Source organism: Corylus avellana, chromosome ca9 (genome assembly GCF_901000735.1).
Source record: "Corylus avellana chromosome ca9, CavTom2PMs-1.0".
NCBI classification, from domain to species: Eukaryota; Viridiplantae; Streptophyta; class Magnoliopsida; order Fagales; family Betulaceae; genus Corylus; species Corylus avellana.
In genome coordinates, this window is record NC_081549.1 from 20482741 (window position 1) to 20619596 (window position 136856).

Sequence of the window (136856 nt, forward strand, 5' to 3'; positions counted from 1 at the left end):
GATCCTCAAAAAAATTTAAGTGTGTTATCCATATTAAACTTTCATTAACCGATCCAGCTACTCCAAACTTCAATTTTGATGTTTCTTCAACCACAATTTGATTCCAACTCAACCTTAAACCTTGCTAATACTTACAACAATCAGGTTTGACATTAAATTTGTCAATACTAAAAACCTGTCAATATTCATAAAATAAAATGGGGTTACAACTTATATCTCCAATCACCAATTACAACTCTAGCTAGCTCGATATGTGGAAAATTTCAAATATACTTCTACCATGCTACAAGCCACAAGAGGCGCCCCATGAGGACTCCTTTAGGTCCCTTTTCCTTTAGACCTAAAACATAGCGTAAATCACTCGTTATAAAAACGCGTGAGGATTTTTCGTTAAATTCTAATAAAGGGGTGTCAAATTTTCAAAATACCCATAATTATTTGTATATAAAAAATAAAAATAAAAATGTAAGGATTTAGGAGTTGGTCAGAATTTAATAGAATTTGCAAAAATACCAACATCTGAATCTTTAATTTTTTTTTTTAAAAAAAAAATAATGTTATTTTGAAAACTTTAATGAGATTTAACGAAAAATCATAGCATATTTGTGAAAATGAAAAAAGATTGAAAGATTGATATACTAATTTGTCACTTTTAAAAATTTAAGGGTATACTTTCAAAAGTGAGAAAATATCAGAAATAATGAGTGAAGTTTTTTCTTTTTTTAATACTATAGTTGTACTTTTTTTCTTGACCATTCTTTCTTCTTTTGGAGCTAAATGGGCCTGGTAAATTGGTCTACCATCTATACATTAATGAATATATGAAATAGTCATTATTTTTAAGAATAAAGTTTTCATTTAAATTGGATTAGAGAACATTTATGCAAATCTATCGAACTGACATTGTTTTAGCATGAATTTTTTATAGGATTAACAGCATGAGCATTTTTAGAAATACATGTAACAATTATGTGCTAATTAATGTTAGTTTAATAGATCCTCTAACTCAATCATATATGCATGGTAGTGGCATTAGAAAGAAAATAATAATTGAATTGTGACTAGTTTATTAATTGAGAGTTGCACTGCAGATGATTAATATGAATTATAATATCCATTCACAATAAAAATAGTCAGACGAGTAATATCGGTACAAAGATCAATATTCACACAGTAGTTCGTAATGAACTATTTTTTGGAATGTAAATTTAATTTAAATCCCATCTTTATTCAAGAACAGAACAAATTTCACTCTTCTGTCTCCCTACTTCGCCAATATTCCTCATCCAGATACACATATTTCAGAGGAACGTGGTCTTGAAGAACTCACGCCGCGCATTTACGCAGATGGGGCGGAGGCAGCAGTTGCTGGTGGATAGGCAGCAGGAATGGGGCCATTGGCAACGCCAGAGCTCAAAAGCTCGCCCATGGCACGGTGAGGGTTGCTGCGCTGACGCACACAGATATTTGGCAAAAATACTCCTGCATGTGACAAAATACGTACCATATAATATCACAAATCAGAAAACCAATCAGGACCAAATTAAGTTTTTCACTGAGTTTGGAAAAATTCTTACCTTCGCCGGCGGCCAAGTTGAAGTAAAGGTCAACAATGTTGGGGCACTCATGGTAGCAAGCTGGGGAGCAAAGCTTGGCGGTGAATTGTGGCTCAAGAAGGGCATCAGATGAAATACCAATCATGTTCCTGTCAACCCCACATGCTTGAACGCATTGGTCGGTCTCTATGTACTCAGAAATTTTCTCAACCAACACCTCCGATGACCTGCATTGGTACGCCACGCGTCCATTGCTGGCCACCGACGTCTCCAACAAACACCTTTTACCCAAAGACGCTACCGAAACCGCACAGACACTCTTTGGCAGATCCTCGCATGCAAGCTCAGCTGCACCGGCCCAAATATCCAAATATATTAACAAATCATTCAAATATCAAAACAATTGCAAAATTTAAGGATATGAAATTCTTCACACATATATATATATATATATATATACCTAACGCTGCATTTAGGAAGAGAGAAGAGAGGAACAGAACCAAAGATAATTTTGACATGAAAGCTGCCATGGTTGGAATTAATGTGTTTTGCTTTGAGATTTCTAAATTGAAACGTTGTGTTTTGAGGATATCAAAGACAAAACACATGCAGGGGTAGCTTTGTCCTGTGAGAGACTTGTGATGTTGGAGGGGTGTATATATAGGTGAAATCAAGGTGTGAGGAACACAACAGAAGCGGAATCTGTGTCCTATTTTTAGGAAATTAACTCACCGCCATTGAAGGCTCCTACTCTTTTCTTATTGCTCCGCTAAATTTAACGCGTCTCTATTTAAGTTAAATTTATTGTAACTATAAACTCATTTTTGGTAAACTTGTCCTTGGTCTCTCGGAAATATACTCATACGTGTCTTTCTTTCATTCCTGTTGTTCTATTTGCTTCCGGATTCTGCTCATATATTTGCTTCCTTAAGAATGTTCCAATAATCCAGATTCCATATTCTGCTCATTTTTCGGCCTTGATCAGATTCACAGCAAATAATATTCCAGGTTAATTTAATTTTTACAATAGCTTCTATATATATTTCACCCCAGATGCAAGTAGTTATGTTGTTTGAGATTAGAGCGGCAGACGGGGCTTCAGATGAAAGAAACAAGGGTCAAACCAAGCGCACGGGAGATGCTATAATAAGAAGGAGGTTTGAGGGCTTGAGGGTAATCGGTCGAACCAAAACAAAAGTGTTGTGGCACGTTTCCTAGTGGAAAATCGATTTCAGCCAAATCCCCCTTTTTCAAAAGGATGAGAGTTCCGATCTCATTCTACGGTTGACTCAAAGCGTTTTCAATCGTGAGTCAAGCCAACCCCACACGAAACTAAGAAGTCCAGCATTGATTGCCCAAGCTAAACTAAATAGAAGAACTCGGTTCCTCATCTTAGATAGGATTGGATCAGCACCTTTGAGCTACTTACATATTAGCATTAGCAACCGATTATCCGATCTCTTCCTTAGCACAAGAGCTAAGCAATAATAATTCATTTCGGGAAAGCCGTTGTGAAAAGGGGTGCTTTGGATCAGGAGTAACCACTAGTGATAGGGCAAATGTGATGCTGGGCAGAATTAAGATTGTTTTGATAGTGTATAATAGCAACAGAAACTAAGAATTGAAGATTGAAAAGTGAATTCAGGAAGAGAGAAAATAACAAATAGGGAAGAGAAAGTCCCTAATTGCCCCAAATAAGCAAGCAGAGAAATAACTCTGAAAGACTTAAATTTAATTGATAATATAAATTGAAGTTGAAAAATAACAAAGACTAGATACCTTTATATAGGCTAGGCACCTCTTAAATTAACAAGGAAAATGAAAAGCAAACCTAATTGAAAAAGGAAAACAAATCCTAATAGGAAAAGAAAACCCCAATTCTTATTGAAGAAGGAAAACAAAAACACACATGCATAATTAAAATAACAATTTTCTCAAATTTCTTCTGCATCAGTCTCTCCGAGTTGGAAAAGAATTCGTCCTCGAATTCAAGTCATCTTTGTTGGGTTGGAGATAATCTGTATGATGGTTCTTACCTTGATCCTGTGGATGCTAATCAATGCCTTCCATCCCTTTCTCTTCAAAAGTAAAATAATGTAACATCCCGGTATAAATAACACTCCCTTAATTATCACAAGAATGTGAGTATCATTTTGAAAATTCTTTCCAACAAGTTGAGATAATGCAATCTTACACGCACTTTACTTATTTTCTCCCCTTCACGTGCCATGAAGATCTCCTAAAGGGGATCGACGATCTCTTCTGTTTTTAAACATAATATTCTCATCTACCAAGTAAACTGATCAAAACCACCATCATCAAGAGAATTTGATAAAATATTGTCTACCCCAAGAAAATCCACTAAACCGATTTCTTCAACCTAGCTCCAAATTAAACCCTTCAAATTTAGGGTTTTCATCAAACATGTCATGGTTATTATTTTCTTCAATAAAATTTTCAGTATTACCCACAAAACTTACCTTCTTCCATAAATACTCTTCTTTAGGATAGATGTCATAGATTGGTGGAGAGACCCAATCTACAGAAAACTCTTTCTTAATAAATTTATTTTCCTCCTCCACATGAGATGGATTTGGTAGATGAGCTTGAGACTTGTTAACAATAGTTAAGGATGTGAGACTACCATAAATTTTTGGAAACTCAACTCTAAAGCCTAAGTCTTCATGCCACTCATCCCGAACCAAAACAGGCTTGTGATACGGGTTCTCAAAATTGAAGTTTGAATTGCGATCGTCAATATCGCAATACATCTCCAAGTTTTGCACCGCTAGACGCTGGGTTAACTCAACAACCTGCCTCTACAAATCTTCAATCATCACATCTTGTATACTTCGCTCATGGTAAGGAACTTCCTCCTTTGGAACCTGTCCACATTGACCACGACCACTAGTCATGAAAAACTAATGAAAAAATTCATCCCAAGAAGACGCTAAGCTCTGATACCAACTGACGCCGGGCAGAATTAAGATTGTTTTGATAGCATATAATAGCAGTAAAAACTAAGAATTGAAGATTGAAAAGGAAATTCAGGAAGAGAGAAAATAACAAATAGGGAAGAGAAAGTCCCTAATTGCCCAAAATAAGCAAATAGATAAATAACTCGGAAAGACTTAAATTTAATTGATAATATAAACTTGTTGGGTTATGATTTGGCTCATTCGGTTTGCGTGTAAAGTTGGTGAAAATGAAGCATCTTAACATGTCCAGAAATCTGATTCTAGAAGGGGAGGTCCGGACCGCCAGAAGCAGGGTCCGGACCCCATTTCCAGAACCTTCAATTTTATGAAGAGGTCCGGACCGCCAGAAGCTAGGTCCGGACCCCATTTTCAGAACCTTCAATTTTATGAAGAGGTCCGGACCGTCAGAAGCTGGGTCCGGACTCCATTTCCAGAACCTTCAATTTTATGGGGAGGTCCGAACCGCCAGAAGTTGGGTTCGGACCCCATTTCCAGAAACGTCAGTTTGATGAGGAGGTCCGGACCGCCAAAAGCTGGGTCCGGACCCCATTTCCAACAAGCTCGTTTTTAACTGGGATGTTCGGACATAAGAGTTGGATGTCCGGACATTACTAGGTTACACATAGGTAACCCTAGCCATGTCCGGACATGGCTGTTAATTTGTTATTTCAATCTCTATTTAAACACGATTTTGCTACATAGAAAGGTACGTATTTCAGAGGGCAAAATCAGAGAGCTTAAAAAGAGAGATATTGTTCTAAGTTTTATTGGTGAAGAGAAAATACGTGAAGCCAATCGGAGTTCCGGTGAAAGGAAATCTTTTGGAAGAATTGTGCCAAATGTTCTGGAAAGGGCTACTGAGGTAGAAGTCAAGTGGGTCACTTGTCGTGTGCAAGGAAGAGTCAAAGGTTTTGTAATTCTTCTTGTATTCCTTATTCTTCTTATAGTGGATTGATTTCCTGGGTTTGGCTGCCCCGGAGAGGTTTTACATTTAGAGAGTTTTCTAAATGGTTTTCTCTTCGTAACCAAATATCTGTGTTCTTGATTGCTTATTTCATATCTGTATTTGGTTGAATTTTAACTGCTAGGTTATATCTATTTCTGCATAATCTTTGTGAAACACCTAGACATTTGGATAGGTGTCGTTTGGAGTCGTTTTAGAATTTTCAATTGGTATCAGAGCAGGTTCACTCTGTGAAGAAATTTTTTCCTGAGTGTGATCCAAGACTCCATATCAAATGTCTCTTACGGTTGCTCCTAATTCTCTTCCCGTCTTTGACTGAACAAATTATACGCTTTGAAAAATTCGTATAAGAGCTTATTTTAAATCCATTAATGTTTGGCATATTGTTGAATCTGGATGGACACGTCCAGACAAAGCAATAGCTGAATGAACAACGGAAGAAAAGAATAATGCTACTGCGAATGACAAAGCTATAAATGCTATTTACATCTCTGTTTCAAATGAGGAATTTTCTAGAATTTCTAGATGTGAAATAGCTAAGGAAGCTTGGGAAACTTTAGAAATCACACATGAAGGAACTAAGGTTGTTAGAACTTCAAAAATTCAAATGTTGGTTTCTCAGTTTGAGGAGATTAGAATGCAGGAAGATGAAACTTTTGATGAATTCTATTCAAAGCTTAGTGCCATTAGAAACTCTTCCATTAATTTGGGAAAGAAAATGGATGATGCTAAAGTAGTGAAAAAAATCTTAAGATCTTTGCCTGAGAGGTTTATTCCCCAAATTGCTGCTATACAACAGAGCAAAGACTTAGATACTATGAGAGTAGAAGAACTTGTAGGTTCCCTTCAGACCTTTGAGCTAATTCTACCCAAACTCAAGAAAACTAAAAACATTGCTCTCAAAGCAAAAAATGTTAAAGTCAATTCTTGTGGGTCGTCTGATGAGGATTCTGGGGATGATGAAGAATTTGCCCTGTTTGCTAAAAAATTTAGAAAATTTTTTAGACCCGTGAATGGAAGGTTTAAAAATCGTGACTCAAAAATTCCTGTGAAACCTAGAGGTGAATTTAGAAGTAATCCACGTGAGAACTTAGAGACTGATCAGAAAGATAAGTTCACTAGTGGACGAAAATGTCATGAATGTGGGGGTCGGGGTCATATTCGAATTGAATGTGCTAATCTGAAAAAATCCAAAGGTAAAGCTTTCAATGTCACTCAGAGTGATGAATCAGATGATGAAAAATCCGAAGAAGAAGTTGAAGGAGGAGTGAATTATTTAGCTTTTACTGCTTCTTATGATAATTATTATAAGACTGTTAACTCACCTCATATGATAAACGAATCTGAAATTGAATCGATGATGAGGTGGATTCACAAACTGCTTATAATAACTTGTTTGTGGAATGTGATAAATTGAACAAGCTGAATAGGAAAAATCTGAAAAAATTTGAAAGAAGCTGAACTTGAGAAAGAAAGGTTAATGAAATCTATGGATGAATGTTTAGCTATTTGAAACACTTTGACTTCTGAAAACATCATGCTGATTGCTAAAGTGAAATCTCTGGAAAAGAACTTGAATGATTCGAATGATCATCTAAAGAAATTTTCTAGTGATAAATTGAATCAAATGCTAGGAACTCAGAAACATTCACATGATAGGACTGGATTGGGTTTTAATAAACATGTTAATTCCTCTTCTTCAAATGTTGCAACCACTTCTAAGATTATGTTTGTGAAACCTAAAATGAAAGATGTGGCAATTGAGAATTCCTGTTTACCTCAAGAAAGTTCAGAAGATGTGACCAAGAAAAATAAGTTGAAACTCAAAGTTCCGGTAAGGACTAACTTCATTCCTACTTGTTTTCACTGTGGTGTCAAAGGTCATACTCGACCAAACTGTTTTCAAATTAGGGCTAAACAACCATGGTCTCAGAAGAATATTCCTAGACTAGATGAACCTGAAATTGGGAATCAACTAAAAGTTTTAACTGCTCAAGTGAAACTTATTAGTGAAAAGTCAGCTGTTTTGTTAAATTCTGTTGATATAAAAGATATGTTTAATTTGATTGACAAGAATGTGCAAGTTCCTCCTAAAAAGGAACAGGTCTGGGTTAAAAAGAAAGATCATCTATGTCTTGTTGCTCATACTGCCTTAAGTGTGCTTAACTCTTGTTTGTGGTTTTTGGATAGTGGTTGTTCAAAACATATGACAGGTGATAAGTCTCTATTCAAAGAGCTTAAAGAAAACAAAGGAGGTGGAAACATTACTTATGGAGATGGCAGCAAATCAAAGGTGATCGGTCAAGGAATTGTGAAAATTTTCGGTGCCCCTACTCCACAAGAAGTACTATATGTTGAAGGTCTCCGGGTAAATTTATTGAGCATCAGTCAATTTTGTGATTATGATTTAGTGGTCCAGTTTTCCAAGAAAGAATGCAGCATATTTGATTCTCAAGGAAAATGGTTGATGGGAGGAAAGCGCACTGTTGACAATTGCTATTGTCTCTCCTCAACTTTTCAAATAAAATGCAATAAGGCAACCCAGGACACTGGAGAATTGTGGCATCAACGGTTGGGGCATCTAAATTTTCATGATCTGGTCAGAATTTCAAAGACAGAAGTCATAGTTGATTTACCCAAGGTTCATTAGACTGATAAAGGAAAGTGTGACCCATGTCAATTGGGGAAACAAACTAGAACTCCTCACAAAAAGATCTCAGGTATTTTTACCTCTCGAAACTTAGAGCTTCTTCACATGGATCTTATGGGCCTTACACGGACAGCCAGTTTGGGAGGCAAGAAATACATTATGGTGATCGTAGATGACTTCTCTCGATACACATGGGTTATTTTGTTAAGAGAAAAATATGAAGCCTTTGAACAAGCTCAGATTTTGTTTCAGAAAATACAAAATGAATAAGACTGTCTCATCAAGCGAATCCGGAGCGATCATGGCAGAGAATTCGAGAACTCAAGTTTTGAAGATTATTGTGCTCAGCAAGGTATCAAACAAGAATTCTCATCCCCCATAACTCCTCAACAAAATGGAGTAGTTGAACGGAAAAATCGAGTCATACAAAAAATAGCTAGAGTTATGATACATGCTAAGGATTTGGCACAACGGTTTTGGGGAAAAGCAGTCCATACGGCATGTCATATTGTTAATCGAGTTTTTCTCAAACCAACAACTACCAAGACACCATATGAGCTATGGCGAGGCAAGAAACCCACTGTCAAATATTTTCGGGTGTTTGGAAGTACATGTTACATTCTTCGTGATAAGGAGAACTTGGGGACGTTTGATGCAAAAAGTGATGAAGGAATTTTTCTTGGATATTCCAATACAAATCGAGCCAGTCGTGTGTATAACAAAAGGACCAAGTCAGTAATGGAATCAATAAATGTTGTCATCGATGATGAAACTACCAATGAGCATTTTACAGAAGAAGAGCCTCAGGTTGAGGGGGAGCAAGTTGATATGTCTGATAAAACTCATGATCCTCCTAGTCCGAATGGTTCAGCAGTCCGTACATCAATACCTTCAGATACTGAAGGCATGACTCCTTCACTAGTTCCACACTCGGTCTCTCATGCGCCATCCTCCAGAGTCAAACTTAATCATCCTAGAGAAAACTTGCTTGGAAATGTTAATGAAGGGTTACGACTGCGAAACAGGGTGGTCAATCAAGTCACTTATTCTTGTTATCTCTCTCAGTTTGAGCCAAAGAAGGTTAATGAGGCATTAGAAGATGAGAGTTGGGTTGCGGCTATGTATGATGAACTCAATCAGTTTGTTAGGAATGATGTTTGGAATTTGGTTACAAAACCAAAAGATCAGAATATCATTGGCACTAAATGGATCTTCAAGAATAAATCTGACGAGCATGGTACAGTGGTAAGAAACAAAGCTCGATTGGTTGCTCAAGGATACACTCAAGTTGAAGGAGTGAATTTTGATGAGACGTTCACACCAGTAGCTAGATTGGAATCTATCAAAATTTTATTGAGCATCTCATGTCATCTCCAGATCAAATTGTATCAGATGGACGTCAAGAGTGCTTTTCTTAATGGCATTCTTCAAGAAGAAGTATATGTAGCTCAGCCAAAAGGGTTTCAGGATCCAACTTATTTGGATCATGTTTACAAGCTGAAAAAGGTACTTTATGGATTGAAACAAGCTCCGAGAGCTTGGTATGAACGTTTGACAACATACATTCTTGCACATGGGTTCATCCGAGGACAGGCTGACCGTACATTGTTCATCCGTAGGAAAGGTAGTCAACTCCTCATTGTCCAAATTTATATAGATGACATTATCTTTGGCTCTACGGTCGACTTACAGGCTCATCAATTTTCTACAGAAATGAAGCAAGAGTTCGAAATGAGTATCATTGGTGAATTGACCTATTTTCTAGGTTTTCAAGTTCAACAATCCAACAAAGGTATCTTTGTGTCTCAACCAAAGTATGCCAAAGATCTTGTGAAGAGATTTGGGTTGGATGGAAAAAGTCATGCTCGCACACCCATGAGTACGAGTGTTAAGCTGAGTGCAGATGTAGCTGGAAAATCCGTTGACCAAACTTTATACAGAAGCATGATAGGCTGTCTCCTTTATCTTACAGCTAGTCGACCAGACATATCTTTCAGTGTGGGTGTATGTGCTCGATTCCAAGCTAATCCAAAGGAATCTCATCTGACAGCAGTTAAACGGATCCTCAGGTATGTAAATGGCACAATCAATTTTGGAATTTATTTCTCTACTAATACAAATCTTGAACTTGCAGGATATTCTGATGCTGACTGGGCTGGTAATGCTGATGATCGAAAGAGTACATCAGGCGGATGTTTTTATGTGGGAACAAATTTGGTCGCCTGGATGAGTAAGAAACAAAACTTCATCTCTCTTTCTACTGCTGAGGCCGAATATAGAGCTGCTGGGAGCTGCTGCACACAGCTCATCTAGATGAAGCAACTTCTAGCAGACTATGGATTTGATCAAGGAAAAATGATTGTCTACTGTGACAGTACGAGTGCCATCAACATCTCAAAGAATCCGGTTCAACATTCACGCACGAAACACATCGACATTTGTCATCATTTCATCCGTTACTTGGTGGAGACCCAGGTGGTATCTCTTGAATTTATGCCTACTGAACACCAATTAGCTGACCTGTTTACAAAACCCCTAGATGGATCTAGGTTTGAGTATCTCAGGAATGCTATTGGTGTCTGTGATCTCTCATGATTGTATACATAGAACATGCCTGGAAATTGAATATATTGATATTTGTCTATAGCTGTTCTAGGGCATTTTTGTTTGTTTTTCTCATGTTCAACATTGTGCACTTTTTGCCCCCATTAGGTTTAGATTTTTGTTATGTGTTCGGAAATTTGGATCAAACATTTTTTTTTGGAAGATAGGTAGTGTCAGTTCTATCCACTTGACCAACTCGTTAGTTGAACCTAACTCCTAAAAATTCCAACATTCTCTTAAAAAAAAAAAAAAAAAAGGGCATAAAATAAGCTCAGATGACTTAGTTTTGCTTCTATATATCCCTAAAGAAAGAATCAGTGATCAAATCATTGCGGAAATAGATGATTACTAAAGGACATGGTAAAAGCGAATGATTAGTCTCAGAGGGAGTGTATCGGATGAGGGAATCTAGGTCCTAACATTATTAGGTTTTACTGTGGCTTGAATCAGACTGTTTGTCTTCCTTTACCAAAATGTCTGCCTAGATTTACATTTCACTGGTGAAATCTTATTTTGGGAGTTTTCACACACTACACCCTCAAATAAGATTTCTGATTATTGCTTACTTAACTTAATTCACAGAATAAGGTTGTGTCCTGCATATGGTACACTTATGGTGCAAGTGTAATTTGTTGATCACTCCGGCCTGTTAAGATATTCATAGGACACACATGGTTATTGGATATCTAAACAAATTGTTTTTTAAAAAAAAAAAAAAAAAAAAAAAAAATTGAAAATTTTAATTTTTTTTTTTAATTTTGGGGATACAGTCCGGACACGGCCATCGCATAGTTTTTATCGACTGTTTTTTTAAAAACCTGCATTCATGTTCATTTGTCCATTCTTACTCTCTCGGCCGCACCATCTCTCTCTCAAATTTTTTTTTGTTTTCTTTGTGTTATTTCTGATTTCTTCGGTTCACAGTCCCGTATCCACATTTCCTCATCTCAGGTATGTTTTCTTTTCTTCTTCTTTTTATTTTTTGTTTTCAAAATCAATTCTCAACCATGAATGTTTGGGTTTAATATTGCCTTTCAGACTTACTTGACTCTGTGATTCTTATTGTGCATTCTTTCTATTTCTTATCATTAGTGCAAAATCCATACACAATCATGTATTTAGGAATGGGTTTCTCATCTTCACATATATCGTTCATGCCTAAATTTTTTCTGCATACCAAGTGTTTGCTACAATGTCTCAAAGACTCTGGTTTGAGATTGTTCTCAATTTCTTTACATTACATGGTTTTATTCCAATGTGTTTGGTCTTTAGATGATGGTTGAGAAGTTTCTAGGAGTGATATGTTCAATATTCATGCAAATTTTTTTCATGTGATCATTAATATTTCAATACCTACTACATGTTTGATAGAATGCTTAAATGAAATTGTTTTCATTTATATTTCTTATCTTCTTGTAAAAAGGTTCTTATTGGTATGATCAACATTTAAACTTTGTGTTTGTTGCATCTATTTCAATTGTGGGTTCACATAGTGCATATCAAAATATTGGTTCCAATGATTTTTCCCACGCATCATATGTGCTTTTATTTTTTTTCAATTTCTTTTTGGGTATGAATGCAGAAAATGGTGTATCCAATTTCGGAATCCACACCAAGGAGGAAACACACTCAAGAAGAAAAATCTGTCTTACAAGACACGATTTTGACCCGCAAAATTGTGATCGAGCGTGGAGTAGAGTAAAATGATCTTCGAGTGGAACCGTTTCGTTTCATTCAGGATATATTCCAAGCAAATCAATGGACCTCCTTGTTTGTTCCTGTTAATGCCTACACTCGGTTAGTTCGAGAATTCTACTACAACATTGAAGATATTGACTTGGTTGGTCCCCCGTCATTCAAGACCAAGGTCTCCGGGAAAACTCTCAATATCACAACTGAATTGATCAGTGAAGTTACTGGGATTCCATTGACGAATGAGAAGCCGCTTCCATTTCTGGAAGATGATCCACAACCAACAAAAGCTGATATCATGGCGGTTCTTAATCTAAGTCAGCAGCTTGTATGGGATGAAGATCAGAACAAAATTCCGATTGGCTATGTACGAGCTCCAAAGAGGCTGTTAACACGGATTGTGCTACAGAATATTTGGCCAATATCTCGAAATAGTCATGTGACTATCGAAAGAGCAATGATGATTTATGGCATCATTAACCGTGTTACGTTTTGTTTATGCACTCATATAGTGTTGATAATGATAAGATCATTCCATTGCCTTACCGTATGGCGGTCTCATCACCAAGACCTTGCACGCCACTTTGCCAAAAATAGCTGCCAATGAACATATGGAAGCTCCTGAAGGTTATTTTGGCAAAGCCACTGTGATGAAGTCAAATGCTCAACTTAGGCTTCAAGCTCCAACTGATCATGCGCCTCCAATTATTCAAGATCCTACAGCTGCATCTTCCTCCGGATCATCCGAAGCATCCAGTCAATTCAATACAATCATTAACTTACTTCAAACTCAAGGCCGAAGCATCGAAGCTCTACACACCCGCATGACGACTTTGGAAAAAGATGTGAAGTCTATCAAGGACAGACTTTGGCATGAATAAGTTTTTCTCCTGTTTGTGATTTGTTGTTTTTGCTTATTTCTTTCTGGCAAGAATATTTTTTGTGTCTGGTTCTACTTATTTAAGATTTCATGGGTTGTTGGTTTGTTTGTTTCAAACTCTAGAATTTCATTTTTGTATATTTCCTTTTGTCCTTCCGAGACAAAAAGGGGGAGTTGATTTGATGCATCATTTTCATGTACACATTAATTGTTTTTGTCCTCGAATGGCCAAAAGGAGGAGTTTGTTGGGTTATGATTTGGCTCATTCGGTTGGTGTGTAAAGTTGGTGAAAATGAAGCATCTTAACATGTCCAAAAATATGATTCTAGAAGGGGAGGTCCGGACCGCCAGAAGCAGGGTCTGAACCCCATTTCCAAAACCTTCAATTTTATGAAGAGGTCCGGACTGCCAGAAGCTGGGCCCGAACCCCATTTTCAGAACTTTCAATTTTATGAAGAGGTCCGGACCGCCAAAAGCTGGGTCCAGACCCCATTTTCAGAACCTTCAATTTTATGGGGAGGTTCGGACCGCCAGAAGCTGGGTCCAGACCCCATTTTCAAAAACGTCAGTTTGATGAGGAGGTCCGGACCGCCAAAAGCTGGGTCCGGACCCCATTTCCAGCAAGCTCATTTTTAACTGGGATGTCCGGACACAAGAGTTGGATGTCCGGACATTACTAGGTTACGCATAGGTAACCCTAGCCATGTCCGGACTCCAACTTCTCCATGTTCGGACATGGCTGCTAGTTTGTTATTTCAATCTCTATTTAAACATGATTTTGCTACATAGAAAGGTACGTATTTCAGAGGGCAAAATCAGAGAGCTTAAAAAGAGTGATATTGTTCTAAGTTTTATTGGTGAAAAGAAAATACGTGAAGCCAATCGGAGTTCCGGTGAAAGGAAATCTTTTAGAAGAATTGTGCCAAATGTTCTGGAAATGGCTACTGAGGTAAAAGTCAAGTGGGTCACTTGTCGTGTGCAAGGAAGAGTCAAAGGTTTTGTAATTCTTCTTGTATTCCTTATTCTTCTTATAGTTGATTGATTTCCTGGGTTTGGCTATCCCGAAGAAGTTTTACATTTAGAGAGTTCTCTAAATGGTTTCCTCTTCGTAACCAAATATCTGTGTTCTTGATTGCTTATTTCATATCTGTATTTGGTTGAATTTTAACTGGTAGGTTAGATCTATTTCTGCATAATCTTTGTGAAACACCTAGACATTTGGATAAGTGTCGTTTGGAGTCGTTTTAGAATTTTCAAAACTGAAGTTGAAAAGTAACAAAGACTAGATACATTTATATAGGCTAGGAACCTCTTAAATTAACAAGGAAAATGAAAAGCAAACCTAATTGGAAAAGGAAAACAAATCCTAATAGGAAAAGGAAAACAAATCCTAATAGGAAAAGAAAACTTCAATCCTTATTGAAGAAGGAAAACTAAAACACACATGCATAATTAAAATAACAATTTTCTCAAATTTCTCCTGCATCAAAATGGCACATTGTGAAGGTTGATAGAGACGAACTCCTAATTCTTAGATCATTGCCCACTCTTTATCCTCATTGGACTCAAGGACATCAATAAGCTAAACCAATTAGGCAGTAGATTCTATCTATCCTACATGCGCCTAGCTACAATATATATATATATATATATATAATTTATTTTTTACAATGCTAAGAAATTGTTCTGCGTACTTATATCTTCTCATTCTTTTCTGTATTTTGATTTTTAAATTGTACAGTTTTTGTTGGAATCAAATTAATTTGTTGTAGCTTTGCAAATATGGTGAAATAAAAGAGATAGAAGTTCTCGGCACATACAAACTTATGTCCACATTGTTTAAAAACCTTATTATAGACCACATTAGACTGCCTCATCAGAATCACTTTGAGATCGATGATTCACCTTAATTTCTCCCACGAATTGCTAAGGATTCAATAAGGCCAATATCAATTCCTTGAGCCGTGTCAATTGGAACCAACTACGTACGTAGCATCTACGTCAAGAATTCAAGTATTGTATACATCATTAGTCTGAAAAATTTGTTATAATTCGATCCGAGAATAGAGATTCATAGTAAAACTAAGGATTCTCAAAAAAATATAAGTGTGTTATCCATACCTGTCAATATTCATAAAATAAAATGGGGTTACAACTTATATCTCCAATCACCAATTACAACTCTAGCTAGCTCAATATGTGGAAAATTTCAAATATACTTCTACCATGCTACAAGCCACAAGAGGCGGCCCATGAGGACTACTTTAGGTCCCTTTTCCTTTAGACCTAAAACATAGCTTAAATCACTCGTTATAAATAGACATGAGGATTTTTCGTTAAATTCTAATAAAGGGGTGTCAAATTTTCAAAATACCCATAATTATTTGTATAAAAAAAAAAAAAATCTAAGGATTTAGGAGTTGGTCAGAATTTAATAAAATTTGCAAAAATACCAACATCTGAATCTTTATTTATTTATTTATTTTTTAAATAATGCTATTTTGAAAAGTTTAATGAGATTTAACGAAAAATCATAGCAGATTTGTGAAATTGAAAAAAAAATTGAAAGATTGATATACTAAATTGACACTTTTTAAAATTTAAGGGTATACGTTCAAAAGTGAGAAAATATCATAAATGATAAGTGAAGTTTTTTCTTTTTTTAATAATGTAGTTGTACTTTTTTTTCTTGACCATTCTTTCTTCTTTTGGAGCTAAATGGGCCTGGTAAATTGGTCTACCATCTATACATTAATGAATATATGAAATAGTCAATATTTTTAAGAATAAAGTTTTCATTTAAATTGGATTAGAGAACATTTCTGTAAATCTATCGAACCGACATTTTTTTAGCATGAAATTTTAATCGGATTAACCGCATGAGCATTTTTAGAAATACATGTAACAATTATGTGCTAATTAATGTTAGTTTAATAGATCCTCTAACTCAATCATGCATATATGGTAGTGGCATTAGAAAGAAAATAATAATTGAATTGTGACTAGTTTATTAATTGAGAGTTGCACTGCAGATGATTAATATGAATTATAATATCCATTCACAATAAAAATAGTCAGACGAGTAATATCGGTACAAAGATCAATATTCACACAGTAGTTCGTAATGAACTATTTTTTGGAATGCAAATTTAATTTAAATCCCATCTTTATTCAAGAACAGAACAAATTTCACTCTTCTGTCTCCCTACTTCGCCAATATTCCTCATCCAGATACACATATTTCAGAGGAACATGGTCTTGAAGAACTCACACCGCGCATTTACGCAGATGGGGCGGAGGCAGCAGTTGCTGGTGGATAGGCAGCAGGAATGGGGCCATAGGCAGCAGGAATGGGGCCATTGGCAACGCCAGAGCTCAAAAGCTCGCCCATGGCACGGTGAGGGTTGCTGCGCTGACGCACACAGAGATTTGGCAAAAATACTCCTGCATGTGACAAAATACGTACCATATAATATCACAAATCAGAAAACCAATCATGACCAAATTAAGTTTTTCACTGAGTTTGGAAAAATTCTTACCTTCGCCGGCGGCCAAGTTGAAGTAAAGGTCAACAATGTTGGGGCACTCATGGTAGCAAGCTGGGGAGCAAAGCTTGGCGGTGAATTGTGGCTCAAGAAGGGCATCAGATGAAATACCAATCATGTTCCTGTCAACCCCACATGCTTGAACGCATTGGTCGGTCTCTATGTACTCAGAAATTTTCTCAACCAACACCTCCGATGACCTGCATTGGTACGCCACGCGTCCATTGCTGGCCACCGACGTCTCCAACAAACACCTTTTACCCAAAGACGCTACCGAAAACGCACAGACACTCTTTGGCAGATCCTCGCATGCAAGCTCAGCTGCACCGGCCCAAATATCCAAATATATTAACAAATCATTCAAATATCAAAACAATTGCAAAATTTAAGGATATGAAATTCTTCACACATATATATATACCTAACGCTGCATTTAGGAAGAGAGAAGAGAGGAACAGAACCAAAGATAATTTTGACATGAAAGCTGCCATGGTTGGAATTAATGTGTTTTGCTTTGAGATTTCTAAATTGAAACGTTGTGTTTTGAGGATATCAAAGACAAAACACATGCAGGGGTAGCTTTGTTCTGTGAGAGACTTGTGATGTTGGAGGGGTGTATATATAGGTGAAATCAAGGTGTGAGGAACACAACAGAAGAGGAATCTGTGTCCTATTTTTAGGAAACTCACCGCCATTGAAGGCTCCTACTCTTTTCTTATTGCTCCGCTAAATTTAACGCGTCTCTATTTAAGTTAAATTTATAGTAACTATAAACTCATTTTTGGAAAACTTGTCCTTGGTCTCTCGGAAATATACTCATACGTGTCTTTCTTTCATTCCTGATGTTCTATTTGCTTCCGGATTCTGCTCATATATATTTGCTTCCTTAAGAATGTTCCAATAATCCAGATTCCATATTCTGCTCATTTTTCGGCCTTCATCAGATTCACAGCAAATAATATTCCAGGTTAATTTAATTTTTACAATATATATATTTCACCCCAGATGCAAGTAGTTCTGTTGTTTGAGATTAGAGTAGCAGACAGTGCTTCAAATGAAAGAAATTAGGGTCAAACCAAGCACAAGGGAAATGCTATAATAAGAAGGAGGTTTGAGGGCTTGAGGGTAACCGGTCGAACCAAAACAAAAGTGTTGTGGCACGTTTCCTAGTGGAAAATCGATTTCAACCAAATCCCTTTTTTTCAAAAGGATGAGAGTTCCGATCTCATTCTACGGTCGACTCGGAGCGTTTTCAATCGTGAGTCAAGCTGACCCCACACAAAACTAAGAAGTCCAGCATTGATTGCCCAAGCTAAACTAAATAGAAGAACTCGGTTCCTCATCTTGGATAGGATTGGATCAGCACCTTTGAGCTACTTACATATTAGCATTAGCAACCGATTATCCGATCTCTTCCTTAGCACAAGCGCTAAGCGATAATAATTCATTTTGGGAAAGCCGCTGTGAAAAGGGGTGCTTCAGATCAAAGCTTGTTCTGATAGCATATAATAGCAGCAGAAACTAAGAATTGAAGATTGAAAAGAGAATTCAGGAAGAGAGAAAATAAGAAATAGGGAAGAGAAAGTCCCTAATTGACCCAAATAAGCAAACAGAGAAATAACTCTGAAAGACTTAAATTTAATTGATAATATAAACTGAAGTTCAAAAATAACAAAGACTAGATACATTTATATAGGATAGGCACCTCCTAAATTAACAAGGAAAATGAAAAGCAAATCTAATTGGAAAAGGAAAACAAATCCTAAAAGGAAAATGAAAATAAATCCTAATAGGAAAAGAAAACTCCAATCCTTATTGAAGAAGGAAAACTAAAATACACATGCATAATTAAAATAATAATTTTCTCAAATTTTTCCTGCATCAGTCTCCCCGAGTTGGAAAAGAATTCATCATCAAATTCAAGTCATCTTTGCCGGGTTTGAGATAATCCGTATGATGGTTCTTGCCTCGATTCTTCGGATGACTAATCAATCCCTTCTATCCCTCTCTTCAAAAGTAAAATAATGTAACATCTCGATATAAATAACACTCCCTTAATTATCACAAGAATGTGAGTATCGTTTTGAAAATTCTTTCCAACAAGTTGAGATAATGCAATCTCTACACGCACTTTACTTATTTTCTCCCCTTCACGTGCTATGAAAATCTCCCAAAAGGGATCAACGATCTCTTCTGTTTTAAACATAATATTCTCATCTACCAAGTAAAATTGATCAAAACCACCATCATCAAGAAAATTTGATAAAATATTGTCTATCCCAAGAAAATCCACTAAACAGATTTCTTCAACCTTCAAATTAAACCCTTCAAATTTAGGGCTTTCATCAAACACGTCATAGTTATTATTTTCTTCAATAAAATTTTCAGTATTAACCACAAAACTTACCTCCTTCAATAAATCCTATTCGTCAGGATAGATGTCATAGATCGGTGGAGAGACCTAATCTACAGAAAAATCTTGCTTAATAAATTTATCTTCCTTCTCCACATGAGATGGATTTGGTAGATGGGCTTGAGACTTGTTAACAATAGTTAAGGATGTGAGAGTACCATAAATTTTTGCAAACTCAACTCTAAAGCCTAAGTCTTCATGCCATTCATCCTGAACACATTGTTCCCGAACCAGAATAGGTTTGTGATACGGGTTCTCGAAATTGAAGTTTGAATTGCGACCGTCAATATCGCAATACATCTCCAAGTTTTGCGCCGCTAGACATTGGGTTAACTCAGCAACCTGCCTCTGCAAATCTTCAATCCAGGGGCGGAACTAGGATTTTAGGATTGGGGGGACGGACTTATAGAATACATAAATATATAGATATATATAGTCTTTCTTTATAGGTGTGTATTTATGCTAAATAAAAACTGAGAACTCTTAAATTTAATTTCATATAAATTGTACGACATTACAAAAGTTGCATGTCTATAGAATCATCAGAGAAAAGATCAAGAGAGCTTTCTTTTACTATAGACATGTACAAAAAAGATCAAAAAAAAGAACATAGTTTCTCCTTCAAATTATGCTCGACGACGATCTCTAATGGAATAAAATTCATCCATTATCATCTCTGAAGTGAAATTCTTAGCAATTTCTTTCTCAATATAAACTACCAAATGGTCTGCAAGAAACTTATCTTCCATTCTAGTACGCAATCTAGTCTTTACAAGTTTCATGGCAGAAAAAGCTCGTTCTGTTGTCGCAGTAGAAACAGGGAGAGTCAACACTAGACGAATCAATCTGTCAATCAAAGGATAGATCTTTGATTTTTCTGAAACTGCCAATCCTCTGTATAACTCAGATAATGTAGACATATTCTAAAAATCTTGATGCTTTGGCACATCAAGCTTATAATGCTGCAACTGAAATTTCAAACAAATTTTTTCTTGCTCGGTGAAATCTCGAAGATAAAATTTCTCAGCTAACTTACATATATCATCAATCTTAAATGATTTGTATGCATCTTTAGGGCTTAAAGCGACGCTAAGAATGAGGAGTTCCACAGCTTGCTCATTAAATCTATTTTTCAATTCTTGTAACTGGAAATCTATTGCAGCAGTAAATATATCAACTCTAAAATGATGCTCCATTGTTGTTGGAGACCCTTCATCTTGACGACAAGATCTACCTCGAGCTCTAGTGTAATGAGCATTCATATCAGGAATATCAATATCATTTTCTTCACAAAATGATTTAACAGTAGTAAGCAAAGGCTCCCACCCATCATCTCTCATCTTTTGAATGAGTGATTGTGTAGTTGAAACTTGACTCATGGCATTTAAAATGTCTAGTGACTTTTGTTGCAAAGATTGGCAAAACATATTTGTGAGTCCCATAATTTCTTTCATCAAATGCAATATCAAAATAAATTCAAATGATGTTAATATCATGTAAGCCGCTTCAGCATCACCACGTTGAAAATAATTAGCTCCCTCATTTGAGATCTTGTTGATAACTGAACAAGTTGCACCATACATTCTTATCATGCTACAAACAGATTGATAATGAGATGACCATCGAGTATCTCCAGGTCGTTGCAAAGTGCCAATTTGGTTTATCCCCCTTCCAGTCTCAATTGCATTAGAAGCAACCAAATTTTCAATTTCAACAGCATGAATAGATTGCAAGTCATCATGACGTTTAGAAGAACCCCCAACAATATTAATAATTGAAGTCAACTGGATAAAGAATTGATGAATGCGCTTGGCTTCTCTAGATGCTGCAACTAGAGCTAATTGTAGTTTATGAGCCATGCAATGCACATAATATGCATAGGGACAATCCCTAACAAATAAAGCTTGTAACCCATTTCATTCACCACGCATATTACTAGCTCCATCATATCCTTGGCCTCGAATATTTTCAATTTGGAGATTGTAACGAGAAAGAACAGCACATATCTCTTTTTTCAAAGTTGATGCAGAAGTATCTTTAACATGCACAATATGAAAGAATCGCTCCCTAATAAAACCATCCTTATCAACAAACCTCAAAATAATAGCCATTTGCTCCCTTTTTGATTCATCCCGAGCTTCATCAACGAGAATGCAAAATTTGGCATCCCCAATTTCTTTTCTAATCGCATCCCGCACTTTATTTGCAATGATATGTAGGATTTCCTTTTAAATTTTGGGTGATGTATATTTGGCATTTTTTGGAGCATTTTCCAAGACAAGTCCAGCAACATCGTCATTATAGCTTGCTAGGAGCTTTACCAATTCAATGAAGTTACCTTGATTTTTCGAGCCAGAGCTTTCATCGTGACCTCTAAAGGGACATGCTTGGAATGTAAGCCATTGAACACTATCTATAGAGGCTTTGAGCCGCAACTGATTATTCTTTGTTTCTTGTAATGTTTGCTTTTCAACTATCTTGTCAATATGCCCTGACTGATTCATTAGATCCTCACAACATTTCACGGCAATATTATGTGGTGAATTTGGATCTTTCCCCACATGTCTCATTAAAGAACTATTCATCCCATCGCTTGCCTTTTTCCAATTGTTAAAACCTTTCCCTGTAAATGCATCTGATCCTGGACGACCTGTTGGTTTCTTAGCAAAAACATAGCATGGAAGACAAAATATAGCATCCTTTGATTTTGAGTACTCCAACCAAGTTGAATATGTCTCAAACCAAGAGGCTTGAAATCGGCGACGATTATTACCCATTCCTGAATATGGATATTCCGAAAGCTTGGGTTGACATGGTTTGGCTCTAATATAAGCACGTCGAATGTCATCTTGTAAGTTAACAGGGAATTCTCATATATATTTGCGGACGTAATCCTGGATCACGTTGCAAAAAGGTAGCATTCATTTTTTCAAGTTGAATTCTTGGACATTTGGAGGGACGCTCATTAGTCACTAAAGCCTCGAGATCCGTTGCTAAAGGTCTCTCTAAATGTGTACAAGTACTAACTTCTGATTGACTCGCATCTTTTTTCTTAAAGAATGAATCAAGTGTTTTTGGCTTTCCCATATTTCTCTTAACTTTAAGAAAAATTATGGATCAAGAATTAACCTGAAAAATATCTAAAAGTATAAGATTTTTGTTTAGAATTTCATTATATTTCTTATTATCACTAACAAGTGAAGGAATGCCAAATAAATTAATAAATTCAATCCTATCAAATTAACCCACAAAATCTAACAATGAAAACTAAAATAAAAAAATTGTATAATTTTTCTATATCAAAATACTCATTCGATTCGAAATCTCATGGCATCATAAATATAATACAAACTACTAGCAAAATAAACTAATCATAATCTCTAGGGTCAAAAAAAAAACGTACCTTTCAGCGTGATACCTCGTTCTTGCCTTCCCAAAACTGGTTGTGCCTTACCACGATGCGACCTAAATTTGTCAATACCTATTTATCAAAAAAAAAAAAAAAAAAAATTGTTAAAACCTGATCACATATCACATACTTTTGGCATCTCATTCTTATCTATGGACCATAGTCATGTGACTCAACTTCACTCTTAGCTACCAATTGAATATTATAAGATCATTAGTTCATTACAATTTACACTTTATTATAAAACATGTAAGCTGAAAATTCCAATTGAAGGCTAAGCTTAGAGCCTCAAACAATGGAAATTTTTTAAGCTCACATTCTCACACAACAAGTCCATTTTATTTTATTTATTTTATTTTTAAGATCACATTCTTTACTGGAGTCTGAATGTAATAATGATTTGCATTTTCCAAGTTGACTATCTTTTGAGTTGCTACCAAAATTCACAAAATTTGACAAAAATCTAAGGGAAATAAAGGCACTAACTCACCTATAACAAAATTAAAGAATAAAAATAAAATAAAAATAAAAACAACACGTACAAACCCAAAAAAAATAAAAATAAAAAGCAACTTCATGTGATCACTCTCAGGCACTCACTATTACCAAACAACAATTAACAAAGTCAAAGTGGGCAAGTGGCAAGTCACTCACCAATCACCATTCACCAACAAAAGGCAACAATTAGCAAAAAAAGACAAACTTCTTGAAACTTCCTATAATCCTATTCAGACTATTCAGTATTCAAATAAAAAAACTGCACTGACCAGTCTGACCTCGTGCTGGTGACAGTGGCGAGGCAAACTTTTTTGTCTCTTGCAGTTTCACTTTTGCTTATGCTTTAAAGTTTAAGCCTTTTCAAATGCTTGAGACCGAGAGAGAAAATAAGAGTTTTGCAGAAGCCAGAAGGTCACGCACACGCACTCACGCCGCTCACCAGACTCCAGTCGGCAGTCAACCTTCACGCCTTTGGGCTTTGGGCTTCACCGCTTCACAGCCTTCACGCCTTCACCAGTTCACCGCTTTAGTTTACCAAAAAATCAAAATCTGATTTTTTGAGTAGAGATAAAGAGTTGCTGAGTTGCAGTCTTGCAAAATGCAGATATACATTGGCAAAAAAAAAAAAAAATCAAATCTTGCAACTTACAAGCATCTTCAATCTTCCAACTTCCAACTTCCAAGCTTTAATTTTTCGTCAAATGGATGATGGATCTAAGATTGTAAGAGAGATTCGCGGCTCAATCACAAACTCACAGACTCACACAGTGCACACTTACATTCTAGAGACAGTAGAGTGGTTTTGAAAGGTGAAGAGAGATGAGAGAACTGAGAAGGCTTCTCTGAGAAGCTTTTGTTTTCAAGAGGAAAGGTCGATTTTGTGCTTTTTGTTCTGATGCCAGGCTGCCAGCAGAGGTAAGTTTGATGTGATGCAACAAAAAAGCTTAAAACTCCAAATTAATTTTAGTTCTGCTAGTTAGAAACAAACCAGAGAAAGACTATATCGTTTATGGCAAATAGAAAGATTTAATTTTAGTTGGGGTGAAATTAAAAAAAAAAAAAAAATTAAAGAGGATAAAAATATTATTTTGGGGGGGCGAATTTATAAATTTAGGGGGACAAATTTTTTAATTTAAGAGACAAATTTATAAAATATACATATTTAAAGAAAAATTTCAAAAAATTTAGGGGGACATTCGTCCCCCCACTTCAACACGTCGTTCCGCCCCTACTTCAATCATCACATCTTGTATACTGCGCTCACGGTAAGGGACTTCCTCCTTCGAAACCTGTCCACGTTGACCACGATCACTAGTCATGAAAAACTAATGAAAAAATTCATCCCAAGAAGACACTAAGCTCTGATATCAACTGACGTCGGGCAGAACTAAGATTGTTCTGATAGCGTATAATAGCAGCAGAAACTAAGAATTGAAGATTAAAAAGGGAATTCAGGAAGAGAGAAAATAACAAATAGGGAAGAGAAAGTCACAAATTGCCCCAAATAAACCAACAGAGAAATAACTCTGAAAGACTTAAATTTAATTGATAATATAAACTGAAGTTAAAAAATAACAAAGACTATATACCTTTATATAGGCTAGGCACCTTCTAAATTAACAAGGAAAATGAAAAGCAAACTTAATTGGAAAAGGAAAACAAATCCTAATAGGAAAAGAAAACCTCAATCCTTATTGAAGAAGGAAAATTAAAACATATATGCATAATTAAAATAACAATTTTCTCAAATTTCTCCTACATCAAAATGACACATTGTGAAGGTTGATAGAGACGAACTCCTAATTCTCTTGCTTTAGCGCGAAGGAAAGGTGCCCACTCTTTATCCTCATTGGACTCAAGGACATCGATAAGCTAAACCAATTAGGCATTAGATTCTATCTATCCTACATGCACCTAGCTACAATATATATATATATATATATATATATATATATATATATAATTTATTTTTTACAATGCTATGAAATTGTTCTACGTACTTATGTCTTCTCATTCTTTTCTGTATTTTGATTTTTAAATTTTACAGTTTTTGTTGGAATCAAATTAATTTGTTGTAGCTTTGCAAATATGGTGAAATAAAAGAGAAAGAAGTTCTCGGCACATACAAACTTACGTCCACATTGTTTAAAAACCTTATTATAGACCACATTAGACTGCCTCATCAGAATCACTTTGAGATCGATGATTCACCTTAATTTCTCCCATGAATTGCTAAGGATTCAATAAGGCCAATATCGATTCCTTGAGCTGTGTCAGTTGGAACCAACTACGTACGTAGCATCTACGTCAAGATTTCAAGTATTCTATACATCTTTAGTCTGAAAATTTTGTTATAATTCGATCCGAGAATAGAGATTCTTAGTAAAACTGAGGATTCTCAAAAAAAATATAAGTGTGTTATCCATAGTAAACTTTCATTAACCAATCGAGCTACTCCAAACTTCAATTTTGATGTTTCTTCAACCACAATTTGATTCCAACTCAACCTTAAACCTAGCTAATACTTACAACAATTAGGTTTGACATTAAATTTGTCAATACTAAAAACCTGTCAATATTCATAAAGTAAAATGGGGTTACAACTTATATCTCCAATCCCCAATTACAACTCTAGCTAGCTCATGAATATGTGGAAAATATCAAATATACTTCTACCACACCACAAGAGACGTCCCATGAGGACTCCTTTAGGTCCCGTTTCCTTTAGACCTAAAACATAGCGTCAATCACTTGTTATAAATATGCGTGAGGATTTTTTGTTAAATTCTAATAAAGGGGTGTCAAATTTTCAAAATACCCATAATTATTTGTATAAAAAAAAAAAAAATGTAAGGATTTAGGAGTTGGTCAGAATTTAATAGAATTTGCAAAAATTCCAACATCTGAATCTTTAGTTTTTTTTTTTTTTTTTTAAATAATGCTATTTTGAAAAGTTTAATGGATTTAACGAAAAATCATAGCAGATTTGTGAAATTGAAAAAACATTGATAAACTAAATTGACACTTTTTAAAATTTAAGGGTAGACTTTCAAAAGTGAAAAAATATCAGAAATGATAAGTGAAGTTTTTTCTTTTTTTAAGAATAAAGTTTTCATTTAAATTAGATTAGAGAACATTTCTGCAAATCGATTGAACTGAAATTTTTTTAGCGTGAAATTTTAATCGGTTTAACAGCATGAGCATTTTTAGAAATACATGTAACAATTATGTGCTAATTAATGTTAGTTTAATAGATCCTCTAACACAATCATGCATATATGGTAGTGGCATTAGAAAGAAAATAATAATTGAATTGTGACTAGTTTATTAATTGAGAGTTGCACTGCAGATGATTAATATGATCGAATTATAATATCCATTCACAATAAAAATAGTCAGACGATCGAGTAATATCGGTACAAAGATCAATATTCATACAGTAGTTCGCAATGACCTATTTTTTGGAATGCAAATTTAATTTAAATGCCATCTTTATTCAAGAACAGAACAATTTCACTCTTCTGTCTCCCTACTTCGCCAATATTCCTCATCCAGATGCACATATTTCAGAGGAACATGGTCTTGAAGAAATCACGCCGCGCATTTACGCAAATGGGGCGGAGGCAGCAGTTGCTGGTGGATAGGCGGCAGGAATGGGGCCATTGGCAACGCCAGAGCTCAAAAGCTCGCCCATGGCACGGTGAGGGTTGCTGCGCTGACGCACACAGAGATTTGGCAAAAATACTCCTGCATGTACCATATAATATCACAAATCAGAAAACCAATCATGACCAAATTAATTTTTTCACTGAGTTTGGAAAAATTCTTACCTTCGCCGGCGGCCAAGTTGAAGTAAAGGTCAACAATGTTGGGGCACTCATGGTAGCAAGCTGGGGAGCAAAGCTTGGCGGTGAATTGTGGCTCAAGAAGGGCATCAGATGAAATACCAATCATATTCCTGTCAACCCCACATGCTTGAACGCATTGGTCGGTCTCTATGTACTCAGAAATCTTCTCAACCAACACCTCCGATGACCTGCACTGGTACGCCACGCGTCCATTGCCGGCCACCGACGTCTCCAACAAACACCTTTTACCCAAAGACGCTACCGAAAACGCACAGACACTCTTTGGCAGATCCTCGCATGCAAGCTCAGCTGCACCGGCCCAAATATCCAAATATATTAACAAATCATTCACATATCAAAACAATTGCAAAATTTAAGGATATGAAATTCTTCACACACACACACACACATATATATATATATATACCTAACGCTGCATTTAGGAAGAGAGAAGAGAGGAACAGAACCAAAGATAATTTTGACATGAAAGCTGCCATGGTTGGAATTAATGTGTTTTGCTTTGAGATTTCTAAATTGAAACGTTGTGTTTTGAGGATATCAAAGACAAAACACATGCAGGGGTAGCTTTGTTCTGTGAGAGACTTGTGATGTTGGAGGGGTGTATATATAGGTGAAATCAAGGTGTGAGGAACACAACAGAAGAGGAATCTGTGTCCTATTTTTAGGAAACTCACCGCCATTGAAGGCTCCTACTCTTTTCTTATTGCTCCTCTAAATTTAACGCGTCTCTATTTAAGTTAAATTTATAGTAACTATAAACTCATTTTTGGAAAACTTGTCCTTGGTCTCTCGGAAATATACTCATACGTGTCTTTCTTTCATTCCTGATGTTCTATTTGCTTCCGGATTCTGCTCATATATATTTGCTTCCTTAAGAATGTTCCAATAATCCAGATTCCATATTCTGCTCATTTTTCGGCCTTGATCGATCAGATTCACAGCAAATAATATTCCAGGTTAATTTAATTTTTACAATAGCTTATATATATATATAAATTTATTTTTTACAATGCTAAGAAATTGTTCTACGTACTTATAATATCTTCTCATTCTTTTCTGTATTTTGGATTTTAAATTTTAATTTACAGTTTTTGTTGGAATCAAATTAATTTGTTGTAGCTAGCTTTGCAAATATGGTGAAATAAAAGAGAAAGAAGTTCTCAGCACATACAAACTTATGTCCACATTGTTTAAAAAGCTTATTATAGACCACATTAGACTTCCTCATCAGAATCACTTTGCGATGGATGATTCACCTTAGTTTCTCCCATGAATTACTAAGGATTCAATAAGGCCAATATTGATTCCTTCCCACGTGTCAGTTGGAACCAACTATGTAGCATTTACATTGAAAATTCAAGTATTCTTTACGTCATTAGTCCCCAAAAATAAAAAAAAAAAATTGTTAAACTTAGATCCAAGAATAGGGATTCTCAAAAAATATTAGGTGCTTCATCCACATTAAACTTGGTCATTAACCGAGGCCTCAACCGAGCGACTCCAAACTTCAATTTCAATGTTTCTTCAGCCGTAATTTCATTCCGGCTCAACCTTAAATCTAATGCTTACAACAATCACTACAACAAAAAGCCTAATTAGTAATGTTTGGAATATGGGACATTTTCGGAAAACGTTACTAATTTGAGGCATTTTACTGTTTACACGTCTCTATTCACGTGTAAATAGCATGTTACTGTTCGAACGTCCCTAATTTTAAAAATATTGGCATTTCAAGTTTGTGTTTATAACAACCATCAATGCTTAAAAACTTCAATTTTTTCCTGTTTCACTCACACATGTACATAACACTAATTTTTTTTTTTAAAAAAAAAAAAAAGGCTGGGTGGATGTGTGTTTGCTGCCAAACCGGCAGCCACCATTCTATTTTTTTTAAAAGAAAAAAGAAAAAAGAAATTATTTGAATTTATTTTATTTAAAAAGTAAAATTAATTTGAAATTGTTTTATTTTAAAAAAAAATGTTTTATTTTATTTTATTTTTATTTTTTAAAGAGTAGAAACATTTAAACAGACTAAAATAGTGCAAAACGTTACCTTTCAAAAATGTAACGTGCACACTATTGCCACGTCCCCTTCCAAAAGGGGACATTTTTGCAAAAATTTCACCTTGTATGAACATTTTTACTGTTCAAACGTTCATAATTTTTATTCTAATCATTATATATATGGACATTTGCAAAATGTTACTCTTCAAACATCCCTACTTAAATAGACATTTTTTGAGTGAAAAATGTCTCCTTGCAAATGTCCCTATTTTACTTAATTTTTGTAGTGAATTAGCTTTGGCAAATTTGTAAATACTAAAAACCCATCAATATTCATAAAATAAAGGGAAAAATATAATTTAGCCCCACAAACTACTAGTCATTTGCGATTTAGTCTACCAATGTTCAAAAAGTAATAAACTAGCTCTCCAAACTACCAAATAGTTGTAATTTGGCCACTCCGTCAGTCATCACCGTCAAATAGGATGAAAAATTTAATACGACGTCGTTTTAGTAAGATTAGGTTACTAAAATGCCGTTTAAAAAAAATCAATTTTAAAAAGGGGTTTAGGAAACAACGTCGTTTTCACTCTAGTCCTTATACACGCAGCAGCTTCGTTTCTTCGTTTTCATTCTGTGTTTCCGTGGTTGTTCGGATTTCATGGCGATATTGTGGCAAAGGCGGCGGGTTCTTGGCAAGGGAACGTATGGCACGGTGTTCTTGGTTGAACCATGGCTGAAACTCTGGCTTGCGATTGACCAACAGTCGCTGGTAATACCTTAAGGGCTCTCTAAGGATGGGAAGGACTTTCCGAGAAGTGTTTTGTAATTGACCCCTGTGAGAGGTGGACGGCCGAGATACTTCTGAACCATCCTTTTGTTTCTAAGTCCATCTATGGGAAGACTCCTGAGCCGCCAGCATCTCCGAAAAGCCCTTTAAGCCCGTTCAGTGATGGTCTGCCTCCATCTGGTTGGTGCTCCTTTACGCCTAGTGATCAGAATTCAGAGCAATCGCTGGGCTCATCTGCTTCGTTTCTTCGTTGAGGAATGCTACACCTACATAAAGGTTTTACCAAAAGAATTTTACGAACACACGTGGCTGAACTGTAGCATAAAAAACTAAAAAACAATTCTCAGTTTTGTCTTCTTTCTCTCTCCCTCTTTTTCTTTCTCTGGTTCAATCTCCCCCGAAACACACATCAAATTTTTTTTTTCCCCTTCTTCTTTTTCTCTCCCACTCATCTTCCTCCACCAGCGGTCCCGCCACCGAATTCACAGTATTTAGCTTATTTACTAAAGAAATTTTTGTTCTTCTGCATTCACCGCAAACAAAGAGAAAGAAACATGAAGTACAAACTGAGTGCAAAACCCCAAAAATGCAGAAGAACAAAATCGACACCCATCTGAAAAAAAAAAATCACCCCCAAATCCTTACCCTGGTTCTATGGTGGTGAGCGAGAGTGAGAGAGGGGAAACGGAAGAAGAGAAAACATGGTTGGCGATCACCGAGAGCGAACCACATCGCAGATTGGCGATGGCGTGGATTGGCGATCACGGAAGAAGCAGGTCTCTGCTGGAGAGTGCTTGGCGAACCTGCGGCGGGGTCGGCAATCTTGAGACGTGAATTGGCGAACCTTAGGAAGCGAGGTTCGGCGAACTTAAGCTGAGACCATGGGTGCTGGCAAAACTGCAAGTTCGCTGGCGGGACTGAAGTTTCACCGGGGAGACCGCCGGTCCCCAAGTTCGCACCAATCTGCGCAACTGTGCCTGGCTTCCAGCATCCTTTCTTCATTCTTTTGCAAAAGAAAGAGAAAAATGGCCTTCGGCGAACCTTAGGGAGCGAGGCCTGTCGACCTGTGGCAAGATTCGGCGAGCTTGAGCCGATGGTGAATACTATGGATTCGGTGGCAAGACCGCTGGTCGGTGCCCACTGATTTGGATGTCGTAGGAGAGTCCGGCAACCTGCTGAAGTATTTTGGCAATTTTGGGGTGTGATTTTATGCATGGTGGTCCGGTGGAAGAAGATGCGTGGGAGAGAAAGAGAAGAAGAGGAAAAAAAAATTTTGATGTATGTTTCAGGGAAGATGAACCAGAGAAAGAAAAAGAGGGAGAGAGAAAGAAGACGAAACTGACAAAAAAACTTTAGTTTTTTATGCTACAGTTCAGCCACGTGTGTTCCACCTCAGCTCGTAAAACTCTTTCGGTAAAATTTGTACATAGGTGTAGATTCCTCTTCTTCTTCGTTTGTATGGTTGTATGGAGAAGAAAAGAAAACGAAGAAACGAAGCTGCTGCGACGTCGTTTTCTAAACCTTTTTTAAAATTGATTTTTTTTTTTTTTCAAGAGGGAATCTCAGTAACTTAATCTTGCCAAAACGATGTCGTATTGAATTTTTCATCTTATTTGACGGTGATGACTAATGGAGTGGTCAAATTGCAACTAGTTAATAGTTTTGGAGGCTACTTTATTACTTTTTGAACATTAAGGGATTAAATCGCAAATAGCTAATAATTTGAGAGGCTAAATTATATTTTTCCCTAAAATAAAATGGGGTTATAAGTTACAACTTATATCTCCAATCACCAATATTTACAACCCTAGCTCGAAACGTGCATGGAAAATTTCAAATATACTTCTACCATGCTACAAGCCACAAGGGGCGCCCCACTAGTACTTGTAACTTGTCCCTTCGGACTCCGTCCTTTAAAACATAGCATAAATCACTCATTATGAATATGAGCCATTATTTGTAAGAGCATTCCTAGCAGCTACCCGGTCATATTCCCTAAATTTAAGGATTCAAACTACTTTTTGCTTCCCTATATCAATTTGCACCCCAATAGCTTCCCTTAATGCTTCCTTATACCATTAAAATATTATTATTTTTATTTTACCTTTTTTATATTTTATTCATTTAATTTAACCTTTCTTTCTCTCTCTCATCTCATCTCATCTCCGTCTTCTTCTTTCCTTTCTTTCCCTTCCAGCCGCAGCACCAACTTCCCTCTCTGCCTCACTCATCTCCATCTCACTCTCTTGATCTCCTTGAATGGTGAAGTCTGGTGAGCATATATGATTTCTCTCTCTCCTCTCATCTCATCTCATCTCATCTCCATCTTCTTCTTTCCTTTCTTTCCCTTCCAGCCGCAGCACCTATTTCCCTCTCTGCCAGCATATATGAGAGCCTTGAAGTTTGGTTTGATCGGTCTGGGTTTTTGGGTTTCTGTTGGGTCTTGATCGGTCTGGGTTTTTGCTGCATCTATTTCCCTCTCTGCACCTTTTTTCGTTTTTTCATCTCGCCGGAAGAGGGCTGGTTCGTTTATTTGTTGTTTAATTTTGGATGTAAATCTTTTGAGTGGCTGTGAGAGTGAAGATGGAGTATTGAAGATGGAGATTTGCTTTGTGTCGAGATGAAATGCAGAAGAGGGCGAAGAAGAAGAACGGAGAAAAATAGTGGGCGTGAAAAGATGTGAGAGGAGAGAGAGTTTTTTTTTTATGATTATAATAAGGCAAAGGAACGCTACAGTGGAACCCAATATATTGGGTTCTACTGTAGCATCTGATGGTTTAAGGAACCATATAGGGAATCTGTTGTGGGACGTTTTTTACGATTTTTTGGACATATTCCCTAAACATAGGGAACAGACCCCCTTATAGGGAGTCTGCTGGGAATGCTCTAACCAAATTTATACTGGAGGTGAATCACCTCAGGTGATGATCATTGCTAATTGCTCAATTCTTGCCAGTAAATTTGCTTCTATGGATGAAATAATCTTATTCACTTTTTATTGGAAAAACTTCACCATTAAACTTTAAAAAGTGTCAATTTAATATATCTTCTTTTTTTTTTTCTTTTTTCTTTTTTCTTCAGTTTCACCCCTTCGTTAGGATTTAATGTTAAATCCCAATGGAGAGGTGTCAAAATTTCCAAAACACCTCTCATTTTTTTAGTGAAATTAAAAAATAAATAAATAAATAAAACTTTCGAGTATTTTGGCGTTGGTCGGGATTTAACGGAATTTACAAAAATAGTCACACCTGAATCTTTGAAAAAAATTTAAGAAAATTTTTTAAGAAAAAAACAGTAGTATTTTGAGAATTTTGCCAAGATATAAAAATAAAATAAAATAAAAAAATAAAAGATTGGTACACCAAATTGACACTTTTAAAGTTTTTATGATCGAAATTAAAAGTGATGAAAGATCATGGATGAGAATTGAGATAATTAAGTGAATTTTTTCCTTTTTTTAATACTGTATTTGTACTTTTTTTCTTGTCCATTCTTTCTTCTTTTGGGGCTAAATGTGCCCCGATAAATTGGTCTATACGTACATAAATGAATATATTTAAATAGTCATTAATTTTAAGAACAAATTTTTCATTTAAATTGGATTAGAGAAAATTTATCCAAATCTATCGAATTGACATTTTTTTAGCATTTGATTTTTGTAGGATTAACATATACATGTAACAATTGTGTGCTAATTAATGTCAGTTTAATAGATCCTCTAACTGATCAGTTAATTGGTAAAAAAAAATTCTTCTATTAATCATATATGGTAGTGGCATTAGAAAGAAAATAATAATTGAATTGTGACCAGTTTATTAATTGAGAGTTGCACTGCAGATGATTAATATGAATTATGATATCCATTCACAATAAAAATAGTCAGACGATTGAGTAATATCGGTACAAAGATCAATATTCATACAGTAGTTCGCAATGAACTATTTTTTGGAATGCAAATTTAATTTAAATGTCATCGATCTTTATTTCGGGATGAATGCATTAGAAAAGAACAATTGGAGAGAAATATTTATATGGTAATCATTAATAATAATCTCTCTTTACGAAATTGAGTAATAGTCCTACATGATACTTTTTCAATCAAATAGCATATAATTCTCAACAGACGATCTTCACTAGAAAAGTGAACCCGCAATCACTCTTCTGTCTCCCTACTTTGCCAATATTCCCCACATTCCAGATACACAAATTTCAGAGAAACTTGGTCTTGAAGAAATCACGCCACGATTTTACGCAGATGGGGCGGAGGCCGCAGTTGCTGGTGGATAGGCAGCAGGAATGGGGCCATTGGCAACACCAGAGCTCAAAAGCTCGCTCATGGCACGATGAGGGTTGCTGCGCTGACTCTCACAGAGATTTGGCAAAAATACTCCTGCATGTGATAAAAATACATTATTAGCATGTTACAAAATACCATATATATATATCACACGATCAAAAATCGAGTCAAGACCTTTAATTAAAGACGAAGTATTATTATTATTATATAACCATTCAATTCTTTGATTCAAAGAGAAGCAAAAAGTATTGTTTTTTATTTTTTATTTTTTTAAAAAAGCATCAAATTAGGTGAAATATTATCATGAAGCTTTCATGAGTAAAGTGGGAAGGCGACAAGATAACAAGACCAGGAGTCGTGGTACAAGAAAGCTAAGGACATTAATTAGGCACATTTTTAGGTTGCTTTATGGTCATCTCATCTGGGTCATGTTTGGAAGCAAGAATCTATTATGGTGGACAGACAAATAGAAGTATGGGAAAATTCTTACCTTCACCGGCAGCCAAGTTGAAGTAAAGGTCAACAATGTTGGGGCACTCATGGTAGCAAGCCGGGGAGCAAAGCTTGGCCGTGAATTGTGGCTCAAGAAGGGCATCAGATGAAATACCAATCATGTTCCGGTCAACTCCACAAGCTTGAACGCATTGGTCGGTCTCAATGTACTCAGAAATCCTCTGAACCAACACCTCCGATGACCTGCACTGGTACGACACGCTTCCATCGCCGGCCACCGACGTCTCCAACAAACACCTTTTCCCCGAAGACGCTACCGAAAACGCGCAAACACTCTTTGGCAGATCCTCGCATATAAGCTCAGCTGCACCCCAAATATATCCAAATATATTAACAAATCATTCAAATATCAAAACAACTTCAAAATTAAAGATATGAAATTATATAATATTCACATACGTACCTAACGCTGCATGCAGGAAGAGAGAAGAGAGGAACAGAGCCAAAGACAATTTTGACATGAAAGCTGCCATGGTTGGAATTAATGTGTTTTGCTTTGAGATTTCTAAATTGAAACGTTGTGTTTTGAGGATATCAAAGACAAAACACTTGCAGGGGTAGCTTTGTTCTGTGAGAGACTTGTGATGTTGGAGGGGGTGTATATATAGGTGAAATCAAGGTGTGTGAGGAATACACAGAAACGGAATCTCTGTCCTATTTATAGCAAACTCACCGGCACCATTGAAGGCTCCTATTCTTTAATTTTCTTATTGCTCCGCTAAATTTAACGCGTCTCTATTTAAGTTAAATTTTATTGTAACTATAAACTCATTTTTGGAAAACCTGTCCTTGGTCTCTCGGAAATATACTCATACGTGTCTTCTTTTTACTCGTGATGTTCTATTTTTAACCATTTTTTGATTCGTGATTCTTGTTTGGTTTCTTAATTACTGATTCTTTTTCTAAATTGGGCAGCGAGAAAACTCTTTTAATTCAGTGCATTAAACTGACATGTTTTTAAATTTATTTATTTTTATTTTTAATAAAAGAAAATTTTTAGAAGTAAAAAATAAATGAAATGGGTTACTTGTCTGAGGCGTAGGTGCTTCATTTTTGACGCCTAGTAAAGACTTGACGTGTTCATGTCGAAGTTTCCAATTGTCTTTTCCATCCTTTCGGCCGCCCAGGGGTTCCACACAAAGCATTAATTAATAAATGATTAGGATTGTCTTTTATGTAATAGCTTGAATTAAATTTTACATATTTATTAGCTATATATAAAATATAAATGATATAGTATTATGGGCTCCAATTGGCAAGAGCCTTGAGGTTTTTTTTATTAATGTGAAAAGAATAATAAAAAATAAGAATATTAAGAATTATAATTTTTTTTTTATGAATAGTAAACAGAGTAATTAAAATTTTAACCGTTAAATGAATCTTGTTGGCTTCACTTATATATTTAGACATCCTTAATTAGATCAAAAAGAAAAGGCACAAAAGATACCAACTACCAATATAGCAGAAAGTATAAAGGGTGCCGAATATAATTATTTGCCTTCAATTCGTTGTATGTAGACCATTTTCGCATTCAAACCAATTAGGCTAATGCTCAGAAGCTCCAAAATTTTCGAAAGTCATCCGGCAGAAGTGGTGCTCCATGAAGTGTGCCATGGAGAACCACTTTTGCCGGGTGAATTCCGGGAAAAAATGGTGCTTTCTAACACCACTCCACCATTAATAATGTGTTAGCTAGGGTTAAAATGTGGTTTTTGTTAGTAAATAAAGGAATTGACTTTTCTTTTTTTCTTTTTTAATGTAATGGGTCAGATTTGGCGTGACTTGTATGTAATGGTATCACATCACAAGCCATGCCGGAAGCAGGGCAGAAGCCAAATGGGAGACTTGGACATTTAATGAGTCAATTTATCCAACGGCTTTAAATTCTAGAAACCTCGATCTTTCAGCTGCAACGTTAGGTTCCTCGTTCACATCGAAGAACAGGTGAAAGTTTCACGCGTCGAAATCACGATGGTAAGAGAGGCTGAAGTAAAAGTCAAGGTCATGGATTGGTGGAGGTGTGGGAAGGCGGCATTCTTCTTTGAAAGCAAGAAACTTCCATGCAGTTTGAAGCCGTGGAATGTATCACACGCAAAAAGACCAAATACCAGTCTCACGAATTAAATCACATGTTGAAATTGCGTTCATTCATATTGTCAAATGGCCCATTCGGAGGGACATGCTTGACTTTTGATCCATCTCTTGTCATAATAAGATAATAATATTTGCAACTAACCAATATAATAAAATTAAAAAAAAAGAAAAAAAAAAAGAAAAAGAGGATTGATATAAAAAATTATGATTGAAATTCGATGCAATATCCTAGGCATTGTGCGGGATCTAACAGCTTTAATACATAAACAAAAAATAATTAATTAATTAATTAAATTTAAAAAAAAAAAAAAAATCTCATATTTTAAAATTTGAGCCTTCAATTTTATCTAATAGTCTAAACAAATAAAAAAGTGTGTGTGTTACCAAAGTAATTAATTTTAGTTTTTAATATGTCAAATCCACTTGCCTCAACAACATAAACTTCTGCATTTGTTTAAACTGTTAAATAAAATAAATGATTCAAATTTTAAAATATGAGAATCTCATATTTTAAAACATATGAGGAGATCTAAATCCAGTTTGGCTATAATAGAGTTAGAGATGGTTGAACTACTCCTATGATCAAAAGAGTGGTTCGCCACCCCGACCAATGGCTTGGTTGGAGCCTCCAACTTGGCTTGTAAACTCTACAAGTCGGAACAAAATCTTCTCCAGAGAATATTCAATTAGTTATACTTGATGGATATTTTTTTTTTTCTTTTTGCTTTTTTAAATTGACCAAAATACCCATCTACTATAACTAACTAGATATTCTCCAGTTCAAATCGACAAATAGACTGAAAATAATCATAATTCCTGCAAGTCACATTTTGTTTCTTTCTTTTATGTGTTGTCATGTTTTGATTCGTTGATTAAATTTGAACCGTGTACTATGTCCTAGGTATTGCATACATTAATTCTGATATAAAATATTGAACCATTGTTAATTATTCTCTCAAATTCATTTTATATGTTTCAATAAATTGGTGATGCATGCCAAATCATAAGTCTAGCTCCAAATAAAAGGGGGTCAAAAGTCTTGATCTGAAATTTCTACGTAAGTACAAAAGAAGTGGGACCTCGTACATATTTAATCTATCAAATAGTTTGAAGTCTTGGTCGCCGGCGACCACGTTATTGCAGCTTCTTTTTTTTTTCTTTTTCTTTTTTTTTTTTTTTTATGACATGTCCGCACAAGAAGGAAGGAGGAGGATTCAAACTAGTGATCTCCGCTTCATTAGACGTGATTCCAGTCGATTAAGCTACCTCTTGAAAACACGTTATTGGGGCTTTAATTTGCCGTCTTGATCAAAGATATAGTAAGTCAATACGTCGTTATTTTAGAACAGTAAGTAACCTTTCGACTAGTTTCGAGTTTTGACGGTGTAAAAAATATATATTAATTAAATTAATCCTTTTGCGTAAATATAATAATAATAAATGCTTTGATATTTTAAATTTCATTTTATGAATGAATCTATTATTATTTATTTTCATTTGATTCGTTTCTTCATCTTCTGGAATTTGAATAGAAATTCTGAAATCTATGAATATATTCAATCTTAATAGAAGACATCTTTTAGGCCTGTTGTTCAACTTGTCTTGTTCCATGATGCTTCATGTCGATCCTTTGCGATTCGTCTTTTTGTCTTTTTGGGTATATAAGTCGTCCAATTTCAGGAATTTAAACAAAACCTGCGAGACACTACAAATCTCATCTGCTATTATAAATGTCAATTTAATAAGCTGAATTGGAAAAAATTTATCTAATTCAATTTAAAGAAAAACTTTGTTCAAGAGAGAAATATTTCTTTTTCTTTTTCTTTTTCTTGTTTTTGTTTTTAATATTTTATAATTTAAAGTAGAGAGAAATAAAATATACATTCTCAACGGTGTATATCAATTTTTATAACATTGATGGTTTATATAATATCGATGTTTGTTTCACGTATGTGTGCATGTTTTTGGATTTATCATGAAGCCAGATTAAGCTTCTTTGTTTTGTTTTGTTTTGTTTTTTTTTTAATCTTCGTTGTTTTATATATGAAAGTGAAAAATTCATATTGTAATCGGACATGAGTTTGGACCAAGATACTGTGTTGTAGTTTTATTTGGAAATGTATTTAGTGGTTGTTCTTAGTAAGAGACAAATCCTTTCAATTAATATAAGTTTTCGGACAAAGTACTTTTCTTCCAACTTGGGTAAGAATAATTTCTTTAAATCCAGACTTTTAAATTGGTATGTGTCTAAAAATGCATTTTTAACAAAGCATATGATTCTAGCTCACTTACCTTTATAAAAATTGAATCGCATACATTTTGAACCGGAGAATGTTAGGTACTCTCCTTGTATTATCTTGGTCATAGGTTTTTATATATTTCTCTCTCTTTTGGTCAATATAATGTGGAGAGGCTAAAAGGTAATCGACTTGGAGAGACTAAAAGGTAGGTAATTATATAGTGGCGAATGAGACACCACCTGGCATCTATGGCAGTGAGGTAAAAAAATGAAAGAAATTTTATTCATAAAATAAATTAAAAGAAAAATGCAGAATAAAGAAAATAAGCACACAAGAATTTATGTTGATTTACGTCAACCGAAAAAGCCATGCGACTACATTTTACTCCTATTCGCTTGATAATATTACAATATAGAAGACTCGTATCGTAATGGATTGATTTGATTACCATTAAATCTGATTACAATCAACTCAATCATTATATCTGATTGCTAGAGATTACGATCAATATTAAATTGCTTGAAATCAAATCTCATAATATATTCTAACAATAAAACCACAAAAATCAAACATTTTCATTCATTGAACCAACTGATTAATAATATAGTTCCTTTTTTTGTTGTCACCCACTTAAGACGTTTAGGCTTACAATGATAATGGATCTTTGACCCGTTTGAGTTATGGGCTTGGAAGGCCCATTAGAGTAATATTGGTGTTGGATTACCTACAAGAGGATGTCATGGCTATTTTACACTGGATTTGGACTTCCCATTGTTCATAAACGATTTATTGGGCTTGAATTGGACTCTCAGCCCAAGCCCAATCCAACCCTCCCAACTTGGAGCTACCCCCACTTGTTTTCTTGTAGTCCTAAACGAAATCATGATCACAAAATGAAGGAATGCCAAAGCGAGGATAAGTGGGTCCGGACGTATCAGAAATGGTTACCCACCTCACAATCCACTCCTTCAATGCGCAATCTCTGTTTCTTAGAGTAAAAAATCAAGCACAAGAACACGAAGAAGAAGAAGAAGAAGAAGCCATGGTTTCAGTAGCAGCAGCAACGAGACCATCACATCTCCTATTCTCAAGCTCTCGTTCCCTCTCACCTTTCCAACAATGCGTTTTTGAATCCAAGACACTTGTGACGTGTCCCAACAACAACAGCAGCAATGGGAAGAAGAAACATGTCGCAGCCGGGGTTCGATGCATGGCTGTGGGAACAGCAGATCAGGCGGCCGGCGCGAAGAAGAAAAAGGGCGCGTTTGAGATTCAAACGCTGACCAACTGGTTGTTGAAGCAAGAACAGGCGGGCGCGATTGATGCGGAGCTCACGATTGTGCTGTCGAGCATCTCCATGGCGTGCAAGCAGATTGCTTCGCTGGTGCAGAGAGCTAGCATTTCCAACCTCACTGGTGTACAGGGTGCTGTTAACATTCAAGGGGAGGACCAGAAGAAACTTGACGTCGTCTCAAATGAGGTTTGTAAATTGTATTGCCATTAAGGGTAATTATAAAAATATCTCATGTTAATTCATTATTTATTTTATTTAATGATAATTTATACAATAAACACTAGAAAATGTAGATTGATTTGTTATTGTAGTTGATTGTCTGAAAATTAACATTGCTAGGAAGGATTTGGAACATTGCTGATAGGCCTGATGCCTGATCTTCAGGAAAAATAACAAAAAAAATAAAATAAAATTCCGTTGCCGGGACTTGAACCCGGGTCTCTCGGGTGAGAGCCGAGTATCCTGACCAACTAGACTACAACGGATTGGTGTTTATGGAAACCCAAATTTTGACCCATAGTTGTTTGTTTGGTCTCATATATGCACAAGTTCAATTATTTAGCATTGATAACAGGTATTCTCGAATTGCTTGAGATCAAGTGGACGAACGGGGATCATAGCATCAGAGGAAGAGGATGTGCCCGTAGCAGTGGAAGAGAGCTACTCCGGCAACTACATCGTTGTATTTGACCCTCTTGATGGCTCATCCAACATTGACGCAGCTGTGTCCACTGGTTCCATCTTTGGAATTTACAGCCCAAATGACGAGTGCCTGGCAGATCACGGTGACGATGACACTGTAGGCCCACCTCCGTCTCCCTCCCGTTAAATCACCATTTATCTCTCAACAATTTAAACAAATAAATAAACATAATCATTTAATTAACGTTGTTTTGCATTTAATTGGCAGCTTGACAACGTGGAACAGAGGTGCGTTGTAAGCGTGTGCCAACCAGGAAGCAACCTTCTTGCTGCCGGCTACTGCATGTATTCGAGCTCCGTCATCTTCGTGCTAACGATCGGAACCGGTGTATTTGCCTTCTCCTTGGACCCAATGTACGGGGAATTCGTGTTGACTCAGGAGAATATCCAGATACCCAAAGCCGGAAAAATCTACTCATTCAATGAAGGGAATTATCAGCTTTGGGATGACAAGTTGAAGAAGTACATTGATGATCTCAAGGACCCCGGCCCTACCGGCAAGCCGTATTCTGCTCGGTACATCGGTAGCTTGGTCGGCGACTTCCACCGTACGCTGCTGTACGGTGGCATTTATGGGTACCCTAGAGACAAGAAGAGCAAGAACGGGAAGCTGAGGCTTCTCTATGAATGTGCACCGATGAGCTTTATAGTCGAACAAGCCGGCGGGAAAGGATCCGACGGCCATCGTAGAGTTCTTGACATTATGCCAAATGAGGTGAGCTATTTCGTAAACTGTTATGATTGTTATAAGTCTAAAATGACACTAATTTCTTGGAAAAATTAATAACTAGGATTGTGTTTTTTGTGCCCTTTTGTTGGACAGATCCATCAACGTGTTCCACTTTACATTGGAAGCTTGGAGGAAGTGGAGAAACTGGAGAAGTATTTAGCTTGATTAATATGAAGATTGAAGAGAAAGTAATTTTGTTTCATCCCATGAATACTTTTGTTGGAACATTAACAAAGGGTGGTGCAAAAAAAAAAAAAAGAAAAAAAAAAAAAGATTTTAAGCATATTTTACATCAAGCTTGTGAAGAAATTGACAAGTTATATTGCTTAGATCTCATGGGTATATAGGATTTCAGCAATATATATATATGAATATTCAAACCGAACTTCGAAAGATCGGATTGCTTTTAGTGCACAAGATGAAAGCAGTGAAAGAAAGACACTTAACAGATGTTGAAGTGCATCATGAAATTAGTAGTTTAATTAATTTCACGCAATTTTATAAGAAAATTTTCTGCCTAGATAGTGTCAATCAAATGTAATTAGGGTGTCCATTATTTTAAGTGGTTTACGCTTTTTCTTTTTCTTTTTTTTTCTTTTTTTTTTCAAATAGTTAATATTATAAGGGAAATTCTATGTGTTTTCTTATCCTATGTATTATTTTTTTTTAAAAAAAAAAAAAATGGCTCTTATTTTTTTCACACAGTTTTTAAAAAATAATATCCACTTAAGACCAAAAGTTTCTCATATTATAAACAATTTAAAACACGTCATGTAAGTGACATAAATGAAATAAATGTGTATAAAAAATAGCATTATTCAATGAGTAACTATTTAGTAAATTGCCATACAATTAAAATGATGTGTTAATAAAAATTAATCTTTATTTTTATTTTTACAAATATTGATGTAAAAATTAATTTTTACTAACACATAATCAAATGGATAAACCTTCTATCATGTCCATTTGCAAAAGTGATGTTTTGCAACATCCAATAGAAGGTGTGTACACATCAGCTAGTTACACTTGATAGAATAGAAACAAAAACATTGGATTTTTTCTTTCTCTCACTCTCTTCTTCTCTGGTTCATTACTTCATCTTCACCGAAAATTTTATTTCCTCTTTTCTCTCTCCCACCACTCACCCACCACATCCACGGCTTGGTCACGGCAGGGGCAGCCCTCTCCGACAGATCCCTTTAGGATGATAGAATCTCTAAAGGGTTAACCTTGCCTTCTAGGTTTTAGTTTTGAATCTAAAAACTAATTTTGAGGTATTAGAAACGAGTTTTGAAACATTAGAAACGAAATTTGAAGTTGGATTTAGCAGAAAAGTGGCCGGAAAGGATGACCCACGACTAGGTTGTGGGTGTTGCCAGACCCACAGCTGGATCTCGTTGGCTAGGGTTTTCTTTTTCTTTTTCTTTTTTTCTCTCTCTTTCTCTTTCTCTTTCTCTTTTTGATCTGGTATGGTTGTTCTCACTTTTATCTTTTGCATTTTTCTTAAATTGATGATGTGTGACATAGTAATTAGATGTTGTAAAATGATTGATTTACACCTGGACATAATAGCAGGGCTCTCTAATCAAATTATACGACAATATATAGAGAATAGTATAGCTTACTATATGTATATACCATTATTCTTATTCAATTATTGTCCAACCCGAGCCACTTGCAGCTGTTTTTTTGCTTCTATTTTTGGGTCCAAATCACGCGCCTGTCACTTTTTATCTCACCCTAACGAATCACAATCACACAATTGTCGGATAAGCACGGCCCTGTAGGCTGTAACCCAGAGAAAAAGAGGGAGAGAATGGTTCATGCGACGGCAGCTTCGTCTTCCCACGCCCTCTTCTCCACCTCTCTCTCTTCTTCAAATCTTCGCGTCTCTCCTCTCTATCTCGGCGGCTAGCTGATCCAGACAGTCACAAGCAATACCACGCCCAAGATCCCATGCAAAGCAGTAGTGGGATCCACAGTGACTGTCGCAGAGACCAAAGCCCAAAAGAAGGACAAGGAGTTCCAAATCGAGAACCTAACGACATGGCTGTTAAAGCAAGAACAAGCCGGCAACATAGACGCCGAGCTCACTATCGTGCTTTCAAGCATCTCCTTGGCTTGCAAGCAGATTGCTTCGCTGCTTCAGAGGTCAAGCATTATCAATCTCACCGGCGCTCATGGCACAATCAATATCCAAGGCGAAGATCAGAAGAAACTTGACGTTATCTCCAACGAGGTTCCTTTTACTCTCACGTTCTCAATTATTATCAAATCATACATAAACATTTTCGACCATAGTTTGTGCACATGTAGATATGTCTGCCCAGTAAGGCTATTTAATAGACTCTAAAATGACGCAAGAGTGAACATCAACCTTGGATTAGCAAGGTGTAAAAAATTTAATATATATAATAATCAATTTTCATTATCACGTAATTCCAATTTTATGACAAATTGACAATCTTAAGTTGCTGAAATAAATAAATTCTGCATGTGCCCAGTTTGTAGATACGGTTTGAATTGCGTGAAATTTGGGTAGCCAATTACAGTATCCTTATTTAGATATGTTGGATCAAGATTCCAACAAATGGGAATCCTCTTATTATTCTTGCCCTCTCCTCTTTGAGAAAGGCTTTTTTCTTTAAGGGCATGATTGGATGTGCGTTGAAGTGACTTAAAAACGCCTTTAACATTAAAAAATAAAAATAAATAACCTTTTAATAAAAAAATTAAAAACACTTTTAAATGTCAAAAAATAGTCAAAACATACTTTTGACGAAAGCTTAAAAATAAAATTTTTGTCAAAAAATGCTTTTTAACTTAAAAGCTCTATTTCTCAAACACAATCCCAAACATATTTTAACATAGACCTCATCAAGGATAGAGAAGCCCCTCTCGGTGCTCTCACAGTTCCTATTATTACCCCTTACCTCTTTTCTTTGAACAGGGAATAACAAGATCCGAATCCTATTCTATAACCATACACTATTGTAACTAATGTTCGACTCTAGACTTCAATACTCACATAATCCCAATGCAATTTTTTCACAGGATGCATTATCCACACCACACAACACAACATTTTAAGCTTGATGAAAACAGTTACTCAGGTTGTTAATTTGCAGTTGTTCTGCAACTGCCTAAGGTCTAGCGGTCGCACAGGGATTATAGCATCGGAGGAGGAAGATGTACCTGTTGCAGTTGAGGAAACCTACTCAGGAAACTATATTGTCGTGTTTGACCCTATTGATGGATCTGCCAACATTGACACTGCCTTAACTACTGGCTCCATCTTTGGCATATATGGCCCTGACAAGCAATGTCTCCTTGACATTGATGATGACTCCACGGTAATCCTCTCATACCATCTCCATTCCTATTCTTCTCTGTCTAATTGTTCACCTCTGCAACAACACAGCTAGATCAAGCAAAGCAAAAATGCATCATCGATGTTTGCCAGTCAGGCAGCAACCTACTGGCCGCTGGCTATTGCCTGTATTCAAGCTCAGTTGTCTTTACACTCTCATTAGGGAAAGGGGTGTTTGCATTCACCTTGGACCCCTCATATGGGGAATTTGTTTTAACACATGAAAATATAAAGATACCAAAATCAGGAAAAATCTATTCATTCAATGAAGGTAACTATGACCTATGGGATGAAAATCTGAAGAAATACCTCACCCACCTCAGGCAGCCAGGCATCAATGGCAAGCCCTATTCTGGCCGCTACATAGGATGCCTTGTGGGGGAAATTCATAGGATGTTGCTATATGGTGGCATATATGGGAACCCCAGGAACAAGAACAGCAAAAATGGGAACTTGAGGCTCTTGTATGAGTGCGCACCAATGAGCTATTTGGTAGAGCAAGCAGGAGGAATAGCAACAGATGGTCACCAGAGAATACTTGACATCAAACCAGCGGAGGTAATGATATAGTTGCAAAAGCCTCTCATTGTCAATAACTTTTTACACAATCAACATAGCACTTCTGCTATTAATTTATATAACAGAAATACACAGGACATACGAAATTTGTGCATCAGATGTGCTACAACAGGGACTAAACACATAAATACATAGAGCTTCTTTAAACTAAAGAAATTTTTTTTACTAGATGGAAAACATAAACAGTTGGCATTTACTTTGTTTTTCTTTGACAGGTTCACCAGCGTACACCAATTTTCATTGGAAGTCCAGATGAAGTAGAGAAACTGCAAACTTACTTGGGTTGATCCTTGTTGCTCATATTTTCTTTTCTATTTATTCCTATGAATATGTTTGAGCCTTTCGTCACACTTGAACAGAGAAAGGGGAAAATAAGTACATGTGATCAAAAGTTCTATTAAAGGAATTCAATTCTTCCATATCAATTTTCCAACAGCAACCTCCATAAAAATGTACAATCCATTGTCAAGAAATACAACACTCAGTAAACGGAGAGATTGTAAATCCAACAAAGACATACTACTGCTATAGTTTCCCAGACCTAACTAAAGATAGGATGTCAACTAGAACATCTAATTCTAGGGAATGAATTAGTAGTCTTAATGCTGTACCAAAACAGAGACAGCTTCTGTTAATTGTTGTTCAAAACATTCACACAGTTAAACATCTTTTGCAGTAAACAAAGTTACCGTGTCAGCCTAAGAATCATTCCTTTAAACAGTCAATTTCTTCTGAGCGATAATCTTGAACCAGAGAACTACGACTTTTTGCTGCAATTTCAAAGAACATGTTAATGACTCTTAAGTCTGCAAACAAAAATGAGAGTAAACATGGCAAAAGAAGAATATAAAAAATGAGCTAACCAGGGCTTAAAATTGTTATGCATTGTGTTATGGACTTCACTGCAGTCAGAGAATCTGGGCCTGCAGAAGTGAATCAACTCAATAAATTTACAATATATGGATTGCATTAAAATTGTAATGAGGCTGAAGAACAATTTTATCACCATTGATATTCATGCCTTTCCCAGACAATACTTCTGTCACAGTTGATGAATATTCTGACATAAGTTGATTGGCCCTCATATTAACATCCACCGATTCAGGAGATGATGAGCTTCATTCAAAATGTAGAAAAGAATGTCAGATAAAGGAATCGGATCCACAGAAGTAAATAAGAAATACAGTATTCTCGAAGAGAAACAATACCCCGAAATCGTATCAACAGAAGAACCCAGGGTAGGATGGCAAGTATAGTCAACACCTTCCAAGCCTAGATCAAGATCTCCTAACATTTCGGAGAAGGAGAAATCTCCAAGTGCGTCTAAGTTAGGAAAATCAATGTCAAAAATGTCCTCTTCCTTTCCAGACTCAGATGTAGAAATTTCACCAACGATTGGTTTGTCTGAATTTGTTGCCACATCGGAAACATCAAAATCTAGCCTTCCTTTTACATGATCCCTCCTACTATGCCTCTTCAAGTTTGTCTTGATTGGCGATGAAGCAGAAATGCAATGGCTTCTCTCCATGGAATACAGTATTTGACTGTTTGGGCTTACCGTAACTCTCTTGGAAGAGATTACAGTGCAACGAGTAGGGGTGACTGCTTGAGAAGTATTTCTGTTACTGCAATTTGCACTGGAAGAGATCTCCAGAGGAGATGTGGATTTATCACTTGGGGAGGAGTTTGGTTTCACAGGTGTCTTGGGGTCAGATGAATTGCTTGGAATAGAGAGCAAAGGCTGGTTGAACAAACATTTAGCAACACTGGATCCTTGAACCAATGGCTCATCAGGAAGACAGTTATCAGGTGATGATCGAATTGCACAAGAGGGCTGAGCAATTTCCTGGCAATCAAGTGCATTATCCGATTGCGGAAGTGTATTCACACCTGCCAGAAGAATGGACATCAAATTCATTTGGGGACTGGAAATAAGAAGCATAAGAGTCACAACCCAGATGCATAAACCTGAATAAAAATTACCTCTGTTTGTGAAGTTCCTGGCGGGTACCTTACTGCGAGATCTCTTTGCAGCTTGAGCCGCATCTATAGAAACTTTACAGTCCTTTCTCTTTTTCACAGAGGGGTCTGTGATTGGTGAGGGTAAACTTCCAGGCTTCATAATGGTGTTGATTGGCGTGGACACTGGATTCACAGTTGGTGTATTGTTTACTGGGCAACCTAATCGGTGGGCACCAAGACAAACAAAGTCAATAAACGACAGCCACTTTTCAGGAACCTATCCAAAGGTTGTCTTCATGTTCAGTAGGAAGGACATACAGAATAAGGTTCATAATTTGGAGAATAATTGATAATCATTCTTCGTATAACAAGTTGACCCTAACAAAAACAAGTAAAATGTAGAATCTAAAACTAATCTCCAAGCACAATTCATAATCTCACAACCAAGTTTTTGACATTCATGGTCCAATTCAAATGCAATCTGGGATACCACACATAAATCAAAACTATATCTTTATCATCATAAGTAGTTCCTTTGATATCTCCCAAAATTGGAAAAATCCTAACTAATTCGTCTGTTTTACCCAATCCACTTAGAATCAAATATATCGAGGCCGACTTAGTATAAACCCTAATGACTCGCCAGCAGTACCTTCTACCAATCTATGAAAAAAATAAATAAATAAATAAAAGCTCGAAATAGATCTATAAACCCAGCCATTGCATCTAGCTCTGAGATACCATATGAAACTATCTAAGTTTTGTCGATAATATTTTCGAAGTATGCACATCGAACAGAGCTAACAAATTAGGCTTAGGATTGTACCTGAAGGAGAACTATTTGGTAGGAATGGTTGTGAAACCGCCACAACCGCCGATCTGGTAGCGCCGCTGGAGATATTCATCTGCGACGGGAAGCCTCCGCTGGAATTGTAAGTGTTCATGACAGCTTGCATTCCCTGCAAGAGGGTCTGGACCCGGCATTTCTCTTGCTCCAATCGGACCCTTTCCTGATCCACCATCACCTTCTGCTCCTTCAAACAGATATACTCGTCCAACATATCGCCCAAACTCAACAGGCTCTTGGGTGCCTGTCAAAAAGCAAGAAACCCACATGAATTCTCAGATTTCCTAACAAAAACCCAAAACCCAGTTCGTAGAAAAATAAAATAAAACCGAGTGTTTGACAAAATGCAAAATGGGTACCTCTCGAACGGGAGAATTTGAGATGAGAGAAGAAGCTTCGGTTCTGAAAATGGAGCGGGTTTCGGAGAAGTTGTTGTCTAAGAGATAGCGGTCCACGATGAATGCGACTTGGATCGGAGTCACCTTCCCCTTTCCGAAAGCCTCTGGCTTTTTAGCTCTGGATCTATTCCTCATTTCCTCAGGGAAAGAAAAAAGAAGAAGTGGATGTGGTTTTAGAGAAAGTCGTGGAGGAAGAACAAATAGACAAATAGAGTTTCAGATCGGAGATAAAATATGGCGACTGGCGAGTGAAAGAGAAAAAGGGAGGGGACGAGGGAGTGAAAGACGCGGGAGTTTTTTCAAATTTTTGGAGGAAGAGAGGGATGTAGAAGCTTTAGCGGTTAATTTTTGGTTTTGGGGCTGGGCTCTCCCTCCCTTTGGACATTTAGAAAGGAACACGTGGAAAGTGATTACCTAGCATTTTCTCAACAAAAGACAGGAAAATCATATTTAACCCTTTAATTTGTTTATCTATTTGAATTTAATTTTTGAGTTTCTATTTTCAATAATATGGTCATTAGGTTTTACCTAAATTTTAAATAGGTCCATCTAGGGGTGTACAAGTGGCGCAATTATTAACCACTAATTGTTAAATAATCGCTTAAAATCGCTAACCGCCTAGGCCGATTGCAATTTGCAATACCTATTATTAACTAGGTAACCGGAATTTTTTTTTTATTTTATAAATATATGAAATTACTTTAAAATTGTAGGTCCGTAATCATAGATCTATTGTCATCGGCATCCACTTTTGAATTTGTAATGTTGTTTTATGTTTTGGATTTGTAATTTTTTTTATGGAAGTTTGTAGAGGAAACTAATTTTATATTGATTTTTTATTTGTAATTGTTTTGAATTATGAATTAACATACATAATTCCCGGATCACATTTGAGATATGAGATAAATCACAAATAAATAGTAGTATTAATACTTTAGTAGTTTGAATTAACAATATATTATAAAATATGAACACTATTTCTCCTTTGAATTAACAAATTTGAAGTTTTATATTAAAGAAAAAAAAATTATGAAATTATTTATGAAAACCAGTTTATAACGATACTCAATAACCGCTAGTCACAGTTATTTAAAATGGAATAACCGTCTAAACTGGTTGCGATTATAAGGAAATAACTGCTACCATAACCAATTGTATACCTCTAAATCCATCAATCACTTTTTTGTCAAAATTGATTGTGTCATATGTCATGTGTATTTCAATTAACATGTGAACTTCCATTAACACTTAATATCAATGTTATATCATTAAGCGTCAAGTAAAAAAATCAAAACAAAATACTTAACTTTTAAGTTGACATTGATATGAAATGTTGACATTGTCCTTGGTGTGTCAAACGAGAGTCAAGACACACATAGCAAATGAAAAACATTAACTTTGACGATAAAACTTGGGTAAAACCTAAGGAATTTATTATTAAAATTAAAAACATAAGGTTTCTAAAAAAAAGTGGGGGAAAAATTAATCTTTCTTCCCATGAACTACCACGTGATAACCATTTCCTCCATCAACTACCAACTTTACATTACGACCCCATCAAACTACTATTTCGTTACCAAAACCTTTATTCCGTCAGTTAAGATCATAAAGTCGGACGATTAACTGTACTGTTCACAGGGTTGACCATCTGACTTAACGATCTTGACTGATAGAAGGAAAATTTTGGTAACGAAATGATAGTTTGATGAAATCGTAATGTAAAATTAGTAGTTAATGGGGAAAATGATCATCGCATGATAGTTCATGTGGGAAGGATAATTTCTCTAAAAATAAAATGATAGGATTTTTTGTTTGGGAATGATACTCTCAATTATTTTGAATGAACTGGACTTTGAATTAACACAGGCCCATTGGTAATGAGGTCCATATCCAATACCAGGAGGACAATAACGTCCACTTATCATCTCAACCAAATGGCCCTCCTCTGTCAGAAGAAGATGAAGCTAGGACTTCTGCTATGGAGGAGTCCTTCCCAACACTCTCTCTCGCTACCTTCCCTTCCCTTTCCAAGCCCCACAACCAAACACCCCATCCTACTCATCTCCGCCAACACCCAGGAGGAGCTCACGGCGAGGGAGAGGAGGCGGCTCAGGAACGAGAGGAGAGAGAGCAAAGGCGCCACCAACTGGAGAGAGCAAGTGGAGGAGAGGCTCATCAAGAAGCCCAAGAAGAGGTACGCCTCTTGGACCGATGAGCTCAACCTCGATAACCTCGCTAAGTTGGGTCCCCAGTGGTGGGTTATTCGGGTTTCCCGGATCAAGGTCCAGGATGCCGCCGAAGTCCTCGCTCGCTCACTGGCAAAGAACTTCCCGGACATGGATTTCAAGGTAATTTTAATGTTGATCGTTTTGATTCCAAGTATGAATTACTGGGTCTTTACGGTTGTTACTTGCACGGGAATGCTTGTGTTTTTAGCTACGAGCTAATTGGACTGTCTAGGATGGATTTTTTGAATGAATGCAACGCGTTCAAAGCATTCAAAGGCCTGAATTGGAAACAAATAGTGTGTGGTTCATATGGAAAGTGAACTGGAATTCAACTATAATTCATGTACTCTGCCTTGTTATGGTGCTATCACTATGTATGATGTCCGATATGCTTCCTGAGGAGGCTTGCTTGGTAAACTTGGAAATCTCGTAAAAATAACGCGAAATTGAGGAATATTCTGATAAGAACTTGCTGAGTGGTGCATATTGACGCTAACACAAAAGCGGTTAAGGGCTTGTTTAGACACCTCGGTAGGATAAACTTGGCACCTAATATTAGTGGTACATAATGGCAATGCATGTAGTATGTCATATGCAGCTAGCACTCATTCTTGTGTGTCATGATTTTATATGCATATCTGTAAAACCATAATAACTTCAACTGGGAAGCTTAAATTTGAATCTGATAACGATGAATGATTGATGAGGTTCTGTTTGCCAACTTCTTCTTCAATAACACCATGATAGAGTACAGACCAAGTATGTTATATTTCATCTTTTCACAGTTTGCATGGCTACATGTTAAAATTATTTACACTTTTTTCTGTTTGATACTATTATTTAGAAGTTGGAAGTTCGGCTGTAAGATAGTAAACAGTGGATGGTTGGGAAAGTGAAATTATATAGCTTTTACAACCCCGTAGTGTTTGATTTTCAGGTCTATGCTCCAGCCATCCATGTGAAGAGGAAATTGAAGAATGGTTCCTACTCAGTCACACCAAAGCCCCTGTTTCGTGGGTGTGTTTTCTTAAGATTTGTATTGAATAAAGAGATACATGACTTCATAAGAGAGTGCGATGGAGTTGGGGGCTTTGTTGGTTCCAGAGTCGGAAATACGTGAGTATTGATTTTGTTTTTGTTGTACTCGAAAGATTTGTTCGAACCACTTGTTTGCATTTTTTAGACAAAATAATATGTAATTCAAAATTCATATTGCCTAATGTAGAAATTTTGGTGGATGGGATCATGGGAAGCACTACATTACAGAAAGTGTGGACATCATAATGAACAGCATATAGCATTGGGCTTTAATGCAAAGAAGGAATTCTGAAAATACTAAGAAAGATTGTCAACTACTCCATGTAATTATCAAGTAAATTCTGTGTAGGTCTCATTTGGGTCGCCAGGTTTCATGTCATGGTGGACTTGTATGAGAAATATGTGAAGATTTTCAATCCATTTAATGACTGCAGGCTTTACCTAAGCCTGAAAAGAAGGAATCTAGGAGACTTAGATACCTTCTGAAGGAGTTTCTTGTCAATATATGAGCTGGGATATGGGTTTATGCTCTATCCAAAGAGGAGGACATTTAACCTTTTGGGTTAAGTTTTCTGGTTTGCTGGTCTTATGAGTCCCCAAAGAGCCATCTCTCATTCCTGTTGATTCCAAATCTTAAAATCATGTTCAATAGATGTTCTCTTGGCATACTACCTCCATTGTGTACTTTCCAGTATGTCAATTAAGAAGCTGTTCTTTCCATGCAGGAAAAAACAGATCAACAAACCTAGGCCAGTATCTGTTGTTGATATGGAAGCGATCTTTAGACAGGCAAAAGAGGAACAAGAAAAAACTGACCGAGCTTTTGAGGAAGACCAGCAAAAGGAAAGCCTCAACTCTGAGATGCCCATTGTTGACTCTCATTTAGATCCCAATGATGAAACAAAATCTGAGATGGATTTGAAGCCAAAAAGGAAATCCAGAAAAGCTTCTGATCCTCTCACAGATGGTTCATCTACAGCGAAGGATTATAAGCTCCTTGTCCCAGGTTCAACTGTTCGGGTTGTATCTGGAACTCTTGCAGAATTCGTAGGCAACCTTAAGAAGATGAATCGCAAAACTGGAAAGGTATGCCATTCTTTATCATAGATTATTTGATTTAAAGAGGTAAATGAGAGAAAATGTGCCTGCATGCTGTTCTAGAGAACTTTAAAGGTCCAATTGATGCTTTACATTATACAAAAGGTCATTTTCTACTAATCTACTTCAGAATCCAGAAATAATTCTTTTAGAAAAATTCTCTTCTTGCAGGCAACTGTGGGGTTCACGCTATTTGGGAAGGAAAGTTTGGTAGATCTAGATGTCAATGATATTATTGCAGAGACTAACTAATGTAAATAATGTCTTTCCATATGATCATCATGGGTAAATTTATCAACCATGTGATATATTTCCTTCCTTTACAGATGTTTCTCACTTATCTGTATGGAGAATGTGGTGCCCTGTCATTATGTGAAAGTAAAATATGCTTGTTTCAATATGAGGTGCGGGATATGAGCTGAGTCATGGCTTATATATTGAGTTTCATTATGACAACATCCTTGAGTTGCTTACAATACCGTGCTTCATTAGGTCAGGAATAAGGATTACAAAAAGATGTTAAATTATTGTTAAGGTTAATCAATGGTCAATTCCGAATTATCTTATAGTCTTCAAACACTTACTCACTAGGTCTCATTACATGCTGCTTGAGGTGGTCAAAACATTTTTTTGCAGAGCACTGGCTTTAAGAAATTTCCTGGATTAATGGCCACAAATGGTACAACCGATCCATCCATATTGTTCATGTTTCATAAACCTTTCTAAGTGCATGTGCTGTTGAGTCATCTACAATTCTGAAGAGTCATTTCATTGAGTTGTCATCCACATTAGTTGCTGTGAACATGATTTCTTATTCTTCCTTACTATGTTTGACTCACATTACAGTTCATTTTTTGCTATTCCAGAAAATTGCAGTTTTGAACTTTTTAGAGCAACAAAAAAAGAAGTGCTTTTTAAATTTTTTTACCAAATGGACCAAGGTCTGTTGTGACTATTTTTGGCTTTCTATGCTCTAGCCAGACATTGAGCTAAGGATGCAGCTCTGTTTTGGATAATTAAGTATTTGTATTACAAACAAAAACAGAACTGTACAAAAGCACATGGACATACCTGAGACTTAAAATGCAAAACAGAAAACTCTCAGGTTGGAAAAGAGACTCGACCATAGGAAGTCACCTTTCCAACTTGGAGACTAAAATAGAAAGGTACTGACATTGAGCAAGTATGCAGCTCACAGGACTATTATCTCTAAACTAAATAGGTGCTGGAGGTTGGATTTTGTGATTTTGATGGAGCACGAGTCCAGCAAGCTAGAAAACATGCTATGTTTATTAAAATCTCTTGTTTTTTTTTTTTTTTTTTTTTGTTCTTAAAAAAAAATTAACAAACAATTCAAAATACAAACAGTTTTTACATCTATATCATATCAGAACATTTTTTTTTCTCAAAAAAAAAAAAAAAAACACACCGGAAACACACAAAGATTTGGTTTTTGCCGAGAGAATCTTTGTAGACCCGGTCATTTCTCAAGGACAATATCTAAAGGGCTTGATACTACCACTTGGATCTAGAACTTACACGCAGATGTTCGCAATTTTGATAGCCATACTAATGCCACTCTGCCAAAGAAAGATGATGGAGAGTTGGCCAAAATCGGCACTAAATACTCTTTGAGAGATAACTATCAAATTGTTGTTTTTAGGCCCATCATTGTGGGTTCAAATCCAAGTAGTAGCATCAAGCTCTTTAGCTATTGTTCTTAAAAAATGACCAAGTTTAGCCCATTTCTCGAAAGAAGTTTTTACGGGATCCCTATTGGCCAAAATTTTGACCTTTAGTTCTGGCAAACGAATAATCATTGAGTCCTCCTCTCTCCTTTCCGAACAAAACAACACGTACAAAAAGACTCGCCAATAGTTAAGTAATTAGTGGACCACCTATGAAAAATGTTTATACTATGTTCTTTCTCTCCTATACTTATGAGTTCTTTCACTAGTAATACAGTCAACCTTTTTTTTTCTTTCTTCCCCCTACTTGGAATTGGTTGCCCCTTGGGGTGGTCTTAACATGCTTCACTTATTAAAATCTTTAGGGTACCGACCAATAAGTTTGCCGGCACATTTCTTAAAGGTCTGTGAACTATACAGAAAAACTCTGAACAATCTTTCCCACTATGGCAGCAAAGCTGATGACATCTTTTAATCACAAAAAGATAATTGAAGCCAATAGGCAAAAAAGTTCTGCTGGACATTTATTTATTCATGTTTTTGTTTGTTTATGATGATAGAGCATAGCTCTCAAGGGCATTATTATCATGTTAATTGAAATTCAAGGGTGCTCATTTCTTGCTAGGTCTGCTCCTTTAAGTGCCTGGTCTTACCTATCATCAGATTTTATGGTCCACTAAGTTATGTCAATATTATTTCCACTCTCAAGGGATGCTTTGGTGTGATAGCTATCTCTGATTGGAAGAAGCATATTCTGGATAAGATCCCTTGTCTGATAATGCATACCAGGTAGATATGATATCTTGCTTCCATACATACACAACTTTTTAATATTTAACTACAAAGGCTAATGACAATAATATAAACACAATTTTATAAATACAAGGTAGATATGTTATGTTATTTGTCCTTAGAATATGTTAGTGCTTTTTTTGGTCCGAAGATTTGCTAGCCAGCGAATTTTCTTCATGGTTGAGTTATGAGAGGACTTCATGTACGGCTATAGTGTTCCTGCAAAACAAGGACAAGGTCAAAGTCTTCGGTTGGGGCTGAAGACTCTCTAATACTTAAGTCAGCATCTTTATTCATATATAAATCAGTGTGTGAATGGTGAGAGATGTGTCTGAGATTTATGGGGAGAGAGAGATAGAGAGAGATGAGTCTCCGGGAGAGAGGGAGACGTGGGATGGAGAGGTCTTTTGGAGCCCCTAGGAAGGGCTCGCGTGAGAGGAGGAAAAGAGAGCCAAAAAAGGTATCCCCTTCTCCTTTTATTATTAGGTGCAAAAAATATGGTTGACACGTCATATGGTAAGTGGATGATGCATATTGTAAATAAGTGTAAGTAGGTGGGGCTCTATGGTGAGATATTTTCTCTCCAAAATATGTAATTCTTACGTGCATTTTTAGTAAGATAACATGTGATATCTGTATATATATGATTATCACATATATTTTTTATAACCCAGTCTTCAATTTAATAGAAGGTTTGTGACTTTGTTCCATGTATGTACGCATGCTTCCACAATTATCTATAAAAGTGGCTTAGTCTATTTGATAATTGGACCTTTCTTCAAGTTTATAGGCTAGGTCAAACGCTTACCCACCCCCCTTCCCATGTGCTGAACTGGTGAAGTGATGGAGATTTTTCTTTCTTCCACATTTCTTCTTCTTTTGGTCACATGGTGGTGTTGGGGGTTCAAAAAGTTACTCACAGAGTTCGTTAAAGACATGCCTATAACAGCTCAAAAGGTTAGTGGTCCATGTGTCAACTTAAATGCTCAAACAAGTACCACTGCCCAAGTCCCTGTTCTCATTTTTGTGTAAATGCCATTACATGTTTTGGGGATCCAATTTGTGCTTTTCTCGTGCACTTTGCAACTTCCAATAGCATTAATATTCCAACCATAAATAAGCTTATTGGGATGGTTGAGATCTCAAAAATTCTGCTCTTCGGATTACTATCTATTCGGATAATAAATGTGAGAGTTTTTATGAAGTCCATATACTTGAACAGTTTGATTAGGTGAACTCTACAAAAGTTCTCTTATATTTGTTATGCAGATAGGTAATAAATAGTTGGAGATTCGGATCTTATCGAAACGAAGATTATAATGTGAAGAGAGAGAGAGAAATAAAAAATAAAAATAAAAAGATCACGACCAGCAGGGACGGATCTAGAAATTATTATGGGTAGGGGCCAAGAGTCAAAAAAATTTGCTGCTAAGAGCCGGTTGGCTGAGTTTTTGTTTATTTCTACCTTAAAATTTTGTTGTTAGGAATTAGAGAGAGGCCATGGCCAATACCAATCCCCCCTCCTTCTGTCGTGGCCCAAGTTATTGGTGTTTAAATATTCATTAAATAATTAGATTAACAATTTTTTATGAGCTTAAATTTTTTAAATAAGTGATAGTTTAATTATTAGAACAAAAATCTTAATTCGATTCTCATATTTTTCATTCATCAAGCCCACACACATAAGGAAGAATGTCATCAATTTAAACTTTTGAGATAAATTATCAATGTTGCGAAAAGAATAAAGATGTCGGAATAAATTAAAAACCAAAGAAGGATGAAACAGGGACCACATCGAATCACGCGGCATCAAAGTGATTGATCAGTGCTGCCACGTTGATAAATGATTGATCAATGCGAAACAGACGGGCTGGATCGAAATTCAGAGATGGGCCCCCGCTTCAGAACAAAATGGTGATTTCATTGAGTATTTGACCCATCCTTCAGTGGCATTTATCAGCCGTCCATGTTTCCTTTTTTCTTACGCTCACGTCAACATCGAGGTTTAAATGTTCCTCGTGGACACGTACACATAACACATGCATGGCACCAAGCACTTAGAAAAATTAAAAAAGTAAAAAGTAAAAATAAAAACACATAGAAAAAGGGTTTTTGTTAAATATCAAAAACCTAATTCTAGTTAAATGCGATAATTCGTATTTGCATGTTGAGATATAAGTATAAAATTATATAGGTTTTTTATAACTTGATCTATTTAACTAAACATATCAATTTTTTTTTTTTTTTTTAACTATAATCCACTAATTTTGTGTTGAGTTCACGAGTTTGTTAGTTATAAATATCACATTTCGAATTCAGGTTGTGTCGATATATGATTATAAGACCATATAAATATTCCTAACTCGACTCATTAAATTAAACAAATCAAGACCCCTCAACACTAACACACTAATTTTATGTTGAGTTTGCAAGCTATTTCAAAAATTACAAGCCCAAGTTCAAACTCAAATGTAAGCCAAATCAAATTCATATTCATATCAATCAAAAATACAATAATGTTACTGTACATACTCATTTTATACCGATTGACGTGATATATTTTAAGTAATTTTTTATGTTTGTTTAAGTGTCTGAAATAAAAAACTACTTTAAAACACGTCATGTTAATGGAGTAATTTTATGTGGCTTACTTGTGTCTTACTAAGAATGATGTGGTTATTAAAATCATCATTGGTTTTGCGATTGATCATTATTGAATTTTGATCAAAATGTAATTTTAATAGTTATATTATTTTTAGTAGAACACAAATAAAATATAAATAAGCCACCTAAAATTACTCATTGTTAATGGGTATGACATATATGTGATAAATGAGCTTGAAAAAACTCCTTAAAAATAACTAGGAATAGCCAAAGTGCCAAATCTAGGAGGAGATTGGCCAAACCGACCGCTTGTGTTTGGTGGCTGCCAAGTGTCTTCAATTATTTGGGGGAAAAGACGGAGAAATTAATTTCATTAAAAGAGACCAACCCAGTTGTGTTTTACGAAGACAAAAGCACGCCCACGTTTGTTTTTGTTTTCTAACAGAAAAAGTTGGCACGCTACACAACCACCCCCCAACACTAGTGTGCGTCTCTCTTCTCTTGGGTCGTGGGTGTGTCAACGCTTGCTGCACAAGCTTTACATAATGGTCCCTCCCTGGCTCCCTCCTAGGGAATCCCTTCTCCACAACACCTTTTTTTTTAAATTGGGCAACAAGAATATTAGAAAAAAAAAAAACAAGGCGGGGGTGGGGGTAGGGGACTCGCCTAGGGAAGATGGTGACCGGAGACTCGCGGCCTGAATTCTACAGCTGTCCCATTTGTAAGGTCATTCTCAACTCTCATGGGCGTGTCTCTGCACACCTGTTTAAGTGTCTCCCTTTGATTTAGGGATAGGACCATGCGCTTTGTTTGGATAACTCTGTAAAATTTTGACTAGGTTTTCCACTTTTCACTTGTGATTTTTGTTTATTTGTATTTATCTTCCTGTCTCTTTTCTTTCAGTTTAATGGAGACCATGAGTTTTGCAAGGCATGCAAAAAAGCCTACCATACAGTCACAATTTTATTGCCCCTGTATGCAATACTTTTTGTTTGAATAGTTCATTTTAATTGGTAACAACAAATAAAAAAAAGTGATTGTTTTGTGGCCGAACAACTCAACCGGCTGTTAAATTACTATTTATTTTAAAAGTTTAAGTTTATAAAAAGATGTAAATTTAATTATTTAATTATTACTTTAATATTATCTTTCATGTGTAGGTTCAAACTCCCTTAATTAGAGGATCTTTGGTTATAATACTACGTTAAATTATTATTTGTCTTAAAAGTTTAAGCTCAAAATAAGATATAAATTTGAATTTCTTAATCATTACTTTAATACTGACCACCTTATATCTTTCTTTTTATATTTTTAAGTAGTAAATTGTTATATAATTGTCATACAATTTGATAATGTAATGGTTAATTTCCAGTACCATAATGGGTATTTAAAACTCTCTTTGAAAAGAATCTTGAGGAAAACTTTCTTGAGGCTTCTAAAATCATCTCATCTTTCAAAGATCTTCCATCATGTTGATCTTTTGTAAAGGTTGATAGGGGTCATATTCAATTATTCATGAACAAAAAGGCCAGTAAAAAAAAACATCATGCCATCATGGTACCAGCACGAGTCTTTGTATTTCAATGGTGTGGGGGAGGAGATGTGAATACACAAAAGCTCAGGGACTAACACTTGTAAATTTCATAAAGTTTGAGTGCACATGTGCAAAATCTCCTTTATGATATTCCCTCAGTCAGCAACCACTCAGTGAAAGTGAGTCAGAGAGTCGCAGAAACGAGTAAACGTATTTAATTTTCACAACCTCCAACCCAACTCCCACTATATTCTTTACTTTCTTCCTCCGCTTTCTCAAACCCTAGAAAAATTCACCTTCAGATGCAAATGGGTTCACCCCACAAACCCTAGAAACCAACAAGTCCGCACAAAACCAAAGATTCAGCAAATACCCACTTCATCAAATGGCCGCATTATCCATTTCCAGGCGCTTCGCTGCCGTAACTTTCTTCGTTTTCTTCTTTAAATCCTTAGCTGCAGACCCGGATTCTTCTTTCTCATTCACACGTTTCGGCAACGATCCAAAAATTGAGTCCAAGATCGGTGTGTATGGGGATGCAAAGGTTGTTAATGGCGGGTATGCGGTTCAACTAACTGGTCCGGAGAGTTCAATTGCTGGGCTAGTCAAGTACAAGAACCCCATTAAACTTGTCGAAGGTAAGTCTAGAAATTTGGTTTCTTTTTCGACATACTTCTCCTTCGCAATGACTACCGGTAATAGTGATGGTTTAGATTTCCTTATGGTTCCAAGTGGTTTCAATGATACTAGTCCATTTGGGCTTTCTCTAGAATCTGGGAAAAGTAAAATTGAGTTTGTTGCTGTTAGATTTAATACATTAACGGATAGTGATGATGGTTTGGTTAAGAATCATGTAGGAATTGGTGTGGGTAATGTTTTATCAGCAGGATTGAGCAATGCTTCTGCTTATAATTTGGGTCCTCGTAGTGAAAAAATCCATGTTTGGATAGATTATGAAGCTGCTTCAAAAGGGTTAGAGATTAGGTTGAGTGAACATGGTGGTTCGAGGCCCTCTAGTCCGTTGCTCTCGTACCTGATTGACTTGTCCAAAGCCTTGGAGGAAGAGGAAATGTTTGTGAGCTTTCGATCTTCGGCTGGGAATTCTTCTAAGACTTGTTTTCTGCATTCGTGGAGTTTCAAGATTAGATATGTTCCGAATTGGATGCATTCTGAGCCATTGGATCCTAATGCCTTTGCTAAAAGCACCAAAACTTTGGCAGTTCCAAAGAGAAGTGATTGCCTCTCGAGAGTGCTCGCTGCAATGATTTTCGGTGCTGCCTGTGGAGCATTGGCAGCATTTACTGTGTTGTATTTGTGGACAATCTTTGGTAATAGGCGTCCGGTGGCGCCGGAGGAGTTTTCCATGCAGCCCATGGATTGCGAGTACAAAAAAGTTAAAATAGTTGTAGATAAAGCCATCGAAGATGGCAAGAAGTAGTAGGTGTTTGATGTTTTCTGTTGGATGCTGTGTTGTAAATCAGTGTCTTGTCTGTTTGTATCTTCACGTTTTGTTGTATTGCTGTAATTTGGTGATCAATTGTCAAAATGTAGTTTTTCTAACATTCTGTCCAATCTGGGGAGCACTGATTTAATTTTGGACTTATAAAATGAAATATTGCATGTTTAACCCTTTGCTGTTATACTGTGAGATGCATGCATTGTTTTAACACCTGATTGAATAGCTACTTTACTACCTTGGCTTTTATGGCTGGTGATAAACTTCACTGCACTAGCTTGTCTTGTGTTATATTAGACTGATTAGTGACCGGATTTATCTAGAAAACCCTTCTCTGTTTTGAGTAATGCTAAATGACATACTCACATCCTCTTTGTGACTTTTAAAATTATCATTGGATCAAATTTCAATAGCAATCTATCACAAATTTAATGGTAATTTTAAGAATCACATCAATTTAGACACAAGAGAACCGGACATGGGTCTTTCTCTTAGCATCACTCCTCTGTTTCATGGCTCAAACTTCCCTATGCTGATTTCTTGCACTACATTCTTCCAACCCTTTTGATTGTTAATGCTCATGTTCATGACAATACTAGTGTGATTAACGGATGGGTCTTGGTTGGTTTTCTCCATATTTAGGTACTGCTGTTGAAGCATATGATTTCTTCAGACACGGGGTTTTGTTTGCAAGCCTTTGAAACCGTTGTCAATACTATTGACATCTTTACAATCTGTACCAATTTGTTCTCTTCTCAACATCGTGCATCTCTTGCTTTTCTGCGTAGTTTGCATAGATTTGAGAAATAAGTTCCAACAGAGGCACTAGCTGCCTGTAAAAACCATGTTTAGTGTAAACACGTATCTCTGACTGCTTCAATTTCGCATCTCTTTAGGTATATTTTCGTTTTCTATCAAACAGCAGTCCTCTAACTAAAATAAGAGAAGTCTGAACTTCTTTCTTCTGTCCTTCTCTCATATAACTTTTAAAAAATTTGCAGTTGCATTTATAGGACTCATGTGGGTGAAGGCGTAGATCCTGGAAAAAGTTCCTCTTCATTTCAAATTTTCTTAATTTTTTCTATTTAGTGCATTTTAGAGGGTAGTGCATTAAAACTTTTGGACAACACTATCTTTCAACATGCACTAAATAGAGGAAATTGAGGGAATTTGAAATGGAAAACATCATTTTTCTTAAATCCTACATCTGAATGAGAAAAAGTCTTAAGCGGCTACTCCTATTTTTCTTTCATACAACTTTTTTAAAACCCCACATTGAATCTATAGGACCTAGTGACCTACATGGGTGAAGATGTGAGTCATACAGATCTAATTATTATTTTTTTAAAATAATTGTGTAAGAGAATGACAAATAAGTTCTCTAATCGAATTAAAGAACTGCAAAAGTGACTATTGGCTTCTGCTTTGGCCACTGCAAACTCAGACCTCGAAGTTTTATGTCTACGAATTACCCCTCTCAGTAGTCCTCTAAATCTCTCTACTCTAAATCTGTCTATATTTGTTCCTTACAATGAGGGTAGATTTTTTTTTTTTTTTTCTTTGGTGAGCAAATAATCACATTATCTGCTTTTTATCACACCTAAATAATAATAGAACCCTCTCCACAAAAACAAAAAAATAAAATAAAAATGAAGACTTGGAAAAAAACCCTAAGCCTTCTGAAACCCTAAGCCCCCCTCCAGAGCGCCGCTGCCTCAGGGGAGGAGGGATGCCCGTTGCCTGCATCCCTCCTCCCTTCCTTGCTTGTGGACTTTTGTTTTAGGTTTGTTTTTGTCTTTGGTGTTTTCTATTCTGTTGTGCTTGTGTTCTCTCTCGGTGGGTACTGCTTTTGGGGGTTTTCACTCAAACTCTCCCCCTCCCTGTTTGTTTGCGTGTACCGCCGATCTCCTCCGCGCTCGCTTCGCTGCTCACCGCTCGCTGTCGGGTCTTTTCACGCGCCCCTCCCGCGCCAAGCTTTTTGTGCCACCTTCCGCAGCGGTTTTCGGCCAGCTCGCGATCGGCCTCCTCCGGCTGCCGTGACCCGCTTTGAGTGTTTTTTGCATTTATTTTCCTGTTTTCTTGTTTTGTATTTCCTTTGAGTTCCCCTGTATTTGGTTTTATTTGCTGTAATTTCTTTTCCTGCATTAATTTTATTGTTCCCTTTATTTCCCTGTATAGTTTTATTTATGCTTGTAATAAGGCTTTCTCCTCTTGCTTTGTTGCGCCCGGTTGCTGCCCGATATTACTAGTCCAAACCTTTGGGTTGTGGATGTGAAATTTATCCTGGCTTTCGAGTCGAGGAGGATGAGTATCGGCTTGTGGGTTTTGCTCTCAAGGCCGAGGAATAAGTATTGGTTTGGGGGTTTTGCTCTCAAGGCCGAGAAATAAGTATCAGCTTTAGGGTTTTGCTCTCAAAGCCGAGGATTAATAAGCGCTACTTATACATTAGATGGTGTCTGTTTGATGCAGATCTGAGTTTTCAACCTGATATTTAGTCATAGGTTAGCGGATGCTGTGTTTTCGTTGATTTGGTCTGTTGTTGATGACTGTATCTTTAACTTCGGCTATGATTTACTTCAGAGCTTTTAGTTCTGTTTGTAAGAGCTTTAGGCTCGCAACTTTTATCAATGAATGAGTATGATATGTTTCAAAAAAAAAAAAAAAATGATAACAGAGAAAAGAGCGATGCATAGGACAGAAGTTGTTTGCACTACCGCATAGAATAGACACCTATTAATATGCTTTTTATCGCACAAAACGGTGCAGTTTTGAACTACCGCAGCAAACCCAATCCCTCCTCAGAATTGTCTTCAGTTGACAGCCAAATTACTTATGCTGGTGATTCATGTGTTCTTGCTTTAATTTCATAAAAATCTTGAGACACCATCACACTGAGAAAAATGATGAAGGATTAAGGGGCCCCGTCAATTACACAATCATATTAGAATTGGCCCATTATAATAGGCCCACCCACCAGGCTCCTCCTCCCAATTTTTTCAATTTCTATTATTTTTTCTCAATTATTTATTTTTCTTCTTTATGTTGCTCTCCTTCAAAGCATTCCCTCTTCATGAATTCTAAAATTATAATCAGACATTTTAAAAAATATATTACGGTTAAGAAAATATAAAATTTTAAAAATACAAAAAGAATAAATAAATTCTTTAAAAAAAATATTTAAATGAAATAGTAAAAGCAAACATTTAAAATAGAAATTAGGGTATAGGTGCTTCTAAAATAAAGAAAAAATTTCCAGTTAATTGGAGATTGAACAACATAAGAGCAAAACAAATCAAGTCGTCCACTTGAAATCTCATATGAACATACATGATGGCACTTGTTTCACAAGGAAGAACCCAAACCCAGAAACAAAACATAAAATTGACAGTAATATGTGGCCTGCAGCTCACCGGAATACTCCACCCCCTTTGCCAGAGACCGGCAACCGGGAGTTGCGGCATTTTACACCCATACATCACTCACAAACATCACATGTCATTCATCTCTTCCTCCTCTTCCTCCTCGTACTCATCCTCATCGGCTGTCGCATCTTGGTACTGTTGATACTCCGAGACCAGGTCGTTCATGTTGCTCTCCGCTTCCGTGAACTCCATTTCGTCCATACCTTCCCCTGTGTACCAATGCAAGAAGGCCTTTCTCCTGAACATTGCCGTGAACTGCTCGCTCACACGACGGAACATCTCCTGGATGGAAGTGGAGTTACCGATGAAAGTGGATGCCATTTTCAACCCTGTTGGTGCGATATCACAGACAGTGGATTTCACGTTGTTAGGAATCCATTCCACGAAGTAGGAAGAATTCTTGTTTTGGACATTGATCATTTGCTCATCCACTTCCTTGGTGCTCATTTTCCCACGGAACATAGCTGAGGCCGTGAGATATCGGCCGTGTCGTGGGTCGGCTGCGCACATCATGTTCTTTGAATCCCACATTTGCTGGGTGAGCTCTGGCACGCTCAGGGCTCTGTACTGCTGGGAACCACGGGATGTCAAAGGAGCGAAACCCACCATGAAAAAGTGGAGCCTAGGGAAGGGGATTAAATTAACAGCGAGCTTTCTAAGATCGGAGTTAAGCTGGCCAGGGAACCTCAAACAGCATGTGACCCCAGACATTGTTGCAGAAATCAAATGGTTCAGATCCCCAACTGCACCAACAAAAGGCCAATCAATATTGGGGGATATTGATTTTGTAGACAAAAGTGCGATTCTAAATTAAATTGCTATTTAAAAACATTGAATAATTTGTGTTTTTTAGATCTAATACGCATGAAACTACAATTTCATCAGATGCTCGCTATTTCTAGATCACAAATTTCAATATCGCAAATCCAAACAGAGTGAGATATTACTTTAACCCAGATTGCAAAGATCACACATACAATATCCACATAGGGGAAAGGGCTATTAATAATAAGGGGGAGAAGATCTTACAGCTTGGGGTTGTGAGCTTGAGGGTGCGGAAGCAAATGTCGTAAAGAGCTTCATTATCAAGAACCATGCACTCGTCGGCATTCTCAACGAGCTGGTGGACCGACAAGGTTGCATTGTACGGCTCAACGACGGTATCGGAGACCTTCGGGGAAGGGAAGACGGAGAAAGTGAGCATCATTCGATCTGGGTATTCCTCCCTGATCTTCGAAATCAAAAGGGTCCCCATCCCAGATCCAGTTCCTCCACCCAACGAATGACACACCTGGAATCCTGAAAGACCCAAAAGCACAACGAATCGTAAGCCAACAAATCTAAAATCAGAGAAATAGCAGACATAGAAGAATTAAAAAGAACAAGCACCTTGCAAGCAATCGCAATTCTCTGCCTCCTTACGGACCACATCGAGCACGGAATCGATGAGCTCTGCACCCTCGGTGTAATGGCCTTTAGCCCAGTTGTTCCCGGCGCCAGATTGACCGAAAACAAAGTTGTCCGGCCTGAAGATTTGGCCGTAGGGTCCGGTCCTGACGCTGTCCATGGTACCGGGCTCAAGATCCATGAGAACAGCGCGAGGCACGTACCTCCCACCGTTTGCCTCATTGTAGTATACATCAATCCTCTCGAGCTGAAGCTCAGATCCACCCTGGTACATCCCCGTTGGGTCTATACCGTGCTCCGCGCACACCACCTCCCAGAACTTGCTTCCGATCTGGTTCCCGCATTGCCCCCCCTGGATGTGAAGGATCTCACGCATTTTTCTCAGATCGGAGGGTTTCGAGAACGGAGGGTGGTTTCGAGAGAGAGAGAGAGAAGGAGAGAGATGATGAATGGGAAAATGTGGGGACAGAGGAAGGTTGCTTTTATAGAAAGCGAGTAGTGTGAAGGAACGGGTGAATATAATTAAAATGAAAATTAAAATTAGGGTATTTGAATGAGAAGCGGGAGGGAGCTGGGGATGTTTGGTTTGAATTGAGTGGAAATGAGGTGTAAACACAAAACAAAAGTAACGTTCGGGATTGAGCAGAGCTGTTTCTTTTTTTGAATTTCTTTTTTGACTTTTGGGGTACCAACAAACAAAAGCCCCCCCCTCCCCCTTCATTAATGGCTTTTTTTAAATTTGGTAAAAATGACAGTGGGGAGGAGCCTCAGCCTCATAACAATAATAGGCATCTGATAGAGTAGCCTGCCATAATTAGCCACACTCTACTTTCAAATTTTTGAATTTTGAATTTTGAAATTCAAAACTTTCACCCAATAATATAAAATTCTAGTACGATTGTTAGTACTAGACAACAAAAAAACAAAAGAAGTCGCTACACGTACATGGCTTCAAATGGGATTAAGGCTTTGTTTGGTAATAGGGATAGAGTTGGGTCAAATACTGTTTATCACCATTTTTTAAAAAAATCAACATCAAAACATTATAACTTTTTTCATTTTTAATATCAAATCATTCACTTTTTATTATTATTCAAATAAAAAAATTACTACAAAACAAAACTTTTTCACTTTTTCATACCACTTTTTCATTTTTTTTATAGCAAACATTCTTATTTTTTTTCACATCAATCTACATCAACTACAGTATTTGGGCCATCCCATTTGCCAAACACCCTCTAAGATCCCTACATTTTAAAATTATGTAGATTCAAGCCATTTTTTTTTTTTTTAATCATGTGGCTTAAAAAATAATATCTATTAAAAATGTAACACTTTATGGGAACAAGTTGGAGTTGGCTTAGACACTGCTCGTCACCCTTTCCCAAAAAAATCAACATCAAAACATTTTAACTTTTTCATTTTTTATATCATATCATTCACTTTTTATTATTATTCAAATAAAAAAATCACTATAAAACAAAACTTTTTCACTTTTTCACTTTTTTATACAAAAGATTCTTACATTTTTTTCACATCAATCTACATCAACTACAGTATCTAGACCAACCCATTTACCAAACACCACCTTGAAGAGACGCAAATTTTTTAATAAACCCAAAGATAATGTTTGGCTCAAAATTTTTCTACAGTTATTCAATGCAAGAAATAGTATTCTTCTATGACAAGTGCTAGGCTATTCAATGGAAGAAATAGTATAATTTTCTATGGTCAAATTTCATTCAAAAAAATTTCAAACTAACGTGATAGACAGTGAGTGACAAATAAGAGAGAGAAAATTATATATTTTTTTTTAATTTAAAAATCATTGCCACATCAGTATAAAATTTTTTTTGAGTTCATTTGTTTAATTATTTAGTACTTCTCTAATTTTATACCCATTACTTGAGATAAGTTCTAAGCACACATCTTTCTTTCATTCTTCTTCTACTTTCTTACTTTTTAAAATTACCATTTAATTTGTTAGGCCATGCGTATCCCACAAATTTAATAATAATTTTAAAAAGTGAAAAAAAGAAAAAGAACTAAAAGAAAAGAACTAAAAGAGTGAAACACTTTTGTGTCCGTGGTGAAAACTCATTAAAGCATTTGGTTAATGTCGAGGTCCATTAATGTTAATAATTATACAACCATACTCTTTTTAACTTTTTAATTTCGACAATTAAACCAACTTAAGTTTTCCTTAATTTAAAATAGGACCCTCTTTTCATCAAAATCTCATTTGACATATCATGTAACTACTGGCAAGTTACTCTAAAATTACAAATTGACCATAAGTAAAATAATTATAAATTTCATTTTTAATTTAACCTAACTACGCCATCTGACACATTAAAAAAGAATCTATATATAAAAAATCAAATAAAATCTCGAAGGATCTAATTGTTGAAATTAAAAACCTAAATACTAAATTAAACTTGCATGAAAGACTAAATTTGAATTTTTTTTCTTATTATTAATTAAAATGAGCTTGCACGTGGAATAACATAAACAATGGGCTTGCATGTGATAAGGCACATGTACAACAGTAAAATACAACATCAACATCGAACAGCCTGGAAAAGCCAGTATGATAAAACCAACATCAACATCGAACTCTTTGTAAAGTATGTGACACCAGCCCCAACAGAGCCATGTGGAACACTGCAGAATATGGAACCAGAAACGGAAATAATACAACCGATTCATCTTTCCAGGTTGTCCCAGAATCACATGATATTTCGGAAAAAATAAGGGAATAGATGATCTAAACAAAAGACAGTAGTCAAGAATACTTGAGCAACGCAAGGGACATGCTTGTGCATGCAGTGAACAAGGGTTTCTCAAGAAGACTAGGCAACAACAGTAGATAAAAGCTAAGCTCTTGGCTCTCCCCCTCCATAGCAGATTGACATTAGCAGAAGTTAATGAGAGAAAATTTACAAACACTAACAAAAAAGAAAGAAAGAAAGAAAGAAAGAAAGATCTTCAAAAGCCAAATCTATAAGTGATAAGGATCTGTGTACTTCACACCAAGTATGGAACACATAAAAAAGTGAAAGAAGGATCTTCAAAAGCCAAATCTATAAGTGATAAGGATCTGTGTACTTCACACCAAGTACGGAACACATAAAAAAGCCACTAAATTTGTTAAAGTGCTTAAACTGATAGGGTGTTCCATTATGATATTTCGACACTAACAACATATGACAACTAACAAGTGCCTTTCCAACTGTAACATCAATCCAAACCAGAATTTGCAGGAAAGAAAAAGAAAAAAAAAAAAAGGAGTATTGAAACAGATGATATTTGCAGAATATTGGATCTCAGAATTTTATCATTATCTTCAATTCCATTTAGGAAGTTACAGATAGATAACGCAGTTTCAAAAAAACATCATCGATCCATTAGAGAAACTTGACAAATGATTATGTATGACAAAAATAAAGGTAGTCCGCTTAAGGATCTATGCTCACTCTCAACAAAAACTTCTTTCAAAATCCAAGCCATTGATTAAATTTACAAGCAACGATTCTTGAGATGATTATGTGTCATTCAATCCAACAAACATTAGCTGCAACTGAGAAAAGTTTAGAGAAACTGCAAGATATCTTTTAGGGAAATATATGATGGGACCAAAGGCCATCAAGAGTTCAGGACTAATAGGCTTCATCTCTATTCATGTAGATCATGGATAAAAAGATGAAGCCTGGAAGACAGAGTTCAACAAGAGAGAGGAATGAAACTTTCACTAATTAAAAGTATAGGCATTCTCCTAAATGCATTATTAAATTAACACAGAGGGAGTTGCACTCAATAATTTTACCAAAATAGGGAAAACTGGGAAACACAACTATCCTCTTACTGCTATTATAAGAACAATACCAACATATATGATAAACCACAGACAATTCCAGTTATCTGTTTAATCTCATAATCAATAAATTAGACACTATGGACTTGTCAGGCAGGTTTTGAACATACCTTGGTAAAATTCATAAGATCAGTTAAACACACTTACACACAATAAACATAACTCCATACGATCAGTGAAATGCCAACTAAATAACATGCAACTCAGTAGGAATAATATAACAGATTAACGTGAGAAAACTTCAGAGGGTTACACAGATTTTACAAATTTGATGCAAATTCAAACACTAAATGGATAAAACTGTGTGACCCAAATCCATTCAATTCATAAATAGGGGGGATCTCAGTAAATTACAGTTATCTTCAAGTCCTTAGAGGATTTTTCAGAAAGATAACGCAGTATTGTATAAATGAGCATCACTGATCCATTAAAGATAAGCATAATATGCAAAGCCCACAAAAACTGAGATAATAAGCACATAGAAAAATATAAAATTGGAAGAAAAAAGAAGAAGAAATCTTTCAGTTTACGAAAGAAGAGCATCTCAGAAAGAACTTTCCCCATGAGTTTCTTCACAAACAATCATAGTGCAAGGATAACAATGGATTCTATTCATCACTGATGCTCATAGGTCCTATTGTGCAAAAACAAAAAATCTCCAACAAGTTCATTATCATTAACACGTGCAAACAAAAACCTTGAAAATCGAAAGACAGATTGCATAATATACCTGAAATTTTGTTCTTCAACCCAGACAGACATAATGTCAAAAAGGGGTTTAGAGAAGAAAACACATTGTTAGCTGCAAAATGGTGTATTCCAAGCTTTTTCTCAAAATTTATTAGCGGCGGGATTGGGTTAACCCTAGGGAGTGTTTGGAAAGTGTCTTAATGGAACCTAGTCATTGGCTAAGGATATCCAACACGTCACAACAAGTTTGCTGAAGAGAGCTTTTACTACAAGTCGTTTAGTCTCATATGACGTGGGTCCCTAGATCCTATCCACGGAAAGCACCAAAAAAAGTTTACTCTTACCTAATTTAAAGAACGAGAAAGAAAAACCCTCCAAAACAGACTGATATTTGCAACCGGTAATTTTTGACACAATTTACAAATATGATACGAATTTAACATAAAATTGTTTTCAAATAGTAGCTTAATCAGCTGTGAATCACGCTTCATGAAGCGGAGATCATTAGTTTCAATTATCTTTCCTTGTGTGGACATGTCAAAAAAAAAAAAAAAAAAAAAAACACTTAACATAAAATTAAAGGGTTAGAGTTGATGAAACTTAATATAAAATTAAAAAGTTAGAATTGAGAAGTCTAACCTATTTAATTAATTAAATGAGTCAGATTAAAGTTGTCTTATAATCATGCCTCAACACTATTTCAACCTGATACATGACATAATGACTGTAAATTTTTAACAAGACACACAAACCTGACACAAATTTAATATAAAAATAAACCGTTAAAATTGAGAAGTATGGCCCATTTAATTAAATAAGTCGAATTAAAATTAACTTATTTAATCTTATATTAAAGTGCATTAACACAATTTAAGCTCAATAAAAGTGAACACAAATTCTCCTACCTCTATCCCTTCCTTTTACTAGCTATAATTCAAAATCATTTTTTGATTTTATCTTATTTGGGGCCAAATTCAACGTTTGAAGTTGTGGAAGAATATAGTCCACAGATTGCACCAAATTCCTCGCCACTAGTTTATAACAAAATTCAAAAGATCTAAACCCCCTCTCCAAGTAATGATCAGTACGACAACCTACATCCAGAACAATCCAGAGAAAATTCTCGACTCCCTCTTCTCTAAACTTATAAAAGACACCAACAAATTCATTCAGTCCTCAAAGCAATTACTTTTGTCCAAAGCAAACTCTTCAAGATGGGTATGATATTGGGAAAGATCTGCGTGGAAACCCCGAAATACCAAGTGATTAAATCCTTGGCCGACTACGAAATCCGCAAATATCCGCCGTCGGTGATAGCTGAAGTCGCCTATGATCCGTCACAATTCAAAGGCAACAAAGATGGCGGCTTTACCGTGTTGGCCAATTACATTGGCGCCTTAGGCAACCCACAGAACAGCAAGCCGGAGAAGATTGCAATGACGGCACCAGTAATAACAAAGACCCAAGAGAGCCCTGGTGAAAAGATTGCCATGACAGCTCCGGTTGTGACAAAGGCTGGCGGGGAAGAGGGGAAGAAGAACATGGTGATTATGCAATTCTTGTTGCCGGATAAGTATCAGAAGGCGGAGGAGGCGCCTAAGCCGGTGGATGAGAGGGTGGTGATTAGAGAGCAGGGGGAGAGGAAGTATGGGGTGGTTAAGTTTGGGGGAGTGGCGACGGAGGCGGTGGTGGAGGAGAAGGTGGAGAAGCTGAAGAAGTGCTTGGAGAGAGATGGGTATAAGATAACAGGGGAGTTCTTGCTGGCAAGGTATAACCCACCATGGACTTTGCCTCCATTCAGGACCAATGAGGTTATGATCCCGATTGAGTGAGTTTTGAAGCCTCTAGCTATTACTCTTTTCTGTTTCTTTTCTTTAGTGTTTATCAGTGTCCAAAGACTGCCATTTCAGGTGCTGATACTTAAATGTGTAGTTCAAGCAAGTCTCTGTTATGGGATTTTGAATAAAGGGTAAAGTTTAAAGTGCAATCACTTCACATGTTCTGTAAATTCTACTGAAATCATGTGCTAATTGCTATGAAGAACATGTATCAATTGGAGGAATTTTCTTCATCCATATTCTGTTAATTCTAATTTTGTCAAAATTATGCCCACTACACAGATACAAGTTTAATTAATTGAATTAAAGAAGTTTTTTTGGCACCACAATTTGAAGTAAAACACTGACCATTTATACAAATTGCATTCTCTAAAGTATAAACTCTAGTCTGGCAACTTCTTAGCTCTAGTTTTTCTGCATTTTGTCTAGATCATAAGATGATTGGTACTAAGCTTTAAAATCTAATATAGATCATAAGATGATTCCTCTTTACTCCAAGAGGGAGTTTTTCCACAAATGTAATCGATGTGGGACTTGCTTCAAAGAGGGAGGTTTTTTCATGTGCATTTAAGACTCAGAGATGTCACATTCTGTGATGCTAATCATGAAATGGTCTAAACAGAATTCCTCCAGCCAAGAAAACTTTATCGAAAAAGAAAAGTCCTGCCCCTTCATCCTCTACCCCCTGAGGACCCTGAGCCAAAAACCCATGAGAAAAGGCAAAAAATTTCATGATGAAGTAAAAAGCTGTAAAGATTGTGAGGGCATTACAGGCAGCAGAAGCATGTTGTTTCAAGGTTTAAGCTGCAAAGCGGATCCCAACAATTGTTTTAGCACAGTAATAGTAGGCAAACCGGCAAATTAATACTCGCACGGAAGCCTCAGTACCAGTGCAACAACCATATTATGCAAAATCCAAACAAACTGTAACAAGAAACGAAAAAGAGAATTTTTTTTTTTTTTTTTTTTTCAGTTCATGGAAGAAGAGCATCTACCTCCAGAAAACATTCAACGATTCATACCTCTGGTTTTTCCTTCAACGTGGAACAGACATAATTTCAAAGAAGTAGAGATTCTTTCAGAGGAAAAGGAGGAGGAGGAGAAACGGGAAACCAAGCAAGTGTATTTTATAGGGGTTTGAAGTTAAAACCCTAGGGGCGTGTTTGGAAAGTGTATTAGTGGAACGTACTCATGTTTCTGACCCATATAGCTACGGTTTGGGCTCAGCTTGTTTGCCCATGTTTCTTTATGTTCTCTCTTTGTCTCTTTAAAATTGATTTGACTTTTAAATTATTATTAAATTTGTGATAAATAATTATTAAATTTTGATATAATAATGATTTTAAAAGTCACATCAATTTTAAAAAGATGCAAGAAAAACATAAAAAAGACTTTTAACATACCCCAATGACCTAATGCTTACTTGCCTGGCTGTGGACGTGTGAGGTCCAACACGTATCCCTTGTGATTGATTATGGAATATATAACTCAATTCCAATTGGTCTAATTTTAACTAAAACTAGACGAAATCCAAATGAATCCGTGACAAAAACCTTTCGGAGATGTGCCCTAGTTTCTTTTAGAGCACCTAAGCCAAATCCTTCATAAATTAATATTGGTGCCGATAGGGAAGTTGAGAACTTGAAGAAGCAAGATGAGAAAAGGAGGTGGCAATAAGAGCAAATTTTTGTTTGCAAAATTCGAAGTATTATTTCATTATTATCATGACCAGTTCTCGCCATAACACCAAGCAAATTTTTATGATATGCTTTCGTTCATCTTGATTGTTCAATTGTAGCCTGCAATTTATCCCATTGTAGTCACACTTGATCAGTATAAAATTAGTTTCCTCAAAGCTCAATTAGCCCCAAAAAAATCCCATGAAATTATTCATGACAACCTAAATTGTCAAGTAAACCAAAAAAGAAGGAACAAAGGGAAACATAAGATATTGAGAATGATATTTAGAACACCTGTCAGCCTGTCTCTATTTCATCAATCTACAGAGATATGACTTAACTTTGTTTTGGAGCCTCTGACCAATATATCCAAAACACACCCCCAGAGTAGGCAATAATTCACAATGTACAGAGATATTTATACATGTCACAAGCTTATCAACCTTACCCACTGAAGAGCTTTACAACAATGGTAATGATATTCAAAATTATGAGGGGTAGTCTCAAGAAGTGGAATGCGTGTATGAGCCCTATGATCTGCCCTTTAAGCGAATTCCTCCCACCTCTTTGAATCTCTAGCAAGGTCCATCCTCTTGGAGCAAGGAACCGATCCTCGTTCAGTATTGCAAATGAGTTTGCAAAAAGCAGAAAAGCTTCAAGCAAAGTCCAGAAACCCATTTTCTACATGAGGAAGGAATCAACATTTCATTTTCAGGATAAAACACTTCAAGGATACTTTTCACTCATACATAAAGAATCTAGATGTTAGCAAAGAAGTGTAGTACAAAATAACGGATGGAAAAGGGTGGTTATATGGGTTTTCTTCACTCCATAAGAGTCAAGCATATTTGATTGAAAAGGGAAAAGCATCATATATATACCACAAAAACAACATACTTCCAAACTTCTCTTTATCGTGATAGTTTGAGAGTTCTACAAGACTCTAACCTTTGCTCAAGTAGAGAAGTGTTGAGATGGGGCTGGCAAGTGTTAGATTATTATCTCGCCTAGCAACGAAGGAAAGAAAAGGAGCAGCATAGACATTTTGAAAGACCTACTGGACATTGCAAGTTCACCAATGGTGGCTGGCTGGTAACCTGACAGTGGCAGGTAGGCTAAATGGCAAATGCAGTCTGCTTCAATGCAAAGAATCTATACATAAACAACCAACTCAAATGGGGGTGCTACTCCCCCTCATTCTCTCTAACTTGCTGTTTGTAGTCGTTTTGATAACCTATATGGAGAACTATCTAAGTTGGCCAATCAAAGCTGCCGTCAGAGCTAGGTAGGCATCAAGGTAAAGAACCCGAACCCCGTGAACGAATGAACTCTAATTCTCAATTAGAGATATTTGTAAAAGATCCTCAACAGATAGAAACAAACCTCACAGAGACACATCCCTCAGGAACACCTTTTCATTCTCACCATCTGCAACTATCAACCATTAGACTAACACATAACACTACGCTACTAACAATTTTTCCTGAAAACATATGATAAAGTTCTATCAAACATACTTAAACAATCCCAAATGGCATACTAATTTCAGATTAGACTACATTTATGGCACCAAATTTGTAGCCTTACAAAACTAAGATCAGCAATATTTACACCCTATTAATGTCATGCCCGTCCATTTGAGAAAAATGATACTCTGACCAACGAAATAGCTATATGTATTATGATCATTATGGTGGAGACGATAGCCATGAAAAAACATTATGGAAAAATATGTTGAGGCCACCATTTTTGTGCAAATTCCTTAACACCCTCTACATATAAAACAACCCCATGTTTTACTTTGTCAGAAATCAGCTAATTCATCCATGACAAACCTCAGTTTCGACATGAAACTAGTACACCCCATTAGTACCAAATAAAAGCCAGAATGCATCAAAGCTCAAGAACCCCAGATGTGCAACTTTTTTAACAAACAAATTGGTGCTTATCACAGAAAAAAATTATGAATCTCCAGTTAATCAGGCAAACAAATCCGATCAAAACATATCTAATATTGCTGTGTTGGTTCAACTTAAATTTGAACATACAGATATAAGTTACTTTCCGAACACAAAATCATAGGAAGTCTCACCGGTGACAAGAAGCAACCAGCGAATGAATATATTGGACCCAGAAAACGACAACTCTCTCCGGCAAAGGCGCTGAGGCTTGACCCCTTGTGCTGATTTCTACAACAACAGAAAACAGGAAAACCGAAGAGGAACGAGTATGTAAGAAGGAATTGCTTGCCCTTCTTGGAAGTCTCTAACTTCGAAAGGTCCGCGTGTTCATCACTGTCGCACTTTTTCACATCCAACGGCTAGGAACGTCTCGCTGGCGTAAGCGGAAGCTAAGATCCGTTGGATTTAACCCATACTTGCTATTCATTATCCAATCACCAGTATGACCGGGCCGACCCGGACTGTCGCGACCCGGTTTCAAGATAGCCGAGTTGTCAAACATGGATAAACCCTCTTAAGTCTTGGTAGCATTCAATCAATTAACCATGTCGTCACTTCAGCTAATCCCACCTTCTCTTTCGCTTCCACTCCTTCTGAACTGTAAACTTCCAAGAGGTAACAGAGCTTCAGAGCCTCATACCCTCGCGCAAATTTCTAAGCTAAAGCGGAGCGTAGCTCGAGCTTCCATCAACGGCGACACAAATGGAGCTGTCGAACCGCCGAAACCCGCTCGCCGAGGCAGGAAAAAGGGACCCATTTCGTCCTCAGCCACCTCTCCCCCTAAGAAAACAAAGGGTTCTAGAAAAACTGAAGCCGAGAACGGCACAGTCGGAGCCAACGAATCAGAGAAGCTAGACCCAGAATTCGACGACTACGACGACGGAATCGACTTCCCGTACGACGACCCACCACTGATCTGCTGCTTCGGCGCCGCACGGAAAGAGTTTGTGCCCACGGTCCGAGTGTCCGACAACCAAATGCACCCGGACATCTACTCAGAGTGGAAGATGCTCCAGTGGGACCCGCCGGAGTTCGTGAGGGCCCCAGGTGGGCCACCGTCCAACGTGGCGATATCGCTCGTGAGGCTGGGCGGGCGAGCCGCTTTCATGGGCAAGGTTGGGAAGGACAACCTTGGGGACGAGATGGTTTTGGCGATGAACAAGGAGAAGGTGCAGACGAGGGCTGTGAAGTTCGATGGGAATGCTAAGACGGCGTGCACGTACGTGAAGCTTAATTTTGAGGACGGTAGGATGAAATCCGAGACGGTGAAAGAGGCCGCCGAGGATTCGCTTCTTAGCTCCGAGTTGAACCTCGCTGTGCTCAAAGAGGTAATTAAGTAAAAGAAAATCGTTGCTTTATAGCTTTTTCTAATCATTTAGTGTGAGAATTTGTGGTATTTTGTTGGAGTTTCACGTCTGATTGAAAATGCTCTTGCACAGAATGTGAAATGTTTTTTCTCATCTTATCGGTTGCAGGCTAGAATTTTTCATTTTAATTCAGAAGTTCTAACATCCCCATCATTGCAATCAACCCTTTTTAGAGCAATTGCGTGGTCTAAAAAGTTCGGAGGTCTTACATTTTTCGACTTGAATTTGCCCTTGCCTCTGTGGAAATCGCGTGATGAGACGAGGGAAATTATCAAGAAAGCCTGGAATGAAGCAAACATCATTGAGGTTTCAAGGCAAGAGCTAGAGTTTCTTCTAGATGAAGATTATTATGAGAGGAAAAGAAACTACAGGCCTCAATACTATGCTGACAATTTTGAGCAAACCAAGAACCGGCGGCGAGATTATTACCATTATACCCGTGAGGAAATCTCTCCATTGTGGCATGATGGTCTTAAATTTTTGTTCGTGACTGATGGAACTCTTCGAATTCATTACTATTCCCCTTCATTTGATGGTGTGGTGATCGGAACAGAAGATGTGCTCATCACCCCATTTACTTGCGATAGGACTGGTTCTGGTGATGCTGTTGTGGCAGGGATTATGAGAAAGTTGACCACAAACCCTGAGATGTTCGAAAATCAAGATGTTTTAGAGAGGCAGCTTCGTTTTGCAATTTCTGCAGGGATCATATCACAGTGGACTATTGGTGCAGTGAGAGGTTTTCCTACTGAAAGTGCAACACAAAATTTGAAAGAACAGGTTTATGTACCTTCATTGTGGTAGAGAACAGAACAGGTTTATGTGTGCCTTTAACGTGGCAGAGCGGATCCTGAAACATGATGATTTCTATTTTCTGATAAATTTGTTGTATGTTATCAGGAGCTTTGAGAACTGTCTCCCATGAAGGTGGGGGGAGAAGTTTTTTTGAAGATTGCATGAAATGGAATCACAGATTGTAGGTGCACTTGATGTGCTTTACACTGTCTCTTGTAATGGAATCAGAGTTTTTGAAGTCAGCACTCTCTCTCTCTCTCTCTCTCTAGTTTTAGCTTTGAAAGACTCAATATGGTGTTTTTCTTAAAGTGAATTTGCTTACCTCTTTGCTAATCCTCTGAACTATTGAAACTGGTACTCACATTCAAGTTGAACTTTTTTTTCATTATAATTATTGGCATGAGACCTTCATCATATCTTAAAGAAACATAAGCACACAAAAAATTGAAAAGATATCTGGTTGGAACATGTGCAAATCAATTTCTGTGGAGAACCGTATCAAATATTACATTCAAGTTCGCCATGATGCTCAATTTGGCAAGTCATCTTGACAACTGAATTAAGGAAAGAATAATGAATTAATGGAATACTATCAACCCTATAAATGACAGGGATGAAGTCTGTGTGCCAGTTTAACCTGGTTTGCCTCAAAATTATACACCACCTTCTCCACTTCCCTAAATTGCTGGTAAGGTTCCCCTTCTGTCTGCATGCAGAACTCAAAATTTTTTACCAAATCCCATGGGAAACTCAAAATTGTAGAACTTGTTGGCGGCCGTTGATTCCAGAGTGGCAGTCCATCTCAAAAACACTCATCAGCCGCCTTTTAAGCAATGGTTATCTTGCACTAAAATGTATGAGCCACATAACCCTATCTTTGTGCTGCAGCCTTAAGACGTCTCTGGTCAAGTTTTAGTCTAGTAAGTTGCTCCTGAGACTTGTTACAGACACAACCGGGAAAAGGATTTGCAAAAAAATTCTCCTCCAGTCTTGGCGACTCTCCTGCATGTCTAAGATATGGTGCTCCAAGCCTGTTAGAATGCAGATTCTTAACCTCCAAAGAAAATTCTTCCCAAGTTATAGCTCCCTCATCCAGTCGATCAATCAGTTTAACAAAATTTAATCTGAAAAACACATAACTTTATGTATCAGAAGACCAAGCTTATATCCAAACTACCTACAAAAAATTAGTTTTAATAAGAATGAAGCCTAATGTTAATGTAAACAAACCTGTCAGGGTTGATAGTCTTTCGAAATCCTTCAAACCTCCTATGTCCCTGCACTGCCTTGGCCATATTTCCATCATACGTGTAAACAAAGACATCACTTTCAAGTGCCACAATATAATCCAAGGCGGCCAGGCGATTCTGATATGGTGTAAAGGGCAGCAACTCTTCTTCTGTTGCAAGAGTGGAATGAGTGAAAACATTTGGGTACTCAGAGCGAAAGGCAGCCATGCTATTGCTGCCATACATCTCTCCTGCAACTATGTAAATAGTTGTAGTGGACGGGTAACCCATGGCCTTAAGGAAAAGGGCTGCTTCTCTAGGGGACATTGGACATCCCCCTTGGAGCCGCCTTTCCTTGCTATCTATTTCTTTCTCCTTCCAATGCTTAACACCGTACCTCATAATCCTAAGTTCCTTCGCCTCTTTTGTGGTAAGGTTGTGGCTGCAACCAGTGAAAGCAAGCATGTCTTTCTCATATCTGCAGTCAAGATTAATCTACTTAGTTGGATAACTTTGAAGCTGTATTTTAGAAAGCTCTTAAAACATGTCGATGATTACCTTAGATGCAGAGCAATAAATGGCTCACTATTGTTCCTTAATCTATCAACCAAAACCGCCCCAAAATCTTCAATCTCCTTTGTGTACTGGAGAGCCTCGTAATTGGCGCGGCACCTGAGCTTTTGGATGGAGGAAGCAAGGCCATTATTAGCCAGTCGAGAATCGGTGTGAGTGAACTGTATCACCTTATGTCTCTTCAACAATGGAATCATCTCGTTTCTATAATAACTAGCCTGCAAATGAAGCATCTGAGATACAATTCCAGTAATGGAAAAATAGAGTTGAAAATCAAAAATGGTTTACTTTTTTAACTGCATATTATTTTCAGACCTTAGACCAGGAAACAGGGGCCTTGGGAAGGGGCGTCAGTGCTGCATATTTGGATGGCAAATGCTCAACTATCTCAATATCATCTTTTAAAACTTCAATGAAGTGCCTCCAGTCAAAGATATCTTTAAATTCACTGCAAAATCACATAATAATTTATTAAGAGAATTCAATGAGTAGGAAACTAATAATACCATTGATCATACGACCGCATTAACGTAGAAGAATACCTAGTATCTGTCCAAAATGAATCATGATCAAGAGAAGGAAGAACCAGAGTAGCATTCATTATCTTTGCAACAGCAACCATATCACATATCTGATGTCAATTAACAAGGTTAGCTCGAAAAACACACAAATCCATGGGACGGAGAATAATGTGACTTTTTTTTTTTTTTTTAATTATCGAAAACGACAAAGCTTGGTAGTAATTCTTACTCCTGTTCTCATTTGATTTAATCCTCCATTGGCATGAACAAGAAGATAGCCATTCGTTTTCGAGCCAGTCCCTTGAATAAATTTAAATTAATGTGACATCAGAACCAAAGAAAATAAAAATGATCAACAGATTGTGTAGATGGTAAATTAAGGTGACATACTTATTCGATTCTTGGGTCGAACAATGCACCGGTAAAAGTTGTCACTGTTTGGTTTCATCCATATTTCTGGAGTCTGTAAACGAGATGGCAAAAAACAAACCCATATGAATTCATTCATGATACCTAATCAAACAGCTATGGTAAAAAGACAAAAAGAAAAAAGCCCAATTGAACCCAGAAAAGCTTTTAATCCTACAGAGTTACATGCTTTCAAACAAAAAGTCAAAGGTTATTTTATCGTAAGAGATAATTGTCCTCAATCCTCATGAAAGTAACGCCACACGGAAATGGCCAGGGACCCCCATATGAAAGCAGCCCACACAGTGAATGTGTTGGTCAGAGCCACCACCCTAGGAAAATTCCAAGCACTACTTCCCACCCACCCACGACATATTCCGAGTCAAAGCAACAACTGGAAAAATCATATATTTAATAACACCCCAAATTAAAATTAAAAAGAAAAAAGAAAATGAAATTTAATGAAGAAAACAAAAATCAAATTGAAATAAAACACTTAAACGAGATAGAATGTGAAAGGGAGATTAAATTATTGACATACAGTCAGCCTCTCCAGGACCCGCTTGGGCATGGAGGTGTGGGTCTCGGCGACAGCGCGTTGAGCCATCGACCAATCGTCCTTGAAAGTCTGTACGATGAGAAGTCCGTTATCCATCTTCATCTCACGCCGCTCCACGTGGCTGCTCAGGAACGAAACCTTCACGAAGACCGACAAGAACGCCATGAGCATCAACAGCCCGAAAATCTTGCGGCCCATATTCCTCCCCGAACGCAAGGACTGCGCCATCACGGCCGCCCACAGCAGCCACTTGTCGGGCACGCAGAAGAAGGCCCGGGAGCGGAGCAGGAGAACCTTGATGACGGGGTGGTGGAAATGGTGGTGGTGGTGGTAATGGACGTGGGAGGACCCGCAGTTGGAGCCGCCGTCGAGGTCGCTGTCGTCTTCTTGGTCTGATAGGTCGGAGATGACGGAGGATGGCGTTCTCTCGGTGTCCGTCATGATTAGGTCCGCCACGCGTCGCCTCGTCTTGGTGGGCCCCGCAGTGTGCCGTGGGCTAACGTTGCCGGAGTTGCTCGTGCCGACAACACCGGACGACATGGCCGGACCCACCCGTACTGTTAACCAAAAAATAAAACCGAAAAACCAGTAGTATGCTGCTCTGGTAAAAAGGAAAATTGTAAAGGCAAACGAGAGAGAGAGAGAGAGAGAGAAGAAAAAAAAATGGTAAAGGTAATTCTGGTTCCTGCGAGAGAGGGAGAGACAGATAACCGTCGGTTGGGTTTGCTTTTGTTTCTCTTTTGTGGAGGTTCCGAATTGCAAGGCCAGTTGAGGCGTTGATTGTTTCTGTTTCTGTTTATGTATAGCAAGGAGTCCTCCCTCTCTCTCTAAAGTCTGGTTTATTCGGTCGATGTACTTTTCCATCTGAGAATTAGGCCTTTTATCATTGTTAAATTACGGAAATGACGTAACTACCCTTGGGCATTTTATAGAAGTACGTAACGAACCAGATCAAGGGTATATTGTTCATCTGTTAAAAGTATTTCGCATCCACGATGAAACCGATCTCTTAACTATCGGAAATGGATCACTCCGTTTCAAATCAAGTCATTTAAGTAAAATTGTGTAAAAATGGAGATAAAAGTATTTTTATTTTTTAAGAGAAGGATAATTATGTTCTAACATTTTGCCTAAATAGCTTATCTTCATTTCATTTGAAATAGAAAAGATCTATTTCTAATTTCGTTAACTACCACGAGATATTCGGTCGGTATTTATGTTTCGCTATTGAGCCGTAATACAGGTTACACGGCGTGCTTAGCACGCTGTGAAGGAAAAAATATTTTTTAATATTTTAATGCCAAAAAAATAAAAAAAAAATAAAAAAATTTGCACGCAGCATGCGCAGCACACTGCGTGCTGTTTTCATTCACCCTTCGCTATTATACAAATTTCTTAATTTTTTTTTTTTTGAAATGAGTCTATCTTATATAAATCAAACCAAAAACTCTTGCTCAATAAGTACAATATAATTGTTTTAAATTTATTTTCCGTGTAAAAAAAAAAAAAAAAAAAAAAACAATGATATATACTGCATTTTATTATACAATTTTATTCTACAATTATTTTATAATTTTTAAATGGCTAATTGGGAACGAAGAAGACTCAATAGTGATTTTGAAAGCCACATCAACTTTAGAAAGATTTTAAGAGAATAAAAAGATGGTACCTAACATTACTCGAAGAATTTAATTTAGTTTATAACGATCATAAAATTCAGCACGAAATTTGGCTACGACCATCACCTTCCGGTAAGTGAAGAATTCGACGCCACATATGGTCGTGGGTGTCATATCCTATCATGAGGGGATAAAACCTAGCAAATATCGTACTCAATTAGTGGACACTCCACATAAAGAAATTATATATATATAAAAAAGGTAGAATTTCACAATCATTCTTGTACACCAAATATTTTTGAAAGAGAAAGTACTCTTAACTCTCTTCCTTATATATATATATATTTTAACTTAAGCATTATAGTGTTTTTTTGGGCCAAACCTTTGATCCGTTCGATGCCCGTGCGATTAATTGCATCATATATATATATATATATATAGATATAGAGCAATAAATCAAAACTATATATATACATTACAATAGTACAGTACATATGTTTTTTTTTAAGTTATAATTAATTATAGAAAAATATAAAATGTTTCTAGTAGGGATTTGATAGCTTTGATATCAAGCGTGTCGGAATTGCTGGATTTAGCGGTCTAGAGTGACAGGTAACGACCGGAAAAAAATATATAGTAATCGGAGTTGATCAAGAGATTTTGTTGCGTGAAGCCATTACTTGCGTTGAATTCAGATGACATCCTCACATTCCTTTCTATCCACAAAACATATACCTATAAAAAGAAAATGACATAAATTCCATTATAAAAATCCCGGGGGGGCCGGCGCCGTTGGCCGGTGGGGGTTTCTTCTACACTGGATGCGTTCTCTGATTATCATATTTGTAATGCAATAATTAATGGGTGCTCTGTCATATCACCCAAATGCAGCCATGTCTTTCTGATTTGCTTTGTGTCAAAGAAGATTCTGGTACTTGGTCAGAAAAACATACAACTTTGGGAGAAAACAACTTGGCAAACATGGTCTTGAACAAGAAAAAAAAAAAAAAAAAAAGATTAATATATATTGGAGTGGCTAAGAACCCCTACAAGAACGGCAAGAAAGCCGTCATTTCCATGACATCTACACAGCGCTTACTTTCATTTGATTGGTTTTGGTGTTTATATGAGGTAGAGGCATTCGTAATGCTAATAATTACATTATTTGGTTGATATGAAAACGATTCAGGAAAAAGAGTAAGTGACATCACTCTAAAAGACTAGTAAAATTACAACTAAATTTTTTTAAAAAAATTTGTTTGTAAAGTTTGGTCTTACATCATAAAGAATTAATATGGAAATTAACACTAACGAGTAGAAACCCTAAAAGAACGGTGAAGAAAATCATCATTTCCATGACATTTACACTGCACTTACTTTCATTTCATTGGTGTTAGTGCCCGTCTGAGATTGAGTTTAAGGGGTTTAAACGTGCTTTTAACACTCAAAAAATCTGTTTAAAAAAAAAAAAGTACTCGTTTGGTAAAAAAAAAAAAATTAAAAACATTTTTAAAGATCTAAAAAGCCTAACAATAACTAAAACACACTTTTAGCAAAAGCTTAAAAATGAAGTTTTTGCCAAAAAGTTCTTTTTAATTTAAAAACTCTATTTCTCAAACGTAATCTCAAACAAGCCCTTAGTGTTTATGAGATTGAAGCATTTGTAAGGCTAATAATTACATTATTTATTAGGATGGAACTAAAATTTAGAGTTTTGGGATGGTGAAAAAAACTAAAAAATATGGGGGGGAGGGAGAGGTAAAATTCTAATTTATATATATATATATATATATATATATATATATAAAGGATAAGGGCATTTTTTGAAATGGGGGCCCGCTTACTTGGTTGCTCTGGTAACTATTCAAAAAAGGCATTAACAATATATATGTTATTACTTTAAAAAAAATTAGTCAATTTACAATTAAAACATCATAAAATTATTTATAGAACACAGTCTAACCTAAAAAGAAATATACACGAGATATATTTATATTTTTTAATGTGGGATGGAGGTGTTATAGAGCTCCTTAATTATTTTCCCATCAACATATCAATTTGGATCTTGCTCAAAGTGATCAGCAATTAAGAAGCCTCATTAATGAAATGGGGGCCCGATTATTTGGTTGCTCCGGTAACTATTCAAAAAAGGCATTAACAATATCTATGTTATTACTTTAAAAAAAATTAGTCAATTTACAATTAAAACATCATAAAATTATTTATAGAATGCAGTTTGACCTAATAAGAAATATACGTGAGGTATATTTATATTTTTCAATGTGGGATGGAGGTGTTATAGAGCTCCTTAATTATTTTCCCATCAACATGGATCTTGCTCAAAGTGATCAACAATTAAGAAGCCTCATTAATTAGGAAAGAGTCTAACCCAAAATGATGGGAACGTAAGACTATCGTGTGCTCAACGCTTGTATCCTTTTCCATGAGAGAAGAAGAGGTGTTGAAGAAAGCGAGTCGAGGGTGACTAATTTGGACGTTTAGGTGAAGAAAGCTACGTTTCTCCGTATCAATAGGGTAATCATGTTTCTTCCACTTAATAAGAACAATTATTTGTATTCTATAAAAGCTATCACCTCATTGCACGGAAAATTCAATAAATACCAAAATTAGGGTGCTTCTATTTTGTGAAATGGAGGTGATTAATTTCATAATCTATATTAAATTTTATAGATTTAATAATTTAAGAGAAACTTCACAAAATTTCTTTAAACTTCTACTCGATCGTTTTGACACTATTTTCAAAGTTTAAAAACTCTTAATTAAAGGTATCGAACTTTCAATTTCTTTCAATTACCTTACTTTCGTTAGAATTTTTCGTTAAATCTTGTCAAAATTTTCAAAAATATCAATGTTATTTTATTAGAAAAAATAAAAATAAAAATTGTAAAGATTCATGCATTTAATTTTTTATATAAAAATAAATAAATAATAATAATAATAATAAAATTTGTATTTTGATAATTTTGACAAAATTTAACAGAAAGTCATAACGGAAGGGATTAATTAAAAAAAATTGAAAGTTCGATACCTTTAATTGTAACTTTTTTTTTTTTTAACATGTCTACACAAGAGGGGGAGGGGGAATTCAAATTAGCGACCTCCACTTCTTGAGACATGGTCTCCAGCCGATTGAGTTACCCCTGACTAATTGTAAGTTTTTAAACTTTGGCAGATAATGTCAAAACGAATGAAAGTTTATGGAGATTTTATGAAGTTTTTCCAATAATTTATATATGATCACATAGTGATGTGGCCAAACAATACTATTCATGCCCTTAATAAAAACAAATAAAATAAAATAAAAAAGTTATTGACTTCAATCATTTCCTTTTTTCCATAAACCTAATCTTAGTTTTATAAGTAAGTGGTTTCAGTAAATTAATCTTACATTACTCTATTGCCATTGTCATGTTCTTACTTATTCAATTCTTATACCCCTTACAACCAATGCTATTCATTTCCTTACTAATAGGAAAAAATAAAAATAAAAATCCCTTGTAAAAAAAAAAAAAAAAAGGTTTATTGACTACAATCATTTCCTTTTTTCTATAAACCTAATTTTATATTTTACAATTAAACTAATTAGTTTCAATTTATCATTGATGCCATAACTAAACCGAAATTTATTTTTATTATTATCTGAACTTTCTTCTCATTGGAATTTTAGGGTGGAAGTTTTATTCTAAATTGGATTTAATAAAATTTCTTTAAATTAGTCTATTAAACTGGAGAAATACTATTTATTATATCGCTATACAACTATCATACAACTGGAATGATGTTGTAGTGAAAATTAGCCTTTAATTTTTTTTTTACAAGTCATTGCATAATTAAAGGCTAATTCTCATTGTCAAGTCAAAAGCTAATTTTTACTATCACGTCATTCCAATTGTATGACAATCATGCAACAATATCCTAAATAACATTACTTCGTTAAACTGACATTTGTCAAACTCCTTGAAAAAGAAAAAGAGAATGGAGAAACGCATGCGTGAGAAAATAAAACGAGAGAGAGAAAAGTTTTTAATTATTTTTTATGTATTTTGTGAGTGAATTATATTCACTATATTAAGTGAGTATTGTTCACTCACTATATTTTTTTTTTAGCAGAATAGTGAGATTGTTGAGGAGAAATTTAGAGCCTTTTCGCCAAGTTGACTCATTAAAATAGCTTAAAAAAAAAAAAAAAAAGATTTTGGTGACAATGCTAATAATGCTATAATAGAATGGAATAATTATTGAAACCTAGTTTAGTGTAAAATCTTATTTTTCAAAATTATATTGGTAATATGCTAATTTCCAAGGGCAGGGACGGTATTTTGTCACGAAACTTTTTGGCGCGAACTCTTGTACCCACAGGATACGTTCCTCGAACCTCGTTTTTGCGAAATTACATGAATCACATCTTGTCAGCTTGTCAGCTTGTCAGACATCAGTTCGATATGTACGTTGCCTTGGACTGGCATTCCCCTTTAAGAAACTCAACGACACGTGTCACCAATCTCCGAGCCCCACGTGGTCGAAACTTGTCCCGTAGCGTACTAGCTACAGTCAGCACATGATCACTTATATCTTCCTCTGCCTATTCTCACAAAACTAACCGTTAGATTTGATGATGACCCGGCTCGGGTTCCTAACCGTTAGATGAGGGCCGACTTTGGCGACGTGGGAGAGAGAAGGTATGAGATTCGACGGTGATGGGAGGTGGGAGACCATTGATTCTCATGGGTTGCGGTGTGTGTGGTTCGCTTGGATAGTGCGGTGCCAATCAGAGATGATGGGAACCAACGCGGAGAGGAATCTGAAAGCGAGTGTAAAGCTTGGCAGCTTGCACGTTCTCCAAATCTTTTCGTGTTTGGTCGGAGGACAGCAAAAAAAAAAAAAAATAACGTAAATTTTTTATAGCGTTTAAAATTGCGATTTTATAAATAAAAAAAATGTAATTTTAAAATAAATTACAGAAAATCTATTATTGAGATTTAAAAACGTATAAAATATGTAATTTCAAATCAAAGATAAGGATGTGGTTTTTTAAAACGCAAAATCTTAAATGTTAAACTGTAATTTTAAATATCAAATTATAATTTTGTCAAACTTTTAACTGTATTTTTAAAAATTAGGTTTTCAAATCGTAATTTTTAAATCGCAATCTCAAATGGACTTCAAAATTAATCTTTAAATTAGTATTTATAAAATAATAATAATAATAATAATAATAATTTTTGTTACCATATCATCTTAATTATATAAAGTCTACTACTGTCTTGTGAAAGAAACGTTATCTATTAGTGAAGAATATGGCATTATTGAGGAAGTTCCCTAATCTATCTATGATATTATTTATATGGAGCGTGGTGTGCTTAGTTTGTTTTCATATAAAGCATACTACTGTCTTGTAAAAGAAACATTACCTATTAATGAAAAATACGGTATTATTCAGGAAGTTCCCTAATCTATCTATGATATTATTTTATATGGAGCGTGGTGTGTTTAGTTTGTTTTCATATAAAGTCTACTACTGTCTTGTGAAAGAAACGTTATCTATTAATGAAAAATATGGTATTATTGAGGAAGTTCCCTAATCTATCTATGATATTATTTATATGGAGCGTGGTGTGCTTAGTTTGTTTTCATATAAAGCATACTACTGTCTTGTAAATGAAACGTTACCTATTAATGAAAAATATGGTATTATTGAGGAAGTTCCCTAATCTATCTATGATATTATTTTATATGGAGCGTGGTGTGCTTAGTTTGTTTTCATATAAAGTCTACTACTGTCTTGTGAAAGAAACGTTATCTATTAATGAAAAATATGGTATTATTGAGGAAGTTCCCTAATCTATCTATGATATTATTTATATAGAGCCTGGTGTGCTTAGTTTGTTTTCATATAAAGCCTACTACTGTCTTGTGAAATAAACGTTATCTATTAATGAAAAATATGGTATTATTAAGGAAGTTCCCTAATCTATCTATGATATTATTTATATGGAGAGTGATGTGCTTAGTTTGTTTTTTTAATAATATTTTTTATTCGATTTCTTTTAATAATATTTTTACGTTTCTATACGCTAGTCATACATATTAATTATTACTTCAATTCCATATAATTTTCTATTCCGATAATCTTGTTGGTATAATTTTTAGGTGGAATACTTCTTAGTGAATTATTTATGTAGTTGTGATTTGACATGATAAATTATTCGATTATTCACTGATGCAATGTGATGTGGTGTAATCATGCGTTGGTATTATATCAATTCGGATTAATTCCAACCGAAAGAATTATTAATCATTGTGCCTACATAATTGAAACACCTTTTTTTTTTAAAAAAAAAAAAAAAAAAACATAATTCCAACACCTGGCATCGCCAGATGGCGGTGTAGCAGTATATGATTTGTGTGCGTTCAAACATAACATGAAACCAAAAATAAAGTCAACTTGAGTGATCGTCATAAGCTTATGTCGCACCGACGCAATCGGTGAAAGACCAATTTGTCCGGCCACGTTTTCATGGAGGTTTCCTATAAGAGATAATACGGAAGAAAAGGATTAAGGTAAGGGCAGTCATTGGCAGCATGAGGCATGTCCACACAAGCCCGTGCAATTTTTTTTTTTTTTAAAAAAAATTTTTTTTGCACGCGGCGTGCTGTTTTCATTTACCGTTAAGGTAAGGATGCTTTTTTTTTTCTTCATGATACTTAACATTTAACTGTTCTATAAAATCTTATTCAATTAAAAAAAAAAAAACAAAAACTGTTCTATAGAATGAGATTGTGTTAAATCACGACTGCTTTCCGAAACAGATAGAAAATAGTGAGTTTGAGTACTTTTGGCCATACGAATTTACAGGTTAAAAATGCGTTTTTTTAAAAAGACACGAAAAGTATCTCGTTTGGGAGTTGAGTTTTTAAAAATGGTGGTTTGAAAATGTATGTTTTCAAATCAAAAGCAATGGATGCGTTTTAAAAAATATACGATTTTAAAGGCAAAAATGTATGTTTGGAAATTATTATTTTTTAAATTGCACATTTTGAAACCACAAACTTAAATGGACCATAATATTTTAATTTAAATGGTATGTGAATTATGCAAATAGGGTTTGATCGAAAGAAAAAAATTAAGCTTATAAGAAATGGTTATTAATAATTTAATACTTTCTCTCACGTAGGTTTAAACTCATATGAATAAATAAGGTTTTATATGTAAAATATTTAATTTAAATAAAAGTTAAATTAAGAAGATAAAGACTACATACCTCTAAAATTTAAACAGATAAAAGTAATAATTTTTTTTGTTATTATTATTAATTTCTGAGCAAAAGGATAGGCCGGGAAGATCAATTGTGGCTATCTTACTTGGGCGTGACCATAGTAGCACTTATCCGCTGGGAGCCGCGCAGAAGGGCTTAGACGATGAGAACTGCAGGCGCTCCCTCAAGTCCGACTGAGCTATAGTCTGATCCAGCCTTATCAGGACATTAATGAGAATTCAAAGTAGCTAATAGTAATCACGCTTTTGTGGATATTCGAGTTTATACCTTAGTATATACTCTGATCACTTGAGAACTTTCTTGAGCTATTGAACCACGACCTTAAATTTAGTTATGTAGACTTATAATGTACCCTAAGTTCCTAACTACATCTATTATTTTTTTAAAAAATATATATATTTAATGGGTAAAAGAGGAAAGGCTTGACCCACATCTTGGAAAAATCACAATTGAAGCAAGAGGGGATAGTTGGGTTGGGGCAATGGGCCTCCACTAACCAATTGTTAATGACATGTCAACGCGTGAAGAGGAACAAGGTAGTTGAACTTCTGGAAGCTCTTTCGAGAGGTGAGTGGGGAGCTGGAAGTGGAGAAAAATCAGAAAAATTCACGCGTGTAAAAAGTCTAAAATGGCCCACATCAACTTCACCTCTGATCTATCTTCCCACCGCCATCACAGCCTAAATTCTTTCGGGACCAATTCATTGACTTTGACACTTGTTCAAAATACCTATTCATTATTCATGTTTTCTTTTATTAATAACAAATGTGCAAGCTGCATCAACGGGCCCAGTCAATAGGACTTCTTATTAAATCATAGGATTTCAAAATGAAACTGACGCGGGACGGAACGAGAAAAATAAAAAAATAGATAATAATAGAAATTAAAATAAAATAAAATCATGTTGATAAGAGTTTGCTAGAGTTTCATCATCAAGAAGAAGAGAACAATCATGCCTTCAAGAAAACATATATTTTCCTAAACTATAATCTAATCTCTTCAAGGTGGTGCACATATAAAAGAATGTGAAACATGACATTACATGACGAGAAGAGATAATTCCTTCTAATAAAGTGACTGCCTCTAAAATATGCGCTATGATGAACGAATCAAATTTAAAGAAAGTTGAGTCTCATTAATTTAGAAATGCAGGTTGATTAGCTCGTTTAAAGTTCATGAACATACTCGTATAAGGGCTCGACTTGTATATATTTATTATATATACATATTAACTTATATAGTATATTACTTATTAATTATTAAGTAACAAATTAACAATAGTCAATGTATATTAAGTATTAAGTATTTCTCAACAAAAATATTAAATAACAATAATTAATTGGTATACAATATATAATTATGTTTATGATTATAAGTATCTATATAATATATAATTGAATGATAAAAGTTAATCATATGGTTATATTTTATAGTTAATGAAATCCCATACAAGGATAATTAGTGAAATCTCGTCACTTAATGCTAAAAATATAATTTCATTAAGCACAATAAAAATTTTAAAATAATGACAAAACCATTAATTTGTGAACTTAATGAAATCTCAATCTGTGAGACCATGAGTTAATAAAAAGAGATATCAGAAGGTCAAGGCATTAAGACACTTAATTTATTAACAAAAGTTGAAGAATAAAATTATTAAAAACCGGTTCAATCTCACGGTTTAGTCTTCACAGTTGCACGGTTCAATTATTAAAAATTATGAGTAGAAAAACCTGTTTATTATTTAAAAGCATGGGTTAACGTCACATGTCACAGTTCTATGAAGGGTTTCGGCTATATGTATATATATATATATATATTACTATGTATGATATTATCTCATACGCTTATGCAATTAATAATTTAGTTAATTTATACTAACATTGATATATGATGATATGTAACATATGATTATATAATAACAAATTATACATATAATATGACATAAGTTATAAATATATAAATTCATACTAATACAATAATTAAGTACCTAGAGACTTAGTTGTAATGTATGTTATAAACTTATAAGTGCATATAAATTATAATTATACATATATAATACAATTGTTTTATTATATTTTTTAACCATTTTTGAACAATTTTTTTATTCTTAGTCAAAACTTAAACCATTTTCTCTTAATTTCTTAGTCATTTTTTAAAGATTTTTTTTTTTTAATTAATTTTTAAACCAAAGTCGTTTTACATATTAACAATTTTTTTAACCATTTATTTCTTACTAAAAAACGACGTAGTTTTGACCCTAAACCTCACTCACGGTTGTCCGTCTCTCACGCACGCCGACGTCGCCTCTGCAAGTCATCTTCCTCCCTTCCTCTCTCAAACTCTCAATTCTCAGTTCTCTCTTCTCAGCTCCCTCGCCTCCCTCTCCTCTCACTTTCAGCCTCCTTCGCCGGCTTTTCCTCTCACTCTCTCGCCACCGTCTCCTCTCACAACATCTCACTGTCTCGGCTCCGATCTCCCTCTGCTCTCGGCGGCTCAGCCTTCTCTGCCTCAGTCCGTTGTTCTTAGATGGGTACATTATGGACTTTCCAGATCTTCTTTTGTGTGTTTAGTTGTTAAATTAGAGAAATTTCATTGTGTTGATGGTTGGTCTTAGAGAGCTTTAATCTGGAAATCCGCGAGTTTCCCAGATGGCTTTTTGCGAAAAGCTTTGAAATTTAGTGTGGTGATTGGCAAGAATGAGAGGAAGTAGGTAGTAGATACTTGTGGGCTTGAGCGTGTTGCTATGAGAGATGATAGGTTGACTTATATAATATCATTGTTATGTGGAATACTGATCTTGCTCGTCCTAGAAAACCCCACTAGAATGTAAAACATCCGAAAGTAAATTTCATCAGAAAACAAAATCTGGTCTTGAAAGTTTAAGCTGCAGTCTTTGTTGGAGATTGGAAAAGGGCCTTCTTGTGTTATGTGGTCGTTGAATGAGCAAAAGCTTCATACTTTTTGCCATTACTAGTATTATTATTTTGGCAAGCTCCGAAGTGTAAGTTGTTTTTAGCCATAACTGAGAGAGCATGGAGTCTAAACTTTTGTAAGTTTAATATTTTTGCAGGATTAAATGGAGCCAAGATGGAAAGGAAAGGGCTTAAAAGATAAAGCTCTTGCAGAGCCCGTGTCAAAGATAGTGTCACAGCTTCAGTCTTCTCTAATTCAATCAGATGCTCATGGACTTCTCGCTGGCTGCAGTGTACTTATAGAAGTTGAATCAGAACAAACTGATCTTCTCGATCGTGCGTGCTTTGGAGGACGCATTATTACAGCTGAAAAGGATAAGGATTTGTTTCGGCTGGGTTTAGAAGAAGCCTTTTACCTATGCCATTCGTTGAAGTGCCTCAAGATTGTAGGTGGTGATAATTGTTCAAAGAATGATGTAGAGCTATGGCAGTGCATGATATCCAAAAAATCAACTTTCCCTGATTTCTACAAGGCTTATTCTCATCTTCGAATGAAAAATTGGGTTGTGAAGTCGGGTTCTAATTATGGTGTGGACTTTGTTGCCTACCGTCACCATCCATCTCTGGTCCATTCTGAATATGCTGTGCTTGTTTTGTCAGAAGGAGAGGGCGAAGTAAATGGCCGATTGAGGTTGTGGTCTGATCTCCATTGCACAACTCGAGTTAGTCGAGGTGTTGTGAAGACGCTTTTAGTTCTTAAGATCAATAAAAATGGTAATGGTACTGCTTCTCCATCATATTTGGAGAAATACACTGTTGTAGAGCGCACAGTCACAAGATGGCATCCAGAACAATGCCGTGAAGATCATATGATAGTTGAAAAGAGAACCAAGTAAGTTTAGTTTCCACACTACATGGACGTAATGATTTCATATTTTCAACTCATGAAATGGATCTTCTTCCCTTTTTATAGTATTTGGAATTAATCTTATTCCTAATATATTGATGCAGGGAACTAGAAGCTCCTGTAAAAGCAAGTTTAAAGACAAAATTTATTCAAAACCATGATGTAAAATTGAAGCAGGGCCTAGTTGGAACCATTCGGAATCTTAGTCTAGTTAGGGTTAGTCTATTTTTTGTGTCTATTTTCTTGATAGTAAGCTGTTGCCTGATGGATTGTTTGAATTAGATTTTCCTGAGTTAAATTTATTGAAATGGGTTGCAGGATTAATCCTTTGTTTTGCAAAAGAGTAGGATCATCGCCAGTTTAAAATGGACCGGAGAATATCCAGTTTATAGCTAGGATTTCTTCTTAGAAATCTTAAAGTCACAAATAGGACACTTGTCCACTAAATAAAAATAAAAATAAAATATTATTTTATATTTAAATAAAAATAAAATAATAAAATAATAAAATATTAAGGGACTATCCCAGTTTGGGGTTGGGTTGGCTTCGGCCACCCCATACCTTATTTTTATTTAAATCTAAAATAATATTTTATTATTATTTTTAGTTAGTGGGCAGTTGTCCTATTTGTGGCTTTAGGACTTCGAAGAATAAATTCTAGCCATTAACTGGATATTCTTCAGTCTATTTTGAACTGTAGAGGATCCTATTCCTTTTGCAAACATATATGTTTCTTACATTTTTCTTAGATTGATGATGTGTCAAAATTTGAGCGGTGGGTAGAAAACACAAGAGTTTTCTGCCCTGATCGTATAGAAGCAACCCTCCTGATTGAATCAACTGTATATACCATTTTTTTTTTAAGTTTTTAATTTTAATTCAAAGCAAGGGAAGAAAAAAAAGAGAAATTTCAAGAACACAAACGAAATTAACAGAAAAATTCTAGTAACAATCGGGAATGGGTCAAATAAATGACCCAACCCATCAAGTGAATCAAAACGGCCAAAAGAGATTGTTATAAATGACAAAATTTCGTAAACAGAATAAAACCCCAAAGGGTTGCCGACATGACCATCAAAAGCCAGAAAAGAAAGGAACAACTAAATACGAACGTCATGGAAAAGGGAAATAGCCAACCATATACCAACTTAGTACGTCATGGAATTAACCATTGTCATAATTAAATGTGTAATATTTAGCATTGCTCGTTTTGAATATAGTTTTGTATGGTATGGTATGTATACATGTATATTTGCCACTAAGATCTGTACTTAAAACTTGGAACATTTTTTCAGAATAGAGACAAAGACAAAACTACATTGGAATAGTGATGACAAATATTTTCTACAATTGGGCCTAAATATTAGCTTAAGCTTTTAGATTAAATGATGTAATCTTAATATATTATATGATGGTCTCATGGTTGAAAGAACTCCTCAGAGAATAAATCTCCCTAACCATATAGGAAGAGATCTAGCAATAATTTTGGGGGACTCGACCCATGCCACATCAATTGAATAAAGGATCTAAAGAGGCAATATTATGGGATGAAGAACGAACTTTACAAAAAGAAACTGAACTTTCATTATCTCAAAAAACACTCGATGCTTGGTCAAGAGCAGTAGAGCATACAAACGCCGTGAAATGGCGTAGCAGAACACCCAAGTGCAGTGCAGCAATGCAAGCCAACTATTTACCAACAAAGGAAAATTTTGGTCACAAATATTTTGAAAGGGAGAAACCTCATAACTTATTGCTCGGCAAAGGAAGCAAAGGAACATGAAAATTTGCTTAATCACAGCTTCAGCCACTCCAAGCAAGGACATAGCCCCCAGCAAAACCGGGAAGGATAGTAATCCTTCAAGTAAACCTCCCTGCTAAAACCAATAATATAGAAACTGAAGGATCGAGCACGATGAGACATGGTGACGCGTGTAACTGGCACAACGGAGATGGTATGCCTCTCACATATGACCCTAGAGGAGGGAGGTACATGAGCTCTGTCGGCAATAACTTCAGAAGAAAACTTGTTGAGGAAGAAAGAGTCAGCAAAAAAGGCTGGAGTGCATTGATGTGCCTGAGTGTTGCACAACTGGACACCTTTGGCTCTGTGGAAAACCTCATCAGGAACTGATGCTGCTCCGCTTGTTGCACCAACTTTTCGAGTTGAGAGTGTCTTCCTGTAACAGAAATTTTTTTCTCATTCATTGATGCACCATCAGAAAATGGTAAGAATGAAAATTTCTTGCATGAACAGAATGATGGAAGTTTCTGAGCTAATTACAAGTGAAGCTGATGCATCAGAAGTCTATCACTCAAATTTTTTATAACATAAATTGTTTCTTTACAAAATCTGCCACCTGGGTAAACCATGCAAGCAGTGATGGTTGTTGGAACATGAGAACTGACTATCACATCACACTATGGTCTGGAGACGAATGATTTCATAACTTATAGAATTGCCTCTAAAAAAATAATTGCTGCAACAGGAGAGTGCATCTCAGTCAACTAGCCCCTATATATAGTTATGGAGATAACTTGCATCATATCCCCTTGGACCAAAACTATGTATAAATCCTGCTGAGACTTTGGTCTATCTTTCAGACACCATTCAGTCCATAAGTAGCTTTCTGATGCCAAATTCATCAGGTATAAAATACTCAAACTCTAATGAATTGTTCAAATTTTTATGCAGCCAAATTTTCACTGAAATGTTATGTGGATCCGATATGTTTGAATCTTTGATCATCAAAGACAAATCACTTAGCAGTCAGGTACCTCTTCAAGGTGGTGCACAAATCAAAGAATGTGAAACATGACATTACATGAAGAGAATAGATAATTCCTTCTAATAGAGTGACTGCCTCTAAAATATGCACTATGATGAACTAATCAAATTCAAAGAAAGTTGAGCCTCATTAATTTAGAAATGCAGGTTGGTTAGCTTGTACAAACTGGTAACGTTGACCTTTATAGGCAGAGCATATGCAATATACATATCACCAAACTAGCAGACATACCATCTAACGACGGCAACGTTATGCGAGAGAAGAGAACCACTTCCATGACATTTGTCACATTTAATTAGCCCACGAGATGCACAAGTTGCGCAGGGAATCTTTCCCTTGCCATTACAGTTCATACATCTGCAAAGACAAAATAATTCCGAATGAATGAACCATGACCACTGCAAGTATAATAGCTACCCAGTTCCAAAACATGAAGCTACCATTAAACTGCACATCGAACTTAACAGTCAAAACTGTTGATTTCAAATATCCCGTTGTAGTATTTGGGTAGAAATGAAGTACAGAGATAAGTTCTAGTTAAAGATATGTAAAGAACAACCATTAAAGTTTGACTGTGCAATAATTATGTTTCAGCTTAAAACCAGATGTGATTAGATTCACATATAGAGAAGAATTACTAACAAATAAACAACTCACATTGTGTCAGATCCATCTTTATGGGCAATTAAACCTCTTCCATAACAAACAGGGCATTGGGTCATCTGATTTTCCTTAAAAAATCCAGGTTCTTGGTTTGCATTACATGTAAGACAGACAGTATCTCCCCGTCCTGCACATCCTGCAATCTCATCCAAGGCTGTGTTAGGACAAAACAATAAAGACTCCTACTATTAGTAACCGCAAGAACAAAAAGATACAAATTCAAGCTTCTTTGACATTTAAATTCTTTCTTAACCACAAAGAGTCTGTAATTTCAGAACCCTTACCTGAGCATTTCTCAATGTGTTCAGAATGAGGAATTTTCGCCTGTGATTCCTTATAAGGTACAAATAGGACAGGGAACTGGGATTTTAAATCCAATTCCCAGATTCCAAGTTCAGGCCCTTTATCCCTTCCATCAATATCCCCACTGAGGTATGGTTTTGTTTCTCTTATAGTTTCCCTTTCCTCTATAAAAGTATCTAGGGTTCCTACATAAACATTGCAGTCTTCCACTGCATGAATCTTCCATGTCCGAGCAGGACGACTTCCCCAACAGCAACGATGACCAACATGATCAATGAGCAATTCACGTATCTCAACTTCATCCAATATTTGCCTAAACATGGATTATTGAGTTAACAAAAGTTTGTAATTTGATGCTACGATGTTGAACTTGATAAAATTTCATCAACAAAAGAGAGACTTGAATAGAAAAAAGATAAAGAAAAAACCAACATAGATACAAATCAAAGCTTTAAGTGAACATGTACAGCAAGTGCAAGAGGTAAACCTATCTGTGGTTCATGCTTGAACCATGACCAGTCTTTGACAGAAAGCACCAATTATAATCGAGGAAGATCCCCAGGCAGGATCTTCTATAATTTTATCTCAATACTTTGCCCTTTTGCAGCAAGCACCAGCATGCTTTGGGCAGTAATGCATGAAATAAAGTGCTTTTTAACTATGGCATCATGGATGGTGCAAAAGATACTACTTACTTACCTAAGTATTTCCATATGCATGATAATGCACAAATGGATTATCCATGAAAATAAATGGCAGGGGGAAAATAAATGCCTTGTTTTTCAAGAAAAATTAATACAAATTCTCTGAAATTCTTGCTAACACGATGTTTTCACTTTGATACAAGAAGGTTCCTAATATGTCAACGAAGTCACTGAAATTCTTCTTCTTCCTCTTCTCTTTTCCCCTTTTAGTCCAAAATTTTGTTTCCCTAGAAAATAGGCTGTCCTCATATCCCTTGACTGTGACAGTTTCTATTTCTTGTTTGTGCCTTGGCAAAAGTATTCTGCCCCTGTAGTCATTATACTTCTCCACACACAAAATCCTACCACAAAAGTTGGTTGATTTTTGGCTAATAACATAGGCTCACAACACAATACAAAGCCTTCTAAAAAGGAAGAGCAATAAGGAAGATATGTCTCAAAAAAAGAGAGGCTGCAACACAGCTGAGAAAGAGGAAGTGTTTCAAGGCTTAACTAATGAAAACGATGTCATATCATATCATGCCAGCATCGCAGAAACATGGTACAAATGTTTAAGATAGACTAACAATCTTAAAGACATGCAACTCAGACTGTAACCCTTTCAAATTATAACATCAATTCCATTGAATTTCTGCACTCAATAATAGAAGCGTAGTAACACACTTACCTCCCGAAATCACTGGTGGTTCCACCATAATCTCCTCCATATCCACCTTGATAAACAATAGCTTGCTCTGCGAGAAGTGACACATAATTTAATACCCATGATAACGGCTACAGGGTAAAAGATTATGGAAGACATTGAGTTAAACGGTTAAAATGACGCATAAATCAGTATAAGTCTCCTTTGGTTAGTGAGGATAGAATACATCGTTTTATGTTGCTTTGAGATCTGAAAGTGATAGAAAAAAAGAAGAAAAAACTAGCTTCAAAAGCCAAATTATATTATAAGGCATGTAAAGCTGGAAGGTTTTGTATCTTAATTTCCAAATAATCTAAGATTTTAACATCTTAATTTCCTTTCTTTTCCTACATTTTCTCAGCAACCAAACAAAAAACACAAATGAAAAACTCGGCAAACATAGATGGCACCTTAATCCTTGACAATCAAAAGCTCTTCAAAACCTCAAAAGTAACTCAGACCCAATAACTAAAACCGAAAACCCATATTAAAAAATAGCCAGTTGGGAAAGATACGCGTACCATTAGGATCGGGCTCGGGCGAGCTAACCAAAGCGCCGTGAATGGAAGGCGGGTAGTGATCGGAAAAAGCAGATGCCGATCGAATCTCCTCGACGCTGACCTCAGTGCCGGCCAACGAAGCAGTAGGAAGCACAGAGCCTGTTCTTCCCACGTACTGGTACGAACTCCATTTTCCACTCTCTTTCTCTCCCGCTTCACTTCTTTGTTCTTTCAAAAATACGAAAACCCATCAAAGAAATATCAGGTATGGACTCACATCAACTTGAAAATTAAAATTAATAACCTGAAAAAAAGAAAAGAAAAGGAAGCCTAGGAGATTACCTGAGAGCAGAGGCTCCTCCATGATTTTGTGCGTGCTAGAGAGATTGAAAATGAGCAAATATAGAGCAAATTTCCTTAGCGAGTAAGAAAGGCGTAGATCAAGTCAAAGAACATTATCATTATGGGAATGCGAGAATCGGCGGTGGGTCTCTCTAGTACGCGACTCGGGTCCACTCCATCTAATCTCGGCTTCAGCTATTAAACGCAGTTAAACCCAAAAAATTTAGCGTCGCGAACTTGAACAAAAGACGTTTGCCACGTCGTTTAGGAAAATGTTACGGCTATAACCCTTTTTTTAATTTTTTTTTTTACAAACGTTGCAGTATTTTAATGATAAAAAAATTAAATAATAAAGTTGATATATTTAAATTTAATTATTTATTGATTAATAAAATACATGTGATGTAAATCATCACTAATGGGTGGCTGAGCACCTGATTACCAACCGTTGAGGTTACATAGAGTTCTATAATAATTCAGTTATTTCAGATATTTAAGTGGAGGTTATCTATCAACCACCAAATAAATGTGAAATGACTATATAAAAGACGGTTATCTAAAACCTTATAAAATGAATGCAACACATCATGTAAAGGGGATCGGTGGTTCCTTTCAAAAACTCTTAGCTTAGCACGTAACTTTATTCTCATTCCAAATAAAAATATTAACTTACACATCGAAGTTTTTTTGGGTCCGAATCAACAGATCATTTGACACTCATGCTATTTACAGGTAACCCAATACTGATCAAGCCATATAAAAAATGCACCAACATTAATGAATTTTTTAGTCCCCATAAAAAAGATAAAAAAAAATGGTTTTTAGGAAAAAAAATTGTTCTAGTCATGAAGAAAATAGCCATTTCTCATGAAAAAAAAAAAAAATCTCATTTTAAGTGAATGCAATCAAATAACATAAAAACTATTATATTTTTAAGTTTATTCTGGCTACCAAATGTTCTTGCATATATTTTCAGGTGTATACGATGCAAAAAATTGTTATTAAATTTAAAATCTAATAATAATTTATCTAAAATTTAATAATAATTTTTAGTATCAATATTAAGAGTGCATTTAAAATGCGGGAATGTGAGTGTGTAGTTGATTCCTATAATATAATATATAGTTCGATCGCCCACGTGTAGTGATCAAAGACAATGCACTGGCAACAAATCGACGGTCACTAACGGTAGAGACTCATAAAGAACCTATTATCCGTCACACCTGATATATCCCCAGTGATATATATACACAGGTTTCTCTTCCGTAGCAACCTAGTCTCTCATTAGGGTTTCCGTCTTCCTCAGACCAGACACAACAGCTCCGTTCGAAAATGGTGAAGGGTCGCCAGGGAGAGCGCGTCAGGTCCCAGATTTTCTTTTTCTTCCTCCCTCTCTCTAAATTTTCCTTGAACTTTTCTTTCATGCATTTCTTCAAACTCCTTTGAAGTCTTTGTTCACTTGTTTGTATTTCTTGTTTCACAGACTGTATGTACGAGGAACTATTCTCGGATACAAGAGGTAACAGAGCGACTCTCATTTTACCCAGAAATTTAAGCTAAATTAGGGTTTGAATTGGATTATGAATACGTATTTGGGTTGTGTATTTTTCAGGTCGAAGTCCAACCAGTATCCAAACACCTCGCTTATCCAGATCGAGGGTGTGAACACCAAGGAGGAGGTGTCATGGTACGCAGGCAAGCGCATGGCGTACATCTACAAGGCGAAGGTAAAGAACAACGGCACCCACTACCGGTGCATTTGGGGCAAGGTCATCAGGCCACATGGTAACAGTGGCATCGTGCGCGCCAAGTTTAAGTCTAACCTCCCTCCCAAATCCATGGTATTGAATTTGCTAGTGCTGTTTCGTTCGATTTTATTTTCAAGATTTGGGTCTGACAGTGTTTTGTTTGTTTCGTTAAACAGGGAGCTAGAGTTAGAGTTTTCATGTACCCCAGCAATATTTGAGGTATTGCTACCCATCCCTTTCTATCTTTGTGCTAGTCTGGTTTTATGGGCATGTTTTTTTTTTTTTTATAAGCAATAGACTTGTAACTACGTTATTTATGGTTTCTTTGGAATGTAGAATTGGGTAACCAATATTAGCTTAGCATTGGGGATTATGATGTTTAGCTTATCTATGATGTTACTTTGCGGGTGGGCAGAATTGTTGGGGATGATTTGATTGCTAAATTGTGTTTGAGTTGTATGTGGCAGTTGGGAATTACTAATGATCATTGTGGTTGTTAACTTGTAATACTGTGACAAGTTTGTAGGTCAACACGTTTTGATTTAGTACTAGTGCTGCAAAGCAGTGTTTGGTTCCTTCTTGTTTAGCTTTATTTCTAGCTGCAAAGCTGTTTTGCTTCTAGGAGTAATTTATATATACAGTGTCGAAAATATTCAATTTTGGGCTGTTTAGGATATTTGAAACAAGTCATGTTTAGACACATATTTGTGAATGAATATTTGGGAAACACTCAATTCCGTGCCGCAAAAAATAGACTTAATGTGGAATTGCATGTAACTTCTGACTGAAAAAATTAATCCTTTCACCCAAGAGCACTCTGAATAAAGCTTATGTTCATATGCACTTCGTGTTGTAATTTGTTAAACTTAATAGCATCTGGGAAAGCGTAAGAGCGGCTGGAAATGAAATGATGACCATTCTTAATTTTTGGATTGAATTATTGGTTTCTTAGTTGATCTGTGTCTTAAGTGGGAATAGAAAAGCATTTCACATCTTTTCATAAATCTGGTAGTGAGATTGAGTCTGTTTATTAGTTTCATGAATTGGTTGTGAGATCAGAATGTTCCTTAATAGTTGCTGTTTTGATCTTGATATCTGGGAAAGCGTAAGAGCGGCTGGAAATGAAATGATGACCATTCTTAATTTTTGGATTGAATTATTGGTTTCTTAGTTGATCTGTGTCTTAAGTGGGAATAGAAAAGCATTTCACATCTTTTCATAAATCTGGTAGTGAGATTGAGTCTGTTTATTAGTTTCATGAATTGGTTGTGAGATCAGAATGTTCCTTAATAGTTGCTGTTTTGATCTTGATATCTTACAGTTCTCTTTTATGTCTGGCCTGCAGTTTGGTTACGTAGATGCTAGATTGGAGATCAGAGGTGAAATAGTCAAATTTTGTATGAACTCCAGAGCCTAGTCTTAATGGTGTTGTACTCGGGATTTTTTTGCTCACTTTGGTTATTAATGGATATGTAACATTCATGGTAATGCTAATACCAGTTTTGGATTGGGAGTTGTTAGTATTTTGTCTTCTCATGTGGAGTAGTTTTGGTTTTCTGGATTTTGATTTGTTCTACATCCAGAAATTCTTTGTGGATGAAATTGTGTGCCCCCTTCTCTCTCTCTCTCTCTCTCTCTTTGGAAAGTAGAGGCTGAATGTGGCTTCTTTTTATACGTATGTGTTTTGTGTGTGGATGGTGGTTTCTACCCTCTCGGCTGCTTGCGTGTGTTGTTTTATGAGGCAACCCCATCAATCAAATTTTCTTAGTAGCTGCGGGTTCTATTCCATTTGGCCCTTGGCAATAGTTAGAAATGAGTGAACTTTGACCATTTATACCTTTCGTTTCTGTTGTGAAGCATTTCCTGTGGGTTTTTACACGTTGCTCGGGAATTAACAGCATAGGGGAAACCTCAAGAGCACTCCAGTGATGAGGCAACTTTTTAATGAGCCACTTTCAAGCCTATTTAGTTCTCTTTGAATTTGCGATTTTCAAATGTACGATTTCGAAATATAGATAATTGTCCGTTTGAGTCACTAAAAATGCACTTCAGATCACGCACCACTCTTTTCCTTGCTTCACGATGATCGTGCATATAATAATCTGAAACCAACATGAATGAGAATGAGGATTTGATTGGACGTGCGTTTGAAGTGATTATGTTTAATACTTAAAAATTTTGTTTAAAAAAAAAAATATTCGTTTAATAAAAAAAAGTGAAAGCATTTTTAAGGGTGTAAGAAGTTAAAAAATAATAAAAATTCACTTTTTTATGAAAGTTTAAAAATGAAATTATTGTTTTAACTTAAAATTTCTATTTCACTATCAATTTTTTTTGAAAGGCTCTAACACAATTTCAAACTTGTTTTTATGCGGATAATCCTTGGTGAATAGTGATTAATCAGAGAATGTGCGGTGGTTGGTTGCTTCTTCCTCAAGGTTTATCACTAAACTTACTATTCTACCTACTACATTGAATACGTGTTTACAACTCCCCGCGTTTGGTAGCTTTATAAGATCCATTCCAACACATCATGGATGAAAATATTTGGTTTATGGCTGTGATTTATTTTTTAAAATTTTAGAGTCATAAATAAAAGACATCTATTCTACGAAAAAATAAAATAAAAAAATAAAAAAAAAATTAATAAAATAATAAGATAACTATAGAAGATGACCGAACTACCTCATTTTAGATGGGTTGACTTGAGAGTCATCCCAATAGCTGGCTAGAGGTGGCCGGACCACCCCCATAACCCTTGAGAGTGGTCCGGCCATTATGGACAGATCCTATGGACTGTGATCTGTTTCCGAAAGTGGAGCACCTTCCATTGCAATTATAATCTTAACGAAGCAACCAGAGAACAGGGTTCGTATTTTCTTCCGCCAAAAGCGATGCTTTTTGAAGAAGCGTAAAAAAAATGATACTGTTTTACTGTTTGAGCGTATTGCTGTCTTTTCGCTGACCCCACAGTGCACAAACTTTGCGGTTTGTGACTTTATTATCCCTCCAGTTTTCTCCCTCTTCTCACTTTCTTCTATGTACTTCTATACGTTGAAGCTCTTCTCGCCATGCCGACACCGAGTTGGGTTTCTGTGCTAAGGTAACTCCAACCTGCATAAATTCAGCTCGTGTTCTCTGATTTTCTTTTGTTTGTGGAAATTTTTATTATTTGATTTGAGGATGCAAACTAAGTAGCTGTGAGCTTTTGGGTGGTTGCACGGAAAGCAATTTGAGAAGTTGAATGATTATTATAATGCATACCCATTTTATATTGAAGTAGCAAGTTCTCAATTACTATAACATTTGTTTGGAAAGCCTGGGCTTTTACGTTGTTTTGAGATGTAATTTGTTGAAAGTGCTATTCTAATCAAGCTCCATGTGGGCTACGATTCTTTGATGTTACAAGTTATTATTCCGTTTGTATCAATAAAATAATACCCTCTCATGGCTTATCTTTTCTTTGCTGAAGGATGGAAAGAATTGAGTGAAGGATATTGTTTAGAAGAGGGCTATGGGGAGGCTTAGTTTTCTCTATGGCCGTGTGCAGTGGACATCTGCAACAATTTGGTTCCTGGTTTTCTTATTGTTCGTACTACATACTACTGGAGGGACTTCATCGGCTTCCCATTATTTGATTGGTCTTGGAAGCTATGACATAACAGGGCCTGCTGCAGATGTCAATATGATGGGTTATGCAAATTTGGAACAGACTGCATCTGGCATTCACTTCAGGTTGCGAGCTCGTTCATTTATTGTGGCAGAACCGCAGGGGAGCCGCTTAGTATTCGTAAATCTTGATGCCTGCATGGCCTCACAAATTGTTACTATTAAAGTACTTGAGAGACTAAAAGCAAGGTAGATAACTCTCATTACACTTCAGTCTCCATTTTTTTCTTTCAGTGCAGCAGTATCTGTACATTAATAGAGTAAACATAACATGATCTGTTTTGAGAATTTATCAATGCTTACATATTACTAATTCCCACCTAGCATATTTTGGACATGTTCTTTTTCTGAAAATAAAAATTTTCAGATCAAATCCTACCAAAAGAAGGTATAACCAGATATGAGATATCCTGTTGCACGGAAAGGGGATTACAAGGGGTGCATAAGATCAAATCTATTAGAGCAAGACTGACCTTTCTATTTTCAAATCTATTGTCTACAGACAGAGTATCTATGCAGCAGAGGACATGTATCAAAAAAATCTAAAACATGAAACAATTACTCTTTCTGTCAAGCTCCCATCTGCAATCTGTACAGCAACCTTCATACTGTTGTCTTCCTCCATTATCTTGTATAATGTTCCTCCACAATCAAATATGTTTTCTCTCATTTTCAGCTACCTCTTCCACCCTAGATAGCTTCATTTTAAGATCATCAGTATATTTCTGAACCACTCTTTGTACGTACGGAGCTTTATTTCTGGATATCCTTTCATTTCTCTCTTGCCAAAAGTAGTAGATAGTTGCAAAGATAGTCACTTATATTCTTATGTCTAAGATAGTCCCCTTTAGCATACTTGACAATGCAATCTATTTCTTCAACCCACGGAAGAAATTAGCATTTACTAAGAATATTGCATTATCTAGGACATTAGAACTTGAACCCTCCTCATCACAAATTTATCTTATTATTATTCTTTTACTCTTTCTGGATTGATGCCATTGGTGTTGCTTCCTGAAATCACATATCTTCCTTTGTTTAGGTATGGGGACCTTTACACAGAGCAGAATGTCGCCATTAGTGGTATCCATACTCATGCTGGTCCTGGAGGCTATCTCCAGTATGTTGTATATATTGTAACATCTCTTGGATTTGTACGCCAGTCATTTGATGTAATTGTTGACGGCATTGAGAAGAGCATTGTACAAGCTCATGAAAGTCTTCGACCAGGGACAATTTTTGTGAATAAAGGTAAGGAAGGTCACTCAAAATTTCTGTACTCTGTTTGCTGCATCTTTGAAAAACCATATATGTTTCTTAATCTTAGATGATATGGTTACCACCAAAGGTTTATGTTTCAACAAACTGCATATGTGTAAAAGAAATAAAAAATGCACTAAGCTGATACGTATTACCTGGAAGATAATAATGAGAGGGAAGATGCTCTCCTTTTATTTTGGTTTGGATTGAGGAACATACATCACTGATGAAGCAGAGTCGTTTGGCAGATAGAAATGCTGAATCCTGCAGTACTTTCTTTTTGAGTTGGGAAGTTTGTCGAATAATCCAATCCTTTTGAGAAATTTTGGCATTGAGGTAATCAATACCTAAAGCTTTAACTTTAATAAGCTGGGATGCTTAATTGGTATTTTTCTTTATTGTTGAACTTTCCATATATATGTTTATGTATACTGGTATTTATGCTCGGGCATCTATGGTACTTCCTGTCCACAAGAAATATGGGTGTTGCTTGGTACATAATGATGCATTTTGCTCATTCCCCTGGCTTAATATTCTCATGAGGTTAAGTGGAACCTTGGTGGGTTTGTGTTTTTTCTTATTAAAGATATGTTCTATAATAATCTGAGACTTCATGTCAACTTTTGTCATGGTTCCTCAGGAGAGCTTTTAGATGCTGGGGTGAACCGTAGTCCTAGTGCTTATCTCAAGAATCCTGCAGAAGAGCGGGCTAATTATAAGTATGATGTTGACAAAGAAATGACCCTCTTAAAATTTGTGGATGATGAATGGGGACCAGTAGGTAGCTTCAACTGGTTTGCTACTCATGGAACTTCAATGAGTCGTACAAACTCATTAATAAGTGGCGACAACAAAGGAGCCGCAGCACGGTTTATGGAGGACCAGTTTGAACAGAAGGGTTTTCTGGAAGGTTTTGATGAGTATTTCAATAAGTCTGGAACTGAAGGAATCCCCCGACGAGTCTCAACCATAGTTCCTAACCCAAAGAAAAACCGTAAGTGAACTGTAGTCAAACAACAGTGCATGAAAATACAGCATTGTATTTAAGTCTGGTTCAAATTTGTAACATTGTCTTTAAACTATTACATGCTTTCCTCATATATGTTTTCAGCTCAGGGAATCCCCACTTGAAATCAGTTCCATTTATATTATCTTAACCATAATCTAATGTGCCAAACCTGCTGAACATGATTATTATAGGTTCGAATTTAGTCTTCAAACCAGTGTACCACATTGCATATGGTACACTGGTTTTTAACTTGATAACAGCCCAGTGAATCTTAATTTCTGATTTGCAACTGAAACCAATGCTGATGGAAGAACTATCAACACGGACCAATAAATACTCTCTCAAAAGATCTGTTTGCATCGACTCTGTTCATTTACCAAATATGATCAGAGGAACTATATGTTGAGAAATTAGGCATATACCAACTTCTACTAAGATTTTGGTAACTTGGGCTCCATTAACAAGCACAAGCTCATAAGGATTGTTTTTTAGATTACACACATCTCTCAAGGAATTGAATTAGTAAATTGACTAAACTCAGGGAATCCCCACTTGAAATCAGTTCCATTTATATTATCTTAACCATAATCTAATGTGCCAAACCTGCTGAACATGATTATTATAGGTTCGAATTTAGTCTTCAAACCAGTGTACCACATTGCATATGGTACACTGGTTTTTAACTTGATAACAGCCCAGTGAATCTTAATTTCTGATTTGCAACTGAAACCAATGCTGATGGAAGAACTATCAACACGGACCAATAAATACTCTCTCAAAAGATCTGTTTGCATCGACTCTGTTCATTTACCAAATATGATCAGAGGAACTATATGTTGAGAAATTAGGCATATACCAACTTCTACTAAGATTTTGGTAACTTGGGCTCCATTAACAAGCACAAGCTCATAAGGATTGTTTTTAGATTACACACTTCTCTCAAGGAATTGAATTAGTAAATTGACTAAACTGGTTCATAGGTAGGCCAGGTGCACATCATGAGATCTTGTAGAATACCTTTCTTACCTTAGGAAACAGAAAAATGCTTCGAACTTCATTGTATACAATGTATGAAACAGGAAATCAATTTCTGAGACTTGCCGCCCACTTTCAGTTTTCTCAAGGACGGCCTGCAACTAGGTTTTCAAGTCTTGCTAGACGGGTCAGGAATGCTTCCGGGCAAGCTGATAGGCCTCAGTTTGTATCTGCATTCTGTCAATCAAATTGTGGTGATGTAAGCCCGAATGTTCTTGGTGCATATTGCATAGACACTGGATTGAGTTGTGATTTCGATCACAGTACCTGCAATGGTAAAAATGAATTATGCTATGGTCGAGGACCAGGGTACAAACTCTCAAAATCCTGAAATTACTTCAAGTGTAATGTTCAAATATGTAGTATTGTTTTTAAGCTGTTTATGGTCATTTGGCAGTTACCCTGATGAATTTGAGAGTACTCGTATAATTGGAGATAGGCAATTCAGAAAAGCTGTGGAATTGTTTGGCGGAGCAACTGAACCCCTGAAAGGGAAAGTTGATTACCGACACACATATCTAGATTTCTCCAACCTTGAGGTTTCACTTCCTGAAGCGAGAGGGGGTCATGAGGTGGTGAAAACATGCCCAGCTGCCTTGGGCTTTTCTTTTGCTGCAGGGACCACTGATGGTCCTGGAGCATTTGATTTCAAGCAGGGAGATGATCAGGTATGAAATTGCTGGTGCATATTTGACCCATCTTTAAACAATGCCCTTGTATGGTGAAACACTTTTACTGTGAGTTGAGTCTTTCCCTGGGTGCTTCTACAGGGGAATGTGTTCTGGAGGGTAGTGAGGGACTTGATAAAGACACCGACTCAGGAACAGATCAAATGTCAGCATCCGAAGCCTATTCTGCTTGATACTGGTGAAATTAAGGAACCATATGACTGGGCAGTGAGTTTCTAATTTAGTTTTCACTTAATATAAACATTGAATAAGCATATATAAGTTCATTGACTTTCTGGACAAGCACTATGGTCGATGAGGTGCTCGACATGGATAGCCGTGCCTCGGGTGCAGAACTGCATTTGCAGGACTAATGTCATTGGGACTGTCTGGAAATCTCATACACCAATCATGCTGAGTAATGGAACTTGTTTATAAGCATACCCTTTAGCTTTCCTTTTTAGAGCACATTTTGGAGAATCTTTGCAACATTCTATCTGAATTGATTTTCTGGACTTGGAAATATTTTTTGTGATGTTTGGCCTACTTATAGGTTATTATATGCTATTAATGGTGCAATTGTTAGAGTTTGGTGATGCTTTCTGATGATTGTTTAAGAATTGTCATCAATTTGTGTCTCTGGATCAATTGACCAGTGCTTCAAATTTCTTCATGTATGGGTCAATGGTGTTTCTGACATTGTGGATTTAACTATTTATGCAGCCCTCAATACTTCCAGTTCAAATTTTGCGGATAGGGCAACTTGTGATTCTCAGCGTTCCAGGAGGTAAAATAACCCTGCTGTATCTTCCATTAGAATACTACTTGAACATTATTCACGTTGGTAAGAGAATGGTACTTGGAGATGAAAATGGTGCCCATATTAGATGATAGGGTGTACTGTGCACATAGATTGGTAAGGTCTCAGACTCTCAGGTCATATTATTTCTTGCAGAATTCACAACCATGGCCGGCAGGCGCCTCCGTGATGCTGTTAAGTTGGTACTTACTTCTGGAAGTAATGGAGAATTTGACAAAAATGTCCATGTAGTCATCGCAGGGCTGACCAATACATATTCGCAGTATGTGACCACCTTTGAGGAGTACCAGGTGCAAAGATACGAGGTTTGTGCCACCTATTTCTCTATTTCCATAATCTTGTTGACAACAATCTGGCATAGCACATGCTGCTTCCAATTATCTTCATCTGTTCAGCTATATAGTTACTAAAAGTCACTCCAAAATGAGGTGGCTTTTAAAATCACAATTTGAGCATTACTCATATAAAGATAGATCTTTTTGAAGTTCGTCGTGAACGGAAACATGCAGAAATTGTCTTATTCTCTCACAGAATCCCCGGCATTGCATAAATCCTCTTCTGATTGGTATTTTTTGATTGTCAGGGAGCCTCCACACTGTATGGTCCACACACACTTGATGCCTACATTCAAGAGTTCAAAAAATTAGCTGCAGCTCTTATCAGTGGCAAAGCAGTTGAACCAGGCACCCAGCCCCCAGATCTCCTTGGGAAGCAAATCAGCTTACTTCCACCAGTTGTAGTAGACGCCACCCCTCCTGGCGTGAATTTTGGGGATGTCAAAACTGATGTCCCTCCAAATTCCACCTTCAAAAGGCGTGAAATGGTCACAGTTACCTTCTGGTCCGCTTGCCCAAGGAATGACCTTTTGACTGAGGCCACATTTGCAGCGGTTGAGATTCTGCAGGACCAAAAGACATGGGCACCAGCTTATGATGATGATGATTTCTGCCTGCGGTTCAAGTGGTCAAGGCCAGAAAAGCTTAGTCCTTACAGCTATGCAACCATGGAATGGAGGATTCCTGAATCTGCAGCTTCAGGTGTGTACCGGATAAGCCATTTTGGTGCTTCAAAATCACTTTTTGGGTCTATTAGCCATTTCACAGGATCATCTAGCGCCTTTGTAGTGGCATAGAGAGGTGGCAATATACATTGAACTCATTGTTAAAGTTGTCAATATATTCCACCATGAGAATTATATAATCATATATCTCTACTCAGGGACGGGACTAGGAATTTTTATCGACAAGAGACAAAGTATGAATGAGAAATATATTAAAATAGGAGGCCAAAGAATAAATGATAAATATATTAATATTAAATATTAAATCAACATATAAAAAATATCCAATAAGCAAACATTACCCTTAGCTCTACGAAAAATCACATTCTCCTCATATGCACATTGCACTCTAGAAAACATTATGGATTTTGGGAAAAGACATAGGGCATTTTAATTCATAGGTTTGGGGCATTATGGTTATATGGATTTTCTTGTTTGAGGGACACAATGTATTCTTAAAAATTTTGGACTGTTTTTTATGGGTTTAAGCCAAACATAAAATTGTGGACTAACTTCTTTCTTTTGGGGCTGAGCCAGACCCAAACTAAAAACTTTTGTCTCAAATGCAAATTTTAAAAGTAAAATTAATAATAAAAAAAAAATTGTAAAACCGGGGGTGGCCATGAACCGCCCCGGTCTGTGCATAGCTCCGTCTCTGTCTCTATTGCTCTCTCTCTCATGTAGGACCGGTCAACAAGTAGATTACTTTAATTAAAACCTCACATATAGAACTGGACAACAAGTAGATTACTTTAATTAAAACGTAGGATAAATGAAGGAAACAAAGTATGAATTCATTTGAAAATATGTGTTGGGATAAGCGGTGTTTTAGCAAAGGGTGCCTGAGAATATATGTTTTGGGAAACTCCTTGAGACCATGAGGTTGGCTTTAAAAATACTGTCAACGTTCACCTTCACCATGGCAAGGTCGTGACAGGGGAGGCTAGATTTCTATAAATACAAAGCTACATGTCGTTGCTGAAGAAACGTCAATTTGGGGGCGTGGAAATGGTGGGCAACTAGTCAATACAACCATCTTAAATTGAAAAATACTTGACAACTAAATAATTGACAGCAACCGTCTTATTCATGATCCCGGAAAGTGATTTTTGAAATGGCTAATCATTATCTTTTTCTTTAAATAGTTAATTTAACAAATCCTTATCATTTAATTTAGAAATGAGGATGATGGGTACTCAACTCTTTTGTCCAACTTAAGTCATTTTAGCCTTATTTTTTATTTTATTTTTTTTTAAAAAAAAAACTAAATAGCAAATGAAAAAAATGTGTAAAGGAATAATATCTATTTTTTGTCATTCTTTTATTTGGTATTTTTTAAAAAATAAAAAATGATATTTTTCTTCATAACAATGCAATTTTTTTTTTAAAAGATATTATTCTTTTACACATTTTTTTTCATTTGCTATTTAATTTTTTTAAAAAATAAAAAATAAGGCTAAAACTAAGCCTAAGTTGGACAAATTAGTTGAGACTCTTTATCATTTTCCTTTAAAAATAATACTTTTAAAATTTAAGAAATTATAGAGGACATATCACGTGGTACACATAATAGTACCGATACGCATGAATAATCAGCAAGAGTCAGATGTGTACATTCGGGTCCCACGACAAGTACTCGACGTGTCAAATGCGGGCCCCCACTCGCCACGCAACTGGCATGTCCTGAGCTTCCTTGATCTTCAAGGTTTCTCCATTTATTGTTCCAATTTCCATGGGGTCGCGCCCACGCCGCGTAGCTTAAATCTTCACCATCTTCGCCTTAGAATTCGAAAACGCCCCATCATGAAGAACCAGATCCCATGGTCGACGGTTGGGATGGTGGCCGCGTGGTACAGCTCCAACATCGGTGTCCTGCTTCTCAACAAGTACTTGCTCAGCAACTACGGGTTCAAGTACCCGGTTTTTCTCACCCTCTGCCACATGACCGCCTGCTCGCTGCTCAGCTACGTTGCCATTGTTTGCATGAAGGTGGTGCCCATGCAGACCATCAAGTCCGGCGCACAGTTCCTCAAAATCGCCGGCCTCAGCGTCGTGTTCTGCTTCTCCATCGTCTGCGGGAACGTGTCGTTGAGGTACCTTCCAGTGTCGTTTAACCAGGCCATCGGGGCCACCACGCCCTTCTTCACCGCCGTCTTGGCCTACGTCATGACAAGCAAGAAGGAGGCTTGGGTTACTTACTTGACTCTCCTGCCTGTTGTTGCAGGGGTCATCATTGCAAGTGGGGTAAATAAATCTTCCTTTTTTCTTCTTTGTAATATTAGGAGTAAAAGCACCAGTTAATCTTGGGTAATTGGTAAAATAATTAAGCAAAAAAGGTTTCTCCCAAGTATTTCACCAATTATAATTTATCCTATGATTATTTGGTTGCAGGGTGAACCAAGTTTCCATCTGTTTGGGTTTATCATGTGTGTTTCTGCTACAGCTGCAAGGGCATTAAAGTCAGTGCTTCAGGATATCTTGCTGTCCTCAGATGGGTATCTATGGATCTCTCTTTCTTGCAATTGCATTATTGTATGAAACTAAAGAAATTAGGGCTTAAGAACTAGACTGAGATAATTATAACTACAATGTTAATTTTTTTTTTTTGCAGAGAAAAGCTTAACTCTATGAACCTGCTGCTGTACATGGCACCAATAGCTGTGGTTTTCTTACTTCCAGCAGCTCTGTTGATGGAGAAAAATGTGGTTGATATCACAGTAGCCCTTGCCAAAAAAGATATCAAAATAGTCTGGTATTTGCTCTTCAATTCGTCGCTAGCATATTTTGTGAACTTGACCAATTTCTTGGTCACCAAACACACCAGTGCTTTGACCCTCCAGGTATACCCCACATTTCAATATCTTTTTCGGATCTAAATTGCTAGCAAGCCGAACAGTAAATGTGAAAAAGTCCTTATGAGGCCTATTTGTCCGAGCATGGGACCAAATTGTCTAAGAAACTCTCTGACATTTGCTATATGAATTGATAGCAATCCAAACAATAAAATTATTAGGAATCTTTGTCCATCATTTTCACCTCCTTTGTGGTTTACTAAAATCATTCATATATGTACAGATTTTCAGTCAATATGTTTTTTTGGGAAAATTACTCTTTATCCTCTCAAAGTTTAAGACAATTTTTAATTCTATCTCAAATGTTTCAATTTTTGCAATGCACCCTCAAACTTTCAAATTTTTGTAATTCAACTATTCCATCAGTTAAAGTCATTTTGACTGACAGAACAGTGATCACGATCACGTAACTCACATGTGATCACTGTTGGCTTTTTTTTTTTTCCCCAAAATTCATTACCGGCAATTTTTCCTTATTTTTTCCTAGTTTGAGATTGGGAGAGTCTTCAACTTTGCAGGTTTTGGGGAATGCAAAAGGAGCCGTCGCTGTGGTTGTCTCAATTTTGATATTCAAAAACCCAATCTCGGTTATTGGGATGGCAGGCTATGGGCTTACAGTGGTTGGGGTTGTAATGTACAGTGAAGCCAAGAAGAAGGGCAGATGAAACTTGTTTTGTTTATGGGTTCTTCATGCAAATGCAATCAAAATCTATCTTCTCCAACTTTGTGTGCAGTGCAGAGCCAGCATCAAGGCTTGCAGAACCACCATGGCTTGGTCTCTTGCTTAAGGCTGATGCCCATATTGTGCCTGCATAATTTCTAACCCTATGGAAGCTTGGGAGATCAGGAGTTTCCATGATTATAGTTCTATCACCAACCACAAACTTGTCAGATTGCCACCAGGGGTGGAACCAGGATTTTTGGAGTAGGAGGACGAATTTTTTATTTTTTATTTATTTATTTTTTATAAGTTGGGAGTGTTGACTTATATAAATACAAAAGCACATAAATACATATAGTTTCTCTATATGTATGTTTGTGAGTGTTTATATAAAATAAAAACATATACGTCTTAAATTTAATCTCATAGCATCACAAATACATAATAGTTTAAACAATTAGTAAAATAAATTAAATACGATCTATAGAGTTTAAGAAAAATGGTACCAAAAATAATTATTGTAAACTCAAACGACTGCATAATAATCACTCAAAAAATAAATAAAAAACAAATATTTTCATCATATTTCACATTTTTGCACCAAAAAAACACAAATAAATGCAAGAAAAATGAGATGTGAGGAAGATGGCTAAGAAAAAAAATACAAACGGAATAACGCATAATATGTTAATTTGGGGGGACAAATGTACTACTTTTTTGGAACAATTCTTAATATATGTATATTTTATAAAGAATTATAAAATTTTGGGGGGACGAACCTAGCACATAGTTCCACCCCTGATTGCCACCTCTCAACTACTCAATTGAATTTGTCTTAGCATTTGTTTCAGGGCAGATTTGGATCCAACAAACAAGATCATTGATTATTTAATGACAGATGTTTCAATATACATTTTTTTCAACTAAATCATTGTTACCATGTGAGTTATGTATAGGAAAGCATTATAATGTTGGTCAAACTATCAATGGTTCCATTTGTTAATACTTTTTAGAGAGCATTATTTGTTTTTTGTTTGACGTGTTCTGAAGTGACAAAAGTAGTTTTGTGAGTTTTGAGTTATTTGTTAATGTTTTTGTTTTTGTTTTTTTAAAAAGAAAACAAAAGAAGAATGAAAAAGATGGCATCTCTAATTACAAGCAACCAAACTTGGCAATGTGGCTGTGGCATCTGTTCTAAGTTACCAACCCTTTGTATTGATCCAATGGATAGAGGGAATAACTTTGGGTTCAGAAGGGGACTAAAGAATTTGTGCTCTCAGATTTCTTAAATGGATGGTGTGCAGAAAAAGTTAATTTCAATCTGATTTCCCCCCTCTAAACCACCCCTTTTATATTGGAATATAGGTATATAATTAAATGGGTAAAATCATTTAAAATGGACAGTATTGAGTGTTTTGTAAGCACATGGGCAAGCAATTGTTTAGGACCAATTCTTGACCAAAGAGAATACCAAAAGCCTGTGTCCTTAGAAGGACATAGCCTTTTTTTTTCTTTTTTCTTTTTTCATCTTGTCAATTGATTGAATCATGGGTTAAATTCACTTTATCTCTTGGAGTTTCAGGAGTTTTTCAATTTAAACTCTAATGTTTAAAAATCGGTAATGTATCCTCCTAATGTTTTAAAAACTTTCAATTCAAACATTCCGTTACTAATTTCCGTTAAATTGGACGAAAATCTATAAAATTATGTAATTACCCTCAATGCTTTTTTTTTTTTTTTTGTCAAATTAGACGAAAATTAGTAACAGATGGTCTTAATTAAATTTTTTTGAAATATTAAAAAAGTAAATTGCCAATTTTTAAATATTGGAGTTCGAATTGAAAATGGAGATGGATAAGGTTCAAGTCTAATGGTAAGACAAAATTAATTTTGATCTAATTTCTTTTGGCCTCTGACATCTAAACCCTCCCTTCTTAATTAGAATACAAGTATAATTAAGTTCTTAACTAATTATTTAAATACAGAAGAAAAAGAAATGGAGATGGAGTCAAACTTCAATACACGTGGGAGGCTGCCGTATGCAAATGAGGCAAGCAGCCGCGTGAAACTTTTCATCCAACTGCATGATGAGTCAGCAGCCAGTTGCACGCTGCCTCATGGGCCTCATCAAATCACAAGTGGCCCATGTGGACGCCATAATTCTTTGTCTTTTTTCGCTTCTTTTTTTTTTATGCTACCTCTTTGCAGTACCCAATAAGGGCAAGTTTTGTTGGACGAAATCACTCTCCCATAAAAGGGACTGATGGGTCCCAGATTACACAATTACACATAATCCAAATCTTAAAAAGTTGTTTGGTCATTAAACTATCTTACTTTAATTGCTCTTTTAAGTACCTGATTGGCTATTTGCCTTTTTAAGTCATTCTGCCAGTAGGTTGTGCTTATCATCTTGTAGAATTATTACATAGTAGAGTTGGTAAAATATTTTTTTTTATTTTTTTTTAAATTTTGTAACTATCTTATTATATAAGTTAATTAAACATAAATAATTTAAAAATTCGAAACATAAAACACTTTCAAAAAAAAAAAAAAATTGAGATAACTGTATGACCACCTTCAGCAGAAAATAGGGATAGATACATGTCTACCTGAAACAAGTCAGGAGTGGTCATACACCCACCACCCAAATTGAGGTGACCTACAATCTATCCTCTTCTTTTCTATTGAGAGTAGTCACAGTCTGTTTCGAGCCACCAATTGACGAATTGAGTGACTTATAGGCTGGATTATATTAATAGGTGAGTAGAATCATTAAAAGAGAAAATGGCTACCATCAAGTTAGTGTTCATAAAATAGACGTCAGCTAAGGCTGGCAAAATAGCTATCTGGTACATACTTGTTTATTCTACGCATGCTTTTTTATAATAATATTTTAGATTAGATGCATGAATTTTCTAAAATTTTATTATAAAAAAACATGTATAGGATAAACAGGTACTTGCGAGGTACTTATTTTGCCAGCCTTAACGTCAGCTGCAGAAGCGTAGTAGTATATTGTGATCTTTGTATCTTATATGGATTAAATCTAATCTTAACTATATGTATATAAGCTCTTGAACATTTCTCTATATAAGCCAATTTGTAAGGGTGAGTTAATACCCGAAATTTGTATTTTATAACATTCACACTTTTTTTTTGTTTGTTTTATTCGTGGTTTTATTTTTATTTTTTTAAAAATAAGCATATTTAATATTTATATTTTTGAAAACACAACCAAATAATTTTCTTAAATAAATCCCATAAAAATATTTTCTCAAAAATAACATCACTAGAAAAACACTTTTCCCACATTTTTATAGCATCAAAACACCTTCTCAACTAAAATCCAAAAACACTAAAACAAATTAAACAAAAAGCAAGGAAACAATTTCACGCAAGTAGGCGAAACAGAGAATAAGTTTGGAGGATGACGAAGAAGAAAAGAAACAACAGAGCTGAAAAGGAAAACCCATTTGCTCGGTTCCCTTACTTTTCCCGAGATTCGCGTCATCCGAAAAATCGCTCATTCTCTCTCTTCTGCTTTTCAATAAATACCCATTATTGATCTCTTTCTTCTTCTTCTTCTTTCTCGCGCACAACTGGGTTGCTCTTAGACTCGTTATCGGCCAGTGGGGTTGCGTAGAAAATGGTGGCCGATAGCAAGTCTAAGTCCGACATTTCCTTCGCCGGAACTTTCGCCAGCAGCGCTTTCGCAGCTTGTGTCGCTGAGGTAATCAGTCATTGTTTTGCTTTATTAATTTTAATGAGAATTAACTTTAATGAAACAGAGTTTTACTTGTGTCTTAGTTATTCTTCTATTGATTCAATTCGTTTCTAGTTTGTGGCATGCGATCTCTCTCTTTTTACTGATTGATAAAGTTTGTGTACGTTATGCATTTTAACACGAGGATTGTGATTGATCAGAACCATATATGTAAGCTAAGCTGCTTCTTGTGCTTCTTTGTTTTTGTTTTGTTTGTGTGTGTGTTTTTCCATTATTTTTTCCTGGGAGTGAAATAAGAATCCGTTTGGCCCTTAGATTTCGCAGCCAAAAGCGTGATTTTAAACAAAATTAGGAAGTGTATAATTTGGGAATAAGTTTTTATAAAATGGCTGTTTGAAAATGTATAAAAATTTACCCTGCGTTTTTTAAATTGCACGATTTAAAGGTTAAGCTGTGATTTTAAATATCAAATGCGATTTTACTAAAATCTTAATTTTTTTCAACTGCACTTTGAAACTGCAAACCCGAATGACCCTAAGTTGTTTTGCTTGAAATATGTGAAGATTAAAGAAATCTGTAAAGGTTAGTTATTATTGGCTCTCAACATTGACATGTTGCCGTATGAGACAGTTTGTTACAATCCCAAGAGTTAAAGATTCAATCAAATCATCGTCCAATAGTCCTAGGTTTTTTAGGATCAAATGGTTTGGCCCTTAACAATTGGAATTGGTATCAAAGCAAACACCACATCACGGATTCGAATCATGGAGGAGGCGACCTATAGGGTGAATTAAAATATTTTGGTATTATGTATGAGCATATTGTTAAGGCTTTAAATACTGATAGGTAAGTAGAGTCGCAAAAGGAGAAATTGCAACTATTGGATCAATACCAATAGACTGGACCGCCTTGGATGTGGGTTTTGGAAGCGTGATGGAATACTACAATTCTAAATCTTTAGGGTTTAACCAAATCAGCATCCACAGTCCTAGGGTTTTTGGCTCAATTGTTTGGCCCTTAACATTGTTGGCTAGCACATCAGTTTGGCTTTAGATTGTTGTTTTGGTGAATCGATTGGAGACCCATTACCATTCTTATGACAATTCCTAAACCCATTTCTAGATCTTGGAAGTAGATCCACTGACACAAATTGATTGCCCATGTCCATGGTGACTTGAGCAATGGAGAGGGATAGAGTGTTGCAATTAAGGCTTCTGGTTTGTATGGCTTGGAGAAAACCTTAAAAGAAAAATAGATATGGCCTCTGTACTGACCTGACCCTAGTAAGAATTACTTTGAACCAACTTTGATATAATTTTGTGTTATGAATCAGGTGACTGCCTATAAACTCTAACGATAAACTATAATGTTTGTTAACAGTTAATGGTGTAGTGGTACAAATTGTGTTATGCTTCAATATTGTGCTTATGTAACTGGTAATGCTTCAGTTAGATATGACCCCCTAGTCTGGTGGAAGTCAAGCTTGAGGTTTTGTAGATCAATGTGTGTAGTCAGAAGCCAAGCTGTGCTGATTTGTTGACCGTCTTTCATGTGTTCAGTTCACCAGTGATATTGCCATTTTAATTGCTGAATTTTGGTAGAACTGAGTTTTAGAATTCATTTATTTAGCAGCAAGTGCTTGAACTTGATGCAGATTTGTACTATTCCTTTGGACACTGCTAAAGTTAGGCTTCAGCTCCAAAAGAAGGCCATTGCAGGGGATGGAGTGGCCTTACCAAAATACAGGGGTTTGCTGGGCACAGTGGGTACCATTGCGAGGGAAGAAGGTCTATCAGCTCTGTGGAAAGGAATTGTACCTGGATTACATCGCCAATGCCTGTTTGGAGGTTTAAGAATTGGATTGTATGAACCTGTGAGTTTTGGATTTTGCCTTACCAGAACTTGGTGTAAATTTCTATGCTTTGTTTGCCCACTGATTTCTGATACTGTTGTGTTAACTGTGATCTTCACAGGTTAAAAACTTATATGTGGGCAAAGACTTTGTTGGAGATGTTCCTTTATCCAAGAAAATACTTGCTGGACTTACAACTGGTGAGCACACTGTTGAATCTTTATGGAATTATCTTTTACATGTGCTAATTTGGGGAATTTCTTTTACCTGTCTTTGTCTTATTGAACAGGCGCTCTAGCAATCACCATAGCAAATCCAACTGATCTTGTCAAAGTGAGACTTCAAGCCGAAGGAAAACTACCACCTGGTGTGCCAAGACGCTACAGTGGAGCTCTGAATGCTTATTCGACAATTGTGAGACAGGTTGTGCGTCTAACCTTTGTGATCAAGAAAGGAAGTCACTTGGTCTCTTTTCAATTGATGATTATATCCTATGTCTCTAAATTATTTCATAATTCTTAGGAAGGAGTTGGGGCTCTTTGGACTGGCATTGGGCCCAATATAGCACGAAATGCTATTATAAATGCTGCTGAACTAGCCAGCTACGATCAAGTGAAGCAGGTTACTTTAATAAACAATAACTCGTGATGGAGAAACTTTTCCTGTCTTTTGGAGTGGGACTCTTTGTGATACTTCTAACTGATTAGTGTAAAAAATTTCAATTCAGACAATTCTGAAAATTCCAGGATTCACGGATAATGTTCTCACTCATCTCCTTTCTGGTCTCGGGGCAGGGTTTTTTGCCGTCTGTATTGGCTCCCCAGTTGATGTGGTACTGTTTCTGCACTCACAGATGGGACTCTTTTTGAACAGTTTACCTTTTATATTCTGGTGCATGGTGTTTTCCATTTCATTTTGCTAATGCATTATGCAGCATGGTGCTTTGCATGTGATCTCTTTCCAATCTGCTTTTGATTTTATATTTCTGGTGCCTGGAGTTTATAATGCAATCCAATTTGGTGACTATTTTGCAAGATGGGGAAGTAAATGTTCTTGTTAACTGAGGATCATACTATGTAGCCTGTACATGGTTACATGAGAATTTCCTCGTATTTGCCACCCCACCCGGTGTTTCTGATGATGTCATTGTTACCATAATTATATGATGATATAAAAATTCCATTCAAGCTGTGATTATAAAATTTTGTAACCTAGTATTGGCATCCATATGGGAGATTGATAAACTTGTCAATTTTTCCCAGGTGAAAGTATATTTAGATCAAGACTTGATTATCTCTCTTTTTTAGGGGCAATTGATTTAGTTCCCTATTTTCTTGTTGACTTGTTCAGTACCAATACCATGCTTCCTCTTCCTCTTCTCTTTCCTCTTTTTGCTTCCTCCTATTGATGTTTTTAACTCTGACGAATTAGTTGCTTCAATGGTTCTGCTATTGGCAGGTTAAGTCAAGAATGATGGGAGATTCTGCTTACAAAAGCACGCTTGATTGTTTCATCAAAACATTGAAGAATGATGTATGCTTATTCTTCCAACTCTATTTGACAGTTCATTGCAAATATTCTTTTTTTTTTTTTTGGTGGGGGGGGGTGGGAAACATTTGTTGACTTCTGTCATCGTCTTGCTTTTGGCTAATGCTCCTCTTCTTGTTGGGTCATTGAAGGTAATATGATCTAGTGTGAAAAGCTTTCTGACATTCTAACTGCACATTGATATGAGCTGTGATGTTTGTTTCTTCAGGATGTTTTTCCACTCACAAATCATGAAAAGATTCATTTTCAGACAATAAAAAGAGAAATTGAAAGTTTTCAGTTTATGATTACATTCTACCTTAATTAAAAAAAAATTAAAAAAATTAAAAAAAAATTCACAGAAAAAAGAAAAGTTCCATGTTTTTTTCCCGCTCCTCTCTTCTTGCTTTAAGAAAATGTAGTTTGCTCAGAAGGCTTACGAGTTACGTTTTGTCTTTTTCGGTACAATCTTTTTTGGGTATTGAGATATTTAGACTCTTTTATTTGCATATATGTTTAATTTAGTTGTATCTTGATTTCTGGAGTCTTCATTATTTGAGGATCATTGTGTAAATGGGACAGCCCCATTTCGTAAAAACGATAAACTTACAGCATTTACGTTATGCAGGGACCTTTGGCTTTTTACAAGGGCTTTATCCCAAATTTTGGACGGCTGGGATCGTGGAATGTCATCATGTTTCTCACATTAGAGCAGGTACAAATTGCATTCTAGTTATTTTTATATTCCCTCCCTTTTAAGTGTCTGGCCTTTTTCGCATTTGGTCTGTACACCAGTTTTCACCTTCCACTTCTGTTGCAAGATATAAGCATTTTACTAGGACCATAAAACCCATATCATTAATTGTGGATTAGGACACTTCTGTATTTGGCATAGAATAATTAGATAGAACTTTTTCATGGATGTCTTTTATTGCCACTTAACCAGGGGCCAGCAGTGACACAAGAGGCCTGAGTTTTATTTATTTATATTCTTATATCTATTAATATTATTTTTGGAAAGCTTGCTCATCTTTTCTTGTTTGTTTTTCTTTTCTCTCCCATGGCAGGCTAAGAAGTTTGTCAAAAGTATAGAATCATCTTGAGAACAAAAAATTAGACTCGAACGTAGAGCGTAGAGCGTGTGGATTTTGCAAGTCGATTGCATCTGCGGCCAATTGAAGTTTTTTTCTTTTCTTTGAAAATAATAAAGTTCTTGTTTTTCAATTTTCACTGTTCGTTTCATTTTGCTAACTGAGATGGAGAATCCTGCAAGAGGAACTCCTCGAAGGTCTTTAGAAACTTACAAGCTTTAAAGTAGCAATAAGTCATTTTTCTGGACATGTTACTTCACTGTCATTCCTATTGATGCATTGTAATCATTGATTCTCCCTTTTTTTCTTTCTTTTCATTGTGCTTCCTGTCCAAAGTATGCCTAATTTGCCAATATGAAATTGCTCATAATTGTTGCTGCAAACATATATAGGCCAATAGTGAGTTAACATAGGCTATAAATTATTAGAAACGAAGGGAAGAGCTGCTAACATTGAGAAATAATTATAAATCATATTTTTACCTCACTACTATCTCATAATGTTGAAGTCGATGGTTCAATCAACTCTTGATTTTTTTTATTTCTTTTGAACAAAAACTAATTCAAGGTTAGTTGAGATTACTATGTCAACATTATAAGATAATTGTGGTATAAAAATGCATTACTCAAAGAGAATATAGGCGTTATCAACTTAAATTCTAAATTTCCTTTTAATTTTTTTTATTAGGTGAAATATATGTGCATTTATTTTTTTGTTTAAAAATTAAGTTTGGCCCTACCAAAATGACGCTTAAACTCCCCCCCACCCCATTGAATCCCTGAAATGAAAAATCCTATTTCTGTCTATGTCCCCATTGCATTGCTCAAGTCCCACTTGCTTGTCACCTTAGACTTTGATCTCCTGTAGTTCAGCTGAAGAAACCATTCACCTGGCTTTCACTAGAAAACAATCGGTCACTGTAATCCTTTTCTTCGCTTGTAAGAATTCATTTTCCCCGTACCTTTCCCATACCTGCATCCACTGTGGATCTCACATTCGAAATCCACTCAGAGCACAGACTCAGAAGTAAGTCTTCTGTGGGGGTATGTTGTTAGAGTTGGTGGAGTTAGGTTATATGCTTGTGTGTCCGGACAGGAGCCACCAGGAGTAGCTGTAACGCTCCCGGAGCACCTCCTAAAACTCATTCACTAAGTAAATAAGTCGCAAGGGATCTAACTAACAAACACGACAAAAGAATTCTAAACTTAAATTAAGATAACATATCTAAATAAGCCCATTACTCAATAATTATCCAAAGCAAAAATTAAATCTTTCAAAATAATTAAATTTAAGTCAAAACGTTATAATCTCAAATATCTTCAAGCATCAAAACTAAAAGAAACTCCAAGTGAAAAAAGTCTCAAAACATCATAATCAATATCCAATATTAACGATATAAATAAGATAAATAATATGGACTAACTTGTGTCAAGCATCTTCGTTACTACGCTCTCACATGTATTGCAGCCACCTGGCATCTAAAACTTCAAACATGATCCTGACTATATCTTTCACAAGTACAAATCGTCTCCATGGCATCGCCATCTAACTGCTAGCTATCTGCAAAACATAATTGTGTTCCACAAGTTGAAAAAAGATCAAGTGCACATACCAACCTACTAGAGGGCCCAAATACTGATGGACCTACAAGATAAATTCAAATTTTCATGGTTTAATTAGTACACTAATTAACTAAAAAGAACCATGAGACTATTGGAGGATCATATTACATATTGACAAGCCTCTAAGATTGATTGCCAAAAACGACCCTATATTCCCTCAACGAGAAAGCTAGCTAGAGGCCCCTAAAACCCTATTTTAAGAATAATATATCTCAGTTTAATAGACCAAAAAATTTTCTTAGAAAAAGCCGAGCAGGTTAAAGAAAAAAAATGTTCGAAGTACTAAATTTTTTACCAAGAGATAAATACCCTTGGGCCGTAGCACTTATCTAAAGAATTTCGTACCCATGGTATTTCTATAAAGAAATGAGAAACGGCACAGTTTAAAGACACCAAACTGTGGCCGTCCGATTCAAAGAACAGAGGGCCCTTCTTTGTCGTTGGGTTGTGGGACAGTAAGAAAATAAACGGTAACAACTAACAATGGTGAGCGTGTCTTATTACCAAAAGTTCTGGGGACAAAAGTTTCACAACATGTAGGGGGACTATTAAAATTAGTTAAAATAGCAAGGCCATAACATAAATCTTAGAGAGTTAAAAGAGGACTAAAAGAATATATAGTTCTTAGATTTATATATATATATTTTTTTCTACCAAAACCACAAGTTCAAAACTCTGCGTTTTGGGGGAGAAGAAAGGGAAGGGAGAGAAAGCAACGAGGAAGAAGAAGCGCAGAGACTGCCACAGCGCTGCTCGGTAAGCTTTCATCGGCGATTGTTATATTACATATTCATATGAATGTCTCACTTATTGATGGCAAATCCTTAGATTATCTTAGGGTTTATCTGAAAAAAGAAAAGAAAACAAAGAAGAAATTGGATTATACAGAATTCCCTGTGACAATGGATGCGCACTCCATATGATTTCTCATCAAATGGGTTTACTGGGTAAATCAAATGGGCTTACTGGGTTCATGCATTTGTGATTGTTCATTTAGTTGGGCTTGTTCTGAACATGATTGATTTGGAGGAGTTAGTGATTTGGTTCTATAGAAGTTTTGTCTTTCGATTGGGTTCTGTTGCTTTAGCTAATTTCATTAACGAAATTCGATCTTTTTAATAATTTAGGCTCTTACCTATTTCCACTAATTAATTTGCATCTTTAACAAGTTCCTTACATGTATTGGTCTACGTGCTTCTACTCATTAATGGAAATAATGCGTGTGAATTTTGGTTTTGAATTCATAAGTTAGAGATGGCGGCCTCAATTGCAATACGTGGTGGGTACTTGTCATACTTTGATTTATAAGATTGATTGTTATGTCCTGCTTATGTCTCTTATGTTCCCTTTATGGCTATCGTCCTTAAAATTGTTTTATTGGAGGTGATGGAATTGATTTTTTTTAGTTATATACCTGACTTTAGGAATTGAAGTGGAGTTTAGGGGAAAAAGTGAAGAAGGGGGAAAATTGTTGGGTGAAGGATGCTTCAGATCCGGCTCAGGAAGCCACCCTCAGAGGGTGCTGGAGGGGTGAAGCCCTTGCCGGTGGAAACTGTGACAGTTGCATGCCCTGACCACCTTGTCCTTGCCGATCTTCCTGTAGCGAAGGGCATTGGCGCGGCAACTGCTGGTTCCCTTGTCAAGACTGTTGGTCGTAGGTCCCGTCGCCCGCTTGGTGACCGAGTCCACTTCTGCGTTCGCTGTGATTTCCCAATCGCTATCTATGGGCGCCTGGTACTTATTAAACATAATTTTAGTATTCTGCTAGTTGCTTTTAAAGTTTCTGTTAGTTGCTTTTTCAAGGTCAAGTTTCTGTTAGTTGCTTTTAAATTCTGCTAGTTGCTAGTTACTAAAAAAATGATTCAACTTGACCTTGAAAAAAGGAAAACCTTTGTCACATGATTGTACAGGCCAATGAGTTTGCTTGTGTAATTAGGTAGTGATTCAATTGTTTTTATTTCCTAGATCAGCTATATATGACTTTCAGTTTCCTTGCAATATATTGGAAATAGTAGATTTTAGTGTGATTTAACTTGGTCAGTTGTGATAAAATCGTTGGTAACTTTTGCGTCCTAGTTTAAGCTTTTCATTCTTATTGTGTCTTGTAAATACCCGACTGTTGTGGCAAGTTAGGGAAGTTTCTGATACTAATTTAATTTGTTGTATTTCGTTGTTTGCTCTATCATTTTAGTCTGTATGTGTTTGAATGCCTTTATTTATTGTGAAAGACATTTATAATGGAAATTAAAACTTATACATTAGTCTTCATTTTTTTTGTAAGTATATATTATTCTTCATTAAAGTGTGCTGAACTGCTGATTGTCAGTGCCCTTTGTAAGAAGGTGGGCCCTATCAAAATGAAGGCTGCTTATATTTGTTTCCTTTCAGTTTAGCTGCATAGAATATGTATTCTGAAAGTGATTTAGTAGCTTCTTGTGAACTTACTGTATCCTAATGTGTTTATGCCCTTGCAGAGCCCTTGTGAGCATGCCTTCTGTCTCGATTGTGCTAGGAGTGATTTGATTTGCTACCTGTAAGGAGATATCTGATCTTCCTATAATTAAGCTAAAGAACAAGCTTCTGTTAATGTTATTGTGATACACTACTCAATATCTATGTTATACAACTTTTTCTTTTCTTTTAGCTCTGCTGAAAACAAATCTGCAAGATAGTTTCTAGTGTTCTATAGTTTTTATGAAATGCATCTCTAGTCTGTGACCATATTTCTTTCATTCACACTTATACTTATACTCCCGATACCCCTCCCCACTCAGGGTGAGAAGTGATTCAAGGGTTAGAAATTAAAGTTTACATGTATTATCCTTCACATGATCCTAATGCCCAACTCCCCTTACCCCGTTCCTAAAACCAAAAGGCTAGGAGAGAGAGAAGGAGAATTTTTATCCATTTACCACTGCCCCCCTGTTTTCAACTGCTGCACCATTACGGGGGAGTTACAGTTACATAATTAAGTCCCTCCAGCACTGATCAGGTGTGGGCATCACTGAAAAAAAAAAATTAATACCTGCTTTACAAATTAATTTACAATCTCATTCTAGTCCATCTCACATGTTTTCAATGTTGCATCTGTTTAGCCCTTAAGATTTCATAATCAAATTCTCAGTATGTTGTGGATTGGCCTGATGAAATAACTAAAAGCTGAAGCAATCAGTAGTCCTGCATCATTACTTTCTCTACCGATATCATGTGACAACATGAAAAGTATGCCGTTGCTGTATATTCAATTTTTTCTTAAAAATTCAAGGAGTATGACAAATGGCTGTTTACTTTACTACTAGTTCATGTGAAAATTTGTGTCCAACAACAATCAAACACCTGTTGTGCTAGAATCTATGAAATGATTGATGGCCGAGCTAAGCAGTTCTTTTTCATCTCTCATGGAATACAGTTGTGACGAACGTATACAGAAGATTCAGACGATTAAAATGATGGAAGGGATCTTCATCTGTGCAGCGCCTCATTGTCTGAAATCTTTTTTGAAGAGGTCTGACTTTGAGTCTCATATCCATGAGAGCCATGCTAACCTTCTTCAACCCAATGCTGAGAAAGAAGATGGCAATGAATCAGAGTCTCAGAGTGCCAAACAATCTACAGCTTCAGATTCAACTACCCGGGGTCCCCCAAGACCAGTCTTTTCTCCTAGTTCAAGTTCCCAGGTTCATGACCGTGAAGACAAAACACGTCGTCAGCAATCTAGAGAACCACCACCTACAAGGCCAATTGTACAGCCAAAGCAACCACCAAGTTTTGGACAAGTACAAAATCACCCCTCAGAGCTGCAACCCGACAACAGCCGACCCCAAGGCTTTGACAGGCTGGGCCACCCAAACCGCTTCCATCAACAGAGTTTTGATAACCATGGTGGCCCACAACAAGAATCTGGCCAGTTTCCGGACAAGCAGCAAGGAATCCTATCTGAAAACCCATTTCCCGAGTACCCACCAAATTTTGCTGTGCCAGTCAATTCAAATCCAATGCTGAATCCTCCTCCTCTACCTTTTGGTTATCGTCCTTTCCAGACTGAGGGAGGTCAACCATTTTATGGTACTCCATTTGAGATGACTCGGCAGGATTCAGCTTCAGAAGTAGGACCAGAACAGGGGTCATTGTTAGGTTTCCCACCAGTTCAAGCTTATGCTCAGCCCTGGAATGCAGGCTTTGTTGGTTTATCCTTTGAGCCTCCACCCGGTCAAGGAATCGTAGATGGTTTCTCAAATGCATCAGATTCTCATGGGAAAGTTGCATTTCATCAAGGTGATTATGGACGCAATCCTGGAGTTATGCCTTCAAATCCTCCCCCGCCTTTGGCCAACAAGGGCATGGAACAAGTGCAGAGTGGCAGCGTGATGGATCCAAGGGATGGCAAGGGTATATTAGCACCGCAGCCCATGACACTCCCGCCACCACCTCCACCCCCACCTCAGCATAAAAGAAAGTTTTATCCTGATGCAAGCCGTGATGGACAGGGCTATGGGTGGCAGCATGAGAACCGTGATAGCTTTGGGAGTGGCCAGGACTAGCAAATCTGGTTGTTTTCACTTCACAACTTTTGAACTCATTGAATTTATCAAATTAGCCCATTGTGCCTTTTATTAGTTCCAATGGTGCATTTACTTCATGCTTTTGTGGCTCCAGTTTGTTCATATATTTTTTGATTGGGGATATTCTTGAGGCGATATGAAGACTCCCCAAACAACAGGATTGGACACGTTTTTGAAAAATGAAGGCGATCTAAAGAGAAATTGAAGCTTGTTAATTAAAGATCCTACCATTTAAAATGGAGGCCATGTCTTTTTGCATAAATGATTCTGAGCTTTATGACAGCTTAGAAGATACCACTACAGCATATCCGTTACTTGATTCAAAAGCAAAGCACGTAATATAGTGTGTGAATAATTAGAATTCGTTGGATATTTTATTCTTTGAAAAGATGTTTGGTTTATCAAACTTAAAAATCAAAGATATTTAATAAATTTCACTAAACATCAGTCTTTTGCTTGGATATATATATATATAATGATGACATATTTTTTTGACGCAAAATTCCATACGTGAGCAAGCATGGACCAATATTCAGTACATGCAATACAAATCAAAAGCACAAATAGCCAGCCAATCCATTAGCGACCCACGACATAAAAGTATTATTGACAGAACTTCAAAATTCTCCACGTGTTGCTACTCGGCAAAGACCCACACAATGTCCACTGCCTAGTACATTCTCCACGTGTCAAGTCCACGACTCTATGTGTATCAGGATGGCATCAAAAATGCTTGGTTACATTAAAAAGTTCATGTTTTAACCATATAAATTCTAGGTGGCAAAGGACACATGGCCTCATTTTAATTTTTTATTGTTTAAAATCTTCTAATTTTAAAATCAAAACTAAAATGATAAAAAATTAATAAAAAATTTTAAAAAGAAAAAGGGGTGGCCAGGCCAAACCCATCAAACTCGTTAGTGTTTTTTTTTTTTTTTTTTTTTTTGTGTGGGTTTGGCCCTTGGGGGTGGTCGAACCACCCCCAAGAGGGCGGCCACCCCTAAGCAGCCGATAGAGGTGGTCGAAACCACCCCTAAGGGCCAAACCTACGAAACCCATTAATTTTTTTTCTTTTTTTCTTTTTGGCCCTTGGGGGTGGCTCAAGGCTCAACTAGGGTGGCCAACTACCCTTTTCTTTTTTCTAAAAAAAAGAATTAAAAAAATAATAATAATTTTTTATTATTTTAATTTTGATTTTTAAATTAAAAGATTTTAAATAATAAAAAATTAAAATGAGACTTGCCACCTAGGTTTTATATGGCCAAAACATAAACTTTTTAATGCAACCAAACATTTATGGGATGGCATAGCTGAACATTCTCAACTGTTGGTTGACAACCCTAGCTCCTACGTGGCCCAAGTGTACTTAAGTTGCTAATTAAGATAATGTTTTCTTGTAATAAATGAAATTTTAAACATTATGAACTAATTCTCAAAAATTTAGTATTATAGTACTTTTGATATTTTAAACATTTATGAAACCATTTAAACATTTGTCACTGACTATAGATAGTCTCGCGGTTTATTAATTTCCTCAAAACCTTGCGTTATCTGTTCTTACTCCACATCCCCGTTGGGCCGTCACTGATCAAACCCAACTCACCCCCTACCTCCTCGAGCTGATAATGACAAACAACTTCCCCTACTTGCCCGGAAATATTTTACTTTTGCAATGCAAGTGTTACGGGGAAGATGGTTCGCGGTTTTTGCATCCATGCTAACCATGCTTGGCGCCAGTGCAACTTATCTTTACGCAATATACTCCAAGCAGCTAAAAGACTCTCTTGGCTATCATCAAACAACAATCAGTTTGATGGCCGGGATGCTGGAAAGATTTTGGAGCAAATATTGGGATTCTGTCAGGTCTCATGCATAGCTAAGGTATCCCCAACTTGGCTTGTGCTGGTTATTGGCGCGATAATGAATTTTGGAGGATACTTCTTGATCTGGGTAGCTGTCACAGGAAAAATCGCTAAGCCAAATTAAGGTGTGGCAGATGTGCATTTACATTTTCATCGAAGCGAATTCACAAAACTTTGCAAATACTGGAGCTCTTACCACATGTATCAAAAACTTTCCTGAAAATAGAGGCATTTTGTTGGGATTGTTGAAGGGTTTCGTGGCACTGAATGGAGCTATCATGTCCCAACTTGACTTAGCCATCTACGGAAACTCTCTGCCATGCCAGTGTCTCTTATTCTTCTAATAGCGTGGTTTCCGGCAGCGCTATCCATGGTGTTCATATCCACGATTCGGACCATCGAGTTTGTAAGGAAACCCACGAACGAGCTCAGAGTCTTCTATCATTTCCTCTACGCGTCAATTGTTCTCGCAATATTTCTCATGGCTATGACTCTCATTCCGAAACTGGTTAGTTTCTCCCACGCACCCTATGCTAGCTGGAAGTTTTGCTGTGATTTCTTTTATGCTCTTTGTTCCTCTCTTGATTGTAATTCGTGAAGAGCGGAACAAAGAGCATAAAAGAAACAACATGAATATATCAATCCTCCAACTGAGGTAACTGCACAAGCAATTCAGCCAACAGAGGTAACCTCTACAAACCAAGAACAGAACCCGGAGACATCAGGTTTCGCGAACATGTCGATTCTATTCATCGCAACCCTATGTGGAGTGGGGTCAAGTTCGACAGCAATTGACAACTTGGGGCATATAGGAGATCAGTCCTTGGGATATCCATATTCAACTGTAAGCTCCTTCGTATCGCTCCTCAGCAGTTAGAATTATTTTGGAAGGGTCTTCGCTGGGTTTGTATCTGAAAGCCTCCTTGCTAGATACAAAATCCCCCGACCCCTTATGTTGACTTTGATGCTGCTTTTGGCGTGCGTTGGCCACCTGCTCATTGCCATCCCGGCCCCTGGATCTGTCTATGTGGCATTTGTTATGATTGGGTTCTCCCTTGGTGCACAAGCAACATTGCTTTGTGCCATAATTTCGGAGCTTTTCAGCCTCAAGTATTATTCTATATTGTTCAACTGTGCACAATTAGCAACTCCAATTGGGTCGTATATACTCAATGTGAAGGTCGCTGGCTTGCTTTACGACACACAGGCATTGAAGCAGCTAGCAAAGAAGGGAATTGATAGGTCATCGGTGAAGCAGCTGACTTGCATTGGTTATGAGTGTTGTAGATTACCTTTCATCATTATGGCTGCTGTTACTTTCTTTGGAGCTCTTATTTCTTTGATTTTGGTAGCGAGGACGCGTGAATTTTACAAGAGTGACGTATATAAGAATTACTCCAGAGAGGCATCAACGACTGAGACTCCCTAAAGATAAAAATCGAGAAAAGCTGGCTAGGTAATCTAGTAACAAATAACCCATTGAGAGAACTTTTTATTGGGTTTTATGTGATTATTTTATTAGCAATGTATCCTGCTTCCGAATCTATGTTTATTTCAGCTTGCAATTCTCAATTCCTGTTAGCTGGATCCAATGTTCTATTGAGTTTAGACACCAAAGTGGTTTCCAATTTGCCTTTCGGATGTTAACTAGACACTCTCCTTAATTATCTTTTGTTAGCTGTTAAACATGTTTCGGTATTATTGACGAGCGTTTTTGGTTAGTTGTTTTAAAAACATAAACATGAAAATACATAAAAACAGGAAACAGGTTTTTATGATACTTGTAAGTCAGTTTCAAACCCTCAGAAAATAAATAAGAGAACTTTTACACAAACAAATTGCAGGCTTCTGACAAATACTTTTTTATTTCTTTTTTTTTTTTTTTTTTTTTGAAAATGACATGCAATTTACAGAAGAATATATAGCTTTAACAACAATATTTGGTATACATTACTATAAGAAATTGTAGGCCTACATATGTCGATGTCTTTGGCTTTTTAGTTATTAAAGCCTAAAGGGTCTTCATTTTTCTTTTATCTCATGGTTCTAGCCACAACAAGAGAGAGTAAGAAAAATAACTCTTTTAAAGTCTAGGGTTTGACTTTTTTTCACCATCTTTTTTGTACTCTATATGTATTTTGTTAGTGGATTTCCCCCTATTTATTTTTTATTTTTATCTCCATTTATGCACAATAATGTATTGTATAATTTGTATGCCTACTCTTTTAGAAGCTAATTCCATATTTGCATTGCATCATCTCAAAGGAGCAGAAACAATTCTTTGAAGATACACCACAGCCCTATCCTTAATTGGAAATAACATTAACATGAAGTTCAAACACGATGGCAGTGGTTGTGTAAAATGTTCCTCAAGATAAGATTATACAACTTGTATCAAAATAGTTCTCAATGTTTCTCATCAATTCTTTAGTCAGAATCTAAAAGCTCTACCATGAAAATAAACATGCAAGGGAAGAAATCATTTTGAGAAAAAAAAAAAAAAAAAAAAAAAGAACAAAAATTTACAATCCCCCAACACCCCCTATCACACCCGTAGCACTCCCATGACCCAGCAGTGAAAAGGAAAAAAAAAATCCAGAACAAAGAAGAAAGGAAAATGTTGTAGAAAGAAAAGAAAAAAAAAGTTGAGGGAAAAGAAAAGAATCAGCTCAACTTTTTCTGCTCCAAAATCCATTTCTGGAGTCTGCTGATATACTCCCCATCTAATTTCACATATAACAGCTGCAATTTCTTGTATGCCCCAATGACACATTTATCTATATGATCTTCAAACCTATCATAGAGTGCTGGAATTGTAAGAATGACTACAAAGCCTGCAAGGGAGGAAATCACAAGAATGACTTAACTCTTGAAATTATCTTTTTCCATATATGAGGAAAGGTCATATGTCTTAATTATGTTTTTTTCTTTTGTGGGGGGGGGGGGGGTGTGTAAAATGTCTTAATTATATTTAATCAAATGACAGAAACAACTTACAGGTGTAGCCCAAGGTAATGAAATCAGTCAAGCCGCCAAGAAAATAAATCAGCCACAGATATGCAGCTACTTTGAAGAACAACCTTGAATCCTTGCCCAGGGCAATATCATGGGATACTGAGAGCAACGTATTGACACGCAGGCGGATGAAAGTTGCCGCTTCATTTACCATTTCTTCCGACAGGTGCAATTCTGGTAGAGGTGGAGCAGGTCTGCTCAGAAGAAAGACAAGGGCAATTGAGTGGCAAGTTTTAACAAATTGACAACAAAGGAAATTCTATATTTAATCAGCATGGAGAGCAATATGTGCTATTGAGGACGACAGAACTAATAATAGCTACTAAAACAAAATGGTCTATGATCCAACTTTTTCCATGTAATAATATTGCAGCAATGGCATCAAAAATTGTATATGAGAAAATAGCATATCATCGACAGAAGAATCATGTCTGCCATCGTCGTGTCATCATTCTAAATTCTATGCCTACATCTTGTGCATGGACCTTAAAAGTCCTTAATGCTTGATACCTCTTTTGATTTCAAGTACCTTGCTTCTTTATTAATGTACCAAAGAAAAAAGCAGGCAACTAAACTCAAAGGAGACAATTTACAAGGAAGCACCAAGACTTGTCATCCTGTGTACTCATAATCTAGAAGATCATATGGGACACCTCAAGAGCAACCATAGCTCTAAAGCGCACCCATAATACATCCTAGAAATTCAATTTTCAGAAACTTATCATTAAAATGCTTATTGATTTCCTAGCATAGGACTCCGTTCATTAATCAGATGGATCACAGTCCCAACATATACTTGCGCTCATCTCCTTCAAGAATGACGATAAGTAAATTTAGTTTTGACAGGCAAAAGGAAGCCATAGTAATGGCTGATGCTTCAATAGCATTGCAAAGTATTGAGTCCAAGAAAATGTGGATTCAAAATTAAAAGACATCTTTCACATAAAAACAGAGCTAGTTCACAACTATGCATAAACTTCCAACCATTTAACAAGGGACATGATATATAAGCCATTAATAGCCCTCAAAATGCACATTCTAAGAAAAACATAAACTTGACACATAACACATTATCTAAGGAAACCAAGATATGTAACAGGAAGGAATTGCAGAAACAGAACGAACATAATAACGTTTTAACAAGAGAGGAAGCACTAACTAACTAACTAAAATACTTAATTGCCATAAACTTCCTCGGAAAGAGCCGACAGAAACCATCCATGGATACTTTATTCAATACTTATTCAATTGGTTGGAGCATTCCTTTGTTTCAGCTTGAATTAAGAGTTGGGGGTGGGGGGATCAAACTGCAGTTTAGAAAGCACAAATTCTTTGTATGTACCTGTTGAGAATCGCCGCGGATTTGGCCCAAAGAAAGAGAATAGCAGCGAGAAGCAAGAAAACACTTGAGACAAGCGACAACAGGGTATAACCAGATCTCTCAAACACCAGCCAAACAGCAAGAGTTACTAGTAATATTCTCACTGTCACATTCTTCCGCTTCCATAGTATCACATCTGCAACTGTTTTAACAAATGCTAAACATTAATTTCATAACCCCCCTGGATCCTAAATCCAGTGAAATTGGATCAAAGATCGTCAAAATATCCACTCGCATTCATGATCTTAACAGTGCTAAAATACATGCTGAAAATCCAAAGGAACTTCCCAATAGATATCTAATCAAAGAATTAATCTAAAAAAAGCAAACTTCCGATGTTGGGTTTTCCCAAATAATAAGATTGAATATCAAACAAAACAAAAAGAAAAGCCATGATCCACAAGTGAGAAACTCACATACCAAGACCTCCTCCAAGAATCTCATGGACACTTCTTTGCCTGTTAAACAAACGATCCGATGAGCCCATTTGAAAAGGAACTGAAAATAGAAACTTGAATCCAGCTGAGATCTTAAGAACCCAAAAAGGAAAAACAGCTAGCTTTGTGATGATCTTGAGGAAAAAGCAAAGCAATGGGTCCTCTTAGCCTTCTATCCCACCTTCACTGTATATATATATATATCAGAGCCCTACGACTATGAATATAGGATATACATAGATGACTGTTAACAGGTGGGGTTGGCGGTCTCAGATTCCAGCCTAAAAGCATCATGCCACTCAAATGCTTTTCTAGCTTTTCTTGCCTTCTTCTTTGGTTTTTCTTCCAAAATATACAAAAACTAATTATAGGGATATTGATATCGTAGTATTTGTTAGTTCAATTTCTAGAATATTCAAATATTCACAACCCACACGAACAGAGAGATTTGAATATAAAGACATTTTATTCCACGAGAGTGTCTGACTGCTGAACTGCTGCGCATGTTGGTTCGCTTTTTCTTAGCTTCCATTATTTCAATGGGGTGAACTTTGGAGGGTATTCTTGTCATTTTTGAAGGGTATCTTGGTCCACTAGAGTAAGTCCATATGATCATCTGAGACTGAGGCGCATTATTTGT

General features: G+C 36.3%; 21 protein-coding genes, 4 non-coding genes and 2 pseudogenes across 27 annotated transcripts; 13 read left to right on the forward strand and 14 right to left on the reverse strand.

Moving 5' to 3' along the window:
* Nucleotides 1–1124: 1124 nt before the first annotated feature.
* On the reverse strand, nt 1125–2169 carry LOC132162538 (uncharacterized). Its single transcript, XM_059572780.1, has 3 exons — nt 2017–2169; nt 1578–1904; nt 1125–1482 (listed from the first exon to the last, which is right to left on the reverse strand). The coding sequence occupies exons 1-3, from the start codon at nt 2162–2164 to the stop codon at nt 1340–1342; spliced, it is 618 nt and encodes a 205-aa protein (XP_059428763.1). The 5' UTR covers nt 2165–2169; the 3' UTR covers nt 1125–1339.
* A 14238-nt stretch (nt 2170–16407) lies between these two features.
* On the reverse strand, nt 16408–17474 carry LOC132162166 (uncharacterized). Its single transcript, XM_059572429.1, has 3 exons — nt 17291–17474; nt 16864–17190; nt 16408–16768 (listed from the first exon to the last, which is right to left on the reverse strand). The coding sequence occupies exons 1-3, from the start codon at nt 17436–17438 to the stop codon at nt 16605–16607; spliced, it is 639 nt and encodes a 212-aa protein (XP_059428412.1). The 5' UTR covers nt 17439–17474; the 3' UTR covers nt 16408–16604.
* Nucleotides 17475–19908: 2434 nt separating this feature from the next.
* LOC132162457 (uncharacterized) lies at nt 19909–22059 on the reverse strand. Its single transcript, XM_059572695.1, has 4 exons — nt 21572–22059; nt 21207–21484; nt 20319–21107; nt 19909–20165 (listed from the first exon to the last, which is right to left on the reverse strand). Exons 1-4 carry the CDS (start codon nt 22057–22059, stop codon nt 19909–19911), a joined length of 1812 nt encoding a protein of 603 aa, XP_059428678.1.
* A 4593-nt stretch (nt 22060–26652) lies between these two features.
* Nucleotides 26653–27648, reverse strand: LOC132162522 (uncharacterized). The gene is made up of 3 exons (XM_059572755.1): nt 27465–27648; nt 27020–27346; nt 26653–26936 (listed from the first exon to the last, which is right to left on the reverse strand). The coding sequence occupies exons 1-3, from the start codon at nt 27610–27612 to the stop codon at nt 26794–26796; spliced, it is 618 nt and encodes a 205-aa protein (XP_059428738.1). The 5' UTR covers nt 27613–27648; the 3' UTR covers nt 26653–26793.
* A 6217-nt stretch (nt 27649–33865) lies between these two features.
* On the reverse strand, nt 33866–35275 carry LOC132161806 (uncharacterized). Its single transcript, XM_059572002.1, has 3 exons — nt 35066–35275; nt 34640–34966; nt 33866–34242 (listed from the first exon to the last, which is right to left on the reverse strand). Exons 1-3 carry the CDS (start codon nt 35133–35135, stop codon nt 34100–34102), a joined length of 540 nt encoding a protein of 179 aa, XP_059427985.1. The 5' UTR covers nt 35136–35275; the 3' UTR covers nt 33866–34099.
* Nucleotides 35276–39907: 4632 nt separating this feature from the next.
* Nucleotides 39908–42226, forward strand: LOC132191845 (fructose-1,6-bisphosphatase, chloroplastic-like). The gene is made up of 4 exons (XM_059606959.1): nt 39908–40476; nt 40865–41089; nt 41201–41707; nt 41816–42226. The coding sequence occupies exons 1-4, from the start codon at nt 39937–39939 to the stop codon at nt 41885–41887; spliced, it is 1344 nt and encodes a 447-aa protein (XP_059462942.1). The 5' UTR covers nt 39908–39936; the 3' UTR covers nt 41888–42226.
* TRNAE-CUC (transfer RNA glutamic acid (anticodon CUC)) lies at nt 40703–40775 on the reverse strand. The gene has a single exon. It is a non-coding gene; the product is annotated as a tRNA-Glu (tRNA).
* A 1247-nt stretch (nt 42227–43473) lies between the features above and the next one.
* On the forward strand, nt 43474–46090 carry LOC132161733 (fructose-1,6-bisphosphatase, chloroplastic-like; annotated as a pseudogene).
* A 94-nt stretch (nt 46091–46184) lies between these two features.
* Nucleotides 46185–49151, reverse strand: LOC132161732 (uncharacterized). The gene is made up of 7 exons (XM_059571915.1): nt 48840–49151; nt 48460–48724; nt 47655–47852; nt 46880–47561; nt 46678–46787; nt 46535–46594; nt 46185–46441 (listed from the first exon to the last, which is right to left on the reverse strand). Exons 1-7 carry the CDS (start codon nt 49011–49013, stop codon nt 46377–46379), a joined length of 1554 nt encoding a protein of 517 aa, XP_059427898.1. The 5' UTR covers nt 49014–49151; the 3' UTR covers nt 46185–46376.
* A 1658-nt stretch (nt 49152–50809) lies between these two features.
* LOC132192258 (uncharacterized) lies at nt 50810–53700 on the forward strand. The gene is made up of 4 exons (XM_059607536.1): nt 50810–51226; nt 52044–52222; nt 52870–53230; nt 53414–53700. Exons 1-4 carry the CDS (start codon nt 50813–50815, stop codon nt 53492–53494), a joined length of 1035 nt encoding a protein of 344 aa, XP_059463519.1. The 5' UTR covers nt 50810–50812; the 3' UTR covers nt 53495–53700.
* A 6326-nt stretch (nt 53701–60026) lies between these two features.
* On the forward strand, nt 60027–61487 carry LOC132191778 (L-type lectin-domain containing receptor kinase VIII.2-like). Its single transcript, XM_059606874.1, has one exon. It carries the CDS (start codon nt 60246–60248, stop codon nt 61296–61298), a length of 1053 nt encoding a protein of 350 aa, XP_059462857.1. The 5' UTR covers nt 60027–60245; the 3' UTR covers nt 61299–61487.
* A 3044-nt stretch (nt 61488–64531) lies between these two features.
* On the reverse strand, nt 64532–66611 carry LOC132162031 (tubulin beta chain-like). Its single transcript, XM_059572277.1, has 3 exons — nt 66128–66611; nt 65768–66037; nt 64532–65481 (listed from the first exon to the last, which is right to left on the reverse strand). The coding sequence occupies exons 1-3, from the start codon at nt 66519–66521 to the stop codon at nt 64805–64807; spliced, it is 1341 nt and encodes a 446-aa protein (XP_059428260.1). The 5' UTR covers nt 66522–66611; the 3' UTR covers nt 64532–64804.
* A 2852-nt stretch (nt 66612–69463) lies between these two features.
* Nucleotides 69464–69554, reverse strand: LOC132162665 (small nucleolar RNA snoR27). Its single transcript, XR_009438245.1, has one exon. It is a non-coding gene; the product is annotated as a small nucleolar RNA snoR27 (small nucleolar RNA).
* A 799-nt stretch (nt 69555–70353) lies between these two features.
* Nucleotides 70354–70448, reverse strand: LOC132162666 (small nucleolar RNA snoR27). The gene has a single exon (XR_009438246.1). It is a non-coding gene; the product is annotated as a small nucleolar RNA snoR27 (small nucleolar RNA).
* A 108-nt stretch (nt 70449–70556) lies between these two features.
* LOC132162664 (small nucleolar RNA snoR26) lies at nt 70557–70647 on the reverse strand. Its single transcript, XR_009438244.1, has one exon. It is a non-coding gene; the product is annotated as a small nucleolar RNA snoR26 (small nucleolar RNA).
* A 1075-nt stretch (nt 70648–71722) lies between these two features.
* On the forward strand, nt 71723–72696 carry LOC132192117 (heme-binding-like protein At3g10130, chloroplastic). The gene has a single exon (XM_059607335.1). The coding sequence runs from the start codon at nt 71924–71926 to the stop codon at nt 72539–72541; it is 618 nt and encodes a 205-aa protein (XP_059463318.1). The 5' UTR covers nt 71723–71923; the 3' UTR covers nt 72542–72696.
* A 3628-nt stretch (nt 72697–76324) lies between these two features.
* On the forward strand, nt 76325–78587 carry LOC132161671 (fructokinase-like 1, chloroplastic). The gene is made up of 2 exons (XM_059571843.1): nt 76325–77515; nt 77663–78587. The coding sequence occupies exons 1-2, from the start codon at nt 76733–76735 to the stop codon at nt 78356–78358; spliced, it is 1479 nt and encodes a 492-aa protein (XP_059427826.1). The 5' UTR covers nt 76325–76732; the 3' UTR covers nt 78359–78587.
* A 206-nt stretch (nt 78588–78793) lies between these two features.
* On the reverse strand, nt 78794–82432 carry LOC132192046 (O-fucosyltransferase 19-like). The gene is made up of 8 exons (XM_059607234.1): nt 81622–82432; nt 81063–81135; nt 80902–80972; nt 80694–80782; nt 80467–80599; nt 80137–80369; nt 79580–80056; nt 78794–79473 (listed from the first exon to the last, which is right to left on the reverse strand). Exons 1-8 carry the CDS (start codon nt 82177–82179, stop codon nt 79221–79223), a joined length of 1887 nt encoding a protein of 628 aa, XP_059463217.1. The 5' UTR covers nt 82180–82432; the 3' UTR covers nt 78794–79220.
* Nucleotides 82433–92882: 10450 nt separating this feature from the next.
* Nucleotides 92883–94711, forward strand: LOC132162144 (tRNA-splicing endonuclease subunit Sen2-1-like). Its single transcript, XM_059572402.1, has 3 exons — nt 92883–93089; nt 93630–94363; nt 94483–94711. The coding sequence occupies exons 2-3, from the start codon at nt 93636–93638 to the stop codon at nt 94658–94660; spliced, it is 906 nt and encodes a 301-aa protein (XP_059428385.1). The 5' UTR covers nt 92883–93089; nt 93630–93635; the 3' UTR covers nt 94661–94711.
* Nucleotides 94712–95891: 1180 nt separating this feature from the next.
* On the reverse strand, nt 95892–100540 carry LOC132161873 (uncharacterized). The gene is made up of 7 exons (XM_059572084.1): nt 100362–100540; nt 100041–100247; nt 99505–99571; nt 98115–98446; nt 97825–97966; nt 97399–97524; nt 95892–96558 (listed from the first exon to the last, which is right to left on the reverse strand). The coding sequence occupies exons 1-7, from the start codon at nt 100381–100383 to the stop codon at nt 96174–96176; spliced, it is 1281 nt and encodes a 426-aa protein (XP_059428067.1). The 5' UTR covers nt 100384–100540; the 3' UTR covers nt 95892–96173.
* Nucleotides 100541–101627: 1087 nt separating this feature from the next.
* Nucleotides 101628–103635, forward strand: LOC132162619 (large ribosomal subunit protein eL33w). 2 transcript variants are annotated; one of them, XM_059572896.1, is made up of 5 exons: nt 101628–101725; nt 101845–101880; nt 101974–102202; nt 102286–102328; nt 103431–103635. In XM_059572896.1, exons 1-4 carry the CDS (start codon nt 101694–101696, stop codon nt 102325–102327), a joined length of 339 nt encoding a protein of 112 aa, XP_059428879.1. In that variant the 5' UTR covers nt 101628–101693; the 3' UTR covers nt 102328; nt 103431–103635. The 2 variants fall into 2 exon arrangements, with proteins under 2 accessions (XP_059428879.1, XP_059428878.1); XM_059572895.1 differs by having other exon boundaries at nt 103455–103635.
* Nucleotides 103636–104818: 1183 nt separating this feature from the next.
* LOC132162617 (neutral ceramidase 2) lies at nt 104819–111787 on the forward strand. The gene is made up of 10 exons (XM_059572893.1): nt 104819–105212; nt 105582–105967; nt 106821–107029; nt 107679–108032; nt 109127–109391; nt 109480–109750; nt 109853–109978; nt 110474–110537; nt 110706–110875; nt 111154–111787. The coding sequence occupies exons 2-10, from the start codon at nt 105624–105626 to the stop codon at nt 111700–111702; spliced, it is 2352 nt and encodes a 783-aa protein (XP_059428876.1). The 5' UTR covers nt 104819–105212; nt 105582–105623; the 3' UTR covers nt 111703–111787.
* A 1646-nt stretch (nt 111788–113433) lies between these two features.
* On the forward strand, nt 113434–115412 carry LOC132162618 (probable sugar phosphate/phosphate translocator At3g11320). Its single transcript, XM_059572894.1, has 4 exons — nt 113434–113874; nt 114022–114125; nt 114242–114470; nt 115001–115412. The coding sequence occupies exons 1-4, from the start codon at nt 113434–113436 to the stop codon at nt 115145–115147; spliced, it is 921 nt and encodes a 306-aa protein (XP_059428877.1). The 3' UTR covers nt 115148–115412.
* A 3149-nt stretch (nt 115413–118561) lies between these two features.
* On the forward strand, nt 118562–123649 carry LOC132191846 (mitochondrial uncoupling protein 1). The gene is made up of 9 exons (XM_059606960.1): nt 118562–118873; nt 120522–120740; nt 120841–120919; nt 121009–121142; nt 121242–121340; nt 121447–121551; nt 122178–122252; nt 122875–122961; nt 123314–123649. The coding sequence occupies exons 1-9, from the start codon at nt 118790–118792 to the stop codon at nt 123347–123349; spliced, it is 918 nt and encodes a 305-aa protein (XP_059462943.1). The 5' UTR covers nt 118562–118789; the 3' UTR covers nt 123350–123649.
* Nucleotides 123650–125607: 1958 nt separating this feature from the next.
* On the forward strand, nt 125608–129598 carry LOC132162035 (E3 ubiquitin-protein ligase HAKAI homolog). The gene is made up of 4 exons (XM_059572282.1): nt 125608–125715; nt 126384–126693; nt 127434–127492; nt 128369–129598. Exons 2-4 carry the CDS (start codon nt 126442–126444, stop codon nt 129498–129500), a joined length of 1443 nt encoding a protein of 480 aa, XP_059428265.1. The 5' UTR covers nt 125608–125715; nt 126384–126441; the 3' UTR covers nt 129501–129598.
* Nucleotides 129599–131244: 1646 nt separating this feature from the next.
* On the forward strand, nt 131245–132812 carry LOC132162458 (uncharacterized; annotated as a pseudogene).
* Nucleotides 132813–133542: 730 nt separating this feature from the next.
* Nucleotides 133543–136687, reverse strand: LOC132161687 (reticulon-like protein B12). Of its 2 annotated transcripts, none has more exons than XM_059571861.1 (4): nt 136200–136687; nt 135741–135921; nt 134381–134592; nt 133543–134217 (listed from the first exon to the last, which is right to left on the reverse strand). In XM_059571861.1, exons 1-4 carry the CDS (start codon nt 136264–136266, stop codon nt 134048–134050), a joined length of 630 nt encoding a protein of 209 aa, XP_059427844.1. In that variant the 5' UTR covers nt 136267–136687; the 3' UTR covers nt 133543–134047. The 2 variants fall into 2 exon arrangements, with proteins under 2 accessions (XP_059427844.1, XP_059427845.1); XM_059571862.1 differs by having other exon boundaries at nt 136196–136278.
* Between the last annotated feature and the right edge of the window lie 169 nt (nt 136688–136856).

Excerpts from the sequence above, each read along its gene's own strand:
- LOC132162538 (XM_059572780.1), bottom strand. The coding sequence starts at position 2,164 with ATGTGTTTTGTCTTTGATATCCTCAAAACACAACGTTTCAATTTAGAA. Across the intron at positions 1,905-2,016 it reads CTTCCTAAATGCAGCGTTAG|CTGAGCTTGCATGCGAGGAT; the intron begins GTATATATATAT and ends GGGCCGGTGCAG. Across the intron at positions 1,483-1,577 it reads CAACTTGGCCGCCGGCGAAG|GAGTATTTTTGCCAAATATC; the intron begins GTAAGAATTTTT and ends TGTCACATGCAG.
- LOC132161732 (XM_059571915.1), bottom strand. The coding sequence starts at position 49,013 with ATGAGGAATAGATCCAGAGCTAAAAAGCCAGAGGCTTTCGGAAAGGGG. Across the intron at positions 48,725-48,839 it reads CAAATTCTCCCGTTCGAGAG|GCACCCAAGAGCCTGTTGAG; the intron begins GTACCCATTTTG and ends GCTTTTTGACAG. Across the intron at positions 47,562-47,654 it reads CAGGAACTTCACAAACAGAG|GTGTGAATACACTTCCGCAA; the intron begins GTAATTTTTATT and ends TTCTTCTGGCAG.
- LOC132161806 (XM_059572002.1), bottom strand. The coding sequence starts at position 35,135 with ATGGCAGCTTTCATGTCAAAATTGTCTTTGGCTCTGTTCCTCTCTTCT. Across the intron at positions 34,967-35,065 it reads CTTCCTGCATGCAGCGTTAG|CTGAGCTTATATGCGAGGAT; the intron begins GTACGTATGTGA and ends TTTGGGGTGCAG. Across the intron at positions 34,243-34,639 it reads CAACTTGGCTGCCGGTGAAG|GAGTATTTTTGCCAAATCTC; the intron begins GTAAGAATTTTC and ends TATCACATGCAG.
- LOC132191845 (XM_059606959.1), top strand. The coding sequence starts at position 39,937 with ATGGTTACCCACCTCACAATCCACTCCTTCAATGCGCAATCTCTGTTT. Across the intron at positions 41,090-41,200 it reads ATCACGGTGACGATGACACT|CTTGACAACGTGGAACAGAG; the intron begins GTAGGCCCACCT and ends TTTAATTGGCAG. Across the intron at positions 41,708-41,815 it reads TTGACATTATGCCAAATGAG|ATCCATCAACGTGTTCCACT; the intron begins GTGAGCTATTTC and ends TTTGTTGGACAG.
- LOC132161687 (XM_059571861.1), bottom strand. The coding sequence starts at position 136,266 with ATGGGCTCATCGGATCGTTTGTTTAACAGGCAAAGAAGTGTCCATGAG. Across the intron at positions 135,922-136,199 it reads GATTCTTGGAGGAGGTCTTG|TTGCAGATGTGATACTATGG; the intron begins GTATGTGAGTTT and ends TTGTTAAAACAG. Across the intron at positions 134,593-135,740 it reads TCCGCGGCGATTCTCAACAG|ACCTGCTCCACCTCTACCAG; the intron begins GTACATACAAAG and ends TCTTCTGAGCAG.
- LOC132161873 (XM_059572084.1), bottom strand. The coding sequence starts at position 100,383 with ATGGAGGAGCCTCTGCTCTCAG. Across the intron at positions 97,525-97,824 it reads AAAGATGGATCTGACACAAT|ATGTATGAACTGTAATGGCA; the intron begins GTGAGTTGTTTA and ends TTGTCTTTGCAG. Across the intron at positions 96,559-97,398 it reads AACGTTGCCGTCGTTAGATG|GAAGACACTCTCAACTCGAA; the intron begins GTATGTCTGCTA and ends TTTCTGTTACAG.
- LOC132162166 (XM_059572429.1), bottom strand. The coding sequence starts at position 17,438 with ATGTGTTTTGTCTTTGATATCCTCAAAACACAACGTTTCAATTTAGAA. Across the intron at positions 17,191-17,290 it reads CTTCCTAAATGCAGCGTTAG|CTGAGCTTGCATGCGAGGAT; the intron begins GTATATATATAT and ends GGGCCGGTGCAG. Across the intron at positions 16,769-16,863 it reads CAACTTGGCCGCCGGCGAAG|GAGTATTTTTGCCAAATCTC; the intron begins GTAAGAATTTTT and ends TGTCACATGCAG.
- LOC132162144 (XM_059572402.1), top strand. The coding sequence starts at position 93,636 with ATGGAGCCAAGATGGAAAGGAAAGGGCTTAAAAGATAAAGCTCTTGCA. Across the intron at positions 94,364-94,482 it reads ATAGTTGAAAAGAGAACCAA|GGAACTAGAAGCTCCTGTAA; the intron begins GTAAGTTTAGTT and ends ATATTGATGCAG.
- LOC132162031 (XM_059572277.1), bottom strand. The coding sequence starts at position 66,521 with ATGCGTGAGATCCTTCACATCCAGGGGGGGCAATGCGGGAACCAGATC. Across the intron at positions 66,038-66,127 it reads GAATTGCGATTGCTTGCAAG|GATTCCAGGTGTGTCATTCG; the intron begins GTGCTTGTTCTT and ends TGGGTCTTTCAG. Across the intron at positions 65,482-65,767 it reads CAAGCTCACAACCCCAAGCT|TTGGGGATCTGAACCATTTG; the intron begins GTAAGATCTTCT and ends TTGTTGGTGCAG.
- LOC132192046 (XM_059607234.1), bottom strand. The coding sequence starts at position 82,179 with ATGTCGTCCGGTGTTGTCGGCACGAGCAACTCCGGCAACGTTAGCCCA. Across the intron at positions 80,973-81,062 it reads TCGACCCAAGAATCGAATAA|GGACTGGCTCGAAAACGAAT; the intron begins GTATGTCACCTT and ends AATTTATTCAAG. Across the intron at positions 80,370-80,466 it reads CCCCTGTTTCCTGGTCTAAG|GCTAGTTATTATAGAAACGA; the intron begins GTCTGAAAATAA and ends CTTCATTTGCAG.
- LOC132162035 (XM_059572282.1), top strand. The coding sequence starts at position 126,442 with ATGCTTCAGATCCGGCTCAGGAAGCCACCCTCAGAGGGTGCTGGAGGG. Across the intron at positions 126,694-127,433 it reads TCGCTATCTATGGGCGCCTG|AGCCCTTGTGAGCATGCCTT; the intron begins GTACTTATTAAA and ends ATGCCCTTGCAG. Across the intron at positions 127,493-128,368 it reads AGTGATTTGATTTGCTACCT|TTGTGACGAACGTATACAGA; the intron begins GTAAGGAGATAT and ends CATGGAATACAG.
- LOC132162522 (XM_059572755.1), bottom strand. The coding sequence starts at position 27,612 with ATGTGTTTTGTCTTTGATATCCTCAAAACACAACGTTTCAATTTAGAA. Across the intron at positions 27,347-27,464 it reads CTTCCTAAATGCAGCGTTAG|CTGAGCTTGCATGCGAGGAT; the intron begins GTATATATATAT and ends GGGCCGGTGCAG. Across the intron at positions 26,937-27,019 it reads CAACTTGGCCGCCGGCGAAG|GAGTATTTTTGCCAAATCTC; the intron begins GTAAGAATTTTT and ends TGGTACATGCAG.
- LOC132191846 (XM_059606960.1), top strand. The coding sequence starts at position 118,790 with ATGGTGGCCGATAGCAAGTCTAAGTCCGACATTTCCTTCGCCGGAACT. Across the intron at positions 118,874-120,521 it reads TCGCAGCTTGTGTCGCTGAG|ATTTGTACTATTCCTTTGGA; the intron begins GTAATCAGTCAT and ends AACTTGATGCAG. Across the intron at positions 121,143-121,241 it reads ATTCGACAATTGTGAGACAG|GAAGGAGTTGGGGCTCTTTG; the intron begins GTTGTGCGTCTA and ends CATAATTCTTAG.
- LOC132162457 (XM_059572695.1), bottom strand. The coding sequence starts at position 22,059 with ATGGGTAATAATCGTCGCCGATTTCAAGCCTCTTGGTTTGAGACATAT. Across the intron at positions 21,108-21,206 it reads TGGAGCTAGTAATATGCGTG|CATCTAGAGAAGCCAAGCGC; the intron begins GTGAATGAAATG and ends CTCTAGTTGCAG. Across the intron at positions 20,166-20,318 it reads ATTTAAGATTGATGATATAT|TTTCAGAAAAATCAAAGATC; the intron begins GTAAGTTAGCTG and ends GAGGATTGGCAG.
- LOC132162618 (XM_059572894.1), top strand. The coding sequence starts at position 113,434 with ATGAAGAACCAGATCCCATGGTCGACGGTTGGGATGGTGGCCGCGTGG. Across the intron at positions 113,875-114,021 it reads GGGTCATCATTGCAAGTGGG|GGTGAACCAAGTTTCCATCT; the intron begins GTAAATAAATCT and ends ATTTGGTTGCAG. Across the intron at positions 114,471-115,000 it reads CCAGTGCTTTGACCCTCCAG|GTTTTGGGGAATGCAAAAGG; the intron begins GTATACCCCACA and ends TCAACTTTGCAG.
- LOC132191778 (XM_059606874.1), top strand. The coding sequence starts at position 60,246 with ATGGCCGCATTATCCATTTCCAGGCGCTTCGCTGCCGTAACTTTCTTC.
- LOC132192258 (XM_059607536.1), top strand. The coding sequence starts at position 50,813 with ATGGCCCTCCTCTGTCAGAAGAAGATGAAGCTAGGACTTCTGCTATGG. Across the intron at positions 51,227-52,043 it reads TCCCGGACATGGATTTCAAG|GTCTATGCTCCAGCCATCCA; the intron begins GTAATTTTAATG and ends TTTGATTTTCAG. Across the intron at positions 53,231-53,413 it reads TGAATCGCAAAACTGGAAAG|GCAACTGTGGGGTTCACGCT; the intron begins GTATGCCATTCT and ends CTCTTCTTGCAG.
- LOC132162617 (XM_059572893.1), top strand. The coding sequence starts at position 105,624 with ATGGGGAGGCTTAGTTTTCTCTATGGCCGTGTGCAGTGGACATCTGCA. Across the intron at positions 105,968-106,820 it reads CTTGAGAGACTAAAAGCAAG|GTATGGGGACCTTTACACAG; the intron begins GTAGATAACTCT and ends TCCTTTGTTTAG. Across the intron at positions 109,979-110,473 it reads AGGAACCATATGACTGGGCA|CCCTCAATACTTCCAGTTCA; the intron begins GTGAGTTTCTAA and ends CTATTTATGCAG.
- LOC132162619 (XM_059572896.1), top strand. The coding sequence starts at position 101,694 with ATGGTGAAGGGTCGCCAGGGAGAGCGCGTCAG. Across the intron at positions 101,881-101,973 it reads ACTATTCTCGGATACAAGAG|GTCGAAGTCCAACCAGTATC; the intron begins GTAACAGAGCGA and ends TGTATTTTTCAG. Across the intron at positions 102,203-102,285 it reads ACCTCCCTCCCAAATCCATG|GGAGCTAGAGTTAGAGTTTT; the intron begins GTATTGAATTTG and ends TTCGTTAAACAG.
- LOC132161671 (XM_059571843.1), top strand. The coding sequence starts at position 76,733 with ATGTCGTCACTTCAGCTAATCCCACCTTCTCTTTCGCTTCCACTCCTT. Across the intron at positions 77,516-77,662 it reads ACCTCGCTGTGCTCAAAGAG|GCTAGAATTTTTCATTTTAA; the intron begins GTAATTAAGTAA and ends TATCGGTTGCAG.
- LOC132192117 (XM_059607335.1), top strand. The coding sequence starts at position 71,924 with ATGGGTATGATATTGGGAAAGATCTGCGTGGAAACCCCGAAATACCAA.